The sequence below is a fragment of the Echiichthys vipera genome (assembly GCF_963691815.1).
Source record: "Echiichthys vipera genome assembly, chromosome: 12".
NCBI classification, from domain to species: Eukaryota; Metazoa; Chordata; class Actinopteri; order Perciformes; family Trachinidae; genus Echiichthys; species Echiichthys vipera.
The window spans coordinates 17,079,382-17,223,560 of record NC_139837.1 but is presented as its reverse complement, the minus strand read 5'-3'; the positions used below and the strand labels follow the sequence as shown (position 1 = coordinate 17,223,560).

Genomic DNA, 144,179 nt, shown 5'->3' with positions numbered 1-144,179 from the left:
ATTCTGCATTCAGATCTGTGCACTCACGTGAGCACAGCAGATGTGTTTACAGTTTGTTGATGGGCCTTATGCCAAATGAACCAACTCACACGAGCTCGTGACTGAGTATGTTCCAGCCGAACCTTCTCCTTTTCCTCTCAACTGTAAGCTAGAGTTACTATACACACAGGCGCCTGGTGAAAGAACTTTGGCACATTCCTCCAACCTGTTAGTCATTAATGTCTGCAATAAATACCTTAACTTGCTTATAACTCGTGGCATAATAGTTCCACAAAACAACAAAAGCATTAACACGTCTGGCCGCTTTCTCACTTCACTGCATTGTTTGGCTCTCATGTGTTTGCATGTGAAGCCACTGCACCTGCACCTCAGGGAACTCAGTGTATTACATCTTTTATATATTGGTTTTCTTAATAAATCAAACAGGAAATACAACGTCTGCGCATTAAAATTGAGGAGTAACTACGTACAGCCTTACAGTCTGGATTCCAGGACAGTTCTTAAATTCATGGACAGTGAGAGCCTACGGTGATGAAAATACAAAACAGAAATCAGCAGCCATACAAACACGACAACCAAAACATCCTGTTCGGGCAAACTGTGTGTCCTTAACAGAAATCCCCCCAACTCAAAAAAGACCCATTAAAACAGTGTTCAAAACAGCAAGTCTACAATTTAGAGGCGGCTCTCTTCCAAATGTGGTCCAGACAGCAAAGGCCGCAAGAAGGAAGCCCACAAAAACACAGCAGCTGTAAAGAATAAAAACTAAAAGCTCCAGTTTGAGACACTGTCTTGGAGTGATGATACATCTTTTTATAGGAGTGGATTCTCCTGCGAGTAAAAGACTGACGCCATGTCTCAGGTCAGATGGAAAACCTTAGAGATTAAAGGCCTTTGTCTGAAATATTTATAGTTCATTATTGGTCATGAATATAGCCAATGTGTGATCATGGAGCAGTGACCATGAGTCCATATTTTAGATACATAAAACTACTTTCTTACTTTATGTATATATATATATACACAAATACATACATACACACACATACATACATATATAAAATAAAAAAGTCATGGCCATATGCTTATTTGTTACCATGCCTTTACTAGGAATTACTGTATATGCACCTGTGATAAATGTTAAGGATGTGAGAATCTTAATTTAAAACGATTTAAATGCATATATAAATACATTATATAGTAAACAGAGATTAATCACAATATAATTAATAACATGCTGACTTGGTATCATAACTTGTCAAATGTTATGTGAAATAAAAGTACTTGGAAAAAGTCAGTGATAGTTTTTGTCTTAATTATCATATTTAAGTTAAACATAATTTATTTGGCTATTCAAAGCTGAATTAAGCTCATCTAGAATTGATAGTTTTGATAATTAAATTATTCTTATATATAGATACCAACATGACCAATTCAATTAGGCAGGCAATAATTATATATACGTACAATAAATAATTTTCATACATACAATTTCATGAGCAAATCTCAGATTGCCTTGGTTAACGTAACATCTGATGAAAACTGACATCTATGTTGACAAATATCAAGTACAAGTAACTAATAATACATATCACTCCATTGTTAACTGTTACAACAGCCTCCCTTCCCTGTTTACGACCAGTGAGGAAACACAAAGCGGATATTCCAATTTACAACGACTACGCGACCCTGTTGCCCCTCAGCTGGCACAGTTTGTCCCGTCAGGCTCTCTGTCCAGTCATGAAGCCACAGAGGAATGGCTTCCAACCGCAGACAGGCAGGATCACGGGAGCCACAGCAGCGATCTTTAAAGCCCTTCTGCTGTTACTATGAGGGGAAAACAGATGAGGTCACAGGCAGTGAACTCTTTGGAATAGCACTGCTAATGTATTCTCCATCAAGAAAGGACTGCAATTTATAAAACCAGCATCCCGAAGGACCTTTTAACAGATTGATGAACAAGTGTTTTAATGGACTGCGTTAAACCAGCAAAAGCAGAGATAATTAGAACCTCTGATCCAGATTTGAGCTCCCATGCGGAAACACATCCAACCAGAGCCACAGGTAGAGTACGACACACTGTGGTAAATACACATACTGAATCTGAGCTGAATATACATCTATATCTCCAGAGGAATCATCGGCCAAGCCATCATATGCGTAAGGGAGAGAGTCGACCAGCTATTGTGTAATAATGACAACAGCTGTGAGTAAATGGGAAGAAAAACAAACAAGAAGGCCAGACTCCTGCTCCAGAATTTACCCTGTGTGGTTTGCAAAAATTGGCGACTTACATGTCAATATGCTTGAGTGGGAGCCTCCACTGCAGCTACCAGGAAATCCTAGCACTCAAATACATTGCACAACTGTGTGTGCGTTTCAGCAGAGAAAATGCTTGAACAGTGGATAGAGCCTGTAGACCACGACAAGATGAGCAAACCAGCCGTTTAATGAATGTTTCTGTCTCAGAAAACCCCCATCACCTCCAGTCCCTCTGTAGCTCTGGATCATTATTAAACACTGAGGGAGCAAACTAGCAGACATTGTTGTTGAAAAACATCAGTTTCCATCTGAACTACGGTTCCAACAAATGCAATAATTCATTTGAAATATAGTTTCCTTGTGTTTAACAAATACCTGCATGCAGAATCAGATGCCCTGGGTTAATCTTAAGCCCTGTTGTAAAAAATAATTTTGGAGGTACTTTGTAAAGTGCCTTTATTGGAGGTTAAACCAGTACAGTGCTCTGACCCTGGCATATTCTTGTTATTTATACCTGGAGAGTGAAATTCTCTCACTGATCCCCAATTATCTCCAATCCCAGCAAACTGTCAGACTTCCAGCTCCCCTTTCTACTGGATGAAGCCTGCTATTCCTCCTCAGTGAGGCCAGCCAGGAGACTGCCTCAGCAGGGAAAAGGTGAGACACTCTCTCCACTCCTCATAAATCAGCCAGTATCCATCAAACTACAGTATAAGCCTTCTTGTAAATCTCTCCTAAGATAATGCTATGGTTAGTCAGTGCAATATTTATCTAGAATCCTTATACTAGCTCAATATGTGAAGGAAAAAAAGGACCTCTATATCGTGTTGTACTGTTAAATAAAAAAAGTTTTGATCAACATTTGTCAAATTTAGCAAAAAACGAACACACCATTTGCAACCAATCATAAACAAATATCCCAACATTTACACTTTTGGCTCGTTCAGACGAGCAGTGACTGTAGTCAGCACACAGACTTCACACATGCCGTTCTGAGCGGAGCCTCCGTCGTAAAACAGACCTCAGGCTAAAGGCCCTGCCTGAACCTGACATTAAAGGCCATTTAAAATCAGGACACTGTCTGATTTGCCACAGTGATAAATGCCTAACCTGGGCCAGGCCTTCTGTGAAACACTAAACTCTCCTGAGTGGCAAATGAGCTCTGACTGTTTCTTTTTATTTGATCCTATTTCATTCGGTAGCGTCCCTGCCTCTCTGTCCAGTCCAATTACACGGCAGTTAAAGGGATCTTTATGTAGGTGCTCACTGGTCTGAAAATTCAACTTCAAGTCCTCGTGATAGGGCTGCAGTTGTAACGATAAACGTAATCTTTGGTTTGGGTGCTGGGTTTCCGAAGCTAATTGCACAACTATACATGAAGAGACAGAAACAGAAGATATTTGTCTTGATGGGAGCTGAGAGCCCTACAGTAGGTTTGGGTCCTCGTGGCCTCCCACTCATCCCTCTCCCCCCTGAGAGGAGCACAGAGAGAGGTCATCCCCCTCTCCCCAAACAGGAAGCCCCATCAAAAGAGGATCATGTTTCTACACAAGCCAGTGAAGCAGAGGGCAGCCAAGCGGACGGGGACCCGCTCTTGAGCATCACTGATGACTACACACTGCACACACAACACGCACACACACACACTTGCAGGAAAGATTCATTACCTCTGCAAACGCACTCCTGTGCCAATTGAAACACAGAGTGCTGATATTTGTATGAGAGAGGTACCCGCTGATGCTGTCTGAGGAGGAGGCTAAGCTAGGAGAGACCGCTAGCACAAAGGCTCCTAACCTTTGACCCAAGCCTGGAGGGCGAGACACCGCCGACCACTGCAGTCGCCACCTCAGGATCAGGTGAGGGGCAGGAGGCCTTGCTTGTCTCAGTCAAAGAGAGCGAGTAAACCAAAGTGTGATTCAGTGTTAACCTCTCAGTGTCAGACACAATGTGGATGGAAGTGATCTGTGTTAGCGTTATAATTAAGACCACTTGCTTTCTTTAGGCTGGTTTATAATAGCCAGGCATAAATATTTATTCCTGGCGGCTGGAGAGGATAAAAATGGTGGGAGCCAGAGGTGGAGCTCACCAAACATCCAGAATCCAACACTCACCCTGTGATGCCAATACCCCCGAGGACTACTGTGCCAGACTGTGCTGCAGCAGAGATCAAATACGAGGGCCCTTATGTTGCATTTATTGTCTTCAGGTCTTCCATTTTTCCTAATAAATGAGTGACAGCTTGAAGTGGGTCTGGGTACTTTAGTAGACTCTTTGTATTTTTCCCCCAGGTCAGAGAGGAGAGGGCTTTAACAGCAATCTAAAAAACGTAGGGGAGAGCTGCGGAGCATATCTAATTGCTTTCATATGCCGTATTATTGGTTGATTTAAATAACCACAGACACCAGGGGCACTGGGGGGCATCGCCTTTAACCTCCGCATGGCCCTGGCCAAGACTGAATGGCTGGCTGGCTGGGTTACTGAGTGGCTCGGCGCCTATGACACTTTGAACACAGAGCACAAAAATCGTGTTCATTTATTCATCTGCCAATTGTCACTGATGTTTCGCTGGAATTTGGTTTGAGGGTTTTACTCCTGCTTTTCAGTGCGCTGCAACAAAGAGATGTACATACTTTTGTCACTGGTCCTGAAACAGGAGAGGCTGTGGTGTTATGATGACACGGCTGTTAAAAGATACAATGTCTGGACACCGGGAAAATTGCCTGAGGCCATCCAAGAGCCTGAATACACCCACAAACCTCTCTGCAAAGGTCTGGAAGAGCGTACACGGGATGGACATGATTTACTGCGCTGGTGGAGGACGGGACTGTATACAATTACACAGACTGATTTACAATGAAACAAATGTGACCTAAGCAATAAAACGCAATGTGGTGTGTGGTTTAAGCCCCGGTACCAACAGGAGAAAGAAATGTTCTTATACAACAGGGCGTCTCCTACCAGTCAGATCTTTCTTCAGCTTCCTGATGTCCTTGTAGAGGTCTTCAAACTTAACCTGACCTGCCTGGAAGAAATCCTGAGGCTCCGGCATAGGGAACACACTCTTTTCTGTGCCTGCGTGCTGGAACAGTGGATCAAACACACAAGAATGAGCGATAAATGGCAAATTCTTTAAGAGTGTGATATTGTGTGAATTTGGTTGATGGTACCTTACCTTGTCAAAATTGCGCAGGTAGTATATAACAACATAATCCACCAGGTTCATACGATTGTCCTGAGGAAGAAATGACAATCATATTTTACACATATTAACATATCACTGTGATTGATTGAACTTAGCTAACATTTACCAGGAAATGAAGGCAGATTTTCATGGTAAAGTTGTAAGTGATGCGTTACCCTGCTCTTGACGTCCTTAAGTTTGGGGAGGATCTCCAGTCCAAAGCCATCAGCCTGACCCCTTGTCCTGTTGCCTCCGTTCATATAGTTCCCAAAGGCCAGAACAAGACCCATTACCTCCCGCAAGCTATTACACTCTAACAGCTCCTAACACGGATAAACAGACACATGCACACAGACAGTCTTTGGGTTAGCAAACCTTCCCGCAGCTTAATGATACTTTTCTGAAGCACTGTTTGTTAAAGTGATGTTCTTACTTTGCTGACATTAGAGATGATCTCCACCTTGCGATGGATGGAGGAGATGGTATCGAGGAATACTGACTGGAAGATGATGCAGTGGGCTCGGCCCGCGAAGTCGGGAATCTGGGAGAGCTCATAGAGAAACCTGGAAAACAAAAGGGCAGGAGGAGGTGGTGGAGGAAGAGAATGGGGTGTGATGTGTTATGACAGAATTAAACAAAATGTCTAACAGGAAGAACTATTTTGGATCCTTGGCAGGCTGTGCTTTCCCATGCTGGCTGGCTGAGTCAATGTTGCTGTTCACAGGCAGCTGATAGTTATGAGCGGTGCTGCTCGGCTGAGTCTGAAAGGTCCGCGGGGTCGGGTGGAGGGAGAACAACGAGCGGAGAACAGAGATTGATCAAAGGTAGCTCCGGCCTGATGCGGGATGACTTATGTAAACAGTGCCGTGTCAGAGGGGAGCGGAGCGGTAACATCCTGTGTGATTAGGCCCTGCTGATGGAGGTTGACACTGAGTAGGGATGACTCGGGCAGCCATAGTCAAAGCTCTGGTCAAGTAGGAAGGCCAGATTGCGCGGCACCGCTGGGTCCAGGCCTCGTTAACTGGCCCAGACTACTTAACCCTGACAGGAACTACTGGAGCAATGTCCATTAATGCATATGTTTGCACACATACACAAATGTGTAGAAGACTACATCAAAAAATAAAGTCTAAGGGAATAGACCGGGGGTGTCAAACTCATTTTAGTTCATGGGTCACATACAGCCCAATCTTATCTCAAGTGAGCCGTACCAGTAAAACCACTGCATAATAACCAATAAATAACAACATTTCCATATGTGTCCTTTCTTTTAGTGTAAAGGAATTCATATACTATTAAGTACTATTTTTCAATTTGTCTCAATTTTCAACTGTATTTTGGTCAGGGTAAAAAAAAAAGAAAAAAGGAAATGAGTCTGATAGTGGTGCAGAATATTATATTCCTTGAGCACTAAAAGGTGCTGTGAATACATCTAGCTCACTGGCTTCCCATTTCCCCCTATGAAGACATTTTCCACCTGTGCCTCCTGCATTAACAGCCTACACTTGACAGTGTGTCGCCTGTACGTCAGAACGTGGGATCTATAATAGCGTATCCAGCATTCAGGACAGCAAAAGCCCCAGGGGACACTTCTCTGCAATTTTCACCAGATTGAACCCTTTGGTGGGACTATTTGACACCCCTGGAATACACAAATGATGCCCCCAATGTGTAAATATTGCCAAAATGACCTAGAAATTCAAATAAACTAATGAATTAATGCTGGAATCATTTCATGTTGTTTATCATTATTTGATGATTGATGTGTCTTGGCAAATCTCTGAAACCCAGAGAAATTCATTAAATTTAGCTAAATTACTGGGTGAAATATTAGGCAAATAAATACTGAAACCCAATATCTAACTCATCTAAATTTCTCTGATAAATACAGGAAAGTTGATCATTTTATGGTCATAATTTCTTTGCGGCGTGTTTTTAAAAAGTGTTGGTAAAAGTCATCTTACTGTTCAGGTTTGTCCAGCAGTTTGACTTCATCTTCTTTAGAATTCTCATAATGTTTGGTTATCTTGGTCATCTCATCACTGGTTGCTCTCTATGAAAACACACAACACATAGTCCAAGATCAAGAGGTCTACCAACACAGCTAAATACGCTCAGAAAGCTTTGCAGTGCAACATGCTATGCTGTAATAAAACATTTATACTGATATAATAGGAGACATACAGTATTAAAGTAAAACTAACAAAAAAAAAAAAAATAAGGTTTTCCCTGTTTTCTTTAAATGCTACAGCCTCATGGTTTTCCTTATTACTTAGACAGACTGATCCTTTATACTTACATTTTCATATAAAGCCTCAATGGTCTCTAAATCCACCACAGAGTTGTCCACGGTAAGAACAGCTGGAACAGTAAAAGATATTCATTATAAGCAGTCAGTCTTTTAAATGGATAAGATCTTGGCTAAAGCATGCTGCCTTTTAAGTGCTGCCAGTGCATAAATATCAAACTTATTTTTCCGACGAGTGACGTAAAGTCACGACAGCCTCGTAATTTTATAAAACTCAATAGAACATTATAATAATATAATAAAAATGACAATATTTGACTAAAACCAGTGTGCCATTTACTCACATCTACACTGCACCACACCAACAATCACAGCACATCATCGATTTACCATGTAGTTGAATTATACACCTAGTTTAGAAAATTAGCACAAGGTGGTGAAGCTGGGAGTGTGGCCAGGATGGGAGTGCAAACATATGGAGGTGGAATGGGTCTGAGACTATGGATGCTGAGGCTAACACGGGCAAAACAGAGAGCATGCTTAACCTCTGGACTCAAAGCTAGACCCACCACAGCTGACTGTAAAGATTTTTAGAGTGAGGCAGGAAGGTAAGCGAGAAACAGAAGATGCCCAAGAAGGCAAAAGGAAGAAGGAGAGGAGGGAGAGAATAGGGTAAATAAAGGCTGGCACAGACACACTGAGAAAAAAGTGTGAAAAAGAAGAACGTTTCTGCATGTTTGTCTAGCTTGACTCAGTCAGTAAAAACAAAAGCATGCAGGAAAGGCAGAAGGTAGAGAACAGCACAAAAAGAGAAAGTGACTCCTGTTCTGTGTCTGAGACGTGTCACAGGTTTATGGCTCTGTGAGGGAGGAGGGGACAAGGGCACGGTGGGAGGGATGGCTCCAGTGCTGGCCAAGAACTGATGCAGTGACAACTACACAATAAATGTATTCAGTGTTATAAAGGATTTGTATCAAACCTCCATTCTTTCTATTTAGAGATCATATTGCAATTCAGCTCAGAGTATTGAAAAGTGTCCAAAACCAAAGATTGGCAAGTAATATAGGGAAACTATGCAACTTTACTGCAGGACTGTAAATGTAGTAGCACAAGTAGAGAGAAGTTACAAACTGACTTCAGTAATGCCATCACATAACCAACTATGGCTTAAGTTCATTATTATTAGCTAATATTACATTAGCTTATTAACATTAAAACAAATCTAAACTGGGTAACTTTTGCTGAAACAGCCACTATGGCCACAAGTGATGATTATTCAATGAGAGTAAATGGTAAAATGTATTGTAACAATAGCACAATGTTAACACAGCAAAATCTAGCAAAATATTGCTAATATTAGCTAACATTACATCTGTTTAACATATAAACGTAAAAGCAACCCTGGGTCATTTTGTGGCTAACAGCATCTGTGGCAAATGCGGTAAATGTCAAATGTATTATAACATTAGCCACAATAAAGTACTGGTTATGCCAGACCCAGTTATACCAATCGAGCAATAAAATCCCTGAGAGTTTTGAACTGACAAATTGTATATTTTATTGATTTAATGTTGAATTTGGAAGGAAGGAAGGACGAAAAATGTGTTATTTCATGTTGTTAGTATAGCCTTTAATAATTATCTTGTCTTATAAACTTTAAAGGTTAAGATTAAAACCAAATTGTTGTTAATTCTTTACTGCCAAAATCCATGTATAGTACTTCAAACATTAACACATTTGAGTTTTGGTAAAAAAGTTTCAGGTAGAAAATCATGTTAATGGCAGTACCACAATCGTGTATCAGGCACAGGTAAATGAAACTATTTAAACAACACAGCTAGTCTTTTCAATCACTGCCTCCAGCTAACAAGGTAATACTTTGCGTTCTGGTTCCCAGCTGCTCCTGTTGTAGAGAAGCTGTCAATGTGGTCCCAATGTCTGGATCAGAGAGAACGCTGGAGGTCCATTTCCTACATCTTATTAGAGTGGATTATTCAGTCCCTCAGCCATGCAGCCGTCAATCACACACCAAAGGGGGGCCTGCTTCGGTGTGCACAGGAGCACTCTGATCTGAGGGGAGCCGGATATCTCTCCACACCAACAGATCAAAGCCTGCCTGCCAACTGCCTCACACCCTCTCCTTCCACTTTTCACTCATCAGCTTTGGTGTGGAAGGGCATGTGTGGTGTGTGAACATGTGTATGTGTGCGTGTGGTGAGGTGGTGTGTGGGGGAGAGCCTCCCTTTGCCCTTGAACCATGGTGGCCCTTGAGGTCCCCCAGTCATTCCGACGGGTGCAGTTGACCCCCTCTCTCCCTTAACCAGAGTGCTACCTTCTCGACTCCCCTCCTTCCCTCTCCCTCCCTCCCTCCTTAGTAGCTCTAATTACATTACATGTCCCATGTCCTTTTAATTTGGCAACAAAGGGGAGGCAAGCAGGCGAGGCCAGGGACTGGAGCCCTTAGAAGTGCTTATTAAGGTGCTGTCCTGCATTGTCAGATTCAAATTGTCCATTTCACATACAACCCCCATTAAAGGCACAAGGAAGCAGCCTCACGCTGGGTGTTTTACCAAACCACCTCTACAAACTGACACTGGAACGGAGAGAAAGGGATTGAAGGGAAAGAAAAAAATCTAAACAAAACAGGGCGCCCTGGTGCTTTGTGCTGTTTGGCTTGTGTTTGAGGTCGTTTTATGTGGTAGCGCAGTGTTTGCTCACTGTGGAAGGTGGTTTTGTACATGCTTAGATCATTAGTGGGGTGTCAGTCCCATTAGGCTTGTGGAAACCGTCACTGGCTACAATAAACAGATCTGCTGGCCGCATGCTCAGACTAGCAGGCGGCAGGCACTCTCCGCCAAAGTCCCAGGATAGGACCAATTCCTGGCCCATCTACGTTGTCCCCAAAATACACATTATGTGTTATCACACACAAACACGCCTGCTTTTTCCACAGAACAAGCAAGCACGCAATCAATCCACGCAACTCTTGAAATGAAGGAGATGGCAATTTGATTTTAACCAGTGAAGGAAGGATTTCATGCAGCCTAACAGAAAAACTGAAAGGCTGCTTTTATCCCAGTGTTGCCATCTCACATTTTGACAAATCGAGGCATTTTCTTTCCCACCATGGTAACTGGAAAAATCATCCATGTTCCACTTGTAACACAAATCTTTTTTTTTTAAAAAAGGGTCTCCAGTTACAAATTAGTAGCTGTCAAGTGGTTGGAAATTATTCTCTGCTGCAGGGCTCACTATCTAATCTCTAAAAATAACTACATCTGCAATTCATCAGGAGTCATCCTCAATTTATTGTTAAACGGAACTGTAAATTCAGTTTATTGCTGTTGAATCTAAATGGGAGCTCCTTTCTGAAAGAGATTTAAGTGATATCATAGTGTGCGCATCTCCACATGTTGAGCAGACATCAGAAAATATTTTTCACCTTGCTGAATGTCCTTCATCTCCAGATGCAGGCTCGATATGAGGATGCCAACTGCTTGTGATCGCTTTCCATCCAGCAGCTTGATAATCTTTAAAAACAGAAAATAAATGAATTCATATTACTAATCTGTAAGAGCATTAGTTGGATTCAGTTTAAAAACAACAGTCTGCATTTCAGTTAACCCTTTAATGTTTGAACGACTCCTCGATGGGCCCGGACAACTCCCCCCCCCCCCCCCCCCCCCAGCGGCTATAGTGGACTCAGTTTTAGGCTAAAGTGAATATTAATATACAAAACCGAACAATCTAAGGAATCCATCTGTACCAACCGAAACTTAGGACCTAGCTTATCAGGAAGGGGTATAGATAAAATATAGGTGAAAAACTGGTATGCCCTCATCTCTGATCTCAAGATATCTGAATGAAATGGGTTCTATGGGTACCCCAGTATTTAAATATTTTGAACTGCATAAATTGGGTCAGACTGGAAACCTGAGAGTTGTTGATTCAGTGAGCCCATTTGTTTTAATTTTCCAAGTATATTGACAATAACAGGGTTTTTGAGCAGTTTACACAACAGAATTGCTCGCCATCCCATCACCAAAAAATTTACTTGCAGAAATCTCCAGATGTCAAAGGTTTTTGTCACCAAATCACAGAGTGGGTTTTTTCGATTGTGTTTTACAAGGCCTGGGTGTCTTAATGTGGTACTATGGGGGGATTTTTTTTTTTTTTTACCATTTTAGCAGTTCTCGAATTGTAAAGAAAAAAATGGTAAAATAAGATATCAACTCAAACATTGCCAAAACACCTTATGAGACAGAATAGAGCATGTGAATGGCCTTCATCATCTCATCTCATCATCTCATCTTCATCCGCTTATCCGGGGTCGGGTCGCAGGTGCAGCAGCTTTAGCAGGGGACCCCAAACTTCCCTTTCCCGGGCCACATTAACCAGCTCTAACTGGGGGATCCCAAGGCGTTCCCAGGCCAGCGTGGAGATATAATCTCTCCACCTAGTCCTGGGTCTTCTCCGAGGCCTCCTCCCAGCTGGACGTGCCTGGAACACCTCCCTAGGGAGGCGCCCAGGGGGCATCCTTACTAGATGCCCAAAGCACCTCAACTGGCTCCTTTCAACGCAAAAGAGCAGCGGCTCTACTCAGAGTTCCTCACGGATGGCTGAACTTCTCACCCTACCTCTAAGGGAGACTCAAGCCACCCTCCTGAGAAAACCCATTTCGGCTGCTTGTACCCGCGACCTCGTTCTTTCGGTCATGACCCAGCTTTCAGGGCCATAGGTGAGGGTAGGAACGAAGTTTGACCGGTAGATCGAGAGCTTTGCCTTCTGGCTCAGCTCTCTTTTCGTCACAACTGTGCGGTAGCGCGACTGCAACACCGCCCCGCTGCTCCGATTCTCCAACCAAACTCACGCCCCATCGTCCCCTCACTTGTGAACATGATCCTGAGGTACTTGAACTCCTTCACTTGGGGTAAGGACTCATTCCCTACCTGGAGTAAGCTTCATCATGTGCAGACATAATGCTCCAAGCACTTATACACTCTAAACTTTCAACATGGAATAGGGCCTCGCCAAAACACAATGTTTATTCCTGATTAATGACGATAACAACTTGACACACAGTGCTGAGCATCCCAAATTAATCTTTCAAATGATGCAATACCTCTCCTATGTGACATCTACTGTTGACCTGCCATCTCCCACTGAACCTAGTCCGCCACCCTTACCCCTCTTAAAAAAGAGGGCGACTGCTACTGTAAGGCCTTAATAGGGTTTCAGCCAAGTGCCATATATTAAATAGATTATATGTTTCAAATTTTAACTTATTTTACTATTAATTACTTTCAAATCTAAATCTCTACTCCAAATATACCTCAGGTTTCTTTGTTTATCATCAATACTATTGTCCAAACACAGACATAAAACAAACTGAGGAACAGATGGTGAATTAAAAGTTCATTTCTGTGATGAGAGGCCGGGTGAGATCACTTAGCCACTTCCCCTGGCTGTGGAAGCAGATGATAGATGATGAGCGTGATGGAGCGCCTGAAGCCCCAGTTAGTCTAAGCAGCCTGGTGGAAATCATCTGGATTGACCCGACCAGACTAATCAACACACATTGTCATAACCCATCATTGTGATGCAAACGACTTGGAAATGCGGAGCACGGGCACATAGGCAGGACACACTTTGTCAAGTTGCATCAATGAGGGAGCCAAGTTAAACAGAAAAGCACCTCTTTCAGTTTACCGAAGAACATGTGTGAGATATAATCAAAAAATATCAAGTGAAAGTACAAAGGCAAAAGTGGCACCATAAAAGGACAGTCTAGAAGAGCAAGGCAAAGAGAAGCAGGGCTTTTATAACAAACTATAAATTCACAGGATTTTTATTTGTGCCTACACATGGTCACAATTACTTATGACTGAATTAGCCGTAAAGCCAGAGAGAGTTTTGGCATGGTAAAGCCCCGCTCTAAAAGTTAATGTGTCAGGCTTCTTCATTAGGAATTATGGCGTTGTCGGCTACTGGGCTGTCCAGTGGGAGCTGGAGAGCAGAAGCCTTAGAAGTGGGTATTGCATTACAGGGCGTTAGTGGGTGCCATGCTGCTTCTAGCTCTATTACCTGGATCACTGGGGATCTCCCACTCTGGGGACTTGAGACGGCTGAGTACCAGGCTTTCCCAACACCTCTAATTAACCACTTTGGACGGGCCACTCTAAAAGCAGCCCAGGAACCCTTCCCGCTCACTGTGGCTGCAGAATTCGCCAATTAGCCTAAACGGTAACGTTAATGAGTAAAGACAACTGATGCTGGATGCTTGTTTCAGACACGCAAACAGCTCGGGCAAGCGGAGGGAGCCGCGTGATGCTGATGCTGAGACAGGTAGACACCAATAGCTAACAGCTCCCTCCTGTGGACAAAAGGGAAAACTTTTGAGGCATTTGAAGCTGCTAGGGATATGTGAGTAACACAGACCGGTCAAAGGGATGAGGAGAAAGAAAAGGGGGAAAATGCGAGCAGCCTAAGAAAATAAGCAAAATGATGGAGGGAGGCACTGGGAGTCTCAGCAGTTTGAGCTGAAGCAGGTGGCTGATGTAAGGCGAGGTGGGCAGGGTGATGCCGGTTCAGAGCCGAGGGATAGTTTACACAACCACGGCTGAACAGCCAGCCTACTCCGCGGTGACCGCCTGTCTGACTATCTGTCTGGAATCACCCAGGCAGATGTTACAATAACAAGTACATCAAGACTTCCCATCAATAACCAGCTACAGTACACTCCACAAGCCCAGTCTCACCCAATGGTGTTAATCTTACACCCACTCTCCAACGTCATAGCCAGAGCTTCAAATATGTCTTTAATAAACGCACCGTGATTGCTCATAAGTCATTCCCATAAACCGGTTAAAGCTGCTGTTTGTTTAAGGAGATCCACTATGTATAAACTTGATACACGTTGGACTTATGTGGGTAGAGGAAATTGCTGTTATTGTGTTTACTGATGTGCATACTTGTTCACATACTAACTCAACAGTTGGCTCGATTGATTTCCTAATTTTCATCCATTTCTCCCTCCCTTCTAATCCTTCAATCAAGAATGCACCAATATGCCAGACCCCCCCCCACCACACACACACACACACACACGCACAAACTCCTATAGGTGCCCTGTCTTCATTGTCTCCTCTAGCCAGTGGAGTGGAGCCACATGCCTGCAATTATACCCCTGGTCCAGTCCGGTCCAGTCTGGTCTGCTCGGGTGGGAGAGTTCTCTTCCATGTCATCTCCTCTGCTTTGATATGCTAATCAGCAGAGCGAGAAGGGCTCCAGAGTAAACAAGAGCTTTGATTTTTCTATGGCACACATGATAAAGATTAACTTACTCATGTAGGCATTGGCTGCATCCCCCGAGTTTCAACTTTTGGCGTGTGGAAAATGGGGAAGTGGCTCATATGCATAATGTACACACACATTCCATTCCCTCCCACTCATCTCCTCTCGCCGAACACCGCCCCGGGCTGTGGTGTTAGCATGATCTGGCAACACTTTCTGAGCAAGTGCATGATGACTCGTGAGGACGTGCCGTCATCACACACGTGCGATCAAGCGTACGGACGCACGCACACACAGCCGGCGCGTACGCAAACATACACAGAAACAAACAAACAAACAAGGTTGCTGTAATATACAGTACACAAATATATACACAGATTCAATGGAACATTATATGTGAATTCTGTGCTGACAGAGACGGGTCGTCTGCGAGTATCAGCAGTAGTTGCGCAGAGGGACATGTTTGGTCAGATTCTGCAGAGTAGCCATGTTAAGGCTCCCCTCAACTCTAGCCAGGGCAGGTATCCAACAAACTTGTGAGGCTCACACTAAGAACGCTCTAATGAGACAAATTAAAAGGAAAAGAGTTCATGGTTAAAATGGGAATATGACAGATTTAATAAGAGTCTCATTACTTAACAGCGATGTGTACAAGCAGCTCTAAAGTATTCTCATGGAGGAATCAAAAATAAGGATCTTCTCAGTAACAAGTTATTCTAAAGAGATTTTTTTCTCTCTCTTTAAATGAAGTCAGTTTTATTAAATCTTCAAGATCTCGAGTGACAACAAAAATCAACTACAGCTGAAACAATTGGTCAATAAATAAAGTAGTCGATTGTCAGAAAATTTATATTTTTATACTTTTTTAGTACATTGGGGATAACTTTGTGTTTTGGACTGTTGGTCCAGGGATTTATGATGAGCAGTGTTTAATTTTCTATTTGTAAACATCCTATAGAGCAAATGATTTAGTGATTCACTAAAAATAACCTGTAGATTAATCAATAATGAGAATAACTGTTAGCTCTTAAACTAACAACAAGAAACAGCTAACGATATAAATAGGGATGAAAAGATTGGACATTGGCTGACATTGTACATTTTTTCTTTTAAAAAGCCATCCCATTTTGTCCTTATTTAGTTTTTATGTTTTTATTCAGTCCACCTTTATGATCCATTGCCCCTCAGCTCAGTAGCACTTTGTCGCTTACCCTGCTCTTATCCCTTCATCCCAAAAAATCTGTTTCTCCTCCTTCTTCAATGCTTCCCTTCCTTTCCTTCCCATCCGTAAACCAGCTGAAATTCTTGGAAGCCATCATCAGATGATGATTACGATGATTTCTCTCTCAAACTCTCCCTTTAACTCAGCGTATAAACCTTCAGGGATAAAAAATGATTAAGTAAACAAGTTTCTTTTATTGTGACGACCATTCCAGCGAGTTGGACTTGTGAGCGGGCTGAAAACAACCATGCCTTCACGTATTCACTTCCCCTCTTTAATCGTAGACTTGGACTCTGAATGCTCTCGCTGGCTCTAAACACAGACCTTTATATTAAATATAAGACTCCTGTCTAATCACAGTGCTGGGGACACAATGTCTAAACATAGATATAAACCACAGTGTACACTATCTAAACTAGAGAACATACAGGTCCTTCTATCACATCAAAAAAAGCCAAATGCTATGTTGGACATGGAGTTTTTTTTCCCTTTTTGACTGATATGCGTTTGCCTCAACAGTGTTTCCATTAGTGGGGTCAAACCTTTTCCAGGCTGATGTAAGCCCATGCAGGAGACAGTTGGCAAGATTTGTGTCTGAATGTGGCTGTCTGAGTTGGATCAAATGTTGGACAGTTTGCTGCTTTAGAGTGACCAGACTGAATGGAGAGATCTGAGCATTGAGTTCAGAACCACACGCACGCACGCACACACACACAAGCACACACACACTCTGCAGCGGTGTGGAGCCTTAACAAATTGATCAGCATAGGGGATGTGTATGGATTTAGAGAGGAGAGTCTGGAGCAGTGGCCGATTTTTAACTGCTTGGACGCCACAGTGAGGAGCGCAGGGCAGCCAGGATGCTGATTCAGCACTGGCTGCAGGAGAGGTGCAGAGTTGCAGCATTTGACAGGACATCAACAAAGTCTGTCTTTGTTGGGTGGGGGTAGGGGAGCAGGAGATCAATCTGGCAAAAAAGCACACCGACTTTTCTACACTTGTTTCATCTTTAAATAAAAAATGATTCTGAATCCCTACTGACATTACAATCTTGTACAGTTAGCTTGGCTTGCACAGAAAAAAAAAAAAAAAAAGCAAGGGAGTGAACTCATAAACTGATAGCCGGTGTTGGCCCAGTGCAAGACCTGGCAACTGCAGTCTGGAGGAGGACTTGATGAGTCCCAATCCATTTCTTCCTGCTTTACCGCTTGTTATTTCTTTCTTTGATTTATGATTGAACATGACAGCATACAAAAAGACTTTTGTAAACAAAACTTGATAAGAAAGTGCGCCAAGAATGCCCTCAGGTGGACTCAGCGGGAAAATGAAAAAGAGAAAAACAGGTGTTTAATTGTGCTTTCCACACAACTGACATTGTGGAAAAACTGAGAAAAATAAGAATAGAAAGAAAGTGAATCTACCTTCTTAGTTTTGGCTTTCTTCTCGTACGTGTCAGACAGGGGCTTCTTCTTTGGCTGCGGCGTGGCCTTGGAGAAAAGATCTTCAAACTCATTGGCGTTGACGATGTTTGGTTCCTCCAGTGAACCCCAGAGTGTGTTGTTGCTGGAAAATTATGTGAAGATTTGAAATTTGTGATTTATCTTATGCAGCTTAATCTGAGACTCACAGTTACAGTGGCTCATCGGGCAGGCTAGAAACATCTAGGTTACTTTTCTGTGAGCTAAACAAATGGTGTGTTCCATTTGTGGAAGCTTATTTCGTGTTTATTCAACCTTCCCACTGCTTTTTATTTTCCATTTCGCTGTCCCACAAAACTTGGCAGGAATAACCGCAATCTCAACTTTAAAAAGCACTGTTTATGACCTAGGTGATAAAAATAACAAAAGTTTAAGACAAGCTTGTTTCTCTAATAAAGGAACATTTCCAGCAAATGGACGAGAATATGGAAGGCAATGTTGTGTTTCAGAAGTTGCTGAGTAACATGGGAAAAAACAAACAGAGGCAGAAATAAGAACAAGAGGTGTCTAAAGTCAAGAGGATGTCCAGGAATTAAACACTCTGTTGCTGTTACCATCACATCTGTCTCTGCTTTCCTTGTCCAAATCTATTAATAAAACAGACATCAAGAGAAGAGAGTTAAAGGCTCGCTAACAAATAAACTTATTCAAAAGAATTATTTTGGAATTACATCCATAATACACTACACATGTCTAACTAACTCGTCGCAGGTCACTTTTAAATGCCATTAGATCTCATCTGTGAGTGCATGAGACTGGCAGGTCCATCTCCCCATGTATAGAGAAACTGGACACATTAACATAAGCGCCAGTGACTCAATTAGGGTCGAGTAAGTACAATTGTTTTTGCTTGCAGTTGGCCTGTTGCAGTGGTGAGAGCATCTGGGGCAGCCAAGAGGATTTCTGTTGAAGACATAATGATACTGTCCTAAAATCTGCATTCGATTTTGCACTCCTTTCTGAGAGAATGAGGAAAATAAGCCGACTCTGATCTGTGCAGGAAAACTAGCTCGGAAAAGAAAATTACATCCAAACCCCAAGAAATATTTCCATGCAAGACAACATTCTAATTGACCGGATTATGACTATAATTGAGCTTGAATCCCCCTTAAAGCTCTGCTCCTTTTTCTTTAAGCAACTTCCCGAGAAAGTTTGTCTCACATTGCCAACCGTACTTTGTATTTCGGCTTACATTTAGACACATGGCATCATTTCAAACATTACACTGTTCCCCCCTCATAACTCAGAACCTCACACCATTAACAGAGATCACACTGCTGATCCAGCTATAGTTAAACATCTGACCCATTTAATGCCCCTTAACTTGGCCCTTTACAGTTAAATTTATAGCTGACATGAAACTGCTGTAGTGTTGTCAGCCCGTCCTCCCACAGAGAGTGAGAGTGAGAGAGTGAGAGAGTGAGAGAGTGAGAGAGAGAGCGAGAGAGAGAAAGAGAGAGAGAGAGAGAGAGAGAACCACAACTCAGTTTCCCCACTAATTCAGCCATGGAAATACAAGGCCATAAAGCTGGAAGCCTGGCACTCAGAGGAAACAACCACAGCCACTGTAAATGGGCTGGATAATCCACTTACAATTACAGAGTATCTCTATAGGGCTAGTACACGAGAAAGAGCGCAGCGCTGGTTCACCAACCATATATTTTTATATCTCTCTGAACAGGAGTGTTACGGGTTAAACTAAAGACCCCATTAGACCAGGGCCAAAGAAGCCTAGAGCTTCATTAGTGAAGCGATAACAATTCAACTCTTACAGCTTGGTCTCCAAGGTTGTTTTTTTTAAAACGTCACTTTTATGACATTCTGCAGTAATGAAAATCAAGTTATTCAATTATTACGGCAATAAATAATACATGCAAATGTTAACTGAGGTTATGCGAGCCCTAGGCTTTCTGAAGCTTTGGGTTTAAATCAGTTCAGGGGAAGAAATGCAAGTGTGTTAACTTAAAGGATTATTCCAGTTTCAACAATTTGAGTCTTATTTTCATTTTTTATAAGTTATAATAACATGGAACTCACTAAAGTTATTTCTGATACCTAGGAACATCTCTACATTGTCCAACAGACAATTAGAGAGGTTGTAAACAACTCAATAGTTAAACCATTTTATTTCATGGTCAAAATTAAAGCGAGAATTTCCAAAATGTTGACAGTAATCCCTCACTGAATAGGGAAATTGTGCACACACAACTATGGTAAGTACAGTAGATCAAAGATGAACCAGGAATTCAGTCTGTTAAGTATGTGGCATGACGTATAATGTTATTTTTTCAAACTGAAATGATGGCCCAAGCACTGAAAATAAGACCCAAGTTGTAAGCTACTGCAATTACCCTTTATGAGAAATATACTGTAAGTAAACGTAAGCAATGTTCCACATACTTATTGTCCTGTATCTGTATTCTGGTCCAGTACAGAGGCTTCATGGGACAGGCTGGCTCAACGGCAACTTTCCTTGGGGCCTTCTCCACATTCTGGCTGAAACTGAAGCCCCCAGCAGGGGGAGGGGGTGGCGGGCCACAGCCTGGAGGAGGAGGAGGAGGAGGTGGACCAGCTCCAGGTAGGCCAGGAGGGGGAGGAGGAGGAGGTGGACCTGCTCCAGGTAGTCCAGGAGGGGGAGGTGGTGGGGGAGGTGGCGGCGGTGCTCCGATGTTGCCTGGCAAAGGGGGAGGAGGAGGAGGAGGTGGAGGTGGGGGTGGTCCTCCTGAGAGGCCTGGCGGGAGAGGGGGAGGAGGTGGCGGGGGTGGGGGTGGACCAGAAGGCCCCGGGGCCGTTTCAGCTTTCAGGTTAAGTCCAATAGAGTCCAAGTTGAGTTTTTTCGGCACATTCTGGTTGGGGCTTTGGCTGCCACCGTCACCCTCAGGGCTCTTGATGAAGGTCTCCCTGTCAGTCTGGATACTCACAGTGCGGCAGGTCTTGGGTGTCAGGTCATCTGCAGTGGACACAGCAACGTCGCGAATCTCACCCCGCTCCTGACCTGGATTATACACCTTGTCTCTTTGTAGCTTAACAATAACTTGTTCCAGGTGTGATATTGAAACAGCACTCTCCCCTCGCAGTTGGAAGATTTGAAGCTCAAAGTCAGACTGTAAGCACCAAGAGCAGAATGCCAGAAACAAAACAAATGCAGAGTATCAGAAACTTCCCTAACTTCCCCTAACATAACATTATGAGACCATTTAAGGTGATTGACAATGCATTTCCTTGAATGAACTTGGATTTAAGTGTTTAATTATTCATCAAAAGGGTCTTCATGATTCCTGGTTAAAAAATAACAATACATGTTTTTTTCAGCTTTGTTTTGAACTTCATTCCCATTAAATTCAAAGCAAAGCAATACAAAGCAATCAGATGCTAATATCTGACAGTGATAATCTGGTTCAATTTTCGTTTGACATTTCAAACAATGAAAAGCAATCCCACCAAAGCGAAATATCGGTTTGATACAGAAAGGAAATGTTTTTGCAATAAATCTTACACATGTTTCTTATTAACGCGTGTCAGTTTAGAAATAGCATTAGGCACGTTCCCACCCTTTCTTGTGGGCTGAGTGCGGTACATGTTTCTCAGTGTCAGCATCACTCCTTTAAAAAGGTCGACGACAAATTAAAGGCTTTAAGCAGACAGGCTGAGAAACCAACTCTGAGGTCAGACTTTTCAAGGAAACAGTCCATAAAGCAAATTATCAGTGGTACAAATTATGTGACACGACCACAACTATGTTCCTTTAGTTTTCCAAGGAAATACAATAAGTTTGACTCTCGATTAATTTGACAGACGAGGAAAAACACCTGTGAAACACTGTTCCTAGCCTCTCATTTTGATGAATGAAACAGACGTTTAAAATGGATTTGGAATGACAGGAAAAGATTTGGAAACAATATAATTATACATATTACAGATAAATAATAGATCGTTTAGATTTTATTTCACTGACAGTGCAGTTTTAATTTAGCGTGACGTAATTTTTTTCCCTCCATTTTATGTCTCTGAAATAATGAACTTAAGCTTCATTTTTTTGTATAAAAATGCAAAAAGTCAAGTTAAAAGTAATAGATCAGGACATTAAGCCATTATGAAAGTTAGTTAATTCAAATTATACAACATCTCTCTATTATGAAGACACACTTCAACTACATTTTACAGAAATTTCTAGTCCAATTTAAGACTCTAGTTTTTTATTTTAATTGTGAACAACATTGCATATTGTTACTCTAGAAATGTAAATGTACAACACAACTTTTAAAACATCTTATACCCAATTCTGGGCAACTTCAAAACATGCGATATCTTAAACCTTCTACTGCTGTAAGGGAATATCCAGCAGAGTTTTACACCAGTCCAGCTGCCACACTTGAACATTTCATGCTTACTTAGTGCCATCTTGTGTTCAGGTGAGTCAACTGCTACGTCAGACTAGATATTCCAACATTTTTAGTCCATTACTGTCACAATGTATTGCTAAACTTTATTTCAAATATCCCAAATATTAGTTTCAGTTATATGTCATATGATAACTTACATGCATCCTCTCCAGATCTTCCTTGCACTCTCTCTTAAGCTGCAAGAGGGCAGCCTGGTGCTCTGAAAGGAGGAAGGACAAGGACACTTGTATGATGACACAAACTCATTCTGTTTGTCACAACCTCTGTTGGCAGTTTTGATTTATTATATATACACACACACACTGGAGTGTAAAATCGATTCAATAATCATAGTTCATTGCTGGTGTTTTTCTTCATTATTTATAGATTGAGAAAACAGAGTTATAGTTATGTTTTCTTGAGTTACAGGCGACAAAGATTGGCATGGTAAATATGTGTGGCTGGTTAGTGGTAAGATTCTTTAGAAGGGTGGGTAGCTTTCACTGTGAAAGGACATATTTTAACCCAACCAACTAGTTTTTAAATCATGCCGCTGGCTCAAAATAAATCGCAAACAAAACATTTTGTCAAGTCAAAACTGTTGAGCTGTTGGTTCTAAAAATATGGCAACAGGGAAGTGAAAAGATCACCTGCTATCAGGCTTTCATTTCATTTCATTCGAGGTCAAGACTGTTGAGTGTGGGGCTCATTTTTATATTTCTGAGTCTTAATTCTAAGACTAAATCAAGGTGACATGAAGAAAATTATCCTGTTTGGGATTGATGCACTACCATAGACTATCTATGAACTCACCCATAAGCTATTTGCTGTAATGAGTAACACTGAACTGCAGCAATGTATAATCAGAGTCAATGATTAGAAGCAGGTGGATCTTATGAAAGTACTATAACTTTACTTAATAGTCAATTATGTGCATTATTTTATCAGCATTCTAAGCTAGGGTCATACAGTATGTGTGTGGTGAAATAGTGTTTGAAATAAATGCGTGTTTATCTATATGGCTCACAATCTGGACTTTTACTCTGCTTTTGAAGCTCCACGCATATTATTCTCTTATGCAAGAGCAAAGCCTGATCCGGGAGCACCAATACAAAAGAATAATCCACATTTGCTTGTCTTAATCTATTCTCTGGGATGAAGCTGCACCAAACAGAACACCCAACAGCTGTTTCTCTTCTGCTGCTATGCACTGTACACTTTCCGTTCAACACAATTTCACAATACCCAGAACAGAAAGCTTGTTCCTTTGTAATTTAATCAGCCCATCAACAGACGTGTGTATTTAATCTGTGTGTCATTACACCTTTAGTGAAGAAGATGGGCCAAACATGGCGTGCTGCCCAGAGTATACGTGATTCTATTAACTGTTTTTTTTTTTAACCGGCAACACCCACACACGCAATCCTGTGGTGTCCCAAAACAGCAACCACACAAACAGCAGCATTAAGGTGTACACAGACTCACTGTGTTCTTAAATTGATTTAAAGGCTGTATTACACCTTGCTGATAAGCTCGCTCTGCATGACTTGCCTTGAGTTTGTAGATGTTCAAAGGTTCTACTTTTGTTTCAGTGCTCACAAGAAATCCATATAACAATACTATGACATAAATACTACCATTATCCACAAAGTTAATCAGTGTGGGGTCTGTTAGTGTAAGCTTGACCAGTGTGATCCCGTCAGCATTCCTGATCTTAGATCGACAACAGTGTCTAAAGCACCAAGCTTGAGGTTCTTACCTGCCTCGGTGTATTTAAGCCCCATCTTCTCTTCCTCATCTTTAGTTTTGGGCGGGGGCCACACAGCCTGTAGACGTCCTGGGGTCCGGTCCTCACTGTCTGCCGGGGAGGTGACCTCCGTCTGTGAGGAGAAGACATATCCATAAACATCAGCCCTGGCAAATGCAATGACACAGCCGCACCAATTTGCAATTTGTACAAACCACATTCATACCAAATTTCCAATACATAAGCAAATAATTGTGTGTTGTTGTGATTTAAAATAATTGTGATTTCATACATTAGCCTCTATGGGACGGTTGAGTTCCTTGCTCGGGGATTTAGAAGCTCTCTCAAAAATAGACCTCAGACTATCCTTGTCATTCTTGATTTTCTTTCTAACGGCCTCCAAATCCACATCTTCAGTTTTTTCCTTTTTGACAGTTTTGGGCCCAAAGATGTTCCTAAAGGTTTCATAGGCCAGGTCTGAGGTCTTCTTTTTCTCTGGTGGGGATGTGAGAGATTCTGGGACAGGAATGTTCTCTCCCACAACTACTTCTCCATTCTCAGACTCTTTATTGCCATTTTGAGCATCAGCATCCTGGCCGTCACCTGACTTTTTGGTCTCATCGTGGTTGTCTAGGTTGAGCAGCTGACTGAAGTTTCCCATTGCAGTGCTTTTAGATTCCCCGAAGGGTTTAGGCTCTGTGAGTCTTTTGACTGGAGTGGCTGTCTTCTGCTCGGGGAATAGCTTGGTTTTGTTTACTGTCTTCTTTAGGCTGAGCAGGGCCAAGTCAGCATCCTTCTCACTCTGCTTAATCTCTGACACCGTCTCCCTGTCTTCCCCCACTGCTCCTTTCTTCAGCACCCGCAACCCACTAAAGAGAGCCGGCATCTGGAAGGAAGGGGACGAAGAAAATGCTGTGCTCCTGGATGGGGACGAGTTAGAGGAGGGTACAATGGATGAAGCTGGAGGTGGTGTGTTTGCTTCCGGTGTTTTTGGAGCAGTTGGGCGCTGTGAGACAGGACTGGCACTTGGCTGGATGTCACCTCGGGACCCTTCAGGAGTAGATGACAGTGGCGGGTGATTTGTGATACCAGCACAGTCCAACTGCTTCTCTGGACTAAAGGATGATTGGACAGAACCTTGAGGAGTCTTAGGGCTGGAGGGAACAGAGGAGGACACATGGCTGGAGAGAGGTCCCTCAGTCTCCCCCTCAGCCTCAGGCTTTTGCTTAGGTGTCTCCTTCTGGGTACTATCTAAGTCCTCTGTCTGCTTTAAATGAGATGTTGTGGCATTGCTACGACCTGAGGCTTTCAAAGCCAAATCTTCAGAGATGACAGAAGGGACAGGCAGAGAACAATTTATTACAGCAGTTCCCACGTTGTCGCTACTTTTCTCTCCAGCACCAGATGTTTCAACATCCAAAGACACGGCGGTGGTGCTCTCCTTGGAACTGCCATCATCTCCCTGTTTGGAAACTGAAGAGACCAAAACTGACCTAGAGTCAGTTCTGCTGGTGAACCGGTTTGAATATAGAATAGCTTCTATGCGGGCTCTCTCCTTAAATTTGTGCGTTCTAAACACAGGCACTTGGTACACAGCCTCTGCCTCCCCGGAATCTTTTGGCTCATTTCCATCATCATGGTCCGATGTATTATTGTCCTCCTCATGCTTCCTGGTCTTGGTAAGCTTTTCCGATGGACTAGTGCTGCTATGAGCCACCACCTGATCCTCATCATCACTATACGTTTCCACCATCCTAACCTTGACCAGATCTAGGTCGACTGAGGCTCTAGCTGTGGCTTCAACTTGGTTGCCAGACTCCTTGCAGGTTTCCAATGATTCGGCTCTGTGCCCTGTATCACAGGAAGTCTCATTATCTTGGAACTTGTTCTCACTGTCAGTAGCTTGATCGGCTCCAGGAAGAGGATTCTCCTCATCTGACAGCTCCTTGAAAGACGTCAGCAGAGCCGTGTCGATGTCTGAAGAGGCAGATCTATCTCGACCGAAGAAACTGCTGAAGACATTCAGGAAGGAACTAGTGGGCTGCTTCCCCGGTCCTTCTGGGTTATCACTTGTGCTGTCCATTTTTGATCAAAGTGTCACACCAACGCAGAGCAAAGAGAGGCAAACCAAAACAGGTAGCACCAAAGTGTCCATTGAAAATGTCACAAATGTCCCCACCCTCAGTTTTCCAAGCTGCTCCTAGTGCTCGCTGGGAACAAAAGGCCTTTGTATGGATAAATCGCCCCAGCTCCTTTTACCTCATGTATTCCTGTTTAGTGAAACACAAACAGGTTCCATGTAGTAGACCATCATAATATCACATAAAGTCTACTCCTGACTGTATGTTGTCAGTAGTATAGTTCAGCCTCCTCTGTGTGAGCAAGATTCCCATGACTCTGCAAGTGAAGTCAAGCTGTTCAGTGGCTGGAAGCATATCCTGCTGTAATCTCCCTGGGAGAGCAGGAGAGCAGGGTTCACCTGTCTTTCACAAAAGCATTCACTGCTGGTCCAACAAGTCGAACGATAGTATCCATAAAGTTGTGGGCAATCCTTCCCTATGTGCAGGTTTACAGTCTGGATTCCATGACTGTACTTCCAGTTTGTCTCAGTCTTCTTTAACTTCTCTCTCAGTTCACAGGAAAGCCCTGTGTGCGGTTGTGTGAGAAAAAAAAAACTCAGGTCGGGAAAAAAAGTGTCTCACTGGTCTACCCAGTCTGGGGACGCCTCCCTTCAGGTTCCTCCCTTCCTGGGAGGGGACCTGCAGAGCCCGGCACTCAGGTGTCCAATTACCTCTGCTCACTTCCGTAAAATGGCTTTGAAGGTAACAGTACAGAGAGGAGGAGTCAGACTTTGGTCAGGTGGAGAGTTGGAGAGGTCCATTAGCTCAGCATTGCACCATTAAGCGGTGAGCTACTGCAATATGGGGCTTAAGAGGTGGTGATTAGTCAGCCTTGCCTGAGTCAGCTCTAGCTAACATGCTAAGAGGCTAACATGTTTGATTACTGTAGCAGCTCATGAACACCCAGACAGTACAGTGAGGGAAAAATACATTTTCACTTACCATAATTCTGTATTTACTGAACACTAACAGTTTTGATTCAAACTGGAAATTTAGTTTTGAGGACACTTTTTTTCTTGAGAAAAGAGTCATAAAAAGTTTGCAAGCTAATGTTAGCTGACTATTAAATCTGTGTGGGAACCACCTTAATAAAGCAAATGTTTTTATGAGAAACTAAAAAACAGCAGAAAAAAAACACTAAAATCTTCTGTGGCATCTGTTCAGCATTCTTCAGACTGTGGTTGCCCTTAGCAACCAAAGGTCACCCTCCATGAATGCATTCCTTCAGACTGCCTGGCTGTTTCAGCTGAACCAAGGGGTGGGCTATATTTCTACAGGCAGCTTTTCAAATATTTTGAATCCAGTTTTATGATGTTTTGAAATACTATTGTCTCCCCCGACACAGGACTAATACCTAATAATCAATTGATGTTCAGAGAAACAACTGAAAGACAAATGAGAAATTTACATTTTTTCCAAGATTCAAAATGGTGAAAATGGAGATTATGAATCCAGCACAGAACTGCATGAATGATTGAAATAATATTGTAAAAGTATGTCCTAAACAAGTACTGATCCCAATACTTTACTTTACTTTAACTCATGTGAAACTAAAACATTAAAAGTATTATCTAATTTTATTAAGAACACCTGTGTAAAATGAATACAACATGCAAGGGTCAAAATGTAAAATTTGTCCAAATGATGTAAATATTGCTGCAACGCAGTTCAGCTTTTTTTTTTTTTTTAATGTTGAGATAGAAACAACACATATACAAAAATATATCCAATACCCATTTTTATGATGATAAAGCATATCATCATACTAACATTACAGATCTAAGAAACGAGTCAAAAAATCAAGTCTAACCCATATAATTGGATTGTGTCATCATCATAACCCTCCCTTCGCATGTTCAATAAATAATTTACAGTAGAAGTGTGTGTCTTTCTAAAGACATAAACATGGATGACAGTGACAATGAAGTAAGACGTATGTGAGATGGCTTTGATTTTCATAACAATACAGAGTGTAATTCTGTACACCATGCCCTGTGTACTGGTATGTTAACTGATTATGCTCACAGGGGAGTTACTTTGTCTTGGGAAAAAAAACAATATACAGCTTGCGTTGATACACTACCCGCCTAAAACCACACCCAGGTAATCTGCCTCAGGAATGAATGCCTTTGCCAGACAGCATGATGACATCTGGAAAGACGATGAAAATAGTTCACATCTTTCTCAAATTAGAAAACACACATACGAAACAGTAGGATTACATCAGTCACGTGCTCTGTACCAAGAAAATATCCTATGTTGCAACTTGTGCTAAACAACAAATAGAAATCATACTAATTCCTGCTAATAGCCTACACGCCTTTGAAAATAAGGTTAAAAGTGTTCTGAAAAGTAAAAGAGAAGGAGAGATTTCCCTGTCTTTGTTCAGAACGAAAGAGATTTGAGTGGAGTGATCTCAGTCAGTTATTGCTTAAGACCCCAGTCTACAGATTAGAATCCATGACCTGTTAATCCATTTCTAAGAATTCATGGTCAGGTGGTTAAATGCCCGAGTGGAGAGAAATCCCTAAATCCCACGGGAAAAAAGGACTTCTATGGTACACTGCTCTGGGTGTGAATATACACATTACACATAATCTTAGTGCTGCTCGAGGGCCCTCACCGTACACTCCAGCATGGGGCAGTAGGGTGTGTCCCCGATGATGTCATCCTCGGGTGGTGTGATGCGTAGGAAGTCAAGGTGATCGGGGCGTGGAACACGGGAAAGGGGCTCCTGAGGGTCATCGCCATCCAGCATCCAAATGTCATCCTGTCGCAAGAGGGAATCCTCTACACAAACACAAAACAAACACACCATTACATGGTAATTAACCCTCTTTGTTGTGCAAGGAAGCATAGCATTGAAAAACACTTCAGCAAAACAGGTGTGATCATGTGTGACACGGCTAAATAAGCAGCACTGACTGAGGGAAGTTGTTTTGCTGTGTCACCTGCACAGAAAAGTGGAACCTGTTAGAAAGCAGGAATCAGAATCTTTTAGCATCAAGCAGGAGAGACCACTGTTTTCTTTGCAGGCTTGAGGGCACACAGCTATTTTTATCTGCACTTAGCCGGCCCTGTTCCCATCGTCAACACCAGCGGAAAAAGCCACACTGATCCAATAAGGAAAAATACCCGCAGAGCGCTGGCCTCAAAAGCAGATACCACTATTGATTTGCATTCAAGACATGTTCACTGTAACAGAGCCATGCCGTTGCTCAGCACTGTACAACAAGGGCAGTTGCAAATATGTGTTGTAGTGTGCGTGCGTTTAGCTATCCAAGGGCCCTGAAGGAGTGCGCAGTCACAGTGGGCTATGAGTGCACTGTAATGATGGAGACTGTTTCAATAAAAAGAAATCCTCCGTCGATTCTGTATGCTGCAGAATGTTGGGGTGGTTTGATTCATTCTGTGCATTTCAGAGCACCGGGCCTTTAATATTTACTGCTCAAAGACACACTGCAGACACAGCCTCAACCTGCAGAACCTCGCTTTCGTGCTATGCCCTGAACAAGTCACATGGTATTAACTTCAGGAACCAGGCTAATGTCCCAAATGCCAAAGCAGGAGGCACTTGAGATCCATGAGCTGGGATGTGAGTTCACGTTCTTCCAATATTCATGGAAACATTATGTATGTTTGCCTTAATGCATGCATTCAAGTGAAAGTTTAGAGATATAGGGAAGAGACAGTGAGATGAAAGAATAAGGACAAAAATAAGGAGCTAGAGAGAGGGAGGAGAGAACATAGCAAGAGTGAGAGGGGGAAGGGTACAGATCTTGAAGCTTGTTGACCTCAATTTCCTCCAGCTGTTAGACAACACCTTGATCTGTTCAGACAGAATTATGAGCTGGAAACTGAGAAAATCATATCACTTCCTGTCCGATAAGTCGCTAACATATCCCATAACATCCCTTTATAATTAGTGCCCTTGAAGAGGACATACAGTGCAGTAATACTGTATTTCTGCCAACAGCCACTTCTAAAGCATCGGAAGTCCCCTTGCAAAGCTCTTCTGGGTTTCAGCCAAATGCATCAAATTCAGTTACAAGCCCACACACAAAACTTACTTGGGAGGGCTTCATTTAAAAAATGGAAGCATTGAAATTTAGCTTTAGTACTCTACCACAATCAGTCATTATGAGACAGCAGCAGCGTATTGCAGTCCCTCCAGTTATCTAGGACTTGGGAAGAGGGAGAAAAAAAGGATTAAATTAATAACTTTTTCATTATGATAATGCTGTGCTGCATTGTCCTGCAATGGGAACTGCTGACTGTAAGTTGGGACACTTCCAAACGCAGACTTAAGCCCAGTCCGAGCCAAGGAAAGAAACTAGTGATCAAAAACAGCTATCATCGCTCTAAATTATAACTAAAATATTAAATATATGAAATACGCAAACAATGATCACTTATTGATATATTTGCTATGTTATTTTATGATTCTCATGCACATTACATTGTGTATGTGTGCCTGTGTTTCTCCAGACTGACAGCCAACAAGTCACTTAATTTATTATAAGAGTAAGGTGGCTCACACTGCCACCATCTGGACAGGGTGTTGCTTTTTTTAATAAATAGACTATGGTTTCTCCCTGTAGTGAAACACTCTGCAGTAAAGCTCTGTGTGTGTGAGTGAGACACACACAGAGAGAGAGAGAGAGAGAGAGAGAGAGAGAGAGAGAGAGAGAGAGAGAGAGAGAGAGAGAGAGAGAGAGAGAGAGAGAGAGAGAGAGAGAGAGAGAGAGAGAGAGAGAGAGAGAGAGAGAGAGAATGAATACAGTTTGAGACATTCCAGGCGTTACTATGTGTCAAACCAAAGATAACAGCAGTCTTATATGATACACTGCCCTAAAGCAAAGTCAGCGCTCTTTAATAGAGACTTTCAGACATCTAAAGTTCATACAGGTGTTTCCTTGGAGCAAACCTGCAGGTGTTGACTGACAGTAATCTGACAGTTAAAATCACAGAGTGAGAGTGAGCAGCAGTCAGACAGCGTGGGTTTTTCTGTGCTACTGTAAGCATTAAGAGTTTAACAATAAAGTATTGCTGTTGTCACCTAACGTCTAATACTGACAGGTGGGGTTTGTCATAGATGATTTTTTTTACCCTGTCCGTTTGTCAGAGACCAGAGGAAGCTTTGTGGAGGCTGCATTGAACACAAGAAAATCAGACATGAACTCACAAAAGCAAAACTATTCTTCAAATATCAGCAGCATTGAACCTGATTCTTTTTACTACATCAGTTTGGGGCTACTGCAGGCCAGACAAAGCAGAAATAGCTATATACATATAAATACAGAGCTTTCACAAATGAACAATAATCCAACGCTACAGTTTCTTGTTCTTATTACAGACATTTAAAAGGCTTTGCACAGTCTGCCCTATTTCATCCACTAGAAATCTATATCCTCATAATTTAAAGGAAAAGAACTGGGCCATGTGGCATGCCGAGTGCATCTGGCAGCCTCCATCCCCCCGCCATCAATTTTAGCTAGGACGAAGGATCATAGACTTCTATATAAATCATGAAAAAAGTAGGATTTATAAATCACACTGTTTCTTTTGCACCTGTCATAGCCATTTTTCCAAAGCTGTCAGACTGGCTGCCTGACTGACTGGTTAGGCTGAAAATACTAACCTTCTACAGCATGTTAGGGGTAGCTACAAGTGGAGGGCCAGAGCAATGTAGCATGGCATGATGCTCACAGAGTCATCATTGTTCATTTGAAATGAAGTTCTAGAGGCAGACCCGATATACAGAACGGAGAAAGAACGAAGAGTGCTTTCATTGGACCTAACAGGCCATTGACCGGAAGATAGGAAATTTGGTTAGGCTCGCTCCACTCCACTGTGCATGCTTAAAATAATGGGACATTGAGGAGAAGCAAGCTGCTCATACTGAAAGGCATGAGATGGAACATAGCTAACATTTTCCATGGTGGTAGTGTGAGCAATCACTTATTAAAGAAAACAAGTTAACACATTATGCAAAAGACCTTTGTGCCCTGTTTCTCTGCATGTAGTATGCAGCTCAGAGCAACAGTGTGAGACAGACTGAGAGAAAAGCTCTCTTAGTCTGTTTTGGCTGATGGAACTTCATTACCTGAATAAAGTTGGCCGTTGTCTTCACTGGGTGGAACAATGTTGCAAAGCAAGGCATTTTGTGTTGAATGACAGCTTGCACGGAGAGTGGGGTGATATACTCTCGCTCTGCACTGATCAGTTTCATATGACCTTGCAGGGACGTATTTGGTAATCTGATTATGGTATTGCTTGCCATATGTCAGGCAATAAAATAAGTGGGGGGCGGAGAGTGGATAAAGACAGAGAAAGAGAGAGACACACAAATGGCTGATTGAGCTGAAAAGTGACATTTTAAAGCAACTATAATCAATATTCTTATGACAGTGGACCAGTATAATGTGAAAATGGCTGCTTTTAGTGAAAAAACAACAAATGTCATGCCATGTCAAATGATAACTCTCATTTCATCAGCTCCTGTAAGCTCAGCTTTATAGCATCTTTTAGCTCACCGTTTTGGTTTTCTGGCCCATACTTTTATTGTTCTCTATCAGTCTCACCGCTCTTGTCATCATTTTCGACTGCAGACAAAAAAAACTTGATTCTACTCCAACTGCTCAGCATTAAATGGCAGACAGACAAAGTTAGTGACTAGCTGGTGAAAACAGTGGAGCACTTAGCTGCTAAAGAGCCAGCTATTTCCATCGGGAGCTGGGAAGGACCAAAAACAGGACTGAATGGAGAGGGAATATTGAACTTACATTTACCAGCTGGCCAGAAAGACACCTGAATCTAATCCAAATGAATGCTAATGTTGCCATGTATCTTTTAGATGTGTAAAATAAAGTTCCCCATTTCCACTTAAATGTGATACATTTCCACTTATAATGGGCATTTGCAGCTTGTTTCTGCTGCCCCAAAGCTATTAATAGAGCATTTAAACTCCCTGTGCAGATTTAAAAATGGTGTTTGGGTTGACTGTCGTCGCCAAAAAGCTGTTAAGTAAAAGAGAACAAGCAACACAAATGCTAACGTAAAGAGAAACTAACAGACATACATTACATAGATGTTGTGTTAACACACATGAATCAACCACACACACACCTTTAGTAAATGTAAGGTATTCTGAGATAGAACATGAGCATTAGCACATGAAGCAAAAAAGATAATTAATTACTTTATAAGTACCATTACCATCTGCATAATCGCCCTCATTAATAAGCACTGAGCTTTGATAAGAAGGTAGTACAGATTAAAGAGCCTGGATCATAATTCATTTGCCATTTGCAAACCATAAAGGGCTGGGTTTCGCACTGACTCACTTAGCCTTTTTGGCCGGACCCTGTGATGTTCATTTATCTGTGTTAACATCTGAAGTGTATCAAATTATCAAGCAACACAAGAGCGATCTAAGATGCAGCGAAATCGACAGAAGGTTTTTTTTTCCAACTTAAAGGTTCAAGCCTTCACTGTGAAGACTGCAGCATGAAGCATTTGAGTATGAGCATTGAATCTCATACAGAGAGCTTATTGGTTATAATAAAATGTAGTTACATCTGATGCATCTGATCCATGCTGAGGAAATTACAAACCAGTAGTCATAATGTCACTATTGACATTTGCAAGAATATCAAATTGAATGTAAAAAAAGAAGTGGGGTCTGATGCCAGGTAGTGTGGAATGCGTGTGTGTGTGTGTAAATGTTAATGGTGGCATCTGCAAATGCTTGGGTGAGCACACAGGGACAGTGTCATTTCAGTATAAATTGATCCAAATCATCTCCACATTACTAAAGCTGGGCTATCCACCAGTTAACTTAGCGCCACACAGCTCTTTGTGCAGCATGGTCCTTGAACTGTGTAAACTGACATTAAAAAGGTCCAGTCATAATCCATGGTCTGTTAGTAAATTACATCATCAGTGGAAAGTCATCTGTTTCCTGTTGCAAATAAAAGCAAAAATTGTGTGACACTGACTAATGGGGATGATTAGTCACACAACAGAGGTAGCTAATGGAATAATGCTTTGACATTATTATGGCTTTGCAAATATCATATATGTTCTGAGTACCTAAAAAAACATTTACCCTGTCATTGTAGACATAAGATACAATGGTACAGACTATTGAAAGAGGATAAGAGTTCTGCAAATAAGGAAACTGTAATCCTTTTCTCTGTAACCCTTGTGCCCGCTGGGTCCCTGATCCTTTGTCAGTTTCCTATGAACTGGACAGGATGTAGATTTAGGGGAGGGACAGCATATCCCTCCGAGTCCAAATTGGCAATGCTTCAGTTAACACTGAAGCTCACGAGAACCCTGGTCAGGTCGAACCCTGTGTCAACTTTGAGCCTTTGATCCTGGACACTCCCACTAATCTCTGCCTTCCTGGTGGCGCTGAGACAGTTAAAATGGATCATCAGCGAGAGTATTCTCAGGCCCTGCTTGCCCCTTGTACAACTCTGCTGGATAGTTTTTAATTTGGGGTCTAAGCCAAGATGAATACTAACAGAGACATTGTGTAATGCATCGCTTATTTATTTGTCTAGCGAGTTTATTAGATAACAGTCAGAGTGACAAAGTAAAACTCACATGAAAAAAAAAGTATGTCAGTTAAAATGCTGCAAAGTAATTGCTGGAGCATTTCAACAACAACCTCAGACATCTCTCTCAAGGCATCTCTTTCTTATTCTGTTCTTTGAAATCCAGCAACAGCAATGCCAGATGAAGGGCATATTCTGACAAACGCTTCATGCTACTAAAGATGATAACAGCACTTGTGTCAACAGCTACATCAAGTGAGGGAGTTCAACATGAATCAATATGTTCAAAGTGGGAGCGGTGTGATATCTGTCTCACCTGTTGTTGTGGAGTTGCTGGAGGAATTCCACTTGGAGTTGCTGGGCCGCCTGCTGCGGTTCAGATCCAGATGGGTCACAGTCCGCTTGTTGCCGTTCTTGTCGATGACCTCGGTGAAGATTTTGGGCTCATCTGTGTTACTGGAGCTGTCTTGTTCGTGGTCCACATCCTTATCTGAGAGCAGAACAATGCGGTGGTTGAGTTGTGGGCTTGCCTGCTTGGAAGACAGAGGGGACAGAACTGGGGACATGCTCTGGAGACTGTTTGAGGCAGGGAAAGATGTGTTGAAGACGCCAGCGAGAGATGGTGAAGAGGGGCTCTTTATGTGTGATTTGGCTTGGGGGTATGGTTCATTGGTATGGGATAGGGGCAACCGTAGTCCCTCAGAAAGCTTGTTACCCATCTTTTCTCTATTGACTCCAAGCAGATGGTCTCTTCTCTCTACATAACCCTGCAGGCAGCTGCTAGTCCCTGGATGATCCCTTGTATGGCTGACATGTTGCACTCTACCTTCCACATCCCGCCTAACTTTGGCCACCACCCTGACCCCCGTATTACTCTGGTTGAGTTCACCATACAGCTGTTGAGCGGACTTGACCGATGATGCTTTCTCAGATAATGTCTCACCCAAGGAATCAGAACCCTTAATTGGTCGAAGGTTGCTCCCACTTTCCCGTCGGGTCAGCTCTTCCATCAGGCTGCAGAATGACGACTCATAACCCAACTCTGCTTCATACTCTGAGAAGTCATTGCAGAAATCAATGTCAGGGTCAAATGCCCGGTTGTCCTCCATGAAGTCCCAACCCTCATGACTGATCTGGAAGGGTTCCTCCATGGGCAGGATGGGATTACTGACTGCACTGACATAAGAGCCGGTGACAGGGCTGTCGGTGACATGGCCAGAGGCTGGGGCTGGGATCTGCTGCATTACTGAGGCTGAAGATATGGACACACTGTTGTGAGCAGGAAGCTGATTAGATGAAGTTCCACTCGTAACTTTCTTCCTCATCTTACTGTGGAGCAAATCCTCTGCTCTGTCAAGGCTCTTGCCCCCTGACTTCTTCAGCTTTTTGCTCTTGGATGTTGATCTCTTATGCTCCGAGGTTGCAGTTAGAGGATAGTCGTTGCTGTTGAGAACCTGACCTCCAAGGTGAACTTCCTGACCCTCCATGTAATCCTGAAGTTTCCCATCCTGGTTACCCATCCTGACTTTGATTGCGCAATCCCTACACAGCGATAAGAGGTCCACCAACAACTGATTGTGCTCAGCCGCCAGCCAGCAGAGCTCTGCAACTGCCTCCTTTGTTGCCTGCTGGGATATGAGGAGTTGGCCCGAGGAGCCGTAAGACTGGCCTCTTTGTTCGGACACTGCAAGATCCTCCTTTCCCCCGTCATGGTCATTACCGGCCTTCACTGAATGGGAGGTGCGGCTCTTGTACTTGAAGCTCGGGGCCCGCCTCTTGAGGAAATACAGACTGATGTTGCTTAGCTCACGGATGGGTGCATATAGGAGCAACACAGTGTGCGTGCCCTCCATGATGGGTTCCATGTTAATCACTCAAGCACTCTTGAGTAAGTGATCAGCCCTCAGATAGAGTGACTGGGCCAAGTCTGCAGAGGAGGATATCTGGCTATTCATCACCTGGCCTGTCCAGATTCTGTCAGAGAGAAAGCAGCGCACAGCTATAAATCTGAAGATGTGTCCTGTAACATGTTAACCCTACTAGTGTCTACAATGCACTCCTTATGACATACTTTAGGAGTTCAAGCTTTAGACAAAATCGAATCTTTACATGCATTCAAACTGATCCTTCTTATTTCCCCATCAAACCCATTTGTTAATTAAACACTAAACAAAATCTAACACTGCATAGATTAAACAAAACAGTGATTTCATTATACACTCACCTTTCTAACAATATATCATCTTCATCCTCCTCTCCGGTAGGAATAGAACATTTCTATTTCTAAACCGCATTTCATCAACATTTCACAAGCTGCTGCCGCATAAAACCCTGAGAGTGTCACACAAGGTGAGGAGACACGCAGAGCTCAACGCTATGGCTGCCGTGTCAGATGTTTACAAGCAAAACAGTCACAGTTTTACATGCGCTTCAATGGATTTTCTCAACATTTGGCAACATCTCTGAACTGTTTACATCATAACATAATCCCGTGGGTTACTGTCACCTTGCAACAAACCCGACTGCAGTTGTCAGTATAAAAATGGCAGCATAGTTACAACCCTACGGGAGTTACTGCTGCCCACTGCAACTGAAATCGAGAAATAATGTGTTTTATTTATTATAAATTCAAATATAATGCATAAAACTCTGCATTAGCATCATACCAGCTTCACTTCAATGTCATGCAGTTAGAAGCTGGATGTGCGTTTTACAGACAATTGCACCTGCAGCAAGTAAAAACACAGCTGAGCACTTCGTAAAATATAAACACTTACCCTGTTTAGTGGCATGGCATAATCATTCTTCACATCCCTGTACTGCAGCCAGCCAGTGCTCACCGCTGCTTCACAGGGCTTGTCTGTCGTGATTGACAGGCGTTTGGTCCAATAAATAAACTCAGCGCCGGCTCTTCGCTCATGTGATTGGTCCCTTAGTGTTTAGCACAGCCCTTATTGTTTGAGTCAGTGCAGCTGCAGCTTGCAGGTAGGCCATGTGATCGGTTTCAGACTGTGCACCCCAAAGTCGGGGCGGAGTGTAGATGAAATTAATTTAGCAGCAAGTATTTTCCAGGCTAACATCACCATTGTTGTCGTACACGCAGAAAGATAGTGTGGAAGTACCTGCTCTTTGAGTGCCCGAGGTGGTGCCATTTCTTACGAAACAGAGACACCTAGTGGCCAACATGTGCATCACTAATACCACTACTAAGCTGTTTCGATTCATAATAGGATTTTCTTAAATTATAGGTATATGCCTGTCCGCCAGGGACGTTATTTTCAGTCCAGGTACATTTGTATTTCAGGAGGGATGCAGAATACCTCAGAAACTAGGGGGAATAATATATTTATTTCTACGTTTGTGAATTATATTTGATTAAATTTACCCTTAGGTGTGGCAAGATTCAAGAAGTCTTACTGTCGTTGACAGATCACTTTGTTGCATGAAAAGGAACCGAAAGTATGCACTCAGGTCCCGGTGGGAGAGCAAAGATAAAGGGACTAAAAAGAATACAATAGAACACAGAAGTCAAAAACTAGGGAAACATGCACAATACATAAAAGTTATAAATAAGTGTAAGAGAGGTAGTGTGAGAGGGGGATATACACCACAAATATATAAAACAAATAGCACATGCCCATGATAGTATATCCGCAGCAGTTATTGCACAGACCAGAACAACAGAACAGCTTTAACCCTGAGAAGAGTTGCTGCACAGCCTTCTTCCTGAGGGGAGGGAGGCAAACAGTCTGTTAGCATGGTGGGTGGAGGGGGGCAAACAGTCTGCTAGCAGTGTGGGTGGAGTCCTTCATGATGCAGGAAGCCTTCCTCCTCCACTGGTGGCATAAATGGTATGATGATAGGCTACTAATAACTTAGATACAGATAGAAAAAAGGGTAAACTGTTTCAGAAAGTACATATACAAGCAGGTACAGGTATCTACCAAACTCATATAGCTTTATTTCAGTATTTGAGTTGTTATTTTGAACTTAATATTATTACATACAATAATTAATCCATTATCATCAACTATTAACTAACTATTTTTATTTACATGTGCAACATTTAAGTTGCTATTTCATATCCCTTACCCCAAGAGCCTAATTTTAGTTCCTACCTGTCATTGTTTTGCGGGGGACAGGTGTGAGTGTAACAGTCACAAGAAATAGATCCAAATCAATCACGAGACCCCGCTTCCCTGATATCAGACAGAAGTGTCAAACAGTTACACTGGACCCAGGTAACTGTGTTTTCATACTGGTGCTGAGTTGATTTAAAAATATTACACTTAACAAAATTGACTGGCATACTTCAGGTGAATATTACAAAGGTACTGAAATATAATGCTATCATTAGCTTGGTTTTATCAAAAGGCTGTTATCCGGGTAATTCAGACAGGGAAGGAGGATGAACGGGAGAGGACACGGTTTACCTGTGGGCATAAGCAGAGGGAAGAAGGGGAGGATCAAGTGCTTTTAAAAAAGACTAAATAAGGGAAGGAAAGTGTTATGTCACAGCTTTGACACTAGAGGGCGGCATCGCATTATGATAAGGGAGTATATGTGTTTAATTGGATTTAGTTGTATAGGTGAGTAGGTCGCTATGACCAGGCTGAGGGTCAACTCAATTCAACCCACCAGAGTCGTCACTGTTTACACTGCAGTAGAGACTTATTCAGAAAACAGAAAAGGTTAAATTAACTTGCAGTCATTATTGTTTTTATTGTGTTTAATCTCATTCAATGTTAAATAACTGAATGGCTATTCATTCAGTTATCATGTTTAAAATAGTTATTCAAGACATTTATGAGTTAGTTTGTTTAGTTATTTATGACATTTAATTACACGTGTAATTAAATGTCAGGCCGGGATATATACTACTGAACTGAAACACAGTTCACTATCACCTTTTTTAAGTATGGATTATTTTTTAGATGTTCTTGCTTGATGTAGTAGTAGCCTTTCTAAATAACAATACATAATAGCCACAGCAAACACCATGTGCAGATGTTTTAGGGTAAAATAAATAAGTAATTGTAGAAATAGTATATTTGTATTGATACCCATAAGTGTGCTTTTCCCACTTCATATATAGTATTACAAACGCATTCTCTGTTTAGAAATATGTGGACACTATTGGAAAGATACACATTACACTTACAGCAGATGCCTTACACACAGGAGGGACATGCCTATGCTTTTGGGGGTGCTGACCATGGTGCTGATACTAGACCAGCACTGCAAATAGCAGCGACCATGGATTTCCTGCCCACTGCAGAATCAGCCCGTCGGTTTCCTTTTCACACATTAGCATGCTTTCTGTGAATCCGCACCAGACTAGATGGCTGTTAGATGGCTATGATTTCAACGCGTTTGATACTCTTTGAATATTCGCGCTTTCACGGTTGTATGAAGAAGGTCCGCCGGTGACGTCGCAAGATAAAGACCCCGCTGCTGCTGTATCTCGGCTGCACGACTTGGCTTCTCCCTGTCTCCCCGCCTCACCGTCCCCAGTTGCTCCAGCCCCACCGATGCTGGCACACACTCCTCCTCCGGGGCGGTGAGCGGTGCTTGAGCACAGGGGCTTGAGTGACACATGCTGCGGTAGTCTCCCCCGCTGTATATGGCCGTGGATTAGCTATATATGCTAATATCGATAGGGGAGAGGAGCCAGCGGAGGCTTCCCGAGTCTGAACAGGCTCCTTTGCAGCCATGGCTGAAGGTGGAGAAGGAGAGGATGAAATTCAGTTCCTCAGAACTGTAAGTACAATCCCCTCCGTACTTGAAGCGCTGCTCCGGTGGCTGTGGAAATACGTGTGGCTCTTTGTCACGGTACCTGTGCGTGTGGGATTATTACTGTGGATTGCCTTATCACTTGTCTTTCCTCCCAGATGTCATAGTATCCTAAAGCCTTTGATTAACCCCTGCCTTTTTGTGTGCAGATGTTAGAGGCGGTGATAGTGCTCTATTGTTTTGCGCATCGCAGCTATTGTCTTTCCTGCAGTCTCGGTCTCAAGAAGTTGACAGCACTATATGTCCCATGTAAAACTTAACATATGCACCATGCTGCACCGTTGTAGTATTCATATCCTAATTGTTTACAATTTGAGAGGTTGTCAGTATATAAGCTGTGATTTAAGTTATAGTCTTTACATGTCCTCACATAATTAAAAGGCTTGTTGTTGCAGCGTTACTTAAATCTCTCTGGAGGAATTGAGTTGTGAACCAGTGTGCAGGCTGTATAATTATATATTCAAACGTGGGAGCCTGCCCTGGTGGTGTAGGCTGCCCGTCCAGACAGTCACCCGGGGTTCTTGTGCAACAGCAGAGGTCTATGAAACTGAACTGAGGCCAACATTTGTAATAAATACAGTATGTGCTGCAGGTTACTATGTGCTGTCTTACTTTTTGTAAGTAAGACTGTATGTAAGACTGCTCATCAAAAGAGGCTACACTTTCGTTTTAAACATGCTGTAGACTCTCTTCTTGGCTCTAGTACACTAAACTGAAAATATTTGCTATTTATTAAAAATGCATTACTTGGGCTGAAAATGAGTGTTTAAGAGTGGAAATGTGCGGCAATATAGTGAGGAACACTTTCCACCGATGACAAAGATAGATGATGACATGATCTGCTCATTTATGGTAAAATGCATTGAGAGGCGCATCATGTCTGAAAATACACACTCGTCTAGGACAGATGAAGGAGCAGAGCGCTGGAGGTCTTCCAGAAAGACCCCAAGACAGTAGGTTTGGTTGCACATTTCACTGGCAATGCTACTTGCGGTTTCCATAATAGTAACACGGTAATTTTTTCGTTGAAGTTTCAAAACACACTTTCACAAGGCAATGTTTCTATGTTATCTCAACCATATTTTACCCAACAAATAACAGTGTCTACATGTCAACAAATATGTTAACAGGCATAATGCAGCTTCATTACACTACCTGTAACACTACACTGTACAGTAAGTGATGGATTCTTGACTAAGGCTGTGTTTTGGCACTGGAATGCTTACGTACCCCCAGGACTTGCAGTGATCTTTAAAATGTCCCTTTGTTTCACTCTGGTACCTGTAAATGCTCTTACCTCCTCATTTGTCCCACAGCCCTCCAACCTTTTAACCACAGCACATAGAGGTCACCACATCAGCAGGCCTGCCACTCCACAAAAAAGCTGACATTTCAGCCCTGCTTCGCCTCTTTTCTGGGCTTGAACTTAAATGCCAAACCAATCCACAATCAGGATTTTTTTAGTGAAGAATCTGCAATGAGAATTGTGGAATTAATTGTTTTTGCTTGCTTGGCTGTTTGGGACCCATTTGTTGGATTTACTGGGAGCAGATGTAACCTGGGGAGAAGAATTGAGATGGCATTGACGAAAGGAAACTGCTGTTGCTTTAAAAAGGGTTTAGTGGCAGCTTGTTGCATCCCTCCACACAGGGAAGAAGCTGACAGGCTTAATGGTGTTGGGGATGGCAGTGGGGGTGGGGGGGGGGTGGGGGGGGGCAGTGAATGTTTGTTGAATGCAAATGTGAAGCTGTAGCTGTGTGGTGCAGTCAGGCTGCACCAGACGTGCCACAGCAGAGCACAGTGCAGAAATTATTCATCAGTCCCAGCAAGGCACAGCTGAACTACTCAGTGTAGAGGAACAGAATAGATGTGCACACACGAGAATGTACTGTACATGCACACACATATATACACAGACATACATTTATCTATAGTACATGACTAAAGTCAGTCTAGCAGAAACAAATGCTCAATTGGATGGACATGTGCCTATTCAAAAACATAGATGCGTGCACACACACTGGCTCTAAACTTGCTGTTACATTGGTGGCACTAAGCGACGTACAGTCTGTGAGGATATGTAGAGGCTTTTTCTTGCCTGCATCCAAATGTTGCTAGTTATTGGAGTCGAGGAGCTTGATAAAGCAGTTCACAAACTGCCTTTTCTCCAACAGCACAGAGTAATTTCCCTGGAGTGGTAGCAGAAATTACCCCTGCCGGACTGCTGCCTATAAAGCCAACTCAGTGGGAGGAGAGGGAGAGAAAGAGCAAGGGTATCTCTCAGCCATGGGCAATTTGATGTTACAGCAAGAGGAACGGTGCTGATTGAAGCTTTCTCCAAACTGTTGTTTAATGTCAGAGGGGGCAACGGGGGCCGCGCCAACACTTTAATAAGGCTGCATATTCTACAGGAACCTTATTAGTCCGGTTTGGAAATTAGACATGTCCTCAGATGCACAAGGTCTAGCAACACTGGCTTCATTATAAGCAGTATAGTAAATAAAATACATATTTTACATAGCTCAGGCTGCTCATTATGTTAGAGTCGTTTTCTACTGTGCGTTGTGTCATTAGAGCAGACCGAGAGTAGGAAAAGAGGAGGGGATGGTCAGAAACTTTTTTTCTTGTTATTTTTTTCATAACCATCCTGACACAATGCCACTTATTAGTTAAAACACAGTACAGCACGCTGTGTGACCATGCATGCACAGGCACGCGCGCACAGCTTCTCCATTGCGAGGATCCCTGCTAGGCGAATATCAGATTCTGGTGATCTATTAGCAGTTCGAGTGGGAGTAGCGACTTTGAAAAGGCCAGACTAGGGCTGTGACTAATGCACTGTGGCAGCGCTGGGCTTGTTTATGTGAAAGCCCCGATCTTACTTTGCATCCAGGAGATAACTATCAATGCGGCAGCACAGAAGTAATGCAACGAGCCAAACGGGCAAACCAAAACATTAACCACATCAAAGAAAAACACAAGACTGTAAAGAACGTAAAGCGATCATTTTGGCTATGCTATATCCTCCTGATATCCGTACCAGAGCTTGCTGCCTCCTTTTCAACATATTATCACTTATTCCTACTTTTCACTTGTGTTTCACTTCTTCCTGTGGCTGTTATTCGTCACATATCCATTGTAATGATTGCGGCTTTGCATGTTATTGACACGTGCTGCTATGTGCTTCTGTATGCTGTGCTGTATGTTTTCCAGTTTGAAATGGTGATGCGAGAGATCCTGCAAGAGTGGTGGCTACAGCTCCACGCCTGCCCAGAAGTTATTAAAGGTGCCCTTCATCTGCAGGGTGCAGTACCATAAAACTGTAGAGGAGCATCTTTAGTCAGACCAAGGCAAAAGTGTTCCAGGTTATTGCTGACCTTTCATCACAAGCCTAAAAAAAGTAATTTTCCGTGTGTCCTAAATCTAAATTGACACTTGTTTGTGTATGATTTTAGTGCTACAAGTAGGCCCCGACTTGCTTCATATTTGGCTCCTCCTGTTATCTGTCACTGTGTATAATTATTAAAGATCACCATGAAATTATGCCCACTGATGGGAATTCAGTTCAGCACTTCATTGCATTCTACTTGACACTTAGGAGGAGAGCTTTAATGTTATTATGATGAGGTCTGCTGTCATTTCATGGTTGAATTAAAAAAGTAATAGCTCAGTTTCATTAGCAACCGAAAGGCTTTTCGAGCACAATGGTGCAGATTTGAATAACTCTGTGAAAGACCTGATTTCATGAAACCAAGAAAAACATTCTTATCATGCAAATTGTCACAGGGATCATTGTCATGTCTAGTACTTTTTGGCATATGCTTTTACCAACTGTTTCTGTATGTTTTCTGAGTTGCAGAGAAAATATGTTGCGTAAGAAGGCTTGACTTTCCTTGTTTCTATATAATTTATTTATTTCTGGGCAAGTGTGAATTCAAATTGATTTATAGTGGCTTTTTTCCTGGATGAGTTGCGATTTAAATAACCCCGACTGCAAAGGTATGTCATGTATAAGGCATGGTATTGATCAAATACACACGTCTTTTTTTGCACTGAACACATATATTGGACTTCCATATCCCTACTGCAGCATTGATTTCCCTCATATCTCCCATGAACATCACCTGAGACTCATTCAAAAAGTCAACTTGCAGAAAAGTAAGTTGGTGTAAGGTGTAGTGTGGAAGTGTTGTTAAGCAGAAGGCTGTTTCTCTGTGCTGCATGATGAAGATGGACAGATAAGATAGGCCTGTGATGTAGAGGGAATTAAGCCAGCAGGCCTGCCCAGAGACAACCCAGTGTAAAGCTGCTGTAATGAGCTATTGATCGTGCCACCAAATGAAGAAATTTCCTCAGTAATGTCAGTGGCATGCAGTAAGCAGGCCTGATTGATCTGGTGTTTCAGAGCATGAATATTAAATAAGGCACTGTGGGAAGCTTGCTCCTAAAGAAGACCCTGTTCTTTTCTCTCTGGTTGTAGACCTCCCACATGTCTGCCATGAATGTTTACAACTTCAGAATTAGAGGGTGGTAATCCTTGATATGTCTGAATGTGTGAAAATTAAATTGTCATTCCATGCATATACGTTCTTTAACCCAAGAGGATTTGTCTAGGTGTGTAAGCAAATCATGAACAAACACACAAAACAACAAACAATAAATGTAAGATAAATTAATTTAAAGGTGTCATGTGTAAATTTTAATACTTGACACTCTACTTTTTGTAAATGGCTATGCCCTCATACTAGGGCCCCCCCCCCCCCCCAAGGATTTTGTTGGTCGCCCAGTGGTCGTCATTTAGAGCGATTATTTGACACATAATAATATATATCCCACTTTTAAAAGTACACACAACCACACGCTATAAGTCTGCCGCCTGCTAATGACACCGCCTAATAATTTCAGATTCTAAGTGTGTCAGAAAAAATCAGCAATGAGACTGTCGGAACATGGGCAGGTAGCTAGGCTAACATTACTTACATGTTTAGGTGGTAGGTCATGTTCGTCGTGGACGAGTGATAGGCAAAGTTTTTCTTGCAATGTTTGCATGTGACCTTCTTGGGTTCATCCTTGTTCTTTTCAAAGTGATCCCATATTTTAGCTTTCCCAACATGATTGGCTTTTAATTATTAACTGTCTAACCACGATGTCTGAGGAACCAGGACCTGCCATGTTAAAAAAAAAACAAAAAAACACTGACAGTGAGTGAGTGTCACGACTACCTGTATCTGGCCCTTTAAATTCAAAAGCCCTCCAGCCTTTTAGGCCATTCGCCAGTCACATAGATTTTCACTTAATTTTGACAAGACACAGTTCCAAATGTTTTTTTCCCCTGCGACCAATGGACTAATGCAATTTTGGTCGGCTAATGATTTTTTGGTCGACCAGTGCTAGGTCGACTATTTGTGGGCACCCTATCTCATACGCAACATCAGTACGTTATTAAACACCAACCATTGGAATATTACACTTCTACATTGCCAAGCTTCAGTGATGATTAGACTCAAGCCACCTTTTTGGAAAGACTTAAAGGAGTTAATCCTTTACACTATAGTGCGTAATGTGTATCAAGTTAGAACCAGAATAAAAACAATAAGATTTACTGTGTGAATTATAGTATACATATTCAGTACATTATGTTTGCCTGCCTTTAATCAGAAGTAAAGAGTTAAAACAAGACACATCTGATTTGGAATTAATGCAAATTTACTGCTTTTCTAAATCGTATGGATATCTATGCCAAATAAACTTAAACTCAAAGTTGAATTATTACATGCTAGCATTTGCATAAAGAAAGGCTTTCTGACAAGTGATTGGACTAACATACCTGTTCAAATGTGTTGCGTTGAATTCATGCAATACATTCAAATAAATAATGCACACCTATTTGATTCCCCTTTGTGTATAACAAGTTAATTGTTATTCACACCAGGGACAAAATTGCTGTCGTACCCAGACGTATTGTTCCTTGGCGCAGTTCACTTTATTCAGAGGCAAAATGATTTTTCTCCCTTATCTTTACTTCATGAGTCACAGCTCTTTTGGTTCTCTGTAACTTCTTTTATACTTTGGCCAGCTCCTGATATTCACGGTTTGCTGCTTTGGACCAACAACAATACAGTGTAATTAATCCTGCTAGCTCCACTAACAGCATACAGAAAACATGCAAACATAATATTGTTGCACACCCCTGTCATTTTTACACAGGGCTGCTCATCTTGTTGGCAATGGAGAATATACAGTATTTGCGAGTTGTTTTGGCCTATGTCACATTACATTACCCAAATGAATGTTATAACATTTTCTACATGTCTACTTAGAAGAAGCTGTGTTAGCCAGTTAGAGCTATGTATCCTGCAGTACATTTGCACTACCACTGTGTGGTTTAAAGCTTTGGTGCTGTTCTCCGTTTCCTTTCGCCTCTTGCCATCTTGTTTAAATTGAACCCAAAAATACCATAAGGCTACAGTATGTATGCACTTGCTCCACAACCAACAGCCACTGTTAGCCTGATGTTAGCTGCTACCTCCTTCATAGCTATCTCTGCAACTCTGCTTCTCTTTGCCATTGCTTCTTGGCAGTTAATGCTGGCTCACACATACAAGGCTGTATCTTTGAATATGCTTTCTGAAAAGGCTGTGGCAATCCATTAGTCACTGGTACTAGAAAATATGTCCTCTCCACACATTCTTGATAGTGAGTTGATTTCTCACCTTTCCCTCTAAAGTAATCTCTTTTTTTCACTTTGTCTCAGAGCAGTTGAATGAACGTGCATTCGCTAGTATTACCTTGGCTGTACTTTTAGTAGCTGTTTACTACTGTATGGTGTACCTGAGTGATGTTACAGGGTTTGGTCAAATTACCTGCCCTGATCTTACAGGGCACATTGATATGTAGCTAGTTAGCTTAGGTTAGTAGACTGAAAGCAAGGGGAAACAGCTAGCTGAAAATATATAACATGATAATAAATGAGCTTTAGATGCACTGGTATGTGAATTATTTATATTTTAACCTTTTGACAGAGCCAGGCTGTTTCCCCTTTCTTACAGTATTTGTGCTAAACTGAGCTAATTGCCTGCTCTTATTCAAGAAAAGAAGAAATATAGCAGACCTAGGCTCATTTCTGTAAGTCTTCCTGGTGCTGTCAGGCTCAATCGTTTGATGATGACTCGCTACACAGTGGAATACGCTGCTCCGCATCAATTATATTCTCCTTCAAGGTGTAAATGTTTTCTGCCATTTTATCCAAAACAAACCAAAGATTCGCCTCCTTCATTCTAATTAGATGCAGGGATGACACCAAATCTATCCAGTGAGAAAAAGTTTGGCTCATTTAAAACTTTCTTGCAGGTAAAACAGATTCAAATGTGAGTCTGTACCCTTGACTAAAGAGTGTGCAGCTTTCCGTGAAGATGTATTCTACTTACTTATGTGTACAGAAAACATGAAGGGCTGATGTAGTTTTCACCAAACCAAGCGGAAGAGTCAAGTCAATTAGTTCACTTCCTGATACCTTTCCTGAGATCTTTCTTAAGTGACATTTAATGCTATGCAAATGAAAAATTTTAGGATTTCCTAACATGTGCTACCCACAGCCCTTTTACCACAGAAACAATGTCAGTGTTTCAAACATTTAACTTGGCTAAAAATCATTAAAACGCTCACTACTTTTGGCCATGCTTGTGAATCATTCTCCTCCCACATAAAGAAGCTTTGGTATCTGCCGTAATTACGTCCAATGTTCTGTCTCCCCACTGTGCCCTAATAGGCCATTTAGAGGAGTGTTTACTGCTGCAATCTGCTGATGTTTAGGCTCACTTTGCAGCAGTGAGCCTAAACTCGTTGAGTTTACCAAGTTTCTAAGCAAACCTTCACAGTCAGAAAATATAATCCCAGTTTGTTATCTTGTAGGCCAAGTACTCTGTGCCACCAGCGCATGTTAGTGAAGCAGCTTATCGACTTGACTGAGGGTTTCATAATTGAGTAATTTGCAGTATCTTTACACATAGTTGCATCCAGCGCAACCACAATTGCTGTGTTGAGAAAATCTAGTGACATTCCCCCTCTAGGCGGGTGCCAAAGTCTCATCCTTTTCATCTGATATTGACAACGGTGGCATTTTCCCACCTCATAAAAGATTCATACCTCTTTAACAACCTCTGCGTTGCACCACGCCACTACAGGCGAGGAGATATCACCCTCTTCATTGGGTATTGTAGCTGCAGTACAGAGTCAACAATGTGCGTTGTAAAAGGAATACACTATGCTGCCTTGACAGCAATCAGGGTTGAAGATGCATGAAAGTTGCGTGAACAGCGAGAACACACACACACACACACACACACACACACACACACACACACACACACACACACACACACACACACACACACACACACACACACACACACACACACACACACACACACACACACACACACACACACACACACACACATCCCAGCAAGTATTCAAACCCATATTGTAGCTTATTGGAAGCTTAGATCAGTGTCTAGCCCTGCAGGTGAGGAAAATGCAAAGAGATAGTGGAACATTTTTTTTTATTCCCCCACTGAGGTGGGTATCTCTGCAAAATTCTGTAGTTTTTCTCAGCCCCTGGTTGCACTCCCTACCAACTTAAAAAAGTGTTTATATGGCAGTATAGCTTCAAAACCAAACCTTTAATGGCCTCTTCCTGAAATATATGACAGATCAAAGGGCTGCAGGTTGATATTTGATGCAGTAAAAAGTGCAGTAACAAGAGAGAGTGAGACTGGATGAGATGAGTAGTTTTTTTCACCAGTTTTTCCCGACTTATTGCTCAGAATATGTCCTTAAATTTTGGAATGTGTTACCAAGTCAGACTATTTTAGCACTCTCTCTTACTATCTGCTTTCTCTTTTCTTTGTTGATCGTTTTTCAAAGTCTCAGCTGTGCTTTAGCTTTGACACCAGAACCCTTCACCTGGGCATCATCTAAAGTCTCTGAACAAATAGAGTTTGACACAGTGGTGTCTCAGCTGTAGTTCAATCTCCGCTATACTCTGTGCAAGCATGTGGATGAGTGCTCTGAAGACTTTTAGTCAGGTCAGCCCTTTAAGGACAATGGATATTTTTATCCCAGAGAAGCTGACACTGCGATCACTGTTATTTCACGTAAAGGGATTAAGTGTAATACAGTTGCACTGTCCAAGTCTCAACAGAACAGGGTTTAAGAACATAATTTCTACCATTGATTTCTCCAGTTTGTGAAAAGATAATCTAGTTAGAATATAAAACCATGTCTTTCTTGGCAAGATCCTAGTGTTGGGGGCAATGTTCTCTTTTTTAGCATTGGGATTGTGGGATATATTGTGGTTGGATCACATCTCCATTACCCACCATGGCCTGAATTTGAACATGCTTGTACTAGATGAGTCTGTTTTATTTATTTTTTATTTAAAACACTGGCATACATACATTGTAGACTTTTAACATTTGTAGTTTGATATACAGCAAATGACATGGCACCCCTTGCTAGTGGATTGAACACAGGCTGTGGCATTGATGAAACACCTGCAGTCACTGCTCCCTTTGATATTCCAAGTCACATATACAGTCTTCCACTTTCATGAAGCAAGGCGTAATTTCAATCTCAACACCACTTCAGCCTCTCTCTAGCGTCACAGTTGAAATTGGGAGTCAGGCTTCACAACCTGGATGCAGGAAGTTTACAAATGCACCTGTTAGTGCTGCTGTTCTCCCTTCCAAGAAGGCGCATCCTCTAAAAAAGAATATACAACATGTTACTTGTCAGAAAATAGAAGCAGCCTATTTTCCCTTCGTTGTGTTGTGCCACAAAAAATCTCAATTCCCTCGGTAACTGAGGTTACTTTGCGGAGAGGAAGCAGAGGGATTAAAGAAGTATTTTGTTCTATTTGCTCCCCCAGTGCGAGCCCCAGCTATGGCACTGTAACATATTGTCCCTGAGCATTCTCACTGCCATCATGTAGTCAAGTCAGTGGAAAAATATAATACTAGCCCAATCTTCTTCCATAGTCCTTGCATTGCCTCATGTTAAAGCACTTAAAACATTACAGAGATGTCCCATTGCCACTTTTTCCTTTTTGTGTTCAAGTATGTATGAAGCATGGACAGTGGAAGCCTAAAGAAAGGAAGGGATGAAAATGCGTACTTAGCTTCTCAGAAACACTGCTGCAAGGTGCACTGTAACACTTTACAGCCTCCCTCCTCTTTTCCTTTGGTACTGAAGCATGCAGACAGGCTTAATGCCTTTAGACCTGGGAGGGGTTTGGTCTGCCTGCCCCACATGACCTGTAGCAGCCCTCATTTTTAATGTACAAATACTTCAACCTTGATGTAATGTCTACACTTTAATATACTGTTACGTTGCAAAGCTAACAGCAGCTACAAACATTCTGTGTCATTTAAGATGTAGCCATTTTTCACCATGGGCTATTTGGCTCACAGTGATCGCTGTATCCGTCTGATCTCCGAGATGGATTGCCTCTGTCCATATGGCTGCTGCTGTTGTTCACAGCTGTATAGTGTGAGTGTATGGTGATTGTGTAATTAAAGTGCCTACAGTGATTACGTAGTTCAGGTCTGATGCGCAATACGCACCAGATGACTGTTACATTACACACACACATACACACACACACACACACACACACACACACACACACACACACACACACACACACACACACACACACACACACACACACACACACACACACACACACACACACACACACACACACACAACAACCTGAGAGGGTCAAATATGGATGGGACTATTGAACCACCACAGACTAGATTATTTTGCAGTGCCTTGGTGGGATTTTCTCATTTATTTATCCTTAGAAAGTCGACTGTGCCTCAATGGACTTTTCAGCCAATTACCTACCTCAAAGCAAGCTGAAAGAGAGAGATAAAATAGTAGTTTAGCTATTGTCAGAGTGCAAACATTTGTGGCTACTATGAGTTGCTGTAGGTGTTGGTTTAGAGTGATTGGACTAGTACTGGTAGTGTTGCTGATGTGGGCCTCTGACATAATTTGAGACATTTCAAATAATAAAAAATAAAATTATTATACAGTAAACTTGACTAACTTGACCTGATATTTGCAGATGAGCTTTAGTAGTAAGTTTTGATCTACAAGTAGAGCACACTGTGTACAAATGAGAAACGTTTTTAATGATTATCCAAACTGTATCCATGCCAGTGCAGCCCACAATGCAGCTGCATGCATTTTGTGCCAGGGACTGACCACTGACACTGTTCAATAACAAGCTGTAAAGCTGTCATCCTCAGCACCCTTAGCAAAGCCTTTAAAGGAGGCTGAAATTTTAGCGAATGTCAAGATTAATTTATAGTGTCATTCTGGCCGTGGATTTTACTGACGTGGTGTGTGTGTGTGTGTGTGTGTGTGTGTGTGTGTGTGTGTGTGTGTGAGAGAGAGAGAGTTCCTTGTGCTCTCTACAGCTCTGATTGCCTTTCTTTCCATCTTGCTTTATCTATCACTCTCTCTGTGCTCTGGGGGCAGCATGTTCAGCAGTGGGCCTCAAGATGAGCATTAGTGCTCCCATTTACACAGAAACACTGAGTCATGAGAACAAAGCTTTGCCCCACTAGTTTTTCTCTTGCTTTTTCCTTCTCTGCTGGTGTAATACCACAGATTAAGAGAGAACATTAAAGGGATACTTCATTGATTTGAATCCAACTCTGTGTCATGACATTGTGGACAATGTATACAGATGAACTGTGTTTGGCATGGTGTAATAAAAGCAGAGCTGAGCAGCGGAGGTCCGCAGAAATGCATCATACGGTGGATTGGAATAGCATGGAACGATGCGTTTTGCGTCAGATCTCAGCAGACCTCTGTTCTGCGGCAAAGCTGCAATTCTATCATGAGAATATTATGGAACAAACATTTCTTGTCTTACAGTGCGTCCTCTGATACTGGAGGAACATTATAGAAGAAGTTGGCAAAAATGGAAAAACATGTCCTACAATTATTTCATGAAAATAGTTTCAGTCTAAGCATTGATGCCAATGAAGTGATCTTAGTAACTTTTCAAACGAGTGTTTTTCTAAAATCAGGTTGTGCCATTAAAACTTAAGAAATGTCTTAGGTATTGAAGACTTCCGTTATCTGTAAATTTGCTGCTTGGCAACATCTGTCGCGCGGTCCAATCAAAAGCTATTAAAAAAAAGTAAGCAGGGAGTCATTGCAGCATCACCACAGTTTATGAGCATCATAAGCAATAGCATAACTGCCAAAAAATAACTCTAGAGGGCCATATTATATATTAAATTGAATTGCAAAAGGCATTACTGTGCACTAAATAGAGTACAGTCTAATTTCTTTCATCCGGCATTATGGGATCATTATACTGTATAAAAAAAGTATAGTATATAAATATTTAAAGATATAGAAAGGAATATGATATGCACCTGACCACACACTTAATATAATAATAATTCCCAATGCAAATGGTTTTAATCAGTTTACTGGAGCTGAAAGCAACTTAAAAGAGATACAAAAGTACAGCACATGATATTTAACATGCATAATCTACACCTAACATGACTAGGAGGCATTAACAGAAGGTTAGACCAGTAATTCTCCTACGTTTTAATAGTGCGTCATTATAGACTGCAGTCCTCTCCTCTCCTGTTACTACGGTGAATAGCCTGCTAATAGACTTGGGAAACACCTGGTCTTTTTCTGTGCCTATGTGTGTATGTATGTGTGTGTGTGTGTGTGTGTTGCAAGGAGAAAGACAAGGTGAGAGTGAAAGCTTGTAGGGGGTGCAACCACTACCCAGCTGTATTTTGTTCTGCAGTGCCTGACCAGCTGTATCAATCTGTCCAGAACAAAGTCTCGGTGTATGTGAGCCAGCCTGTGTACAGTGTTGACTGGCAACAGGCCCCTGGTGATGAAGGAGACTATTAACCGGTACACTATAGAACGGTGTCACACAGGGACACAGGCAAGCGGAGGCAAGTGCTGCGGTCTGCTGCGTGTGTGTGTGGTGCATTGGCTTTGCTGGCAAAATCTTTTCCATTGCCTGCTACTTTCCTTTCCGTTTTCCTCTCCTCTCCTCTCCTCTCCTCTCCTCTCCACTCGCCTGTGCTGCCGTACCCTTCAATCTCCTCCCCAGAGGTCCGTTTGGTGCCACCCTTGGATCAGTTTGCTGTTGAATCTTTGGCCCAGGATCAAGCTGAAGAAGACAGAACAAATCTGACCTCAAAGAGTGAGGCAGGGAGCAGTGCAGGGGCAGGAGTGGAGTCTGGATTTTATCACCACAAGCCTTTACTTTGATGGGGCATGCTTAGCCATAACAATTTCTTCTTAACAGGAGGTGTAATTGCCTTTTTTTTTTTTTTTTTAATGAGCTCCTTTATATTAACAAACCCTTTCGCACAAATGCATTTTTGTAAAATTTGAGCATGCACATAGCTGACTTAGTTTGGGTTTATGCAATTTTTGTATTGTATTGTATTTTTTAATGTGTAAGCTTTATTTACCACATTTTAAGTTGGTGACAGAACAGGGACACATGGCTTGCGGCTCTGTTTGGTGTCAAGGAAGCCAAAATCCGTTTCATGGATTTAAACAGGACACACATTAATGGTAACACTGCTTGTCAAGTTGTTCCCGTCCCATGGGAATTTTATCACTGTAACTCCCAAAGTCCTTATTATGCAGTGTTTATTTTCTCTGCAGCATTGATGCTTTAAATTTGAGGTAGAATATCTCACATGAAAGAAGATGAGCGATGGTAATGCCACGGGTGCCAGTTGTAACATAGTGCAAGCAGTGGCAATACAAGCCTTATGGGAGGCATTGGAGCTACACATGAAATACTGGAGCAATTCAGTTGCCATCACACCCAGACTCATAGTGCTCAAAAAAACTGTTTCAGCTTGTTTGTGTCTGTAAGATATTTTGTGACTCCAGCTTTACAGTAGTTATTGTAGCGCTTGCAGGATGTACTTGAGAATACATTGCCAAAGCACTGCAGGCCTGCACAGAGCATGATAAGGCGGTAGGAGTAGGAGTTTCTCTCCATGAGCTGATGTCATGCACTGCACTACCTGCTGAAATGCTGTAGACGTTTCTTCAAACCAAAGGCTTAGATACTCCAGACTCATACTGAGAGCTCTTTGGTTAAGACAGCTTCTACTTATACCAGTACTTATGAAGGAGCCCACACCAGAATAAGTTACATTCCACAAACTCTAGATTTCATTTTGTTGTCTGGGCTGGGATCAAAAACTATGTGCACACATTTGTAAAAACTGAGCTGTAGAGAAGAGGAAAGAAAAAAGTGATGCTCTTTAAATAATTGCACACTTAGAAGGGCCTAATGGCAGGATTATTTTTTCACAAGCCCTAACAACCCATTACGTGCCTCTAAACTATGTAATCACTCCTTATTATCATCAATAATGGTAATTTATTCAGCAACAGTATTGTCAGTTAATAAGTCCATGCCAGCAGCACTACAATGCAAGGTCAAGGCTTTTGTGGTTTACAGGAGAAAGTGTCTTCCATCTCAACCCCAATTCATTGGTTGATCGGCTTTCTGCAGCCTTTATGAGGATACCTTTGGCATGCCTACCTGTCGCTATGCAGAAATGTCCATCAATGTTATTCCCCTGTGCACCAGGAGAGAGTGATTGGTTGAAACCAGGAAAATAAGATGAAATGTCATCCCGGCCCACTCATTGATATGCTCCAGTATTACTCACACAAGTCTCATAGGAGTTTGAAGCTATTGTTGTTGTGCAAACACACACATACACAGTGGAGATGAGAAATGCATGGATTTAGACCGAACAAAGAAATAGGAGTAAAAGAGTACTGTATGTGAGGGGGAGTATTGTGATTGTGAAATTCAATCTCAAGGTGCCCTTGGAGGCTGATCTCACTTTTCACATTGTTTTAGGAGAGCTGAATTAATTACCGTTCCTTTAATCTATAGAGAGCAGAAGCCCTGTCGTTCCACTAGCTTCTGCATTTCAATGCAATTTCACTGAGAGTTTTTCTAACCCACGCTGGTGGCGTAGATTCATTTGAATGACTTTGGTGACCTCTGAATGTTCCACTAGTGCCACCATCAGAAAACTAATGGCACTCCCATCATCTTCAGCTGTACTATGTGTTTAGTGCTTATAACAAAATGTTAGCATGGTTACACGCTTAACTTAGATGTTGTACAAGGTAAATATTATACACGCCACATCTAGGGATGTGCAGTGGCAAGAATCTGGCGATATGATACAGGAGTTATGATTCAATACATTGCGATACTGTAAGCAAGGCGATATATTGAAACTTTAAATCCAACTGTCATAGTTTAAAGAGCACACCACCATATGCACATGTTGGAGTCAAATGGCTGAAAATAAATTATATTACTGCTACTGTATGGAGTGGTAAGGGGTTTAAACAAAACAAAAGTAATCACTGTCAGCCTAAAATCTGTGCATGTAAACTATTTCTTAAAAATCAAGTGTTTTTGAATATTGATACTATCTCACTAAACATAATATTGTGATACTCATGTGTTTTTCTATTTTTTTCTTACTCCCCTGTAAACATCAGAATGTTAGCAATTTCATTTTATGTTATGCATTTTAGCATGGTAACATTAGCTCCAAGCACCACTGTGCCTAAATACAACATGGCATGGCTGTACTCTCCGGTCTTGGTGAACCACACAACATACTGTAATGTTTTTTGTCATTTGCATTATTTATTACAAAAGTCATTTTGATCATTTTAAATTAGGTTTCCTTACGTCCGACAGAACCAGAAGGTTACAGTTTCTCTTTGGCTCTTTCTTATGCTTGCTCATGAAATCTTCCCATACAGTACTGTCAGCTTACAGATACAGAATCTCCATAAGTCGGATGTTTTCTTCAGATCTTGTAAACTGACCCAGCTCCAAATTGAGGAAAAGCATTTTCCTTCCTTCCAGTCTTACTGACATCACTTAGAGCTTCACTTTATGAATGATTGATAGCAGTGAGTGCCCCCTCCTCTGTAGCAGTCAGGTGAAATAGGGGATGAGTGAGAGAGACAACGTCACACACGTAATTTTACTTCAATGCAAGGGTGAGGCGAGGGAAAAGGGGCAGTCATGGGCTAGACACAGAGACATGAAAGTTAGCCTCTGATGAAAGGGATGCTTCTGTGTGTGTGTGTGTGTGTGTGTGTGTGTGTGTGTGTCTCTGTCTGTGTGTTTGTGTGTGTGTGTGTGTTTGTGTGCGTATCTTGGCACTCAGACAGGCAGGGATGCAATGCGTGGATCGATACTTTCCTTATATTGCCCAGATCAACCCTTTGCTCGCTCCACAGTGAGACTGATTGCATGTTCCAACCCAGCCAAGTGTTGATTTACCATAGAGGACTATTCATTTCAATCTGCATCTGAGTTGAATAATATTTTCATATTGATCCAAGACTGTTATCATTATCCATAGCCTTTCCCATAGCAGTCCCTGGAATGGCACAATCAATTACAGTCAGTATTATCTCAATTATATCCGCTTCCCACTGTACATACAGTAGACATGTATCCTATACTGCATATTATAAAGGTGGACTGATGGCGATACTGCCTAAAAATAAGATTGTGACATTGCAGGCTATTTTTTTTTATAATGATATTAAAGAAGATATGATGCTGAAATACTTAATGATTAATTGTGGTTGTATATTAGTACATATATTTACATTTCAATCCTTTTTTTGGAAGAAGTTCCTCCACATTAGAGCCAGAGTTGTGTTGAGATTACTTCATCACGACTATAGAGTTGGTCAGGGGAAGAAAATGCATGTGCATTATTCGCTGACAATATAACACCATATTTTTGAACTACATACAGACGGACTACAAAGGAAAACCAGAATGTATACGATACAAAAATATCTTCCCGTTGCCTATAAACAGATATCTTAATGCAGAATCTAAGATGAACTATTCTGAAACTCGTAGTTACAATGACATGACATGAACAGAGTGTCACCACAACCTGTCATCCCTGCTATGCCTACCCATAACTTGATCTAAACTTTAACCCAAACCATACACTTTAGAGCAGTGGCACCGGAAACACTGTTCAAAGGGTATACAGACTTTTAACACAAGACCTCACCTACTAACCATTAATATCACAACTTTTTTTTTAAGTCACTACAATAGTTGTTGTTATCATGAAGGGTGCTTTTCTTCAAAGTTAAAAGCTCACAATGTGCTTCAATTTCTCCCTGGACCACATCTGAGGCACACGTGAGCATCAACCGTTCCTTTTGAAGGCCCAGAGGCTTGTCATATTGATTTTCACGCCATGCTCCTAAACACACAAATGTTAAAAACAAAGCTGTACTTGCAGAAGGATTTAGAGATGCGTAGATGCTAGTCATCTTTATTTCTCTCTCTCGTGCATCATGCTACATTATAATGTGCTTTACTGTTACTACTACTACTACTACTACTACGACTGCTGCTGCTGCACTCTGCTCTCAGCACAATCCCCCTTACATTAAATAATGCAGCTGCCCCCCCCCCCCCCCCACACACACACACACATACACTCCCAATCCCACAGCAGCCCATATCAGCAGATTTCCACTTGCTCTGTTATGTCTAATTCAGCATTTACAGGACCAACACTATAAGCATAATCAAGCCATTTACACAACAGCAGCATCAGATCTTTGCTTTCAGCCGTTGTTCTCCAAAAAAAGAAATGCATGTGTGTGTGTGTGTGTGTGTGTGTGTGTGTGTGTGTGTGTTTGGGGGGGGGGGGGGATTCTTTCCTATGCTAGTGTATATAATTGCTAGCAAAATACATGGCTCATATGCATTAAAGATTGAAATGGTTTATTTATTTATGATTCCTCTTTATATATTTTTTGAACATAAAACAGAAAGAGAAAAGCATCAAAAAGCTCTAGATAAATCTTGTTAATCATTGATCAAATGGTTGCTTTTACAAAGTCCTTCATTATCTCTATGCCAACGGCTGTTTGTTCTGATGCTAATGTATTTAAAAGGCTTGTCCAATAGTCACTTAATCTAATTATTTAGTATAAATATCAGCATGGCCACCAAAATGAGTAGAAGATATAGAATTTTACTCTCTGAGGGTTGTATTTAGATTCTTGTGACACTGTATTTAGCTTTACTGTGCTTGCATTTTGGAACTAGACCCATTAAGTCTAACAACATATTTCTTGGATAAATAAATCCAGAAGTTTTACAAATATAGCCATACATGCTCAAATATATGCATACATAATTTCATACATAATGACTAATACAGCATCAAAGCCACACAATGCCTCTCTTTCACATACATAAGTGAATTAATTCACTCATTATTTTCTTTTTAAACGTGTAACGCTCTAATCAATCGCCTCATTTGTACCATATAAACGGAGTAAACAGCCTAAAGGAGATTGGGTTGACTCAAAGGGATCAACCATGGTTGGTCTCTGTTTGATCATCACATTTAGAAGAGAAATCCCCTCAATTAGCTCGGCAGAGGCTGAGAAAAAAAGGATGACTTCTGAGAAACAGGGGAGATAATGTTAGTTATTAGACTTACCTCTTTGTGGTGCACTTGACTGTTTAGTTTTTTACATGTGTTTAATGATACTCAAAGACGGTCAAAACTCAATATCAGACCACTTATGATGCACTATTTGTTTCAAAATCAAGAAGCTGATCATCCTTAGGGCTGCAACTAACTATTAGTAATCGATTAGTTGTTTGGTCTATAAAGTGTTCGGAAAAATCAGTAAAGCCCAAGATAATGTTGTCAAATGTCTTGTTTTGTCCATAACTCAAACATATTCAGCTTACTGTCATAGATGGATAAAGAAAAATAAAAAATATTCAAATTTAAGAACAGTGACTCAGATAATTTTGACTTTTTTCTGAAAAAATGACTCAGAATAGTTGGTGATTAACATGATAGTTGACAGCTAATCAATTGATCTTTGCAGCTCTAATCAGTGTAGCTATGCCAAAAGTGCCAACATTTCTAGATTTAAAAAAACCAAAAATTATGCAGCCAATTATACAAGTCATTGTTTGTGGCTGTTGTACAGTTTCCCTGTCTTATTTAAAAAGTACTTCCCGCCTCCTATTGTTCCTCTTTCACTGTGGTGGGGAATGACCAGAAACAAAACACTTTTAAGGCCTCAGTGGCACAAGAGTCTTCCCTGATTGATGATCTAGGTTGTGCATGTGTGCACGTAAGGTGGGGTTCTCTCGGGACATGACGCACAAACTCACAGCGTCAAACTGCACAGACACACTGACTGAAGTCTGTTTTGTCTCGACAGGATGATGAAGTGGTGCTCCAGTGCGTGGCCTGCATCCAGAAGGAGAATCGCAAGTTCTGCCTGGCTGCTGAGGGGCTGGGCAATCGGCTGTGTTACCTGGAGCCCACATCAGAGGCAAAGGTAGGCACAGAGACTCCACTGTTGATTCTCTCTGATCTCAAAAAACATCAGTGTAAACAAAGAGATGCATGTTATTGTGTCTCTGCTCAGAAAAAAATAATGTGTGTGGTTTGATGCAATTGTTTTCTATGTGTTCACACACACACACACGCACATGCATAATATAATCAACAAAGGCACATAAAGCAGTTTGCAGAAACAGTCGAATATATGTAAAGATGCGTTTACATAGGCAGGAGCTCCTTGGAAACCCAACATCCATTTAGTTCATTCTTGCTAAGGTCCTGGAAAGATTCAGTGAAGCCAAGCGGAGACGCACAGAAAAAGGCAGCTCAGCACACAAACGCACACTGCAGTCTTCTTGATGAGCTTTTCTTCCGAAGGTTCAGGGACAACGTGGCATCTCTGTGGGCCCGCAGTCAGATGATAATTCCAAGAAATTACGCCCCTGGACGGGTTTGATAGATTGTTTCATAAACAGCGCTGTCGTTTGCTCTAATTGCCTACAGCTTTATTGCAGCTAAGCAGTAGCTGTAGCTGCTGACGCATTCGCTGGTTTGTGGTGCGACCAAGTGCAAAGTTTTAATTATGAGACTTGAGTTAAATTTAATAGTTTGCCTTTGTAATCAGCAGGTTTCCACCTTATTGCATTTTTATGTAACAAATTATGAAAATTATGAAGCACATCCTCTTTCCTTTTTATTCATCTTGTTAGCTCGTAGGCAGAAATATCTGAATGATGATTGGCTGTTCCCAAGATACTCTCACCTTTCACCGGCCCCTGTTGCTCTGCTGCTTATCTTGCAATAAGGTTTTCCCATAGCAAAGCCTGTTGACAGCAGGCCTAATGGGCTTGTTCCGCATTGATTGTCTTTTAATCATAATCCATTAGTATTGTCTGAGATACATTTCGCTCAAGCCATGACACTCAGCATATACGGCGTGTAAATGTCTACAGACACACACACACACACACACACACACACACACACACACACACACACACACACACACACACACACACACACACACACACACACACACACACACACACACACACACACACACACACACACACACACACTTCCTCAGAGAAAGCAGACTGAAAGAAGAAGAAGGAACGAAAGATCCATGTACTCCTGGCATTTGGTATCTTCTTTCCTTTCTGCCGTCTAACAGCTCTCACAAAGAGTATGTGTGTGTATGTTGGGGGGGTATTGTGCGCTTAGGGAGGTGAGGCTTTCACCCCATATTGGATGGTAATTACACCTGACAGGTGTGATGGATGTTCTCCCTATCTGGCACTTTGTCTTCATTGCCTGCGTTTTTTTATGAAAAGGCATCACCCCACCTTTGGGATCAACGACAGAGAGGTGAAAAAAAAACAGAATTGCTATTTAGAAAGCAGGGGCCTGGACGACTGAATGGGATGCCTCCTTTTCTTGGTGAACTAGTCCAGCAAAGAGGCACAGAATCAGGACCACATGATGATGTTGATTTTGAGTGTGCACAGTTTAAATGGCAACATCAATCAGCCCATGAGAAGCTGGTTGTTAGTGATATACGATCAGCAGCTCTCGCCTGTCAGTGACTCAATATTATGACCACTGGAGGGTAGTTACCCACATACCATAATAGTAGTGATGCTGTGTCCTGGTTGTGTGTATAGTATGTGAATCAAGACAGGTTTCCAGATATACAACAACTGATTAAAATGTTATTTACAAATTAACTGTTTTAGGAGCTCCTCCAATTAAGCTGAAAAGGAATGGCAGTAAACGAGGTCACCTCCTCAGGGCATTCAGCTTTAACCCTTTTTGACCCTCTCTATGGAGACACAATCTATCCCTGCCCATCATCAAGCTACGCTCTCTCCCTCACCTCACTATTGGTCATTAACCAAACACCAGGGCATGGCTAAGCTGTGGCAAAATTGTCTTCCCTGCTCTGTCTTGTAAGAGGTCATTCTGACAGGACAGGACACTCATCATCCCCTCCAGCTCTTTTAGACATTCATTTAACTGCCTTGCTCTCTCCAGGCAGTCCCCTCCCCACCTACTGTTACAACTACGCCTGGATAGAGCAAAGGTCAGCTGTTAGTCACCCAGGGAGATGAGGGCGGGGCTGCTTCCCACCCGACTCTTTATTATAATTTCTCTACAGTCACACTGCTAGAGGGAGGGCTAGTCAGTGTAGAGGCATCCCTAACCCAACCAGCATGCTGAAAATGTCTTACATTGCATACAGATTGTAAGAGGATGTCGAGCTGCTGTATGTTTATTTAAGTGTAATAGTTTGACATTTCGGGAAATACACTTCACTTTCTTCTTGAGGGTGTGATGCCATTGCCATCTCTCCATTAAATATGAAGCTTAATATGAAGGAGATGGTTAGCTTAGCATGTCCTCATCTAAAAGTTATGGTTTTACAGGGGGACTGTGGCACAGTGACTTCCTAGAGTCTTTTCATTATCAAGAGGTTGTCATGGAAACAGCGGACATCCATACATGATGAACGGGATACAAAATATTGATGTGTTCAGGAGCTTAAGAGGTGCTGGTAGGCAATTTATTCATTTTTGTTACCTTTGAAAAGAGCCAGGCTAGCTGTTTTGGCTGTCGTTCCTTATGCTATGCTAAGCTAAACTAAGTACCTCCTGGCTGGAGCGTTAGTGGTCTGTTTTCAGGCTAAAACAATGAACCTAATGCTGCTAGAGTAGAGGGAAACTGCAGTCAGGTGATAATTGTCTGTGGGATCATCACTTTGAGCGATATCTTTCACATTTGATCATGTGGTCCATTGTTAATATAAAAATATTGATTATAGCTGCAAATATTAGAGGGGTATAAAATATATTCTCATCAAATTCTCTGCAAGAAAAGAAATGGATGTATTTCCCAAAATGTCTAAACTATTCAATAATAAGTGTGTTTTATTTATGGGAACTATAAACAACAAATCAAATTACTATCAAATAAAACAAATCATTTAAATTGTGTTGTGAAGTCATCTCATGTTTGTTTTCACTGAAGCATTTCCACAGTCCCGCCTGGAGCGTATATACTTTAACATGACTTAGATTTGAATGATCAGATTGCTGCGCACAGTCATGGTCACTTTAGTCTTGACTTCTAAAATCTTTTGTTACACAGAAACTGGGTTGTGTGAAGTTTGAAAATGAGGTTAGCTTTACCTGAACCAGTTTACGAGGAGTTGAGATACCCAGTAACGAGGCCAGGTCGGGTGTTTAGGTTGATATAATTTATCTTGTGGCCATTCCCCACTAAATCTGCATCACTGCTTCCCTCATTCTGTCAGTGAAACACTCCTATCCCCTCCTGTCCTGGTTTGGGATTTGGCTTCTTCTTCGTTTGTCTAATAGCGCTCTGTCCAAGACCTGGCTTATCTGAGCACAGACAGACCTGAGAGCACTTAATCTGCTTTTAAAGTACCATTTAATGAATATCGCCCACTTGATTAAGACGAAGCTGGTTCAAGTACGGTTAAAAATGCAGCAGTCAGCACAGATTTTATAAGTGGGCATCTAATCAGAATATCCCTGCGGATTCAATGTGCACTTTTCATTTTTCTGTCTATATATGGATGTTTTGCTTATGCAGCAAAAAGTTCTTTACATACTACATCAAAATCAGAATTGAAGGGGAGGCAGGACAGGTGGCTGTGGTAATCATAATGCTGCTTTGGTTATGGAAGGAGCATGTTGGGCCAGTATAAGTAGGGTGCTTTCTGAGGCAGCTGTTTTCTTAATTCTTTACTTTTTTGGGGGGTCACACTTTAGTTGAGGACATGCTGTACATAATGTACTGTAGATGAAGCGTCTTTTGGTTTGTAATCTTTGCACAGAAAGACCATATACCAGGTTTGTTCAGTCTTTTGCCAGATGTTTTTTTCAGGAGTTAACAGAGACCAGAAACAGAGCTATAAGGAAATTCATTATTGGACTCCCATTCGCCAGTTGGACACAACAAAAGTCTAAATGTATGCTAATGTTGTTCCGTATCTCCTGGATGGATCTCATTTAAATGACTGAGGGATGGAGATGGTGTTGTGAGTCCAACTTTTTGGGTGACTGAGCCTTCCAGGTTGCTGTTTGGAGAGAATATTTGTGTGTTGTAAGTGATAATACCAGGCATCAGAAATGGACTTGTCTTCCGTAGCTCCTTTTGATTTGGCCTGAGATAACTTTTTATAAGCTGTAAAAACCTACTTCATGCAGAGTTGGAATACTGTGTGAAAATCAGGGCTGCACTTTAGGAAGAAAATATATATAAGTGGAAATATGTTGACTGATATGGAATTCCAATAAATTTCTTCATTGGAGGGAATGATCATTTTTGCATCATTATTCTAATTTTCATTGAAAGATATATTAAACCGATTGTGTTGTGATTTTTATGAGGATCTGTATCAAACAGAGATTCTCTGCAGTACCACAATACTGAATCACCCCCCTGCGATCTGGTCATTGCACTAGTCCATATTGCAATTTTGATAAAATCAATTCAAGTCATTTTGAAGCCCTCAAGTAAAGGTGACCTTAAAACTGTGTTCATCTGTAACCTGACACCCACTTGTCTGTTTTTACAGTATGTCCCTCCAGACCTGGGAATCTGTACCTTTGTGCTGGAACAGTCACTGTCAGTACGGGCCTTACAGGAGATGCTGGCTAAGAGCGGACAAAACAGTGAAGGGGTGAGTGATGGTGAACACACACATTCACACATTCACACACACACACACACACACACACACACACACACACACACACACACACACACACACACACACACACACACACACACACACACACACACACAGATAAGAAACACTCTGACAGTCCATACTTCAACTCCTCATAAGCCACCCTTGAGTCATGTACTGTATGTCCTACTCTGTTTAGATGTTCAAAAGAGGAAGTTGAACAACAGTTCATTGTAATGAATGCAGTCCGATAAGTTTAATACCCTTAACTTGTTTTGTCACTATAAAGAGATGAATGGGCAAAATAGGCCCATTACAGTGGCCTGGGGACCCCTGACTGTGGAGAGGTCCGGGCCACTATGAATATTAATGAAGATGAAGGGGATGCCCAGGCCTTACTGCAGCTTTTCCTCGAGTGTGGCGTGCATTTTTAGCCCATTTGATTAACAACAAAGCTTGAAGGAAAACAACATAATTTAGCACATTCATATTTCCTTCATATATCATTTGTTTAATAAGCATTCTACAAGCAAAAGGAGTAGCTGACAGTGGAGTTGCTTTTTTTTCAATCAATACCATGTGGCTGAATTTGTAATCAGCACTCATTCATCACTGTAGTCTCTGCACCTGATGTTGTTTTAGTCGTCTTCTTGCAACAGTGTTTGCTTCTCTTTCTCATTGCTGTGACAGATGTGTAACTATCCCATCTTTATCTTCTATTTTCTGTGTCTAATCTCCAATTTTCTGCATGATAGACACGCGGCCCGGACCGATGGGTATGTTCACGACTCCATGCCATTCCCCTCTCATCCCCAATGCATGGCGTAGATTAGTCCCAATACACAACGGCCTACTATGACACATCACCACTGAACATTTTTCTTTACATCAGAAATCATTAGAAATCCCATTTTATGTTAACACCAGAGCCCATGCTTTGAAATTACTGATGATCATATGGATTCCTTGTGTACACTGGGTGAGAAGATTTTGTCTGAGCTCCTGCTGAGCTGACAGAGACAAATCGAGGTTCATATAGACTTCTAAATAAGGTTCTCCACAAACATCAGCTCTCACACAACTCTCTTTCCACTGCTGGAGAAGTAGAGCGGCACCAATGTTGGATTAGCGTCAGATTAACATTAGTCTTGTCCTCAGGGGCATTCAGATGGGAGTTCATTGCGGTATCGTTTGTTTTATGCAAACCCTTCCACATAGTATAAGCTCTCATTTGTCATAGTATCTTTTTTTTACTCACTCACTCTTGGCTGTATGATATCATATGAGATGCTATGAGAGGATGCAAACAGCTGAGACGATTTCTGAAAAAAGACAAAAAACAATCATGACTGATTTAGCCAACAAAGCTCCCGTCTGACGTTGAGTCACTTCACCCTTTAATGCCGCATGGCTAATGAGGGTGAGAATCTCCATAAATCTTCAGTTGTTAAGGCTCATATTCGTTGACTTAACTGCTGAGCTTTTGGGCCACAGTGGACTGTCTGTGCAGCAGGATGACGGAAGTCAAGGCCATTGGTTACACTGTCGCTGTGGGGAGTTTTGGAGCTGGCTGGCAGGGAAGTATGAGCCGCAGAGAAAAAGAGTTCAAAATATTAAACGCTACATTAAAGCTCAAATTGACATATTTAACTGAATCCAGCCTCATCCATCATGCATCAGCACCTTTTTAAGGCCTTAACATAACACTTAAAGTCCAACTGAAATTGAATAGTTTTTTTGTCTGCTACATACATATACATACATACATACATACTTACATACATACATACATACATAAATATTAGCTCTGTAAATCATGTCCTGTGTTCTCATTATGGAAAAAAAAAATTGAAATCAAAAGGGAGAAATATTTGCATTTTTTTGGTTTTGTGATGCTGCCCCCTATTATTGGAGTAATTTGCCGGTTTACTGCTAGTCCTCTGTCTACATAGATGCAGAACTTGTTTCTATGAGTCAATCAAATTGCTTCATTATGCACTATATAGTAGCGTCACACTAACTGCCAGACAGAAGCCTGCTACACAACAAAAGAGCAACAGAGTTTGAACAAAAACTCACATTAGGCTTCCTGCTAAAGTCTTATATCAAACTTAAAAACCCAAATACATGTCTTGTCCTGCACCCTAGCTTCTTGAGCGAGCGAACAAACATTGACTGGGGAAAAGTACATTGCTAACATCAGTTTGCAGGCCTGATAGCTAATTAGAGTATCAACCAGCATGTTTCACTTTGGTCCATTGACATAGATGCTGATGTGGCCCTTACTCTTCAATTCCACTGCTAACAACACACCTTAGCCCATAACGTGTTAGCTACAGCGCTGTTTTTTTATTTTGTCTTGTTCCCCTGCCGGAGCTAAGCTTGCCGGCTGCTGTAAATCGAATACAGATAGCAAATGAGAGGAAAAAAACAAACATTTCTGATCCCAGAATACCATTTTTCTTCCTTTTGATAATGAAGAACTATTAATCATATATTCAACAAAATATTCACAAATATAAAAAAATGTGTTTGACTGTGAAAAAAGAATGACAAAATGTGATTTGAGTTGGACTTGACTACTTGGAAGATTTACCCCTCACAAAAAAAATAATTTCCTTAACCTTTCCCTCCTTTTTGTGCCTTTGCAGCAAAGACCCAGAGACTTTTAGATGGCTTGGATTGACCATTTTTATTGGGTTACTTCACTGTTTTCTCTTGACTCACATTTATCTGTTTTCAATATTGTCTTCCTATTCATCATTCTTCGCCTGTGCTGAAATGTCCAAAGGAGGAAGCACCATTAAAGGGGAAATGGAGGTTGAATATGTCTCAGCTGAGGTTCTGTAATCAATATGTCTTTGAGCAGAAGGGCTTATCAATAGACAGTGGCTTGAGCAGATCGGTAGTTCAGGCTGTTTTAGGCGGAAGTCACTGAGACAGAGGGGAGAAAGAGGACTTGCAAATACAATGCACTGGTGTAAATGCCAACCCCCGTTTAGCTCAATATCCACCACTTTGTGAATTTGGTGCTGCTCATCCAAAAAGCACTGACCTGTTTGATTTGATCAAAAGGGCAAATGATGAGCTCAGTCATCTGATGTGCTAGTGTTACTTTCCCTTTGCCATCACTGCCCCCTCTTTTTTTGAGGTAGCTTGTGGCTCCACCCAGCATTTCTTTTATCGAGAGAAACCACAACACTGCATCCACACGCACACAATCTGCTACAGGGTTCACACACACCAGGATGCTGTTCTGCTAAATGTCACACCTTTAAATTGATATGAGGATGTCACTTTTGGTCAACAGCTGGACAGAAGATGCAGTACTTTTTTCTTCTCTTCTATCTCTTTGATCCAATAGTCTTTTCCTCCTCAATGAGCTGAGGGTAATATAGTGTTACTCTTTTCAGTTGCTTATATTGATTTTTTTTCTGCAATGTGATTCAACATGCAGAAGATTCTTTTTCTTATTGATATGAGCCAAAATTCCCCTCAGCATACTCTCTATCTGTATACCGCAGACCCCAGCCGTGGGATAAAGGAAGTGAACAAAAAAGGCTTGGGTTTATTGGTTGTGGTGATTGCAGCTGGATGTGCCTTGCCGCATTAAGCTCAGTACCTCAGCCAGCATATAGCAGTAGCCAGAAGCCCAGAAGAAGTCTGAAAGCCAGTGCTGCAGTCTGCCCGACACAACTGCATCAAATCACAGGCCGGCTATTGTCCCAGTAGTCAGTCGAGGGGGATAGAGGAAGAAAAAAATAAATGACAATGAAAGAGAAGAAGAGAGGCTGTGCATTGGAGGATGTTTACATGGAACACTGCCATGTGTGAAGAAAATTTCAGTTAAAAGAATTTGTTCAAAAACCGATCTTTGTGGTATTTTATTCTCGTGCATGTGAAGAGACAGTTTACAGTGTCAGAGTCTGCAAAAATCTATCTGTGGGGCAGTCCCACAGATAACTTTATACAGATACACACAATGAAGATTAGCTAATAGTTTCATTACATCACTAACTTGCCATATAACCATATAAGGAGTTTGTTAATAAGCTAGCAGTTACATTATTATCAGTTTCTCAGACCTTCTCAGGCCTCAGGAAAACCTCCCACCAGGTATCGTTTGAAAGGACATTTGGATGATTTTAACTGATAACTATCATTCAAAAGATGAAGTCACGCAATTGTTTTCCATGAACAAGTTACAAAAGAAAGTGATAATGATTTTATTTCCTTACACATGTCAAGACATTAGATGGGTAGTTTTTTTTCATTCATGGAGATGAATGAATGAATGAACACATGATTCATGTATTTCTCAGATAATTACAGTTGAAAAAAAACTACCCATCTAAAGTCTTGACTACATACCATTAGTGTCATAAAATGGCTGTAGTTTCAGTTTAATGTGGCATAAACTTGGCTGTCCTACATTGTTTCAGAATTTATTTCTGGATCTTGTGCCAATTGCACGGCCTAAGAAAGAGAGTCAACTTGTTTTCTTTAATCCCTCTCAAAAAATTGACTTTTTGACAATCCTGTGCCCTCACTTCAGTCATATGTACCAAAGACTAAAATAAGGCGGAGGCAGGCAGAAAGGCTTCAGTTCCTTCTCAATAATGACGCTCTTTCTTACCTTAATGCTTCCTAGAGGCTCATAAGGAAGGTGAGTAACATGGGAGTTGCTTGCCGAAAAAAAAAAAAAAAAAACACTTCTTTATCCCCTTTGCATCTCTACCAGTAGAGACACCATTTTTTCCTCCCTCCTGCATCTTAACACAACCCCATTCCGTGCTAATGTTGACATTACATCGAAGACTGACAGTAGTTGTGCATCCTTCCCACATTCCTGTAGTCGGAGTGCTGGAAAGATGACCCAGTATCCTGTTCGCTCGCGGATACAGGAGCCAGAATTCAGAGTAAGATTGCATGTCTTCATTGACGAGAAGGGATAGAAAAAACCCTCCCTGGGAGATATTTGTCCCCCCCAGCTTGAGGCCATCATCGCTAGCGAGAAAATCTTCACTGAGGTCAACATTCAGTGCCAGAGGTCGTGTAGATTGAAGCGGTTGAAGGGAGACCACTGGGACTGTCAGGAACTTGAGCTGACATGTAACTATGTATTTGTGTGTATGTGTGCGTTTTGTTTTTTTTGTCTGTGAATGATCCCTGTAGGCAGCGCAGAGCGGCGGACACAAGACTCTTCTGTATGGACACGCCATCCTCTTGCGGCATTCCTTCAGCTCTATGGTAAGAGATTGCACACGGTCAATGTCATGGGACTATCTGAATAGCAGGATTTCAACACTATTGGGACATTAAAGTATATAACGCATGAACAGCAGCACGTTAGCAAGGACTTCTGAGTGTGTGTGGTTGATAGTTCTGTCCTGTGTGGTTTGACGTGTCCACAGTACCTGGCTTGTTTGAAGACATCAAGGTCACAGACAGATAAGCTGTCCTTTGATGTCGGTCTGCAGGAGGATTCAACAGGTAAAAGGAAAGCTCCGTGCAGTTTGCTTTTATCCACCTCTTTTTTCTCTTTTATTCTCGCTGGATCTGTCACCCTCTTTGTTCATGTGTCCCTCTGTTTTGTCTCTGTCTATCTCTCTCTCTCTCTGCTGTCTGCAAGCCTCCCTCTATTTATCTCTGGTGGTGCCTTACGTGGTCAAAAGTGTGTTTTCTCAGTTAATATTCCCTGGGGAGTGCTGTAGACATGCAATGTGGTTCTTTAGTCTGTGCCGATTACATCTCTGCTGCGCATTTGCATTATTATTTATTTCATACCATGCATCACATAAGCAGTCAACTCAATATGGCTTAAAAAGATTGTTGCCATGGTGCACCTACATGCGTCCAAGCTCTCATTTCTGCCTGCGCTCGCCTCATTGCATTATTGGTAATTACAGATGACATTGAGGCAGTGGCAGGTTGGTGCTGTTGTAATTGTTCACTGTATCAGGTTGTTTAAATTAAAATATGGAGACAGCATGTATCTGTATGTGTGTGTGTGTATCATCGTAGGTGAAGCCTGCTGGTGGACGATCCACCCAGCCTCCAAACAGAGATCGGAAGGAGAGAAAGTACGGATTGGTGATGACCTCATCCTTGTCAGTGTGTCATCAGAGCGATATCTTGTAAGTCTGTTGTTTGGCATTTGATCCTCAAAGTTGTAGCTAGTGTGTGTGTGTGTGTGTGTGTGTGTGTGTGTGTGTGTGTGTGTGTGTGTGTGTGTGTGTGTGTGTGTGTGTGTGTGTGTGTGTGTGTGTGTGTGTGTGTGTGTGTGTGTGTGTGTGTGTGTGTGTGTGTGTGCGTGCGTGCGTGCGTGCGTGTGTATACTACGGTATATATATAGAGGTCTAGGAGGGCATCAACTCTTCTTCCCCTGATGTGACAAAATTTCAGATTATCTCAATCCTTGTACACCATGCTGCCCTCTTCCCAAGACCTTTCTCCTGCAGAAGGCGTTAACGTTAAAAAGCAACAACTTTTTCCCTCCTGGATGACTGCAGTGGTGCTTATAATTATATTAAACAACATTTGATCTGAACTGGAAATGTTTGGTTTGGTGGATCATGATTTCTTCAGACTGCTGACAGGGCCCTTTCAAATCCTATCCTTGTCACATCCTCAAATCCCACCGCCATCAATGGTTGTGTTCCTAATTGCACTTCTGAACTGACCTTTTCAGGCAACAGGCTCCTCCTTGCACTCTTAGCATCATCACTAACATCATAGCAGTGTGCGATGCTAACCCTAACATGCTAGATGACCACTATCACCTTACAGTCACCAATGTCGATCTGCTGGTCTGTCCTTGCTGTCAATCACACAGCGGTATGTGGAGACAGCACCTAAGGCCAGTGGGGAGGGAGGTTGATCGGGACACAGCTGCTACAAAAGTTGTTTGTTAGACACATAAGAACTGGGGAAAACACACCCATGTACACACACACACACACATGCATGCACACACACACACACACACACACACACACACACACACACACACACACACACACACACACACACACACACACACACACACACACACACACACACACACACACACACACACACAGCATTACGGACCCCCAGATGGTATGAATCCCCAAACTCTCAAGGCATTTGTCTGTCATGTCATCTGGAGTTTTCTTCTGGATCAATGATTACAGAGAGTTTCAAACTTTAGCTGAACCCTGCCTGAAAAGTCAACGTCACATTTGATGTGAATAGTTTTATTTAGATGTCAGAAATCCAGTGTCAATCTTTCTATAGAACCGATATGTGTTTGCTATCAGGTTATCCTCTAGAGATTTATTTTCAAACAGAAAATTTAAATATAATCTTATTCTGACAGGTTCGGTTTGTTATTATACTTATTTTATTCTGTGCAACAGAAAAGTAGAATCATGCAGTTAAGTTAGAAAATGTTGCCCAGGATAGTCTTTGACTGTAACTGGTGTTTATGTATGCAAATAAGTAAATACTGCATTAAATCTTCCCTTCTTTCCTGCAGCACTTATCCATCTCCAATGGCAACATCCAGGTGGATGCTTCCTTCATGCAAACCCTGTGGAACGTCCATCCCATCTGCTCTGGTAGCAACATAGAAGAAGGTAGAGACCACACACACAGAACCCCAGCATCCATAATTTATGTTTGAAACATGGATAAACTGATTTTTCAAATCAAAGTATATTATTTTTCTCGGCTGTGGCAATTCCAAACATTAATTGAAAACTTCTTGTCATGTAACCATTTTTTGCTGGGTATCGGTACCACAGCCCAAAATAAGTAACAATAACCTAGTACCAAGTAGTATCAAAACATCTCCCGTCAGACGACGATTCAATCCTTTTTGTATCTAGATATAGAAAAACATGACTATTTTTATTGTTTGGCTCACAGTTACTCACCGCATTCTTCAATTATTTTATGCAATGTTTGGATGGGGAGGAGTAGTAGTGGCATTTTACACATCCAAAAGCTCCTATTCACATGATCGGTATCGAATGAAGTAGAAAATAAAGATACTCAATTGGTACTGTTATCGTAGCCCTAATGGAGGAAATATAATAGATAGAATGAATAACATTTCTAAAGTCTCCATATCTAAATCTTCTATCCTTCTTCCAATAGGCTACCTGTTGGGTGGTCATGTAATGCGGCTATTCCATGGACACGACGAGGTGGTGGCCATCCCAGGATCAGACCAGAGTGAAGAGCAGCAGAGGTTCGAAACACTGCAAGCCTTGGAACCAACTAGATTACACTGCAGCTTTAGGGGTCACCCTTTTAGTGAGGGCAAATCAGTTATGTAGCACAATAGAAGCTAACTGACCTGCAAGTTACTTACAGTGCCTCAGCTCCCATCTCACTTCATAAAAATGCTTCTCTGACCAGCTTGACACTGCTGTGCTATTTTTATCTACCGTATAGCTGCTTGGTGCCAACACAGATAAGGTAGGCCACAGAAAAAATGGCACACTGGGTATAAAATGGGTCAAAAAGGGAGGCAAAGCCCATTCACACTCGGCCAGGTGCCACATATTGTGTGTTTCTCCTGGGCACAAACACACATTCACACATGGTGTCTATTTTTAGAACTGAGCATGGCAAATGCGGAGGCGGGATTAGATATAAATTATCCCGCTTTGGCTTTTCTCCTACCTTTGTCCTTGGAAATTCAACAAAAGGAGCAAGCTGTTTAGAGGTCTCACATTTTTCTGGGACAGATCAAACACACTTCAAGCTGTCAGCGTGGGGTGATGAGTGATTTCTTTTTATCTTTGGACCCAGTCACCCATATCACTGATAGACAGTGTAGCTGTGGGATATCTGGGCGCACATGTCTCTGTTTGAAGGATGTGATGCTGCAGTCGGCAGATTAAATACAGCCAGTCCAGTGTGTATGTGTTTATTTGTACGTAAACATATACACATCCTCCCAGTGAATATCAGCATGACAAATGAGATTAAAGAGGTGGTGTTCTTCTAAGCCAGGATGAATGACCTTGACAGTATCAGTGGTGGCTAGACATTTAAAGCATTCACAGACAGCTGACCCACTCATGCTTCTCTGGCATCCCCAGGATAGTCAACTATGAGACAGGTAAAGCTGGTGCCAAGGCCAGGTCCTTGTGGAGGCTGGAGCCGCTCCGAATCAGGTGGGTTGTGTTATGCCTGATCTGTTATCTATCTTTTCCTTCCTTTTTCTCACTACCTATTTTTTCTACTTTTTTTTCATTCTCCGCCATTCTCCTATTTATCCCCCAACCTGTTACTGTGTACTGTATCTGCTTCGCTCTACATCCATTTGTCCTTTCCTCCCTCTCCCTACCTATGATTTAATGCTGCACTGTGGTCTCTCTGCCTTTTCTTCTTCTTTCGCCCTCCCTCTTTCTCTTTCCTTCTGCCCCCTCCCTTTCTTGGATGCAGCCCTGTCCTTTTTCCATCTCAGGACCTGCGTCAAATATGATATTCTCCACATGTAGCATGTGACCCTGGTTTGTTTTGAATTTCCTGAACAGAAACAAAGTGCATAAATAGAGAAATGTTTTTCCTCTATTTGCTAATTATTCTACCGCATGGCACGCTAGATAATTAATAGCTGGCGGCGATGTTTAGATCAACTAATTAGCAGATATCAGGCTTCCAGGGCTTGTGAAATGCACCTTTTTCTCCTTGTATGTTTGCATGTGTGTTTCATTTCGATGTTTGTGGGTTTGTGACCTTGGCAGCTGGAGTGGGAGCCACATCCGCTGGGGCCAGCCCTTCCGACTGCGGCACCTCACCACCGGTCACTACTTGGCCCTTACTGAGGATAGGGGGTTGGTGCTGCAGGACCGGGAGAGGTCTGACACCGTCTCCACAGCCTTCTGCTTCAGAGCCTCTAAGGTTAGGACACACGTACGCACACAGATACAAGGACATGACATTTATTCATGCGACTCCCCCAGCTACTCCTCAAGGTGACCTGTGTCACATGGGATCAACCAAACACTTCTTCATTAAACACCACGGGAAAGGAGTTGCAAGGGATCATGTCTAAAACCTTTACAAATGAACCGCCCACTCCCCTTGGACTTGGATTTTTTCAAGGACAATGAAAATTACAGCTAGAATTATTGGACCAGTGAAAGCTACATTATCAAGGTTAATTTAGCTGAACTTGCCGACTCTGGCTAAACCGTCCATTTAACCGTACTCTGTGTAATGGAGGTTCTAGATATGGCCAGTGATTGCAAACCAATTAGTGACCCTTCCAATGTTGATTTAAAGGATGTATTATAGAATATAAGTGAGGTAATTTGTCACTGAAGCCCTCATGTCGATTATGGGTTGCATTTATATCTGATCCTAGCAAAAACAATTCTATCATTACACTGTGATGGATGGAGCCATACACATTAGCTGCAGTTGACATTTGTTTGGTGGTTGATTAGGAACAGATGTGCATGCAGTGTGTCTGAATGTGCAAGTTTTGTATTGTGACAGTGCACTCCACACTGACAGCTTTGACGTGTTCATTTTCTCTGCAGGAGAAGCTGGAGCAGAGCCCCAAGCGGGACATCGAGGGCATGGGGGTGGCAGAGATTAAATACGGGGACTCGCTCTGCTTCATCATGCACGTGGCTACAGGACTCTGGCTCTCCTATCAGGCACCTGATGTCAAATCAGCTCGTCTTGGTCCCCTCAAGAGACGAGTGAGACATGAGCACACACTGCTTTGTATTCAGACGCAACGCATACATAAAAACAAACAAAATAAATTAGATTCCTTTGAGTAGATAATCATTTTGTGGGTAATGAGTTTATGGAGTTAAGATTATTGTCTATTAGTTTGCGTCTTTCCCCAACTTAATATAAACCTTGTCTCTTGGCTATTGTGGCAGAAATGATAGAGGTATTGAGCGATTATATGCGAGACAATGTGCCCTCCGTGTAAACACAGCCAGACAGCCTGTAGTGTCAGCACCTGTGTTCCAGACATTGTGCCTCAGTGTTGGCTAATGATGGCTGGACACTTTCTCTCCATTAAATGGCTTCCTCTTCCCCTTTTGATCCTTTTCCCCCCATTTCCTATATCACCTCATGGCAATGCCTAACACTCTTTCTCCTTTTCCTGTTATGCCCTCTCAAGGCGTGCCTACATTCTGAAGGCCACATGGATGATGGGTTGACCCTGCAGCGCTGTCAACACGAGGAGTCCCGCGCCGCACGAATCATCCGCAACACCACATTACTCTTCAACCGGTTTGTCAGGTATGCCAACATTGCCATAACAATGCTGTTTCTGAATATTGCACAGGGGGACGTGATCTCAGAAATTGACCAATCAAACCAAATTACAGTCCATATTAGTCTTGTGCCACTTTATACGGGTAATCTGCAAAATGTCCTGTTGTTGGTACAAGTTGCGTAAGCGCCATGCTGATGATAGCAGAGCATAATTAATAGAGAGCCCACAACTGTACCACATCACCAAATTACAGATGAAGCCTAAAAACCAGACATCTCAAAGCCCCTCAGACTCGCAAGCAGTCCACACAAAAGTGATGTAACATCTCTCCAGATTGTGAACGCACCCAGTGGAGAGGGCTCTGGGCCTGTGAGTTTTGACTGAGTGGGGTGCCAAAGCCCCAGACAGCTCACTCAGTGGTCCAGTCATGCGTTTCCAAATGGCAAACATTGCAGCGGCGTCACGGCTATGCACTGCCAGCTATGAAAAAGGGAGCTGTGGAGCAAGTAAGTGGATGCTTCCAGTGCCCTTATTTGTTATCAAATGGCTTGCTGTCCCCTGGGTCGGGCTCGTGGGGCACTCATGGCGGGAACATGTGAGAATCTGTCAGCCTCCCCCGCGGCTGTGTCACATACATCTTCGCACAGCCCTACCATGCATACGACAGGAGCTATTTTTAGCAAGCCAGCGGAAATCAGCATTTCAGCATGGATGAAACTGTGGGCTAAACATTGTGTTAGTCATCACAGCCTCTCCCAGAGTCTGCTTAGCCTCCCAATTAGAGTGTCTTCACCAGGACGTTATTGCGTTTGTAATAATTGAAAGTATTTTGAAAACTATACATGATCACATACGTAAGAATGAGTCTGAATGAGGGGTTACTTTTGTGATGTGCTGACGTTTCCGTGCCCTCTCTGTCTCTCCCTCCCAGAGACCTGGATTGTCTGGGTGTTAAGAATAGGATACTGGTCACGCTGCCTGTTGAAGAGGTCCTCCAAACCCTCAATGACCTCATCGCCTATTTCCAGCTCCCTGACGTTGAGCTGGAGCATGAAGAGAGGCAGATCAAGCTGCGCTCACTCAAGAACCGGCAGAATCTATTTAAACAGGAAGTGAGTTTCACCGTAAAGGAAGGCACAGCAAACCATCATTCCATGAAATATCAATTAATATCGCAGTGAGCTGTTTCCGCAGTGCAGCAGAAATATTAAAAGCCCCTTTAAGTAAAGAGTTTGACTTGTGATTGAGGCAATTTTAGTAAGTGGCTGCACATATGAGTGTGCTGAGGGTAGCAGCAAAACTTGCAAAAGACAAAATATGTGAAAGGCTAAAGCAATTGATTCTTCGTGGTGTGTTTCAATGCCATCTTGTATTTGGAGGCATTGCATTTGAAGGTGTCAGCAGTTCTGGTGTTATAAGTTTTCCCCCAGGCTGGCACAAGTGCAGTGAGGCTTTCTGCTAAGCCTCTAGGACCTAAATTGCTTTCATCAATTACAAAATGTCAGCTGCCTCACTGAGGGTGCCTATGATGTAAACTATTCTTACTCCCCTTAACTCTTACGGGCTACAACAATGTGTCTCCGTATTCTCGAGCCAACATACATGAATGTGAATTAGCTAACGGAAATTTAAGTGCATGTCTGGTGGTTTAATATTTGCAGATTATACATATTTCAGCAGTTCATCTTATTTACCTGCATTATGAAAATGTACCACAACTACACATCTCTGTCACAGCCCTAATAAATTACATTTAGAAGGTCAATTTTTCACTGTAGACAGCTGACTCATGATTTTCCATGGCATTATAAATCATCTGCAATTTCCATTTTGTCTTTTTACGGCGCCCATTTAACATATCTGATCACTATAGATATTACTCTGTGGTATAAATCACCATGACACAACCAGTGAATGGGACAAGAGAGAGCCATAGAGCTGCGTTCAGGATGATCGACTAATTGAATGCTACAGAAAAAGAGCTTACCAAATGAAGTTGTCATACTAATAAAAGCTTGTTAGTAATACAGTATATATTATGATGTGTGTAAAATGCATGTCTGTGTGTTGTGTATATATATATGTATATATATATTTAACATGTATATATGTTTTGTTCACTGTGCATTTCTTAGGGCATGCTGACTCTGGTCTCCAACTGTATCGATCGTCTCAACGTGTACAACAGTGCCGCCCACTTTGGGGAGTGTGCTGGGTTAGAGGCTGGAGCAGCCTGGAAAGACATTCTCAATCTGCTGTATGAGCTGCTGGGTAAGAATCCGGTCTAACCAACACACACACACCTACCTGCAAACACACACACACACACACACCTGAAAACCGATCCACTACTGTAATCAATCACAGAGACGAGAGTCGTTGTTTGAAGATAGAGTAGCTGCAGCAGTGATGAAAAAGTGTTCTGACCTGGTATTTAACCAGCCATTTCAGTGCAAGATTGAATTTTGAGGTTGCCAGAATTGAGCCTAACATATAGACACGACACACCTACACACCATGCATACCCAACACTCACACACATACTCACTATTTGGGGATGGAAAGACTTGGTGGCATATTGTCCACTGCATAGGAATGAGATTTCCAATTTATGTACTGTGCTTCAGACCATCAGCACAACAACTGCAGTTATCACACACACACACACACACACGCACGCACGCACGCACGCACGCACGCACGCACACACACACACACACACACACACACACACACACACACACACACACACACACACACACACACACACACACACACACACACACACACACACACACACACACACACACACACACACACACACACACACACAGTTTGGGGTGTCCCCTATTGGCCAGATCAATTCTCATCACTATGCTGTGCTTTCTGTGTTATTTGCTTGTTCTTGCTGGGCTCTTTGTGTTCCCAAAGCACAATGGGACGCCATGCCCTTGCAAAAATCACTTTAACCTCTTGCTCTGCTTGCATATGCTCTGTCAGATACAGACGTATCTCACTAAATTGATCTGGCAGGGAAAAACCTTTTTTTTTTTTGCTCTTGTATCAGATGAATATAATGTTTGGCTGGAACGTTTCCTTCACCTGTTGTGACTTAAAAGATGCATTTGCGAGGATGCATGAATTTCTTCGGGTCACATTCCTAAGAAGACTGAAGTTTATTTTTTTCATCCTGCCACAACCGAGGCCCCCCTGCCCTCCAAGTGTGTCCTTCACAATCTTATTTACACTGCTTTCACCTCCAGGCTTATATTAGTGTTCCAGCCACGTCTCTCTCTCTCCCCCCCTGTTACCTCCTTCACACACCTGCTCTGGCGCTGTGCTAAGTGGATTTAGGATGCCTCCCTCCTTTCTTCCTTGTCTGTCTGTCCTCTGTCCTTTTTTGCTAGAACATTATGTGTGTATGTGTGTGTGTGTTTGTCCGCTTGTGTTTATGTCTTGTCTCTCCTTGTGTCAATCCTTCCCTCTATCTCAGGTATCCTCCAAAGTAATATGTATAAGAGTGTCAAAGCAGAACCTTCCTTCTGTTTTTTTTTTTGGTGTTTTTTCCTGAAGGGCATCCATTAAGCCGCTTTGAATGAAAATACTTATTTCTTTTTCCTTGTGTCCTGCAGCTGCGTTAATTAGAGGGAACAGAAACAACTGCACCCAGTTCTCCAACAACTTAGACTGGCTGGTTAGCAAGCTGGAGAGATTGGAGTCTTCTTCAGGTATGCTCATTATCATTCTCACACATACTGAGCTGCCACTGAAACGCCATTGTAAGATAACTTGCATTTTCTCTGTCAGAGAGATATCACAAAGCTATCCTATTCCCCTAATGGCAATGCAGCAGGCCTCGACAAGACATGAGTCTTAAAATATGTTAAAAGATGGCACTTCTTGCTTTAAACTTATATACTATTGTATATTTTAAAATCTATGATGTACCAGCAGCAGTGTTCCCTGTAAATCTATGCGGATTTGCTATCTCTTTGACGAGTGTCCTCGGGTGTGTCTTTCTGCGAGTGTTAACTAATTGATGAATTTGTGGCTGTGCAGGCATCCTGGAAGTTCTGCACTGCATTCTAATTGAAAGCCCTGAAGCCCTCAACATCATCCAGAGAGGACACATCAAATCCATCATATCACTGCTCTACAAGCACGGACGCAACCACAAGGTGAGCATCAAGTGGTGCTTCTAAAGTCAAGTGTTAATCTGGGATGCTGTCTCTGCTGTGACATGAGATAACGACACACCTGGGTTCCATTTTGTCTATAATATGGTCAAGGGACTAGGAGAATGTTGAAAAGGGAAAAATAAAGGTCTTGGTGCAAAGAAACCACATACTGAAAATACATTACAATGGGTGGGAACTGGAAATAAGATAATTGAACAATTAAATACTGTATATTCCTTAAGGTATAGTGTGACATTTTGGGAAATGCACATCTTTGCTTTCAGTCAGATGAAAAGATCTATACTTTGCATTCATCTGTAAGGTAAATATGATGCCAATTATCTTTGGTTTGCATAAAGACTGGAAAGAGGAGAAAACAGTGAGCTCTCCAAAAGTAGCAAAATCTGTGCACCTGTGTAGATATTGGTGGAGAACATAGAGCTAGCCAGTCTTTACAGCCTCAGTTGCGATCGCACCCACCTGTCACTCAAAGTGGCCATGCCCTTAATTATGCATATCTTGAAGCCTTAATATAATTTAAACAGGTGAGTTGCATAACAATTAACTACTGTTCAGTTGTCATGAATGGGGAAATTAGCTAAAAAGAGATCTAATACATGTTTATTTCTGCAGTACAGTTACAGAATTTTAACATGGGGATGCCGGAGTTAGCCTCTTGGTGGGGACCAGTAGCTTCCTTGAGTCACAGCAGGTTACCTGGCAACTGCACCTGACCAAGAAAGAGTCCGGAACATAATCCCCCATTAATTGGAAATTTTTTGTTCATACATTTAATTTTTGTGTGGATTAAACAAATTATATATAGTGTAAGTGTGCTTTGGAGGTGCTGCTGGAGTTATTTTGTTACATAATTTGGAGAGAGACTAGCTAGCTGTTTCCCTCTGTTTCCATTAAGTTAAGAAGCTAAGTTAACCAGCTTCTGGCTTGATTTTAATTGTTACCTAAAGACATGAGATTTGTATTGATCTTCTCATCTAACTCTCTCAAGTGTATTTATTCGAAATTGTGAACTTTTGTTTCACGATGTACTGAAATATCACCTGCCAAACTTAGTCAAGCAATATAGCACAAAACAACCACTAAAGTGTTTAGCTTGCATCCAAACACCTCTAGTTCTTACCTCATTAGACTCACCAAAATGCTTCATTGGATGCACATTCATTTCCATAAGAGTTCCCTTTGGGCCTCTTTGTCACCTATCCTGTCTTTAGCGACTAATTCATCGTACTTACTTTCAACCAGCGCACAAACTTCCATCTCTGACAGAAGGTTCCTGGAGGTTTGTTTGCAGTCTGGCCCTATCATGAATCAATCCGTTTAATAGTGAAATGAGATCAGGAGCAGGCAGTCAGCTGGCCTGGGCCATAAATCAGCCTGAGTGTATAATTTAGCTCTGGAAGCAGGAGAAAAGGGCCAGTGATAAAGGTGCTGTGGCCTGTCGCTGTTGGCTGAGCTTCCCGGTCCATTTAATTCTACGGCTTTGTTATGCTAACATAAAAGGGATATTATTGGACATGTTTTTGCCCCCAATAAGCATATTTGAGTGATTATGCAGTGGTTGCATGGGAGTAATCTGTCCCTAGAGCAGCACTGTGCTGGACCGTGATTAGGGAAAAAGATAATAAGACATTTCTGGAAAGGTGTGGATTCATATCCAGGGTTTAATAGGGACAACGAGGTCAAAGTGAAATCTTTCATTGTGGAACGAAATTGTTGCTTATTTTCCTCCAATTTTTTTAGATTCTGGATGTGCTCTGCTCGCTGTGTGTGTGTAACGGCGTAGCTGTGCGAACCAATCAGAACCTAATCTGTGATCACTTGCTGCCGAAGAGAGATCTGCTGCTACAAACTCAGCTGGTCAATGATGTCCAGAGGTTAGAAAGCCATCTACTCACTACTTTTTTTTTTTAAGATTAATTTTGCAACATTTGCAAATGCAATGGTAAGAATAAACTAAGGTCACATTTGTTCTCTAGGGCTCTATGTTCCACTCAGCACAACGGTCTAACATAGCAGCGCTCTGCAGTATAATCTATAATTGTACTCTTTAGTATGAACAGTCATATATCAGCAAGCTAATGTTAGCCCTGCAACTTGGTTCAGTTGGCTGCACGAAAGTTATGTCTGGTAGTAACTAATTGTGAATATTTAGTAACAAGTGATTTTTCATGTAAAAACTAGTTTGTGTGGCTCCACTCGGTTTAATTTAGTGAATCTCTGCTTAAACACTCGAGTTATAATGTGGTTTAAGTTTGATCTTACGACCACCTCATTATGGGTGTGTGTATAGTCAGCCTTCTGATCAGTGGACCATGTAATTGAGTGTACAATGTACACATCTGAAACTACATGTGGAGCACAGACCATGTACACGTAACAACAAGTTCTTTAAATTGGACCATGCAAACTCAACCATGATGTAAGGGTTTGAACAGGGAGGCACACTAAGATTGTACTTGGCCTTTAAATCTCTTATTAACTTTTTTAAGTCATTAAACCCTTAATAATTGATAAAGTGTTGAAATTGTGTCATGAATACAAAAGAATAAAAAAATCTGACGTGTCACGTTTTATTATTTAATAATAATAATAATAATAATAATAATATAAAAAATATTGACTTTTAAATCTATTTCTTAACACTCTATAAGTCATTTAAACAATGTACATGTTTTAGTTTTTGAAATATGCTGATATTTATGATCATTTAATTTGCATTTAAAACCTTGGCTTTGCACCGGGCATCACGTAACATGATGAGGTCATCATGAGCATACAGTGTGATGAAGGGAGAGACAGAAGCCATGGCTTTCTGCTGCAAAAAGAGCTGCTCTAGCTATGATGGTTTTTATTTTATATTATTTTATACAGGTCCGTTTGGTCTTTGGATCATTTTCTTGACACCAGTGAAGGGATTGCTTTGTTTTGCGTTTCGTCAAGATATCAACGGTCATAAAAATCTTCTTAAACCAAATACATTGGAAGCCAATTGAATTATCTTGTCTTGAGGGCAGACTTTTTCATCAGTTTCATAAAAAAAGATATAACAAATCAATATGAGAATATCTTATATCTCTGAGGGATGAAATATTTCATGTTTCACTTCATTACCAGTATGAGACCAAACATCTTCCTGGGGGTGAGCGAGGGCTCAGCTCAGTATAAGAAGTGGTACTACGAGCTGATGATTGACCAGGTGGACCACTTTGTGACCAGCGAGCCCTCCCACCTGAGGGTGGGCTGGGCCAATGCTAAAGGCTATGCTCCCTACCCCGGAGGTGGAGAAGGATGGGGAGGCAATGGAGTCGGAGATGACCTCTACTCGTATGGTTTTGATGGACTCCACCTCTGGTCAGGTCAGTGGTTGGAAAGAAATTTTCTGTTTGTGTGTAACTCAGATAATGAATTGGTAATGTATTAGTAACCCTGGGCTACAGCCAGTTTATGTCTAGACAGGATCAGTACCCTGTAGGGATGATCTCCTCGCCCAGAGTGTGTGTAATTGTGTTTGATTTTTGTATGTTCGATCCTGTTTGAGAGAGGTGATCTGTGCCAGCATCACTCACTGGGTTTTGTGTGTGTGTTTGTGTGTGTGTGTTTGTGTGTTTGTGTGTGTGTGTGTGTGTCCTGATCAGGGCGTATCCCGCGGGCGGTTGCATCTATGAACCAGCATATCCTGACCTCAGAGGATGTGGTGAGCTGTTGTCTGGACCTGGGAGCTCCTAGCATCTCTTTCAGAATAAACGGACAGCCTGTTCAGGGCATGTTTGAAAATTTCAACACAGACGGGCTCTTCTTCCCTGTCGTCAGCTTCTCTGCAGGGGTCAAGTGAGTTTTTATTTGTTTCTCCATATATACATATCCATACATACTGTATATTCTGTACACTCACACAAACACAACCCTGCATGAAATCCACCCTCTAATCCAAATTCATTCATCTTCTAGGCCTTGAGATTGGACACAAGTAAAATAAACTGGCTTCATATTCTGCTCTGTTGCCATGGTGACCACATATAGTGTGATTGACAAGACTTTAAAATGGAATTTCAAGCTCTGGCAGTTTTCCCACGATTTCCATGATTGACTCTGACTTTGTAGAGCAAAGCAGCATTTTGTATTAACAGCGTTCACTCTTTGAAGCCCAGAGACACTTGACACCAAGAGTCCGGTGTGATTTGATTTTAAAAAGTGCTAAAAGTTATGCATAATTAAGGGAACGGCTGCTTTGAGTGACAGGTGGATGATGTCACAGATGGTTAGCTCAGCGACCGGGCTGTATTCGTCCAGTCTCAGATCCACCCACGCTCCAACTCTTTGCCTTTGGGTTACCTGGGAGCTAGGCAGCAGCATCACATGCTGCCAGGATGGTGACGGCAGAAGCCACCCACATTAACCTTCTCTACAGCTCTTTGGAAACCTATTGGTGACGTCCTGCAGAGTACATCCATATTGTATACAGTCTATGGGAGGCACAAGTTCAGTTTTAGACTTGAGAGGGTTCAGCAGAGTTTAATTCAATTCATCCTGAAGGGACATGAAGGTTACATTACCAACCCATCCAGATGTTTCTTTGATACATTTAAGTCAGTTCAGCATTTTATACAGCAAATACCACCTTATAACCACTTTTGTGTGGGTTATGACTCCTCTAAGCTTGTACTTGAAAGTGACCCACTGAACAGGGATAACATCTCCACGGATTTAAACATGACGGATAATGACAGCTACACATCTTCACTCTTCAAAAATTGAGGGCTGCAGTCAGAATGGGCTCGGTTGCGTCACCACTACTACTTGGAGTAGCTATTTTGGGCATTCTCAGGAGAGCCTCTTTACAGTGATGGCCTGTGAGGTTTTTTCCGTCTCTGAGCTAAACTTGTCCCTGTTAGAGCAGAGGCTGGAACTGATTGAAATGGATGTAGAGGAGACAAACTGTTACATTTAGCTGCATGGTAGGTTTTCTTTTCACTGACTGCTTCTTTCATTAATAGCTGTCGGATTATCATTTAGGATTAGATATAGAATTATATTTATAACCGCCCGCCGCCCCCCCATTAATTAACTTTTTTTCTCCAATAATACTTTTTTTTACAATATTAGTGTGCCGAATAATAGACTTAATAACATTTTATCTTGTCAGGGTGCGCTTCCTGTTGGGTGGCAGACATGGCGATTTTAAGTTCTTGCCTCCGTCAAGTTACGCTCCATGTTACGAAGCTCTGCTGCCAAAAGAGAAGATGAAGGTGGAGCCTGTGAAAGAGTACAAGAGGGATGCGGATGGAGTTCGAGATCTACTGGGCACCACACAGTTCATGTCGCAGGCCTCCTTCATCCCGACACCTGTGGAAACAAGCCAGGTAAGCCAAAAGTAAAAGAATAGACGAACATGTTAATAACCCTCTCACTAAATTTTTCATTTAGGTTCATATTTTCCTGTTTCCTCAGATTGTTATGCCACTTCATTTAGAGAAGGTCCGAGACAAGCTAGCTGAGAACATCCACGAGCTGTGGGGCATGAATAAAATTGAGCTGGGCTGGTCGTATGGCAAGGTGAGAAATATGCATTAGTATTCCTTTCCTTATACAATGCTCTTACAATAAAATCATCACTCTGGATCATACATGTTTGTGGAGAAAAAAATATTACAATTACACATTTTTTTAAACACATCTGAGTTAAAGAGCAGATTTAAATGCCCTCATTGTTGGTAGAATTAGAACTGAATCATCAAAAGCCTGTTCGTCATCTTGCTTTCTCTTTTATAATTTGCTGTTCACACCAAAAAGAGGGTAAGTGGAAAGAAAACTCATTTTCCATGTTGATGCTTTACATACCAGTCATTTAGATGCTTCATTCCAGTTTGTTGTAAGTAGCAGAGTCATTGTGTCTGTGTTTTAGTAGAAGTCATGAATTATAAAATAGTGTTTCACCAAAGGGCAGAACAGGGTGTTTTGGCAATTTCAGATCAGCGATAAACCAACAGGAAAGGCTGTATTTGAATGGTCTGCATTCAGTCTTTCCTCTTTTATAAGAGGTTTAATTGATTCTTTAAAGACATAACCCCAAATGTAAACCCTTTTATGATGCAGTTATAGTTTGACATTTTGGGTAAAATGCTTGTTTGTTTGCTTGCTGAGAGTTATATGACAAGATCAATACCACTCTCTTAGCTTAGTTTAGCTGACCATAAAGACTTGAGGCAGGGGAAAGCAGTTAGCCTGGCTCTGTTCAAAGTTTAAGAAGTGAGACCAGACTCCATAGCTAGATGTTTCCTCCTGCCTTCAGCTTCTAAGCTTTGCTAAGTCTTGAGTCTCTTGATGGTAAATACATGTTTTTTCCTAAATTATTCCTTCAAAATTTGGTGAAAACAGTCAAACTGGTTTTGCATTATTACACCAAAATCTTATTTTTTTAAATGTAATTTTGCTTGCAGTTTATATGGTCAAAAACCTAAATAGTTTGTCCTTTTTGTCTCGATCAATGACATGCTTGGTTTATTGTACGTTGACTTAAGGATGATGCCAAAGTGACCTGCTGTGCCCTTAAAGGAACACAGCTCTTATGTCTATAATACAAACTTACATCAGAATCCTCCCTATATTACTGATAGCACCAGCTTTTACACAGTACTTCATTCTTTCCGGCACCTCAACAGAATCTTTAATCTCGCATGAGCAAGGTGTTTTCCTTACATAAGCTCAGGGGGTCAGAGGTACAAATAGTGAGATATAGCTGTGGTGAAAATTGTATTAGATGTACAGTCATTTTGGGTGTTGGTAACACTGCAGCTCATTCTTTGCTCTGTAGTTGTCATTCATTGCGAGTCATTACAGCAACATTCACAGTTGACGTCCTACAGCAGAGCATTTAAGCAAAGTGTTGTTTGTAGTTTCACCCTGATAGCATAACAATACTTTTTTTAAATTTGTTTTTTAATTTTGTTTGTTCCACAAATGTAATTCTGTAAAGAGAAGAACTGCCAGAGAAGAGATTTCCCACATAGTTCTTGTACTATTCACAAAAGAGCTGGCTGGTGTTCATTGAACCCACACACTCAGCTGCATATCTGTACGCAGTCCTGCATGTTTTCTTGGTAAACATCCGCCATTGCCATGTCGCCTCCTCTGAGCAGCATTGCCAAAGGGATTATTTGGCATACGGTGCAGCCTCAAGAGAGGCATCACACCTCTTACTTAGTATTCCAGTCGTACACCCTTCTATCTCCCCCAAGAAAACATGCTCCCTTGTTTCCTCTTTCATAACATGTTCATTAGAGTAGTCTGTCTTATCACTGCAACCAGTAGCACCCTGTATTTAAACCACATTCTCCTCTCTTTGTTGGTTCACAATGAAACTGACTGAGAAGGCTGTAAACTTTCCCACATGATGTACATAAAAATAGAGGAACTGTGGGCCAAAGTTGCAGGCAACAAAGGGAAGTTGAAATATGATTTCTGTGACTGTTCTTTTTCTCATAGATAAGGGATGATAATAAACGGCAGCACCCATGCCTGGTGGATTTCTCAAAGCTGCCAGAAACTGAAAAGAACTACAATCTGCAGATGTCAACAGAAACTCTGAAGTATGTTGAGCATTATGGATTGATTTTCTCCACTGTTGTTTTGTTTTTGAAAAGAAGAAGAAACAGAGTGTGAGACAGAGAAACGGACAGATTCATTCATTCATTCATTCATTCATTAATTCATCATTCAACCGCTTATCCCGGGGTCGGGGTCGCGGGGGGGCTGGAGCCGATCCCAGCTGACATCGGGCGTGAGGCAGGGTACACCCTGGACAGGACGCCAGTCTATCGCAGGACGGATTCATTACAAACCAAATATCACATCACATACAATCAACCTCTAAATGAAGGAGTCAAAACTCATAAAGATTAAAACCAAGTAAAATCAAAATATATCTGTAAGACAACAATAAATGCACTTATGCCTGTGGTCAGATATCACCCTCACTTAAAGGGTCCCATTTTATAAAAAGGGAGACTTTTTTCATTATAAAGCTGGTTGAGGTGCTGTATAAATACAGTAAAAGTATCCAAGCCGTCGGGACTTTTGTAGGGTTGTGATGTCACAAATATACTATCTGTAGGTTGAAAGTGCTGCTACAGTGCCGTTAAAGTACTTTCCACACTGCAGTGATTGTGCAGAGATGCCAAAAGCACAGATTCATAGGACTCGGAAACACCAATCAGACTATTTATTTCGTGAGGTAGTCTTAATGAGACAGGCTCTATGTGAGCGTGTAAACATGTTTTAGTAACCCAAATGAAGGTATGAATCTAAAAGAATGGCAATAATCGGAGCCTTTAAGTGTTAGGAAATTTCCATTTCCAGTATTGCTTAACCAACCAGTCCTGCTGGTCCTTTTCAACTTGTTGTCACAACACTTGGTTCTGTTCATAAAGGTCCCAGTGAGACCTATTATAAGTGATTTACATAAATGCTCTTTAAATGAAACACGATAACGTTGAGGTTTGCTGCCATTAATCATGATCTGGGCCACAGGCAGACACATCTGGGTGACACTGATGGGTTTCTGAGAGACATCAGACTCATTTTTACTCTCACTTTGTCCTCTCACAAGGTGTGAAGAAAAATTTGTCAAAAACACTTTACACCTAGTGCATTCCTCTGGGCGCTCTTTAGCCTTTTTCTCCTGACAGATTAGGACTAGCACAATTTCACCCATCACCGCTCCATATGAACGCTCCCAATCCCTCTGTCGCTACTGTTGGATCTACATGTACTTTCAAATCAGAAGTAATGACAAGGTGGGGATTAAACACAATCTGCAGCTGTATTTGTTCACTCATTTGCGTCTGTTTTTCCCTCAAAGGACCCTGCTGGCATTGGGCTGTCGTGTAGTTCAGGTCAATCCAAATGCTGAGAGCTCCCTCAAAAAGATAAAACTCCCAAAGAAGTAAGTGTGCATGCTATTATTGACTCTATAAAATCCATCAGAAATTTCATTTTTTTATTTTTTTTTTAGCTCAGACCAGACTGTCTGTAGCATCAACCGTAAATTGAAACATTTACTACCATGGGTCTTAAATTTATATTTATTAACATAGTGTATGTACTGCCATAAAGATTAAGTTCAGGCTATTGGTTTGATTAATCCTTGTAGATTTACCCCTTATTTCATTACCTTTTTTCCTTTAGCTACATGATGTCCAATGGTTATAAGCCATCCCCTCTGGACCTGTCTGACATAAAACTGACTCCAGGTCAGGAACTGCTGGTGGACAAACTGGCAGAGAATGCACACAATGTATGGGCCAAGGACCGCATCAAACAGGGATGGACCTACGGCATTCAGCAGGTATGCTGATGTATTTATGCACATTATTTAATTATCATACACAAATTTTAGTGAGAAAAAATCTCCTTCTCCTTAAAAATCTTTGAGAGGTTTAAGTGTTACTTTTAAATATAATTGAATGGAACTAATCCTGTTTTCTTACTAAATAAATGAAAAAGATGCAGATTTGTCTTCTTCCTTCTGTGTCCAGCTTTTGCTAAGTTTCTTCTTCATGGTTCATTAATTCACCTCCCATACAGTTCCTGCCTTCACAGTGCACACGTCAGACAGTTCGTTTAGTCTGGCAATTACTACCTGTAAGTCATTATTTAATACACAGCAAGATGTTCTGCAGTAAAGGCCAACAAGACACAGAACATACTGTACAGAACACACTCGATATAGTACGTCTTTTCTCATCTGTTGAACACAATTTCTAAAACTGAATACATCGACTGATAGCTTTTTAAAATAAGGTTTATGGTTTGTTTTTTTGTTACCTTTGCCATGAAATTAGACATAACATACTTATAACTCATAACATAATTCTTCATTTCCCACCTCTATTTTGTCCCATAATGCGATGTAAAATGTCATCCCCATGGAAACTATATTTCAATGTAATATGAAATTACTCTTGTTTCTTTGGTCATACGGTGGTTGGATTTAGTGAAAAAATAATAGTAGTAGTCTTCTTTCAGTCTAGTGGACAGAAAACATCCAAAATACACATCTATGTCTTTATTTTACTACACTTTGTTAATTTGCATCCGTAGATTTCTCTTAAATCCACCGTAAGCTCGTATTAGATGATACCTGCAATTTGTAAATCAAGGGTCATAGTTGATAACATGAGTTACCAGTGCTTCAGAAAAAAATGCCACATTGTTTTTTAAATTAAGTCCTTTAGTGATATCGGGGAAAGCTGTTAAATCAGATCAAACAAACAGCCTGTGATCTGAATAGCCAGCACATGTTTTGAAATTAAGCCCCACAAATCTGCTTAAGTAGTATTAATACTACGAGGTTGCGCCTCGACCCCAGTGGGAGAACTGCTATGGGAAATGACACAGGAAAGATCGAGGAAGCGATGAGCAGCAGTAGCTCAAAGGCAATAAATTATTAACTTCTCAATTACAGGGATTGACAGCACAGTTGTAACAAACGTAACCATTGTATGTTTGAGCTGGCTGACAGTACAACTAATGAGATAACCAAAGATAGTTGGGAATGTTTTTCCTGCATTCAGTCTTCTCGTACTGCCTCTCCTCTCTGCAGGATCTGAAGAGTAAGCGTAACCCTCGCCTGGTTCCCTATGTTCTGCTGGATGAGCGCACCAAAAAGTCGAACAGGGACAGCTTGCGGGAGGCTATCCGCACTCTGATTGGCTACGGATACAACATTGAGCCCTTAGACCAGGAAGGCGGTGAGTCTGGCTCGTGGATGTGTGCCTATCTAAATACACAGATGTTCAAAGTATACAGAATATGATAAAATGCATGTAACAAATAATGGAAAAAAATGTTATGTGTGACTTTATTTTAGAGTCCAGATAAAGGATTCTTCCTCCCACTCCCTTTCAGTCGACAGTGAAGGAAAATAGGGTGTGAAATGATTGCCTTTAACCTCATCCAGTGTTAGGCTTTTGCGATTATTGGTTCCATTATTCATTTTCTTATGTGTTGGAGGGGATTCTGCTGGTTTGGAAGCCGCAATCTACAACCTCACATTATGGCTGTCCCTTCCACCCTGTAGGACAAGTGGTTGAGCGGATCAGCATCGACAAGGTCCGCTTCTTCAGAGTGGAGAGGACGTATGCGGTGAGGATCGGGAAGTGGTACTTTGAATTTGAGGCTGTGACGGGAGGGGACATGAGAGTGGGCTGGGCCAGACCTGGATGTAAGCCAGATGTGGAGCTTGGCACAGATGAGCTTGCTTTCGTCTTTGATGGATACAGGGTAAGCTGTCAGCTAAACAAACCCAAATATTGTGCAATTAATACATGCAATTTTCTTTATACTGTTGTAATGACCTTTCCCTTTATTTAAAACTTGATAATTGAAGTTCTTTAAAGAGAATTAAAGTAAAATTATCTTTCTCCAATAAAATAATTAATAATTTTAGAAAAAAAAACACTTACTTGAAAATAAAGGCCTTGAGAAAAACATTGTTATGCTATAATCTGCTCCTGAGCATTATACATTTGTGCTGTACACAGGGTCACTGTCTGAACATGGGCAGCCGTTTGTTCGGGCGGTGCTGGCATGCTGGCGACGTGGTTGGCTGCATGATCAACATGGAGGACAAGTCCATGATCTTCACCCTAAATGGAGAGATCCTCATCACCACCAAGGGCTCGGAGCTGTGCTTCACTGACTTTGAAACTGAGGATGGTGAGAAAGTTTCCATGTGGATAAGGATGAGTGTGGTAACAGAGCCAGTTGTAGAAGCTTAAGGTCAGGGAGTGTCAGACTGATAAGGTTTGATTGTAGAAAGAGTTGTTGGTCAATCATTTTTTAATAAAGCCTTCGCACTCAGAGCAAGAAACATTAACCTAGAATGTCCATGCTGGGGATGTAAGTGAAAAATAAGTGGCTCCCTGTAACAAAATCACCCTTATTTAATGTGACACTTGTAAATTGCCTTTTTGCAAAAGCTGGATTGATTTTCCCTCCCCTCCTGCTGTGTGTGTTCTTAGGGGCTATTTATTCTCTCCTCACCCCTCCTTTACTTCCTCTGGCTGTCCTTCAGGATTTATTCCAGTATGTAGTCTTGGTCTGGGCCAGGTAGGCCGTATGAATCTGGGGAAAGACGCCAATACCTTTAAGTACTACACCGTGTGCGGCCTCCAGGAGGGATTCGAACCATTTGCCGTCAACATGAACCGTGAGGTCACCATGTGGTTCAGCAAGCGTCTGCCTACATTTGTCAATGTGCCAAAGGACCACAACCACATCGCAGTAAGAACAAAAGCAGCGACATATCCGTTGTCATACGATTGGTCATTGGATACAAAGATGTTCCTCCTGTTTGCAGGTGACCAGGATTGACGGCACCATCGACAGCCCCCCATGTCTTAAAGTCATCCACAAGACATTTGGCACACAGAACAGCAACGCAGATATGGTGTTTTGTCGTCTCAGCATGCCCGTAGAGTTCCACTCTATCTTCAAATGCAGTCCTGTTGTAGACATGAACGGAATCCACGAGGAAGATACCCTTAAAGTCAAACATAGGTACTCAAAAAATTGTGAATGGCCATACTGAAAACTTCTCCTTTTCAAAGCATTGTACCTGCCATTTTCATTTGCCAATCATGACATCAAGTTCAGTGTCAGTTAGGATGCAAATATTTGAAGTAATGGTGATCCAGTGAAAGATGGTTGGTTTTATCAGACATCTTATAATGGCTATCTGTCAAATGATTTGAATCTGATAATCACATGTTGAATGTGATTTCTGATAGATATCCATTGAGGTCTGTGAGGCACAGTGATGAAAGTAGACGAGTGGACTACAGCAGCATCACTACGGTATTGATTAATCTTTTTTCGTACTATTTGGTTGCAAAACACCTAGAGTGCTGGCTAACTCTTGCATTTCATTGCAGTACTACTACTCGGTAAGGGTCTTCGCTGGTCAGGACCCTGCCGGTGTGTGGGTTGGATGGGTTACCCCCGACTACCATTACTATAGCAACAACTTCAACCTCAGTAAAAACCGTTCGGTCACGGTAACCCTTGGTGACGAGCGAGGACGAGTCCATGAAAGGTTAGACTGTTTTTAGCGAAACAAAAAAAAGTTTAAATTTCTTTACCTAAAACTGCTGATTTTTTTCAGTCAGAATTTACTGTGTGTCAAGTTAAGATGAATGCCTGATATTTGTGCTCTAATAGTGTGAAGAGGAGTAACTGCTACATGGTGTGGGGTGGTGATGTGACCAACGCTGCTCAGGCCTCCAGTCGCAGCAACACTGATCTGGAGATTGGCTGTCTCATAGACCTGGCCACCGGCATGGTGAATTTCACTGTCAATGGAAAGGAGATAACCACATCATACCAGGTACCAGAGCGGTGATGTCTGTATTGTTGAATTTCAGACTTAGAATTTGCCTGTTCAGATGTACTCGGAGAACTAAATCTTAAAGAGGGGTATAATCTTCTTATGTTCTCCCTCACTGAAACTCTGTGAGGCTTCATCCTGCGCTGAGTCATCCTGCCAGCCAACTCTCGATCATGCATACACATACTAAGTAGCAAAGTTTCATGATGCATCATTAAGCTGCTTTCCGCAAGTCATGCTCTCTTCCTGTTTGGACCTGTTATTAATTCGCTGCTGTTTTTCTCTGCTCCAGGTGGAACCAAACACCAAGCTTTTCCCTGCTGTGTTTGTGCGACCAACAAGCCCTAACCTCTTCCAGTTCGAGCTGACTAAAATAAAGGTGGAGTCCTCCAATTGTTCTGTTACACAACTTTGTTGAATAAATGATGTCTCACTTTACCATAACAATGTAAAAGAAAGAAGCCAAAATCAGTGTTGGTCAAGAAAATGCCTTTTTTACTGCTCACAGTATGCTCTTTTTTCATTTTAAACTTGCATTACCCTATTCAGCCTCACACTTTGTTCAGTGATGCAGCTCCCACACTATATTATGCAGCTACACCCCCTCCAGCATGTCCATTAGGCAGATATTTTAGGATGCTATGTCTGCACCAAAGAGAATTCACCAACAAGACGGGTAATTGCATCAGTTGTTTGGAGGAGAAAATAAGCAAAGGAAGTAGTGTGTCTCTTTTGCAAAGAGTGAGTGTGGAAGGAGAATGAGCGTATAAAGCCTTTTAAACCGCTTGTTTTGCATTGAAAAATAAGAATATCCCTTTAATCCCTCCCTCCTTGATTGCCCTCCCCAGAATGCCATGCCTCTGTCATCTGCCATCTTTAAGAGTGAACATAAGAACCCGGTGCCCCAGTGTCCACCTCGTTTATATGTCCAGACTATCAACGCTGTGCTGTGGAGCCGGATGCCCAATGTCTTCCTCAAGGTGGAAATAGCCAGGGTCAATGAGAGACATGGCTGGGTTGTCCAGTGTGTGGAGCCCCTGCAGATGTTAGCCGTACATATACCTGAAGAGAACAGGTGCAGTACACAGTGTGCATATAATGTATTCATTCTATTTGTGTGCATGTGTAAGAGGTAAACAAAACTAGACTCACTCATATAAAAACAGCTCTGCAGCGCTGCAAGAGGTAAAAAAAAAAAAACCCAAAGGGAACCTTTAACGACCTTTATTTTATTATCCTGTGTGGTAAATAACGTTGGCCTGTCCTCTAAATACTCTTAATCAGAACATAAGAGTGTATTTTGCTAATCCTCTCTCACTTCTTTACAAAAGGTGTGTCGACATCATGGAGCTGTCTGAGCAGGAGGACATGAGGAAGTTCCACTACCACACCCTGAAGCTTTACTGTGCCCTCTGCGCTCTGGGCAACACCCGTGTGGCCCACGCCCTCTGCAGCCACCTGGACCAATCACAGCTCTTGTACACGATCGACAACCAGTACCTATCCGGCATGTTACGCGAGGGCTTCTACAATGTCCTGATCAGCACCCACCTGGAGACGGCAAAAGAGGCCCGACTCATGATGAAAGACGAGTTCATCATCCCCGTCACAGCTGAGACGCGTTCCATTCGCCTTTTCTCCGACGCTTCTAAAAAGCATCTCCCGCCAGGAGTGGGGCTTAGTACCTCACTCAAACCCCGCCTCAACTTTGCTCCGCCCTGTTTCATCAGCACCAAACGGGAGCATCTCTATAGTCCTCAAATCCCACTGGATGCATTGAAGGAGAAATCAATCTTAATGTTGACAGAGGCCGTTCAGGGTGGCGGCCACCACATCCGAGATCCTGTAGGAGGAGGTGTGGAGTACCACTTTGTGCCAATCTTGAAACTCATCAGCACCTTGCTGACTATGGGCGTGCTAGGTAGCGAGGACGTTCATAAGATCTTACTTCTTATTGAGCCAAATGTTTTCAGAGAGACACGTGAGGAGGGGGCCACTGGGGCTACCGATAAAGAAGGACTCACAGGGGCGGAGGAGAAGGCAGTGGAAGCTGGAGAAGAGGAAGCCGCCAAAGAGGCTAAACAGCCAATGAAAGGACTGCTAGAGAAGAGGCTGCCTGAGCCCGTCAAACGACAGGTGACGATGAGCTAATATGATCAATCTAGCATCGTCGTATATGTGTTAACCTTAATGTTAATGACCAAAACATATGAAATCAATGAACACACATGCTCCATAACTGCGCCACTGTAATAGACCCATTCAGGAGTCAGTCAAATAGGAAATGTCTCTCTAATAAGTGGGATGATGTGGCACCATATGGCTGTTTGTATATATTCCTAACAGACTTGCTCATAACAGCTGCATCTAGGCGCACAACAGTGATGCAACATTATCTGTTGTCTGTCTCCTCCCCTTGTTCATTCCCCAGATGTGCGAGCTGCTTCACTATTTCTGCGACTGCGAGCTGAAGCACCGCATCGAGGCCATCGTGTCCTTCTCTGACAGCTTCGTCTCCAAGCTGCAGTACAACCAGAAGTTCCGCTACAACGAGCTGATGCTGGCCCTCAACATGTCCGCCGCTGTTACCGCAAAGAAGACCAAAGAGTTTCGATCGCCCCCTCAAGAACAGGTGAGAGGAGGCCGTTGTGTCTGATGGGTAAATAATATGTACAAAGTAGCTCACGATGTAATTACCTCATTTTCTGTTGTTTACAAGTATCTAAACCAGTGGGTGCCTTATATAGGCTTTAGATCAAGGGTGCCTTAAGATTTGCTTTAGCTAATTTTACTTATACAAAATTTAAAAAAATACATTTATCCTATGAGCATACTTACGAAAAAAGGCATTGAACACCTGCATAGGGGTTTTAACTTATTGTGGCTGGTTAGGCCGCTGCTCCGGTTGAGGTTTGACGGATCGAATTCCATGCACCAATAAGAAGGATGAAAATAAACACAGTGTGCACACTCCCACACACTCCTGGGAAAAGCTCTAATCATCATTTGTAGTAAAAAAAAAAAAAAACACTGATATACAGTATGCTAACAAATGCAACAAAAGTGGAACAGTGGAACCCTGCACTGTCATTAAAACCACATCATCTACTCGCAAATGTATAAAATGCATTTTCAACTTGAAAATGTATTTCTGCCTCTTTAAGATTAAGTGGTAGGTAAGACTGCTATAGACTGACAGTCCACACAGGGAATGTACAATCTTTGCACCTACTTACAGCACAGTTGTGACCCACACCAATTCGCTCCTATGTTCATGTGATTCTGACAACTCTCACGTGTCTGTCATGTGACTTTACTAATGCTTATGTGACTTAAAGGTGCAAATCACCCACAGGGTGTAAATGTCAGGAACTGTGCATCTGTTAAAATGTATGAATCTTACAGTAAGTACACATGAATCTATAATAACTGACCACAAAGAAAGCCTGTGAGCTCACTGCTTCAAATGATGCATACAACTGGATAATTCAGAGGGAGCTGTTACATAACTTCTCCAATTTGCCACATACGTGATTAAATTCTCTCCCCACCATCAGATTCCCTTCTCAGTTTCTGTTTTGTCAAAATTTCCTAATTTTTGGTTCCAAGTGTTACAAGCACCCTCTTAATGTGCACTGAAGCCCCTCTTCTCTGTGGTGTCGTTGCACCAGTGAGCGTGAGCACACAGACGCATACAGTATCCCTTAAGGGTCACAGCTGGAGATGGAGTTCAGCGCTTCACAGCTCCTTTAATGACTTGTCATGGTGTCCTTCAGTCTGTGAGTGCCGAGACAGAATTAGCCACTTAAACTGTTTTTTTTTCTTTTTTTGAATCCTACATTCATGTTCAGATTGCTTTTGAAACTTAATTACCAGACTTTGTTAATGCATATAACTGTCTGTGTTCATACTTTAGATCAACATGTTGCTGACCTTCAGCATGGGCGAGGACTGTCCGTGTCCAACAGACATCCAGGAAGAACTGTATGATTTTCACAATCAGCTGCAGCTCCACTGTGGTGAGATGCAGATCTTACAAAAACCTTTTACGAGCTGATTTATTGGTTATCTTTATCATGAAACATGCATTATTGTATTTAACTTGATACCGTAATCTTGCTTTGCCTCGATTGATTGTAGAATTGATTACAGCTATTTTAAATAGGCATAATGAACTGGCAACGTGGAAGGAAGATTAAAAATAGGAGCAAAATGAAATGTGAAATATAGAAAACATATAGTTGTGTCTTTTCCATCTATTGCATGAGCTGCCATTGTGTCAGCTGAATTGTTCCAGTTGCTCTCAGAAATGCTTTCTTTTTCCTCTGCATCTCTCTGTCTCTAGGCACAGGAGTTACAGCTCAGTGCCTCTCACATTGCTCTGACATCTCTGTGTTTTGATAAATAATTGAATTACCAAACCCTCAATGGTACAACCAATCTAATGGTGATTTCAGCCATGCCACATAGAGTAGCGCTGACCTGCCATGGCACCCTCAACACAGAGAACAATGAAACACAACTATTAATATAGGAGATGCCGCACACCCAGTGCTACACATCACACCCATGACATGTCTGCTAACCCCATAGTAAGAGCAGAGCTATTGCTGTAATATGCTTTGCTCTCTTCATGTACTGTATATAGCATGTGTGTTTGTCTTGTGCAGGAATCCCCATGGAGGACGACGAATACGAACAAGATACATCAATCAAAGGTCGCCTGCTGATGCTGGTGAACAAGATCAAAGGCCAGTCTCACAAAGCAGAGGAGCCCACGGAGAAGGAGCAAGCCGCACCATGTGAGGAAGTCACTATTTTTATTACTTTGTAATATTAGCGAAGCCGTAGTGTACAAGCTGTAAAAATTTGATTGCCATGCGTCATCAGGTCAATATGAATACTCTGAAAGTATCAAAATGCTGAATCCACAGAGAAATGCACACATCCTGCATTCAGAAACTGTGTCTTTGAACAAATTGGCAGGACTTTTGCACGGTTGTGATGTCACAACTATGCTATATATAGGTTGATAGTGCCACTACAATGCCGTTACAGTCATTCCCTGGCTGAAATGACAGTACAGAGACGCCAAGAGGATGTGGAAAACCTGGAAACATGTGTTGCTATAGTTGTTGTTGCTGTTGTTGTTGCTGTTGTTGTTTTTAACATCAAAGCAACTGAAACATGTTCTAGTAGAACCCCCCAAAAATACAAGCATGAACTTGAAAATTAGTATAATATGGAACCTTTAATTTCCGATCTAAATTTATATTCTATGAAGCGTTGTAACCATAGCAACATACTGAAACAGTAGAAGGAGCAGTATGCACTTAAAGCTTTGGGGAATATTTTGACTAAGTCCACAATATCAAATCGACAAGAAAGAAATGCTTGTGACACTAAGGTTGTTCTGTTTCTATACTGCTGGTGCAACATTTGTCACTTTCGCATAGAAGCACAAGCTCTCACACACGTTATCCATTTATTCCCCACTACATTTGGCTTGTTTATGGTTTCTTTCACTTCTTTTTGTATAAGCTCTCTGTCTGTGTTCCTCACACAGAGGGAGGCAAGAATTAAAAGCAGGAGCTCCTGTATTGCACCTCTAGCACCCTCTGTCTTGCCTCTATTTGTCTGCCGGTGTCATGTGGACTGAATCACTGGGTGGCAGTCATTTCCATTTCAATTTCTTTTCATTTTCATTATGGTAATATGGAGCCGGGCCGAGGAGAGGCTCCAGAGTGAAGAGTGTCTTCCGCCAGACGCTCCGGGGAGACGAGAGAGGAGCAATGAGAGGGCAAAAAAATGCCTATAAAACCAAATCCTTCACCTAATTAAACCCATATACACATACGTACAAGTACACAATTGCGAGTCTTAAAAATGGACCTCTTCTTGCAATACAACAAGATGTGTTGGTGTTTAACTACAATTGCCTTGTTAGGGGTTCACTATATAAATGCGTTGAATTAATATACTATGACTCCTGAGAATCCGGCTATGGTCATACAATCCTCGTCTATTCTTGAAAGCAATGCTGGCAACAGGAAGTGGCCAAGTTGCAGACACATTTGGGATTAAATATGTGATGCTGAAAGGCAATCTCTCCACTGGGACTTGGTGTGACCCTGATGGGGAGCATAAAAGACCACCATGTTGATCTCCAAGGAGCAAGGCTGGATGAAAATAGAGGTGCATGTATTTCTCCTTAAAGACTGCTGTTGGTGGTGGTGGTCTCTGAAGGTGGTTGTGTACAGGCTGATTGATTAGAAGGCTGGTTTGTGGTGGCAGCCACAGTTCAGGGGCACCACATCTACTTCTATAGCAGCTGGGGGCGTCAGAAAGTGAGGGAAGTTTCCTCAGGGGACTGGAATATTTTAGAATCTCTGTGGGCAACTTCTCTTATCTGCTAAGTGTTCTTTCTTTGAATCATTTTGTATTTCTATGTACTGTTGGTTGGTAATAAGTGTTGACGCTTGATTTGGAAGCCAGATTTGCTTGTATAGTAGATTTAGTCTTGGTGTATATCTTGTTTTTGGAAACATAGTTGAATATACATCAAAAGACACTACATCTAAACCTACCCGCTGCTCTGTGAGGCTGCACTCAGAGCTAAATGCTAGCGACACATGTTTTCATGCTCAGGTTGACAAAGCTAATACACTCTCCATACTACCATACTTGTATGCCAGAAACAGATTTAGTATGCCTCAGTGCATAGTATGTCAAATGCAGTAGGCTATGCCAAAAATACCAGGATATCCTACTCTATCCAGTCAGATGATGCCATGTCCAAGTCAGCATGCTTTTCTGGCTATTCTGACCCACGATCCTTTGCATATTATGGATATGGCTGTATGAGCCAGAAGGTCAAAGTTCAAGGTGCAAGTAGTAAAAAGAAAAAGTATGCACTTTGGAACTCAGCCATATGGTTCAATATGTTAGAACGCTGACATATTCTGGTTAGCATCAAACACAAAGTACAGCTGAGGCTAATCAGTCATTAGTTTTGCAGGTTTTAGGTCATGAACCACTACCACTAGTATCACGATATTATGTTTTGTGATACAGTAGCCATTTTCAAAAACAATATTGATTTTTAATTAACCCCTTTAGACCTGCAGGACCGCCAGCCATATCTGGTACCAACCATGTAATGCTAGCTTGTCGCTTGTCGGGAAGGGGGATAAATAATGCTCCAAAGTTAGAATACATTTTTCTGAAGGAAAGTTTAGTTTGCAGTTTAGTATATAGTATATATATATATATATATATATATACACATTTTTTCTCATGTTGATATCAGTTTTTATGTGCAGTATTTTGTTTGGGCCTGGATGTATTTTCTCTGTATTTATATTGTGGGAAAGGTATATATTTTGAAAACCAAAATAAAACCTTCTATAAGAAGAGGGTTTCCCAGGAGGCAGATGGATGGCCAAAGTGAAGATGACATGATATATTGCGTATTGCTACTCCGGTTATAACTTCTCCTCCTTGAGAGCCGTGTCTCTGTGAGACCCTGAAGATACAACAGGCGCCATTGTCTTTGCCAATATTTCACAGGAAAGAAGTAAGAGGAGCGCAGAAGTCGTTTTCTCCCTCTGATTAATGGTTTATCCACCAGAAGCATTTAATGTGCGGACATGATTACTTGCCTTGAACAATTGTGTTTGTGAGCAAAGGGATTGTGTCGGAGCTCTCACACCATAAAACCCACTGGCTTCCATCAATGTAACCCTAGACCAGTCAGATTTGTTTTTTGGGTTGTCGTCTGGAAAAAGCGCTGCAGGGGTGCATTCAAGAACAAAACGGACTGAGGCGGAACGAGTGAGCGTGTTTGATAATGTGACAGAATGAGTGTCAGGTGTTGTGAAGTGTCTTGGCTCAGAGGAAGAAATGTCGCTTCTCATTTTGGAGCAAGCTGGTGCTTCTGCCCTTTCTCTGACACCCACGCGACTCTCTGCGGCAGGATCGGTTACCAATGAATGTGACATTCTGCTGGCTACCCATCCATCACACAAGCTGATTGACAGTATTGTGTCAAATAGTCTTTGGGAACATAACAGATCCAATCAACCGCACAGAGGTCTTAAAAACACAATCACCTAATTGCAGTACTTTCAAGGAAATCAATTTTTATGAGTTGTTTAATTGACGTCTTTCTCTCCTTTGCTCATAACCCAGGAATACACTCACAAATATATGTGTGCACCCTCACCCACACACCCTATTGATCCAGCTTTAATGAAGCCTTAAGGGTAACCCACATACGAGCTGTCCAAACAAATGTCTCAGTTTAACCACGGAAGCAGAATATTGTACTATTAATACTTTGTCCACTTCTCCCTTACTCGTTACATAACAGGGCTTCCTCTCCGCTCCGCTGAAAATGTGCCTTTCCATGAATGAGCTCGCAAACTGTGACTTAGAAACAAATTCCGATAGAATAAAAGAAAATAATTCCCGACATTGTTGAAACACGCCTGATTACCTCTCCTTTTAGAACCTGGGGCTTGTAGAGGCGGCTGATACACACATGCAGTCCTATTAACTCGACTCAAGCCACGCAGAAGACTTTGAAGGAGTTGTATGTCTTTTTTTGTTGTTGTGCTGAAGGTCTTATTTGCACCACAGAGCCACAGAGTTTTGCAATACAGCCTTTGAATTTAATACTCAAGCGTGTTGAAAAGGGAGCACCCGGTCAAGTGGATAAACGTTGGTCAAATAGAGCTTTGTGTTGGGTGTGTGTGAGTGTGTGTGTTACTGTCTTTGTGTGTAAGGGAGAAGTTGTGGCCTCAGTGAAAAGAAGAAAGGTTACAGTATATTTTTCCTCTTGAGGCCAATAATAAGCATTAAGTATTACAAGAAAATGCAGCGAGCACGTCAATGTCGAAGAAAGTCTTTCTCTGCTGATTTAAAAGGCAAATCTCATGTTGAAATTTAGAAAATCCAGTACTGTTTTAACCAACATTACCCTTCATAATTAGTAATTCTGCAGTTACCTGTGTTGTCTTTATGATAATATGTATTATACGTTTATGATAATAATGAAGTTTAGATGATCTCTGAAAGCAGCATAGCATAGGAGGATACTAATTTAGAATATTTACTATGCAAGATTAAAGCTGCACTGATGGATATTTTCATTTTCAACAACCTATCAAATGACTGTGTGTAATGTGAAAGAGCATTTTGGTATTGATGATCCCAGAGAGAATTATTATCAAGCTCAATAGTTCACCTCAGCTCTACTCAGCCTTTAAGCATCTTTCAGCTTATTTTTCTGTTTTATTTCCCATAGTTTTATCGTTTTGATTCACTTTCACTGCTCTCAACAGTGTCATTTCCAGCAGCAGAGGCAGCTGCAGAAAAAGTTAGCAATTAGCTGGTGAACACAGTGGAGCATTTAGAAGCAAGGAAGACTCCTCCTATCTGCCATTGGGAGTAACTGGACTTTTGCTAGGTGACCAGAAACATGACTACAGATTAATCCTTGTTTCGTTCAGTGTCTTCTAAATGTTTTAATATGTTTAAACTGTGGAACGTCACTATTGTTTACAGCTTGTTCCACTATAAATCATTTTAAAGGGTCAACTGCCATATATAATATAATATTAAAAGGCCATTCCACTGCTTTTACATACCATGAGTTGCATTTAAAGTGCAAAATATAGCATTTTTTAAATTTTTGGACAAATAATCGGGACATCTTGAACTCTTTAATCATTCTTTTCTTTGAAATCTTGCAAATCTGCCAATTTAATAAAATATGCATTTTGTTCTTAAAAAATACACTAAGCAAACTATCAGTCATGATTACCCAACTTTCTTTTCAGCCAATCTGAAGGAGCTGATCTCTCAGACGATGGTCTGCTGGGCCCAAGAGTGTCACATCCTGGACTCTGAGCTGGTCCGCAAGATGTTCAGCCTACTAAGAAGGCAGTATGACAGCATCGGGGAGCTGCTCCGGGCCATGAGGAAGACGTACACCATCAGTGCTGCCTCGGTCCAGGACACCATCAACCTCCTGGCCGCCCTCGGTCAAATCAGATCTCTGCTGTCTGTTCGTATGGGGAAAGAGGAGGAGAAGCTCATGATTGATGGACTTGGGTAGGTTGTGATTGCCTCAGAGGAGCCCTACTTGTGTTTAATATGTTTGATTCATCTGCTCAAATTTTGAGCTGTTTAAGTATACTATGTCAAGTATTCATTTTGTCTTTGTTCCTCTCTCCTCAAGTGACATCATGAACAACAAAGTCTTCTACCAGCATCCCAACCTAATGAGAATACTGGGCATGCATGAGACTGTTATGGAGGTCATGGTGAATGTGCTCGGAGGACACAAGTCCCAGGTTGAACAACTTCTTTCTCTATATTTCTCTCTGCTTGCATAGGCTGTTAAAGAGGCACCCGCAGAGTTCAATGCACCACCGTGCTAAAATGAATTTTGCTCACCGAGAAAGTTTGTGTTTTTGTCCAGTTTTGGGTGTGATCATTTTCGAGTTTGCATTAATGAAGACGCGGTGCCAGTGGGTGGGCTTTCCCCTCAGGCTGTCAACATCAGATAGAGGGCAGAAAGGGCAGAGTGAGGCTCGGTGGAAGTGAGGAAAAGTGTCAGACTTTTTGTGCGTTAATTAGAAACAAAGACATGTGGGGGAATTACAGTAACTAGCCTGGAGAAGGCCATTACAATAAACTCCCAGAATAAAGCACTCCCAGAATAAAGCAACAATCTTGCCAAAACCACTCGTTATCAAATTATGTGTACGTCCTGTAATTTTGTGTACTTGTGCTTTGTAATTTGTATTTAAGTTGTTTTAATATTTGAACCTAACTAGTCTTTATGGGCCATTCAACAGGAAATTGCCTTCCCAAAGATGGTGGCCAGCTGCTGTCGCTTCCTGTGCTACTTCTGCCGGATCAGCCGTCAGAACCAGAAAGCCATGTTCGACCACCTCAGCTACCTGCTGGAGAATAGCAGTGTGGGCCTCGGTGGGTACACCTCGCCATGTCTCTGTATAGCTGCTACTATTATCCATCATGCTACTTAAGGATCAGCCACATGATTACTGATGCTGAGCTACAGCATTATTATACTGGATGAACACCACATGACTTTATCAGGACTGTAGGACATGCTAGAGGATTTCTTAAAGAAGATGGATGAACATAAACATAGCCCTAAACCGCCTCTAGGATGGGTGAAAGACCAATTCTTAAAACTGCCAGCACTCTCATTATTATGGGTGATACATTGTAATCACCCTTTTGCTTTCACAGGACTTGTTCTGCGCCTGTGAGCTCACATATATTAGCCTTGCACCTTAGAAGACGTGTGTGTAATTGTGAGTCGGAGCGCTGAGAAGCTATCAGCGAGGAGAGCGACTCATCTCCCAGTCTGTTAGATGACAGCGGTGCTACAGTCTCAGAGAGCACCCTGCTGGGGCAAGAGAGTGTCTTCCCTTAATGCAAATGCACCCAGTCAAGAATGCATACACACACACACACACACACACACACACACACACACACACACACACACACACACACACACACACACGCACACACAGACTTAATTTCTCATTAACCAGATGGCAACAAGAAAGAAAAAAAAATGAAATCTAATAATAAAATCCACAATCAACTTCCACAATGATATACAAGCTACAACCACAGTATTATAGATGGGGAGTTTGAATCCACAGTGCTACATAAACTGGTTCCCATAAACCCTGTAGAACCTAATAGGAGTATATGTGCCCATAGCAAACTGGTAGAGGAAACTTTCTTTTAACACTAACCAACTTTTGGGAGATCAGCTACCAGTGATATTTTGGACAGAGTGGCAACATCACCCCCTGCAGTTTGAACTGAAATGTAAATACAGACAAGTGCTAATATGAAATACAAGAGAGTAAATGGTTAGTTCTGTGCTTCTGTGTTGTAGCTTCGCCAGCAATGAGGGGCTCCACTCCTCTAGATGTAGCCGCCTCATCGGTGATGGACAACAACGGCCTGGCTCTGGCGCTGGAGGAGCCTGATCTGGACAAGGTAACACTTACCTAGAATGAAAAGACTCAAGCTGAATGAGTATTGATCTATATGCGATAATATGTATATGCTGTAACCATAGGTGGTCACCTACCTAGCAGGCTGTGGTCTCCAGAGTTGTCCAATACTCCTGGCTAAAGGTTATCCAGACATTGGCTGGAATCCCATTGAGGGGGAGCGTTACCTTTCCTTCCTACGGTTTGCTGTCTTCGTCAACGGTATGGTTGCAGTTACCATCCAGTCTGTTTTTCTTTCTGTCTTTGGCTTTCTCTTTCTGTTTTTTACTTTACTGTATATTATCTAAATATATAGAAAAAGCTAGCGAAGATCCAACAACGTTTGATAGACCTTCATTCTTGCTTCATGCTTAAGGCAGAGTCTACAAGGAGTTTTGCCTGAGGCTTAGGGATAGTGGTTTCATCAATTATGTATTGTTTTTTTATGTATTTACCCCTATGATTTTATGTTTTTGTTTCAGGCGAGAGCGTGGAAGAGAACTCCAGCGTTGTGGTCAAGCTGCTCATCCGTCGTCCAGAATGTTTTGGACCTGCCCTGAGGGGCGAAGGAGGGAACGGCCTGCTGGCTGCCATGAAGGAAGCCATCAAGATCTCTGAGACGCCGGCTCTGGACCTGCCGGGCTCTGTGCATGGAGTGAGCTCTGACGTGTAAGCAAAATGTATCAAATCAATACTGAGGACCTACACTTAAGATTAGCTGCTTATCCCCCTTCACTTGCATCTCTTGCTGTGATGCCCTTTGGAAAAGTTCTTCCTGTTTCTGTTCTTCCTTAACTTCACTTTCCCCACTATTAGGTCTGCTGCTGATGGTGATGATGAAGAAGAGGTGGTACACATGGGCAATGCCATCATGTCCTTCTACTCTGCGCTCATTGACCTGTTGGGACGTTGCGCGCCAGAGATGCATGTGCGTTTGATAGAAATTGTAAATTTATTTGTCGGTTTTTTTGGACACATTTTCCCTATTTTCAATACCTTTTCTCCTTTTCAGCTCATCAACAAGGGGAAAGGTGAAGCTCTGCGTATTCGTGCCATCCTGCGCTCTCTGGTGCCTACTGAAGACCTTGTGGGAATTATCAGCATACCGCTCAAAATGCCCATCACAAACAAAGGTACTGGTCAGGATGCTCACTCTAATAATACAGGGCAGCATACTGCACACCTTTGTACTTCCATTGGCCAACACATCCTATTAATGTGCATGCTACTACAAAATGTCTCGCTCACATGAAGGTACAATGGTTTAGAAAAGTCTGCAAATTCAGTGCAAGGCGGAAGGTTATCGATTACATTTCACCGCTCATGCCTATTTAATCAGCACATAGCTTTACTGCACACTCCCATAGCTCTCAGTAAGCCAGATCATTTCTATAGCTCGCTGTCTTGCTCTATTGATTGATTTGCATAAGCATGGCAAGACTTGCCTCTTAAATTTGCTGCCCATAGCTGCGTCACACAAGCCCTGTCAGCAGGCCAAGAGTGAAGACAGCGAGCTGTGGCTCCAGCACCAGAATACTCCCATCCGCATGTTGCTAGATGCACCTAATGAATACACATGGCTTTCCTAATCAGAAAAGACTTGCCATTATGTTCTGTGGGCTGTTCTATGTGTATTTCACTGTTTTACACCTGAGTGGTTCACTCTATGTGTTGGGCCTTCCTTTTGCCGTCTCAATCTCTCTCAGATGGGTCGGTGACTGAGCCGGACATGTCAGCCTGCTTTTGTCCAGATCACAAGGCCCCTATGGTGCTTTTTTTAGACAGAGTGTATGGTATCGAGGACCAGAGCTTTCTGCTTCACCTGCTAGAAGTGGGCTTCCTTCCTGACCTGAGGGCTGCTACCTCTCTGGACACGGTGGGTAAAGCTGACAACAACGTGGGAGAGAAGAAATGACTTACCAACCTCTGTAAAATGAACTTGATCAATAATATTGGGCAACCTTTTATACTAACAAAGAGCTCCTCATTACGCCTTGGTTCAAGCTGCTCTTTGGTTGATTAATGTAATTTTTCTTAATTCTTATTTATCAACACAAAGTTTATAGTGCAGTAGTTTTCACTGTCATCTCACAGCAAGGAATGGTTTTCTGTCTTTGTCAGTCCTGTGATTGCCGGGTGCTGTTCACGTTGTACCCCACCTCTCGCCCTATGTCATCTGGGATCAGCTCCAGCCCCCTGCGGCCCTGTAAAGCATAAGCAGTTACAGATAGCAGATAGATTGATGAAAGTAGATGGCTTGCTCAACTCTAAACTCTCAAATCCATAGGGTGCAGACTTTTGGCTAAAATAAATCCATCATCACATTATATGTTAAAACGTGCATTCAAAGCGTGGCAGCACACAAGGGAGTGAAAGTCATTTTGAGCACCTGGCCTGCAGTGAAGTCAGCTATTTTGTGAGCAGAACCCATTGTGTGTATAAGATGGGTACACTGCAGTGTTTAGTTCGAGTTAGGGTTCAGACAGTAAGGATTTCTTGTTATGTTAATGTAGCAGAAGCTAAGATTATCATCTCCGACATTAGGCAAAACACACTGACATATGCTCATACTAATTAAATCAATATCTGGGAACTTTTGTAGGATTGTTCATAATTTACAAGACAATTTTATTAACAGCAAAACAGCTAGAAACATTAAAGCTTTCCTTTCTGAGATGATGATGTTTAATTTCTTCTTTCTGGAATGACATAGTCTCACTTTAAATTAAGTTATGTTCCCACATTTAAATGTTGTATGGCCTGTGACTCGTTCCTTCCCCAGGAAGGTCTATGTACCACAGAGACAGCCCTGGCCATGAACCGCTTCATCGGCTCAGCTATGCTACCCCTTCTCACCCGCTGTGCCCCCCTTTTCGCCGGCACTGAGCACTACGCCACACTCATCGACTCCACTCTGCATACCATCTACCGCCTTTCCAAGGGCCGTTCACTCACCAAGGCCCAGAGAGACGCCATAGAGGAGTGCCTGCTGGCTGTCTGCAGGTGAGAACATATGAAAACTCTCTATTAGGAGAGTTTAAAGTTTTCTCTGGGTTTTTGTGATTGACTAATGATAGCACTTGTGATATCTCAGCTGGAAGGAGTATCAAAGTTCAACAGTGCATTTTAGCTGCTTTCTAACAGAACTCTATAGCTCAGGGCCTGGTTCCCATAAATCCCTCTAAATCAGTATGACAAAGGTGATCAGATGTTCTGGTTGAAAGGAGCTCAGGGCAGCTGCAGCACTCTTATCTCTCACTTTATTCTGCAGGCACCTTCGTCCCTCCATGCTGCAGCAGCTCCTGCGCCGCCTCGTCTTTGACGTGCCCTTGCTGACTGATTACTGCAAGATGCCTCTGAGAGTGAGCAACAATTTCTTCACTTTTCTCACTCTTTTTAAATCCCTTTGCTATCCTGTATCTTGCTGTTATCTCTTTTTGCATGCTGGTCTGCGTGCATGCCTCTGTTTTAGTTGTTTCCCTTCCTCACTATGTGCTCTGCTTTTACTTGTCTTTACTTTTCTTTTCTGCATCATCTAACATTTATTTTGTGTGTGTAGTCGCTGCTTGGACACGCTTTACTACCTTAGTTTATTAGATCAACAGCTGATTACCACCAAGTCTATTGCAGGTGTACCTTTGATGTTATATTACTAGTGTAGATCTCTGTCAGACAGACAGACACACACACACACACACACACACACACTGCAAGGTACATATTTCAAACACACCCACAGCATTAATCATCTGGTGTGAAGGAAGTGAGCAGCTACAGCAGGGAAAACAAGGGGATGAAGTATTGGACTGTGTGATTACAGGCTTGTTGGCTCCCCTGCTCCACTCAATCCGTCTGGGACACACAAGAGAAATACTGAAGATGTAATAGGTTCTGACTAGCCTGTGAAATGGTTTACACGGTTGTTCTATACATTCATGTACACGTCTTGATTTCCTTCGAGGTGCTATATATGCATGGCCCAGTGCCAGTGTGTTGTGAGCATTTGTACAGGTTGCATATGTGTGGTCTGTCATTGAAAACACCTCGTTTATTAAATTCTGTATATTTGTTCCTGACCTTTGCCTTATGTGTGTCCTCCAGCTGCTAACCAACCACTATGAGCAGAACTGGAAGTATTACTGCCTCCCGTCAGGCTGGGGCAGCTACGGCACAGCATCCGAAGATGAACTACTACTCACCAAGAAAATCTTCTGGGGAGTGTTTGATTCTCTGTCCCAGAGGGTGAGGGGTCACTCAAGTTATTTTTTTTTCTTCTATCAGGGTCATTTACAATTACGTTGTGACTTTGTCGTTTCCTGAGAAATAGTAATTAATGTGTATCTGGCAAAAGACTGAAATTTACTTCTTGTTAAAAAAACATTTTGTAAGAGATTGTAATAACACAAATGCTGTTAAATGAAAGTCGCCTAATTCATCACAGTCATGTGTTTGTTTGCCAAGGACTCATTGTCTCAAATATCGTGAGGTCTGTTTGTGATGCAGATGGCTGGACTGAGCACATCTCTCTAAATGCCCACTCATAAAAGGAGGCTGTGCAAAGGGCCGGCCTTAAATCAACAATATCTGGACAGCCCTCATTGATCCAAAGCCTCTAGCATTCTGGTTCTTCAGCTTTTAGAATTATTCTTCATTAACGTCTTACACTTTCACTCGAGTTAAATAAGCATTTACTCTGTAGCTTTCTTTCTCTCACCATACAGAAATATGACGCAGAGCTATTCAAAATGGCCATGCCTTGCCTAAGTGCCATAGCTGGAGCTTTGCCACCGGACTACGTGGACGCCTCCATTAGTACCACTGTGGAGAAAACTGTTTCTGTAGATGCTCAAGGCAACTTTGACCCCAAACCCATCAATACTGCTAAGTAAGCTGCTTAAGAGCATGACGTCAATAAGAAATGTAATGTCAGTCTGAGATAGTATATCATTCCTGTGATGACATGCATAGTACAGTACATGACTTCAGTAATTTGCATTTGTGTACACAAGCTGGCTAAATTATCACACTTTTTTTTCCAGCATTGCACTTCCAGAGAAGCTTGAGCACTTTGCCAATAAATACGCAGAGCACTCCCATGAGAAATGGTCAGCAGAGAAGGTAAGGCCAAATTTAAGAGCTTCCACCTTGGGAAATGGGCATTAAATTGTACAGTTTTCAACTGGGAAAAAGTCATGAGTGTTGTAAGGAAAAGACAGGACACTTAAAATGTCTCTGCCGGAAGAAATACTGCACACAAAATCAGCGGAAAAGCAGCCATATCTAAGTGAAAAAAATAATTTCAGATCACTATCTTGATATTGTTCTTTAATCCGGTATCACAGCATTGTTTCCTTTGGCGATGCCTCCTTTTTGTTACTATTGAAAGAGATCCTCTGGGCATGCTGACAATAATCGTGCTAGTCTCTGTGTAGAAGGCCTTTGCTCTCTTTTGTGCTAACTGTTTAGCCTGCATTGTTGCATCTGTCAAAAAATTAAAAACAGATGAGGACAGCAAGAACTGAATGTACCATGACTCGGTAACGTGTTATGCATGCTAAATCTCTTACCCGTGTCCCAAATAATAAATCATGTCCTTCAGGGACAGTGAAGGCAATCAAGATTGTTTTCACCCTTGTGTATCCCTCTGTGTTTGTGCCTCAGGTGCTGCTGGGATGGAAATATGGAGACAGTGTGGATGAAAAGGCAAAGATTCACCCTCAGCTCAGAATTTACAAAGCCTTGACAGAGAAGGTGAGAATTGTGAAGAAGAGTCACACTAAAGATATAACCTAACTATTGTGGCGTCTGGGCTTAGTACTTGTACCCCATTTCTATCTCTGTACTTCAGGAGAAAGAGATTTACAGATGGCCAATAAGAGAGTCCCTGAAGAGTATGCTGGCAATGGGCTGGAACATCGACAGGACCAAGGATGGAGAAAGCATGTCTCAACAGAGGGAAAGTGAGAAAATGCGAAAAATCTCTTCGACTTCACAGGTAGAGTGCAAAGAATATGACAGAGACAAACACTAACATCAAATGTGCTTGTCCTCCAGAAACATTTAAAACAAGTATCCAGTGGGACAGGCATTGCTTGGTCACAGCAAAACCTTTCCTAGGTCGACCGTGACAGATAAAGAGCTGATCGGACAGCATCATGTCTACAGTAGTGTTTACATAGGCTCTAAGGGCCCACAACGCGCACAACAGCTCACAGTTACCACCCCCCTCACCTAATGGGGGTTCAAATCATGCCAGTCGGAAGAAAAGCCGTGTTTGGCCAGAAAGTAACGCCAGAGCTTCGCCGAAGTAATGGCAGTTTTGGCAGACAACGACCTCAGCTCTGTCTGTGCCAACGGCTCAAAAGGTGGCAAGCATAGGACGTCCAACACCAGGGGCAGGTCCCATGCAGGAGCTCAGTGCTCCTGTCAAGAAGAGGGACACCAGCCTGTGGCTTCCCACTGTGTCATTGTCGATTCTGGCATGCTGCAATGAAATAGCAGGCACATACACCCTTAGTGTAGAAGGAGACCAATCATCATCTAGGAGCGATTGCGAAAACTTAAGAATGGTAGACACAGAGCAGTGCACTGGGTCAACATTCTCAACTGAACACCAGTTAGAAAATAGTTTCCACCTGTTCTGATACTGCAGACGGGTAGAGGGTGCTATGACACCCAAATTAATTCTCCTGACAGGCTCTATGCAAGGTGGCAAGGGTTTGGATGCCAAAGCAAAGAGGCATGTCCTCTCCGTAAGGCGCCAGGGTGTCCCGCAACGAAGTTTGTGGAGCAGGGGAAAACAGGTCCTGGCAGGCCAGAATGGGGCTACAAGGACAAAGCACCCTGAGAAGCGTTTGGAAGATCAGGGGAAGCAGTTGGTAGGCATAGAGAAGGCTGTCCGGCCATTCATGGGCCAGAGCCTCCTGACCCAGAGGGCTGGTCGTCTCCAATAAGGAGAACCAGAGTGGGCAAAGGGGGTTACTCGACCGAGGTAGTTAGCACCATGAAGTAAGAAAACAACGATACAGGCAAGAAGAGGGGAGCAAAAGCATTCACATCACTGATACCGTATCAACATTTGCTAATTCCTGCTAGCATAATAACAAACCAATAGATCTTATCAAATGGTGACGGTATTTAGCTTACTTCAATAGCGAAAAACACCATGAAGTAAGAATATAATAATATAATAACATAACATAATATAACAAACCAATCGACCTTACCAGATGAAGGTAGTTTGTTCTTCTTTCTTAGTGACGAACGAGGATCTGGGCAACCCTCCGTCCCGGCAAAAAGCCGAACGGCCTGTTCTCACCGATCCTTCTCAAAGGAAAGCTTGTCGCAGCCTCTGGAGGTCGCACATTACCCAACTCCGATCTAGTGATCACGAGGCTACGGGCGACAAGCCGAATGTATAGTCAAAGATAATGATACCGCAGTAAAAAGCGTTAACCTGCAAAGCGAGATGATGAAAAGGAAGTGATCTTGTGGATAACACCAGAACTTGTACCCGAGCCGGGGGTCATCCAAGGTCACATGTGACTTTGTTGATATTAATACTCGACCTGCGCATGCCCGAGACAGAAGATATTCAGTGTCAAGCACTGCCTCTGCTGGTCAGTAAGGATGAAATAAAACTTGTGTTATCAATGTGTCGATATAAAGCTAATAACACACTCATTTTATTTTTTTCCAGGCAAATGGCTTTAATCCAAGCCCGATAGACACAAGCAATGTAGTTCTTTCCAGGGAATTGCAGGTGAGTGACCTGACATTTGTTTTAACGCGCTTCTTTCTTTTTTTTTCTACATCAAACGGTCTCTCAGTCTGAATACAAGATGAAAAGCAATATTTCCTGAATGTGAATGAGTAATGTGGGCACGACATGCTTCTCAGTGAGATGCATTGATTGTCTCTGTTCTCTTTGGTTCAAGGGGATGGTGGAGGTGATGGCTGAAAATTACCATAACATCTGGTCCAAGAAGAAAAAGAGTGACCTTGGAAGCAGAGGTAATTTACCTATGAAGTCAATAATAGAGAAGACAAAGAGGTACCTGAAAAACAGAGAGGAAGAGACTGTATGCCTGTGTGGGTGGACGTAAGGTGCCACTCGCTTGTTGCAGTGTTAATATGTGCCTGTGAGCATATGCGTGTCTGCCTCACTGGTCTTGACTAAGTACAATCAGCTGTGTAGTACATCCTTCACGCAGCCACACAGTAGAGAAGCTGATCAAGTCTTACTTAACACTGGGTTGTCTGTGGCTTCAGGCGGGGGAACACACCCTCTGTTGGTGCCGTACGACACGCTGACAGCCAAGGAGAAGGCCCGTGATCGGGAGAAGGCCCAGGACCTTTTCCGCTTCCTGCAGATCAATGGCTACAGCATCACAAGGTCAACAATTGCAACAATTTCAGGATGTCTGTCATACAGTATATTATCATGTTGTTGTCTTTGCAGAATTTTTATAGTACTTCATAACCTTTCCATGTGATAGTTAAAGTGTTGATTTATAGCTACTGTTGTGCTGCAGGGGTTTGAAGGACTTGGAACAGGACTCCTCTTCCATGGAGAAGAGGTTTGCTTACAAATTCCTCAAGAAGCTTCTCAAGTATGTCGACTCAGCTCAGGAGTTCATCGCTCACCTCGGTACAGTATTATTACACTTCAAGAGACTCAAGTAGTCTTGTTACTTGTTGTTAATTGTGTGTTTTTATGCTCTCAATCCAGAGGCCATGGCTGCCAGTGGCAAAACAGACAGGTCCCCTCATGAACAAGAAATCAAGTTTTTTGCCAAAGTAAGGATGTGGTGTAAATACAGCTGCTCTGCTTATATTGAAAACATTTTTGAATGAGATTTCCTATCAACCTGATTTTATCTTGCCATTATGGATGTTCTCCTTCAGGTTCTCCTTCCTCTCATCGACCAGTACTTCAAGAACCACTCTCTTTACTTCCTCTCCTCCCCCAATAAGAACCTGAGCAGCAGCGGTTATGCCTCCAACAAGGAGAAGGAGATGGTCACCAGGTACGAAACTAAAATGCTCCGTTTCATTCACCTACAGCAATATAGCATGACAATAACTCTTCACCATTCTTTTCTTAAATTCCTAAACTCTTATAATCTTAATTACTAATCTTCTCTGTCAGAATTCACTCATTGTAACTGTCTAATTTCCTTCCTTTGTCTATCCACAACACCTCCAGCCTGTTTTGTAAACTGGCAGCTCTTGTCAGACATAGGATTTCTCTCTTTGGTAAGCTGATTACGACTGACTGGTCGGCTGGGTTTTTGTGTGTGTGTGTGTGTGTGTGTGTGTGTGTGTGTGCGTGTATGTGTGTGTGTCTTATGAGAGCTGGTGCTTGTAATTTTACATGAACTGAAGTGTCTTTCTTTATTAACAGTGGCCTTAAAATATAATTGTAGAGCGCACAGCAAACCTAAAGATACCAAATACTGGAGCATTCTTATTTGTAATATATATCAAACAAACAAGATCTAACATGATAGTTATTGAGCTTTAGAGATGCTGGTCTTTTTTATTTCTTACCTATTTCTTTACCTTTCCTGTCTTTATGCTAAGCTAAGCTAACTGGCTATTGACTGTAACTTCATATTTATCATACAGACCCAAGAGTGGTATCAATCTTCTCATCCAACTCACAACAAGAAAATGTTGAACTATTAACAACTAAAAGGATAAAACCACCAAATTCAATACTAAAAATCCATCATGACCTCAACCACAGTAGATATCCCACATTCGACTGAGGTGGAGAATTAGATATTGATCCATGAACTGAACCCTTAACCCACCCACTGGATTATAAGCTGTTGAGTGTGGTACATACACAGACATGAACTCATTGCTGAGGTTCTGCTGAGGTCAAGAAAGTCCACAACATGCATGATATGTGTATGTTCACATGTTTTGTCTTGCAGGGAGTGACTCCACGACCATCGTCAGCTGTCTGCACATCCTGGCACACACCCTGGATACCAGGTGAGTACTTGGCACTCAAGCTTTCAAATGAAATATTAAATAAAGCATTTTAAATGTTGACAAAAGTTCCATAATGACTTTGTTTAAAGAAGAATAGTTTGAAAATCCAATTACATTTTCCAGTGTATTACAATGAATCTAACCTATGTAGGACCCTCAAGAGGAGAATATTTTGTCATGAACATTTTCTTTTCAGCAGATATTACTGTGGTGTCTTGTGGGAGGCGCTGGCATTAACAAAGAGCAACCTCTGGCATTTAAAAAGGGGAAACAAATTTCATACAGCACATGGTGCCCGAGGCTTATATTGTTCCTCAAAGAAAATGTACTGTTTGTTAATGTAGCTCACGCATAATGGACAATGTTTTGTTGTCTTGTGTGTGCTGAAGAGCTACAGCTGATGCCTACAGACTGTCTTTCATTTCTCCTTTTTAGTGAGACACATCAAGGCTTAACAATGGGTAATTAATTCAGCAATCTTATGAACCTTGAAAGGCTAAAAATGGACGGACTAATCATATTAATGCCTTGCGCTTTTTCACACTCACCTTGGATTTAAATATTCATCTAATTCATTAAATAAATCATTGTTGTTTCAGCATAAGGGCGGTCAGGTTGATACTCACGTCTCATATTTCCTGACTAAAACTGTCACAGACTGTGGGAGTGAAGTAATTGCATATGTGACCGTGTCCAGCTGTGGGTAAACAGTCTTGTCCTTTGCATACCAAGGGGGTATCCAGTGGTTTATTATAGCCCTGCCCTTGCATATATCTCCGCATTTGGTGTCAGTCATTTATCACTCTCTCTTTCACTCCAACAGGACGGTGATGAAGTCGGGCTCGGAGCTGGTGAGGGTGGGGCTGAGGACGTTCTTTGAGAACGCTGCAGAGGACCTGGAGAAGACTTTCGAAAACCTGAAGCTAGGGAAGTTCACTCACTCCCGCTCCCAGATGAAAGGGGTGTCGCAGAATATCAACTACACTACCGTAGCTCTGCTCCCCATTTTAACAGCTCTTTTTGAACACATCACTCAACACCACTTTGGAGTCGACCTGCTTTGTGAGTCCCGACAGCAGAGGATTGATCAAACATGCGCTAGAGTCAAGTGTCAATGTTTATTTTACTGTAATGCGTCTTCCATCCCGACACCATTGAACACATCTGTCACTTACTTTCACAAATGTACAGTAAAGGTCCCCCTAAAAACATTACAAGGGACTTATTTGTCTATTTTTTCCAGTGGATGATGTCCAAGTGTCCTGCTATCGAATCCTGACCAGTCTCTATGCATTGGGTACTGGGAAAAACATCTATGTAGAAAGGTATCCCGGCTTCAATATTGTATTAAGGGATTAAAACCACAGTGAAGAAACTCACTGATATTCAACACAGTGTTCACCGACTCTCATCCTCTCTGTATCCCTCAGACAGCTACCAGCGCTCGGTCAGTGTCTGGCCACCCTGGCTGGGGCCATGCCTGTGGCCTTCCTGGAGCCGCTACTCAATACGTACAACCCCTGCTCCGTCTTTAATACCAAGAGTGCCAGAGAACGAGCCAGTGAGTCACATGTAATTATTCTAAAGTAAAAGAGTTAATTACCAGCAATGGACCAAGGTGACAAATCAAATAGCTCTTTTTATGGATAATGACCTTTTCTTCTGTATGTTCTACAGTAGGAAAGGCTGATTTTTTCCCCCTACATTTTATCGTACATTATGCGTATATCTGGTGTGTGTTTTGGCACACACAATAATATTCTGTTTTGAGAAATATCCATCACCTTCATAACATAAAAATAATTTGATAATGTAAATGTGCTAACTGTTTTTTAGTCCTAGGCATACCAGACTCAGTGGAGGAGATGTGTCCCGGGATGCCGCGGCTGGACGGTCTGATGAAGGACATCAACGACATGGCAGAGTCTGGGGCACGGTACACAGAGATGCCTCATGTTATCGAGGTGGTGCTGCCCATGCTGTGCAACTATCTGTCCTACTGGTGGGAGAGGGGGCCTGAGAACCAGCCGGCGAGTGGAGGTAGCATCTGCTGCACCACCGTCACCTCGGAAAACCTCAGCCTAATTCTCGGCAACATCCTCAAGATCCTCAACAACAACCTGGGCATCGATGAGGCCTCCTGGATGAAGAGGATTGCAGGTAAGCATGATCTGCTTTTCTTTTTTATGTTTTTGTTTTTCAAAATGACACTGTTTTAGCTGTACCATCTCACAGGAATTCTGCATGAGCCATAGGACCTGCAGGATGAGAAATCAAATGTCTACCTCTATTGAAACCACAACTGTAATGTCTTTGTATTGCCATGAAGGTTATCACTGCTCATGCTAACTACCCTGGTGTTTTTTTTAGTTTATTCCAAAAAATGGAGTATCTTCCAGTGGAAACACCAGCAAAAGAGCTGTTTGAGTTTTGAACAGGAAATTAAGCAAATGAAAATGCCTTCATTGATCTCCAAAAACATTTAAATTAAAACTGAACTGAAACTGATTTTCTCCACTGTTCAGTGTACGTGCAGCCCATCATCAGCAAGGCCCGTGCAGACCTGCTGAAGAGCCACTTCCTGCCTACGCTGGAGAAGCTAAAGAAGAAGACAGTGAAGGTGGTGTCTGAGGAAGAGCTTTTGAAGGCAGACAGTAAGGGAGACACCCAGGAGGCTGAGCTACTCATATTGGACGAGTTTGCTGTACTCTGCAGGGACCTGTACGCGTTCTACCCCATGCTTATCCGCTATGTGGACAACAACAGGTTAGCTCACTGAGTAGTGGGTGATGTAGTTGTTGAAGAGATGAGGCAGATATTAGTATTAAGTATTAATCTCTCCCTTTTACTGCAGGTCGAGGTGGCTGAAGGAACCAGACGCTGACTCCAATGAGCTATTCAGGATGGTCGCTGAGATATTTATCCTCTGGTGCAAGTCACATGTAGGTTCTCTCATCTCTATGCATGTTTAGCTCAAAAAAGCAGATTTAGAATTAGAACTCTGATCTCTCTTTTGAATTTGTCTTTCTTCAGAATTTTAAAAGAGAAGAACAGAACTTTGTGGTCCAGAATGAAATCAACAACCTTTCCTTCTTGACCGGAGATAATAAAACCAAGATGTCTAAGGTCAGTTTTGTATTTGGCCAATACCTCTCACTCTGTGAACTTTATTTCCTTGTTCTGGCAGTGGATTAAAACCGTTTCAGTGTGTGTGTGTGTGTGTGTGTGTGTGTGTGTGTGTGTGTGTGTGTGTGTGTGTGTGTGTGTGTGTGTGTGTGTGTTTGTGATGGCACTGTAACCCATTGAAAATGTGCGAGAAAGCTGAAAAGGTCTATAAATAAGCAGGATTAGTAGAATGAGCAAGATACATGTTAACATTTTCTCAGCCATGTTAACACAACCAGTTTTGTGTACATGCGCTAAAATGTTAACATGTAAAATGTCCAAGACAATCTCAGAGTAAACACACACATGCACATATGACAAACAAAACTCTTGCATGCTGCATCAAACCTGTGAATGAGAGGAGTAGATAACCTCTTTGCTAATAACTTGACTATAATACAACTTTGACTTATGACTGCTTGTGTGTGTGTGTGTGTGTGAATGCATTTATGCATGCATGCTTAAAAAAGCAGATGACAGAAACCAGCTTTCATAGGTGTTAGAGCATTTTATTTTTTGTCTGCCTCTTTTAGCTGTTTAAAGGCAAACAAATGGTTTTCATTGCAGTGCACGTCCATGTGAGGACTGCGTGCCTCCTTTAATTGCCCTCTCATATTTTTTCTGCCTTTCTCTTCCTGTCTCTCTCTCTGTCTCACACAGTCCTTTAAGGAGAAGGTAGAGTGATGCAGTGCATGTGCTGTTTACCTGCCAGCTAATTGGCTTATATGCTCCGGTCGCCAAGCAGAAAAGCCAATAGCTTGTGCCGCTGTTCTATATAATCTATAGTGTAGTTATGTATTTTGTCATTTGAGTATTTGTGGCCTCCATTCATCACCATGTGTGACTTGGTAACTTTGCTCATTTGTCATTGCCTTGTGGGCAGAACGAGTCTCATCATGACTACTCATGTGATCACTGGTGTGTTTGCAGTTGATGGATTGTGGTATCCTGGTATGTTTGCCAGTAGTCACTGGAAGCTATCTATATCATGTTGTAGTTGATGTGTGTTAAGGCCATGTGTATGTGTGTGTCAGTGTATATGTATTAATATGGAAATCAATGTTTTCACCGAGCCAGCTGCTTTAATTTGGCTCAAAATTACACTTTTCCCTCACTGGTAACATTTTGCTGTTTTCTGTCTGTTAGTTCTGCATTTCTGCTGGGGTGTGAAACTTCTTAATGCTTCAGTGGCTCAGATTTAGTCTGGTCACATACTTCTGGCCAGGCCAGGCAAAAAATATGCCGGAAGTGCCCCTGGCTTTTGTTCAAATACAGTGGGAGGGCTCCAGCTGTAAAATAAGCTCCAATAAAATGCTGGTATCAGTTTACATGTTGAAAGTAAGTGCTTTAGTGCAACATTATTCTCAGCGAAAATGGTGAAATAGTACAAATTACCTTAAAAGACAATCTTTTAAATCCACCATAACTTTGTTTATTCACCACTTGTTGTTATCGGAGGTTAATATAATGATTGTTTTCAGTCTGGAGGACAAGACCAGGAGAGGAAACACAAGAAGAGACGTGGTGAGTTCTACTCTATCCAGACCTCGCTGATTGTGGCCGCTTTGAAGAAGATGCTACCAATTGGCCTCAACATGTGTACCCCAGGAGACCAGGAGCTTATCTCTCTAGCCAAGACTCGCTACCTCCTGGTGAGACAACTTTGATATGGGTCTTATGAGATCACAACCTCAAGTGAAAATCTATCTTCTTTTAAATGGCTACATTATACAATACTAAAGGTTTACATTTGCAATTGTTTACTAGAGAGACACAGACGAAGAGGTCAAAGATCATATTCGTCAGAATCTGCATCTTCGAGAAAAGGTGAGCATGACTCTATGTGGTTATTAGCTTCCAAAGGCTGCATGAATTGTATTTCACATCTTTCTTTGTAACACATTCGCAGTCAGAGGACCCAGCAGTGAGGTGGCAGCTAAACCTGTACAAGGACATAGCGATGAGAAGCGAGGGGCCTCCAGACCCTGATAGGGTTGTTGACCGTATCCAGAGGATCTCTGCTGCTGTGTTCAACCTGGAGCAGGTCAGGTTTAAACATTTATACATACTAAACATATTACAGGCTGCAAATGACACTCACAGGGTGTTTGTTTCATCAAACAACTGACCAATGAATGATATTTTAGTCCAAAATGGACAAGGAAACACTCAACTGTCCATCCATCATAGCACAAGCTCCAGTCATTCACAGGCTTGCGTGTACAGTATATTGTTAGATCAATAAAAACTTGACCATGTCTGACTCTTCTCTTGCACTTCTCCTTTCACTCAGGCACAGCCTGTTACTGAAGAAATAATCGAAAAAATGTTGAGGAAAAATCTGATGAAAATGCCAACCAGTACACCTGGTAGAGAATACCAACCCAGTGATGATTAAATAATGTTATCTTAACACTCACTTCTTTTACTCCCATTAGGTGGAACAGCCATTAAGATCCAAGAAATGCGTATGGCAGAAGTTGCTGTCTAAGCAGAGGAAGCGAGCGGTTGTCGCCTGCTTCCGCATGGCTCCACTTTATAATCTGCCAAGGTATGACTACATATATTACAACTGCTGCCTCTACATGCTGCTGGACTGTTTTTAGCCTAAAACAATGGTAAACAACCTTATGATCTTACATGACACTCCAAATTTAAAAGTAGCAGAGAGCTCCTTGTGGTACTGGTAGTAGATACGAAGTTGTGTAGTTAGTGTTATGGCTCTAAGTGTAACATCACCTCTATGTTTGCTCTCCAAATATCATTCATTCATTCATCTTCAACCGCTTATCCCGGGGTCGGGGTCGCGGGGGTGCTGGAGCCGATCCCAGCTGACATCGGGCGTAAGGCGGGGTCCACCCTGGACAGGACGCCAGTCTATCACAGGGCACATAGAGACGAACAGAGACAGACAACCATTCACACCTACGGGCAATTTCAGACTCGTCAATTAACCTAACACATGCACGTCTTTGGTTTGTGGGAGGAAACCGGAGAACCCGGAGAAAACCCACGCAGACACGGGGAGAACATGCAAACTCCGCACAGAAGGGCCGAGGTCGGGATGCGAACCTGTGACCTTCTTGCTGTGAGGCGACAGTGCTAACCACTACACCACCGTGTAGCCCTGCTCTCCAAATAGCACCACACTTTTTCTTCTTCTTCTGTCTGACTCACAACCCTCATTTCTCTCCCTTCTTGGGTTCTGACCCTGCATTAATGTACAGCCTCCCTCCATCCATTTGTAGGACAAATGTCTGGCCTGCAGCTGTTATCAAGGAGTAGAAAAAAAGGGACACTAGCAATTTCATGCCCTGCTGCTCTGTAACTCAATCACAGGAAGTCAGGCAGAGAGCTACAGTAGGGAGGAAAACAATTATGATGCCCAACCTGGGGGTGGCCATCTTCAATATGTGCTGAGACGATGCCGCCTGTGGCTCATTTATTCAGAGTTGTTGACAGTGAAATATGACACAGCATAGCTTATAATTATGAAACAGTATTTACAATGCAGGCACAAGTGATTGTTTTTGTTAGGGTTAATAGATTTGTGTTTGAAGGCTGGATGTGAAGCTTCTGAATAATGTCGACTCTCTCAGAGTTTCACACATTCAAATGTCATCTTTTCTGTTTTGTCTCTCTATTCAGCGTTTGTTCTCTCCTCAATGTCACACTCTATTGTGCCTCATCCCCTCAGGCACCATAATAACAATTACTTCCTGAAATCCTACCGACATATTTGGCTGGAGATAATGCATGAGAACACAGACTATGACAGTCTGCTCTCCATGCTGACGGTAACGTAGTGCTGATCCAATGTCGCTACTGTACAAGCTTCCATATCTTTCTTAACTACCCCTCGCTTCCAGTGGTGTAGTGGTAGTTGATGAGCTGGGTGAACTACTAGGTAGATGGGTAGGTTGCCGAGGAGGAAGTGGGTATGTTCTCCTTTATATTCCAATGGCTTTTTGGCTGATACTGTAGGTGCGTGTACTGTAAAACTTCTAGAAAATGAGGTGGGTGTACTATACTATATACCTGCGTAAACCCTCCACTACACCACTGCTCGCTGTCCTCCAGGCATGGTTTATGCTACAAATGTAACTCCTATTCCAATATTCCCGCTGGTTTTTCCACTGGTCCATATCTTTACAGTAATGTGAGGAATAGTTTGACACTCATTTTGTTTGTTTAATCTGTACAAACACGGATAAGCTTTAGAGGTGCCTGAAGGTGTTTTTTTTTTCACTTTTGGACAGAGCCAAGTTAGCTCTTTCCACCTGCTTCCAATCTTTGTGCTAAAATAAGATTATCGTTCCCTGAGTTTAGCTTTATATTTAGCATAAAGACATGAGAGTGGTATAATTCTTCTCATCTGAAGTGTTTTTCCTTAAATGTCAAACTGTTCCTTTTACTGTTGCTGATGTGCAGATACAATTGCATAATACAATCAAAGTATCAGTCAGTATTCAGAGTAATTCATTAATCCAGTTTGGCATTTCCGTCTGCTAATGACGGTTTAAGAATAGATTTATTTTAATAGATCAAGAGTCTGGCGGAGAGTGCCTCTAAAATGACTAGTTGGATGTGCCAGTACCCTAAACTAACCAGTATTAACCTTTCCTAAAGGGTCTTCCCCCCTTGTTTGCTTTACTCCTACCTAACCCAGGCTAATCTCCTCTTACCCTTCCTTAGGCATCGCTCTATTAACCTCTTCCTCCTGGCCTATCAGAGAATATGGATAGAAACAGAGGAGTACTCTTTTGAGGAGAAGCTAGTGCAGGATCTTGCAGTAAGTACTTGTGTCATCCCCCCATGCCCTCTTAGTTGGTCCCCATGTGCAGTGGGGAACTTTGTGTCATCGTTTCAAGTGCTCCAATTCCACCACGTACCACTAGGTTGCCCTCAGTCATTCATATGATGTTTTTCAACTAGACCCCCTCCCCCATTTTTAGCAAGCATGACATCACCGTTGATGTCAGAGCCAGCTGTTGTATTTCAACCACTGTGTCCCATCCAAGATCGGTAAGAGGGCATCCTTCCTCCATGCTTCGACTTACCAATAAAATTTCTGAAAGTTGTGGAGTCTTTCTTAAATTTGGACGATCATAAAACATCACAGTCATCAGGGCTTGATAGTAACAGTTGACATTGGCAACCATTTAGAGTAATTTTGAGTGTTTGATTGCCAGTCATCAGTGACTTTTTAACATGTGAAAAATAGGGACAGCAAACAGCAAAGTGTGCACCCCAAAATTAATAAATGTTTAACATTTAACAGCCAGAACCAGACAATGCTGCACGTGCATTGTGTGTTTACTCTAACTAAATTTAGTTGACTTTAGAAACAGCTTAGCATATTTTTGCTTGGTTACTTTCCTACTGTACATAATTATTTTATGTCACATTTTCCTTAATTATAACTGTGTAGTGGCAAAACTAAAATTGACAACCATATATTACAACATATACATTGTACCATATATATATATATACAGTTTCAGCAACCAAAATCTGTTGCCTTGTTGGCAGCTTGGTAATCACTTATAAAAGTTAGTGTTGAGCCCTGGTCATGCATTGAATTTGTAAAGAAAGCAGGACAAAACAGCATGTAGCTGCTTTTTTATACAACTTCACAAAAGTGCTTCAAAAGTATTTTTGCACTTTCTAGCCCATGATAACTTACAGTACAATATGCACTGCTACAGAAAAATAGTCCCAATGTTTTGGCTATTATGATCGGTCTCTGCTCCGGTGTAAAATGGTAGGAAGTCTATGATAAAACTGGGCTCACGGAGAGTCATGCCTAACTCCATTCTCCACCTTTTAACACTGCAGAACTTCATCCGCTGTGTTTGTGTGTGTGTGTGTGTGTGTGCGTGCGCATGTGTATGTGTGTGTGTGTGTGTGTGTGTGTGTGTGTGTGTGTGTGTGTGTGTGTGTGTGTGTGTGTGTGTGTGTGTGTGTGTGTGTGTGTGTGTGTGTGTGTGTGTGTGTGTGTGTGAGTGTCCATGCTTGTGCCTGTGGTTTATTGTCTGCATGCTATCAGTGGATCCTATCACTGTTTGTTTTCCTGATACCACTTGATTCTTGTAAGGTCAGTGGTGTAAACAGTTTAATGTTACTGACTGTTCCTATATCAGGTTCATATAGTTGATATTGAGATATTGTGCCTGAGCTCCAGTATTTACATTCATGGGTTTCTTCCAGAAAACGCAGCCCAAAGTGGAGGAAGAGGAAGAGGAGGAGATCAGAAAACAGCCAGATCCTCTCCACCAGCTCATTCTGCATTTCAGCCACAACGCTCTGACTGAGTGCAGGTGAATACACACTCACTGTTACACACCTGGCCACCTGGCACCAACGTGCTTTGCTCCATCTGTGCTGCATAATAGTTTTGGCCTGCCTATTTGATAATGAAGAGCTGCATTAAGCTAAAGGATCATTTTATACTGGGACAGAAATACAAACAGTGTTTTAGTGTTTCTCTGTAGTCTTGCTGTTTACTGTACATATATTGCAGTGACTATAAATGTAACTGCTTATTATTTTTATTAACATGAGATTTGTGATTGTGTGCCACTCAAGGTTTAACCACCAGATATTTATCTTCCTTTTTCGTTAGTTCTTTGGAAGAGGATCCTTTGTATATTGCATATGCAGATATGATGGCAAAGGTACCTAAATCTCCTCATGGCTTTTAGTGAAATGAACGCTGTTGTTCAGCAAAATTTTGCAGTGTTTTATTTCTCTTTCAGAGTTGTGATGAAGGTGAAGAAGAAGAAGATGAGGAAGGAAAGGAAAAAACATTTGAGGTGCTATTAATTTCTAAGGACAACTGTCCTGCATTTCACTTTGTCAGTAAGAAGTGGTGCTTACTGTGTTATGTTATACAGGAAAAGGAAATGGAGAAGCAAAAGATGCTGTACCAGCAAGCCAGACTACATGATCGGGGAGCTGCAGAGATGGTGCTTCAGATGATCAGTGCCAGCAAAGGTAGGACGAGACATATATCTGCTATGTTATAACTGCCACCTTTGGTATCGCCACTGTATGATATATGATTCGTGGTCAACAGGTCGACTTGGTGTTATGGTGACTTTCACCCTCAAACTAGGCATCTCCGTTCTCAACGGGGGGAACATACTGGTGCAGCAGGTACATATCAATCTGAATGTACACTTTTTAGTTAACAGCATCTTTAGTATCAGCCCATGATTTATTGTGCTTTTGTCTTGATGCAGAAAATGCTGGACTACCTGAAAGAAAAAAGAGACGTTGGCTTTTTCAAAAGTTTGTCCGGACTGATGATGTCTTGCAGGTAATAGAGCCAAAACTAATTTTCACACACAGAACACCTGGTTTACTTGTTTTATTTCATAACTGGAATTTAAAGGGAAATTCCAAAAGTAATATACAGAAAGGTCAGTTTACTAATCTTAGGAAGTATTACCTAAGCCCTATTCGCATGGGATGAGTATTACCTCTAGTTATTTTTAATAATTTGCCATGTTGACAAAAATCACATAACAGCAAAGCCTCGTTTGCAACTGGGACTGTTGAAAAACATAGGTGTTTCCAAACTTTACCAATCTTTAATGAAAATATGCTATTGGTTGAACTACAGTATGTAATAAGGACCAAAAGTCAGGATATTACCAACCATTTTTTAACCATTATATTATAATAACTGTCAGTCCACTAACTTAATGGAAGTGCAATACTAAATTGCTAGAATACAACTTTAAAATATATAATGCAGAACTACAGAAAAGAAAAATGAAAGGTATCATAATTCAGGCTTTGTATTTGATCTCTTATAGTGTTCTGGACTTAAATGCATTTGAAAGGCAGAATAAAGCGGAAGGTCTGGGGATGGTTACTGAAGAAGGATCAAGTAAGTAAAGCTACTGAATGTAGTAAACTTCTGTGGGATTTACCAACAATGTGAGTGATTGATTTGTCTTCTACCAGGAGACTTTTAATCAAGCTGTTGTAAAATAAGATCAAAATACCTTTCTGCCCTTTATGTGGTACTGAATAAGAAACCTACAAGTCAATACATGCAGCGTAGTATGATTTTATGCTTTGAATCAATGTAGGAAAAAGCGCAGTATAGGCAGAACCTATATACTAAAAGTTGTTTCTAAAGGCTGATCTGTTCAGATCTGAGAGTATCTTTGTACACTGACAATAAAACGGAGCAGCAAGCTAACCCTTTTCCTGTTGCAAACATAGACCAACCCACAGCACTAGCTATCAGAGATATCGCCGACGACACAAGTAGAAATCTCATTGTGGCATGATGTGTCTCATCCAGGCTCATGGCGTTGACGTCTTTTTGTCAGGCTTGTAATTGGCTGACGCAGCATTAGCTTGACGAAACATCTGCTCTTTAGTTTGCTGTTGTGAGAGTCTCCAACATCTCCACATCACGTGTGTCTCTCATGTGTCATGTTGTTGTCATTATCATGCAGGTAAACCTGTGCTACTGTATGTCTAAGTCCTGTCTGCCACCTAAAAGCACTCACCGTCACAAATACATCAAAGTGAAAAAAAAATCCACATTTAATCAAAGGTCTCTATTTGATCTGATGGGTTGCATACAGTATACAAATATGTTTTTCTCATGCATATTCCAGCTCATTTTCCCCTCATGAGCTCAGGCATAAGTGATGGTAACTGTTAATCTGTCCAACCTGTAGCTTCAGTCTAATCACCTGCCTAGCCAGCAGACTGTACGTTAAGACTTTGTTTAATTGTAACTGTGTGTCAATGTCTCCAATCAATGTGAGTATGTAAAGATATATCTATAGCGCTATCACTCTCTCCTGTTCTTACTTCTTCTGATTGAATATCAATGTCTTCTCCTTTGCTTATGTCTGCTTTTGTTTTGTTTGTTTGTTTTCTTCTAATCATGTTTTTTATCTCATCGGTCGCAGTCAACGTGAGTGAGCGGGGTAAATACATGGTTTAGATTCTACTCATTCTATGCAATGCTGACATCTTGATTGCTATGCATTCAACTCCTTCCTCCCTCTCCTCATTCCCTTCCAATCCTTCTCTACCTCCATTGCTCCTCCTCCTCCTCCACCCTTGCCCTGAATGCAATACAACCACCTTCTTTCTACCTTGGACTGAAGGAAAACATGCATGCTTCTATGACATCCGGATAGATTGTTCAGTCCATGGTCAGGTGCCCCAAACTGACTAAAGTCTCTCCTCTTCTTCTTTTGTAAGAAGTCAGTGCTTGTCATCTGTGTGGGACTTTCATTTTTTTATTAACTTTGATGACACTAACCAGCGTGTTTAATACGATATAAATCTCCCAAAGCTTTGTTTGTATGAAGCAACAAAGCTTTGCTGGTATTCAACAACAAAGCTCCGTTTTTTTTCTATTGAAAACCTTGTTTTAATTTGGGATATTGCACTTTGCCTCGTCTGTGTGTTCTGAACCTCAAATGTAGTGCACATAATTTGATGGCGACAGGCAGACAGCAGCTTTATGATGAAGTGAAGGCTATGCAAGTCCTTATGCCTGTACTGACATTAAAATGATGGGTCTCTGATCTTCAGTTAATAGATAGATAGATAGACAGTTAATCTAATTTTCTGCCCTCAGGTTCCAAGGTGCTGCAGAACGATGAGTTTACTAAGGATCTCTTTAGGTTTCTGCAGCTTCTCTGTGAGGGCCACAACAATGGTAAGTGAACATTTTTTCCATAAACCAAACTTGAAGAAGAGCTGTGTGTCTCTTAACAACACTGTTTTAGAGGCTGGGTGGTGTTAATCTACTCAACTGCAACCAATTATATTTTTAATCTTATTTTGTCATCTGTTTTAGATTTTCAGAACTTCCTGAGGACTCAGACAGGGAACACAACTACAGTTAACATCATCATTAGTACTGTGGACTACCTACTAAGACTACAGGTATGACAGAACAGAGAAATGTGGAAAAAAATCATTCATGTTCTTTAAAGTGCTAAATCGTCTTTATTCTTTTCTCTATTAGGAGTCCATCAGTGATTTCTACTGGTACTACTCTGGTAAGGATATTATAGATGAGGCAGGTCAGAGGAACTTCTCCAGAGCACTTGCAGTAGCCAAGCAGGTCTTCAACTCTTTAACTGAGTATATACAGGTACAATATCACAACACACTGTACCTCAACAAGCCCCCATTCATATACTGAGCTTACAATACTGATTTTGATGCTCTGTGATTATCTCTCCTCTCTCTGTACGTACTCCATGCTGTGTGCTCCAGGGTCCATGTATTGGGAACCAGCAGAGTCTGGCTCACAGCAGGCTGTGGGACGCAGTGGTGGGATTCTTGCATGTTTTTGCCAACATGCAGATGAAGTTATCCCAGGTTAGTAGTTTTTACATATTACATATGGTCATTTTGCCGGAGTAAAGATGAGTGTCTATGAAGTGTATTAAGTGGTGAAAAGCATCTCCACAAATCAGCCTTTCACTGAAAAAGGTGATATTTTGGTTTTGTTTGTACAGTTTAACTGTATAGGTATCGAAAGGGGAGAGGGAGGTGCGATGTGCAACATAGGAAGCATGCTGGAAATGAATCAAGGTTTTCATTAATGTATAAGAAGATATTAAATCTTGGGGACATCTTGTAGCCAAGTTTTTAAGCCATATAACATTTAAGTGGTGTTATGGAATGCATCTACATTAATTGGCTCCCAAATGTCCCCAAGATTAAATTTCTGCGTATACAGTGAAAAAATTCCAATAACATAAAACCTATATAATAATAAACAGGCCACTTTACATGATGAGTCATACATTTTCCTGTCAAATCGAATAAAAGCAAGATTTTATATGCAGGGATTGTAATGAATGGTAGTATTGCTACTTTTACTTAAATACTAATCCAAATACTACATCCACCAATGGTATAGTCTCCGTCAGTCAGAGGTTCCTTCGAAATATCTTTGGCCACAAGAGGGCTCTCCAGGCTAAGGGATAACCTCAGGCTACTGCAGTACCTTACATGTCATTCCACTCAGCTGCATGATGTATGACTCCATCAAATCTATGATATTTCCTCCATGCCCAATAAGCCAGTAAGCCAGATATGGGAGGAAATCCAGCCATCTAACCTTATCTCATGGTCATCAGAAAGGACAGCAGAAGCCTGTGTGGGGGAGAGCACAGGTGGAGGGGTTTGAATTTAGCACATCAAAGTATGCCTCAGATTTATAGCATGCTGAATACAGACTCCACAGAGACCCTAAATGAGTCAGACTGACCCAGCCATCTGCTCTTAGACAGTGAAATAAAATTAACCCTGGTACTGATGGATGGATGTTACCTAGAAAGCCCTCTTGGGCCCCAGCAGGGCCATTGTGGGTCCCAACAATCTGAGGCCGCCTTGCTCTCTCAGGGATATTAGACAGGATGGCTACTGTTACAGGGAGGCCATCAATAGTCTGTGTGATATAGTGAAGTGTGGTTCACAAGGTTTCCATTTTTGTCATCCCCTCACAGGACTCCAGTCAGATTGAATTATTGAAGGAGCTGCTGGACCTGCAGAAGGACATGATCGTCATGATGCTCTCCCTTCTCGAAGGTTTACTTTTTGATGACTCACCATATTAGCTGCGCTAGTTTGCACGGATATTGTCTAGGATATTATGACTTTCTTTAAACAGATTTGTTTATTTAGAGTGTAATCAAATATTTACCAAAGCAGCTTTGCTTAATCTGCATAGAAAGTGTTGCTTATTGTCGTGTGTCCTGACAAACTTTGCTTTCGTCTCTTTCTCCATTACTTCACAGGTAATGTTGTCAATGGTACTATTGGCAAACAAATGGTTGACACCTTGGTGGAATCTTCCAGCAACGTGGAGATGATCCTAAAGTTTTTTGACATGTTCCTCAAGTTAAAGGACCTGACTACCTCAGACAGCTTCAAGGAGTACGACCCTGAGAGCAAAGGGGTCATCTCAAAGAAAGATTTCCAGAAGTCCATGGAGAACCAGAAACAGTATTCCCAGTCTGAGATTGAGTTTCTTCTCTCCTGCGCTGAGGCAGATGAGAACGACATGTTCAACTACGAGCAGTTTGTGGAGAGATTTCATGAACCTGCCAAGGACATTGGCTTTAATGTAGCTGTGTTGCTGACTAATCTCTCTGAGCATATGCCTCATGATGCTCGCCTCGCAACGTTCCTGGACCTGGCTGAGAGTGTCCTCAGCTACTTTGAGCCTTATTTGGGTCGTATCGAGATCATGGGTGGAGCCAAGCGCATTGAGAGAGTCTACTTTGAGATCAGTGAGTCGAGTCGCACCCAGTGGGAAAAGCCTCAGGTGAAAGAGTCAAAGCGGCAGTTTATCTTCGATGTCGTAAACGAGGGTGGGGAGAGTGAGAAGATGGAGCTGTTCGTCAACTTCTGCGAGGACACCATCTTCGAGATGCAGCTAGCCTCTCAAATTTCAGAGCCAGACCCAGTGGAGCGTCCTGAGGAAGAGGAGGATGACAACCAGAGTGTGGTGGAAAACCAGGAGGAGGAAGAGGAGGAGAGTGTGATGTTGGAGTCTTCCTCAGCTTTTACAATCGCCTGCATCTCCATGAAAAAAAGCCTCTGCCACTTCCGCCAGCTGCTCACCCTCAAGAGCATGAGGCGGCAGTACAGAAAATTCAGGAAAATGAGTGTTAGGGAGATGGTGAGAGGCTTCTTCTCTTTCTTCTGGATGATCATCACAGGCCTCTTCCACTTTATCTACAGCTTGGTTTGGGGTTTCTTTCACATCTTGTGGACCACTATGTTTGGGGGTGGCCTCGTCGAAGGGGCCAAGAACATGAAGGTGACAGATATTTTGGGAAACATGCCAGATCCCACCCAGTTTGGGATCCACGGCGATGTGTTAGAGATGGAGAAGATGGAGGCGAGTGAAGCATCAGCAATGGCGGAAATGGGTCAGATGGCCCAGGGAGAAGCAGGTGAGGCAGACCTGATGGCAGAGTTGCTGAACATTCAGCCCAAGAAGGAGGGAAAACATGGGTCTGAGCCAGGTTTGGGAGATGTGTCGGAGGTGGTGGTGGGGGATGCTCCGTCAATTGCCAGCGCTGTCAAGCAGAAGAAGGCACAGGTCAGTACTCATGTTAAAGCCAATTGAATAAGGGTACTTGTATTCCAAATCATCTACATTACTGATATACACTGGAGACACTACAGCGTTAGTATTGACTTGAAACACATTTGTTATTATATTACAACAAACTCTTTAAGTGATTGATGGTCAAAACAATGTATTTTGTTATAGTTGGCTGCAAAGAAGAAGGCTGTAAATGGAGACTACAAATCTGATTCAGAGAAAGGAGAGTAAGTGTTCTTATCATTTTTCATCATCAGTGGAATTGCAATCTATGTATTTTTATGTGATGATAGTAACTTTAAACTTTTTCTGATGGCATAGTGTGTTATTGTGTTTTGCTGTCTGCCACAGTTTCTTGTTTTGATATCCATCAAATTTAATAATACTTGACAAAGGGGCTTTAAGTATGAACAATGTCAGGTTTATAACAGTATTTGAGTTAACTCCTGACGGGATTGGAATGTGGAGGAGTTCCAAGAGTAGACTGTGCTTCTCCATATATGTGTGTATATCTGTGATCTTGTGGCACAACGAATCTGTCTGCCACTAATAGAGAAATTATTGTTGCAGTTCCGAAGATGGTGAGAAGAAGGACCATGACAAGGCCAAAGACGAAGCCCCTCCAGAGCCTTCGGTGGAGAAGAAAGTCCCAAAGAAGAGGCTTGGCCAGAAGAAAGAACCACCAGAGGCCTTCATGGCCAGCTTCTTCGCTGGCTTGGAAATCTACCAGACTAAGATGCTGGTTAGATATTTCTCTCACAATTGTCTTAAAAAACAAGATCAGTACAATTAGCTTAAGTACACTAAGAGACTAAAAATAAGCTTGTTGCATACATTCAACTTATTTAGGAATTGTTATTTTCACAGAATTATCTGGCCAGAAACTTCTACAACCTCCGTTTCCTGGCGCTTTTTGTTGCCTTTGCTATCAACTTCATTCTGCTCTTCTACAAAGTAAGCTTGAAATGAAAGTGTTATAATGTTAAGGGCATAAGGATTGAATATGCTTTGATAATAACTCACTGTCTTTCAGGTGACCGGAGATTACTCAGACGATGAAGACCCCTGGAATGGTCGAGGCAGAACTGGAGAGGAGGAGGAAGATGAGGGTGCACTTGAGTATTTCGTCCTGCAGGAGAGCACAGGTTACATGGCGCCGACTCTTCGCTGTCTGGCTATACTACACACGATCATATCTTTCCTGTGTGTAGTGGGATACTACTACCTGAAGGTACAGTAACACTAACTCACAAGAAAACACACTGATTTGTTTTTCCATCACATTTACTGTAGTAATTCTGGAGGGGCTAATTGTAATAATAATGGCCACAAATGACTTTATTTCCATAGATTAACTCAGTATTTCTGCATATGAACACAATTAGCAACAATAAACATATTTTACAAGATTTTATTTAACTTTTTTTTAATATCTTGACAATGTTTTTTTGCATGTGGTTTAAATGGAACAAACAAAGAAAGAACGTGTTTGTCGTAATTGCTAAGATACACACACAGTCATGCACTTCACGTTGCTTCAGCACAGACTGATTATTGTATGTAACTGCAAGTTATTTCCTTCACTGCACTAACGATGCAGCCAAATTCTTTCTGTGTCCAAGGTGCCCCTGGTGGTGTTCAAACGTGAGAAAGAGATAGCGAGGAAGTTGGAGTTCGCAGGCCTTTACATCACAGAGCAGCCGTCAGATGATGACATCAAGGGACAGTGGGACAGACTGGTCATCAATACTCCGTGAGTCAACTAGAGTACATTTATTCAACTCTGAGTCATCATCTTTTATAAACAAAAGATTAAAGCTGACTTTTTTTTTTGCCAGTTCCTTCCCCAACAACTACTGGGATAAATTTGTCAAACGCAAAGTAAGTGTCATTTTTGTGTAATCTTTTATGCAAACACACCATAAACCCAAGCTGGCAATACTTACTTGTGTACTTTTGCTGCTGTTTGTAGGTAATCAAAAAGTATGGAGATCTGTATGGAGCCGAGAGGATAGCAGAGCTGCTGGGGATGGATAAGAGTGCCCTGGATTTCAACCCCACAGAGGAAACCGTTGCCAAGGAGGCTTCACTTGTGTCATGGTGAGAGATGAGAGATTAGACAGATAAAGAAATAGAGGTCAAATAGAAAACATCAGCCTCTCATACCAACCTTTCTTTCTTTTTTTTGCCAGGTTGAGCTCTATCGACACAAAGTACCATGTTTGGAAATTGGGAGTGGTGTTTACAGACAATGTAAGTTTGAATAAGTGCACCGTTTTGTGGTTTTATGGATGAATGATTTGCTGGATGGGTTGATGAATGGGTTGATTGATGATATTATGACCCAACAGGAAGATTCAGATCAACTTCTTATTTTGTGTCGTTACCAGTCATTCCTGTATCTAGTATGGTACACCACCATGTCCATCCTGGGCCACTACAACAACTTCTTCTTTGCTGCTCATCTGCTGGACATCGCCATGGGGTTCAAGACCCTTCGCACCATCCTCTCCTCTGTCACACATAATGGCAAACAGGTAAGGGTGAGGAGGATGCAGGTCTTCTTCCAAGCAGCAGGGGTCACTGCAGAGTTAGTGTTAAGGGTTGGGTTGTAACCAAGCCTGTTGTAAACTCTGACTAACACTGTAGAAAGAAATGAGCTGTCTCATTTTGCTTTAGATTGCATCACAAAAGATTATTGTCGTGCTTGCTTGTTTTTAACAGATAATAATGTTACTGAACAGGATTGTGTAAGCTTAAGGATTTTTGTGTATTTTTTCACAAACTGAAAGCTGCTTTAAACATTTTTGACACCAGAGTACAGAAAGCAGCTAAGCCTTGATGTGCTACTGGCTTAGCAAGTGGTTTTGATTTAGCAGCAACATGAGCATTCAATTCAATTTGTGTGTCTGTTAACCCAAGTAATCTTACTGAGGTCTAGCAACTCCTGGGAGAAATATTTCTCTATCACACCAGTGCCTTGTGTCACCTTCTGTACAACATGTTGTACAATTATGCTCACTGGAGCTTAAAGGTGTCATCTAATAAATATCATTTCTGTTGTAAATTCTTGTATCTTTGCATCCAATAATTGCATCTCTCATTCGTGAGATATTTGGGAGAACTAAGGCAAAAGGAAGAAATGCAAAAGGGACGAAGCTAGGGTGCTTGAATTTAGACCCAGGCAGCCAGTATCCTTTGACATTTCAGTTCAAATGGCTCAATTGCTTTCATTTCACTCCCAATTCTGACTGTCAGTTTGCACAGGGAATTCTCATGTCAACTGACCAATAGTAACAATTGACTGTCACCTCAATCTCTTAGGGTGGAAATTCACCCAGAAGGCGAGCACGCGAGGAATCGCTGACACCTCCCACACTCAGCTGCCTGTGTGCAGATCAATCACACTGTCACTCCAAATGCAGTGTACTGCTGCTTTCACTGTTGTTGTCGTTAAGATTCATCAGTGTAGGAGCTGCGTCTGAGTGGAGTTTTACTCAAATTTATATAAATATGAGACCGATGTGTGCGATTAATTAGAATGCTCAACTCTTCCATCCTTTACACTAATATGAACCTTTTCCTTGTCACCGCCGGATGTTTAACTGCTTTATATAAAAAACAAATGGGAGCTGGCAGCTTTATCTCATTTGTTTCTACCTCAAGTACATAAATAGACAAGAAGTTCTAAGTGACATTTTATTGATTGCTGTCTGTGTTTCTCTTAAGCTTGTGTTGACAGTGGGCCTGCTGGCAGTTGTGGTCTATCTCTACACTGTGGTGGCTTTCAACTTCTTCAGGAAGTTCTACAACAAGAGTGGGGATGAGGATGAGCCCGATATGAAGTGTGACGACATGATGACTGTAAGTATCAATCACATGTCTTTTTAAATCTTAACTTACCCAGACACCATCACTCTGAATTACAGAGGTCTGTACTCACCTTCCCGCTGTTTCCACAGTGTTACCTGTTCCATATGTATGTTGGGGTGAGAGCAGGAGGGGGCATTGGGGATGAGATCGAGGACCCAGCTGGTGACCCCTATGAGCTCTATCGTATCCTTTTTGACATCACCTTCTTCTTCTTCGTCATCGTCATCCTCCTGGCTATCATCCAGGGTGAGCTCCAGCGTTGTATTCACACTTTTTAGTGGGAGTTTTTTGTTTTGTAGTGTTTTTTTTCACTAGACAAAATGCCCTTCAACAAAACATACTGCATTTAGTACACAAATGCGAAGACACCGATAGACACAGTAGATCCACATTATACTTCATACTGTATCTTTAGGAAGTGGACGGTAAGATGGTAAGGTGATTGCACAGATACAGTATATAAGATGTGCCCAAAGCAATTTCTTTGCAATGTTCTTTGTTTGCAGGTTTGATCATTGATGCCTTTGGAGAGCTGAGAGACCAGCAGGAACAAGTCAAAGAGGACATGGAGGTGAGAATTAATTCTCACCTATTCTTGACAAAATGTGGAGTGCAGTAAGTCTTCAGGGGAATTGAGAATGAAGATTTTTAGTTGCGACCTTATTTACTATATGATGGTGAAAGCTACAAAATAAGTAAAATTGTGCATAAGTTGTGAATGACAAAAACCTATAACGGGACAATTAATCGTCGGGATGCATACATTTATCCGAAATTGTCATGATATCATGCTTCATCTGGTTTATTTTAAAGAAAGTAAGCCCCTTAACCTTAACACTGTCTGTTAGAGAAATACATTGTTTCCCTTTCAGGACAGCTTGAGTTTAGACATGTGGCCTACTCCTGTTTTTTGAGCTCTCCATCAGTCTTTTACGCAACAGTCAGTCAGATGTAGGTCAGAGCACACTTTTGGTCCTTAAAGGTCCCATATTCTGCTAATTTTTCAGCTTCATACTTGTATTTTGGGTTACTACTAGAACATGTTTACATGCTTTAATGTTATATTTTTTGTATACTGTCTGATTTAATATACTGTACCTGTATTCACGCTCCGTTTTAGCGCCTCTTTTAGTGTCTCTTTAAGACTCCCTTCTGAAAAAGCCAGTCTGCTCCGATTGGTCAGCATTTTCCAGGTCTTCCGTATCTGCGCTCTAGGCATCTCTACTTCATCATTGCAGTCGTGGAATGACTGTAACCGCACTGTAGCGGCTCTTTCTACCTATATATGGTTTAGTCATCATAAGTGTAAATAAGTTATGGCGGCTCATTTAAGGGCATAGTTTGTGAATACAGGCTGTATGCATTTCTCTGTGAATCAAGCATTTTGATACTTTCATATTATTTATATAAAACCCAAGCCTGCTTTATATCAAAGAAAGACATGGAAATGTCACTTTTAAGAGATTGCAGTGACGGCAAAAATAAATATTTATTCAAAATGTGAGTGAATATTCATTGACTGAGTAGTGCTAACCATGACGAGTAAACTAATATTCATGTTTAAAATCAATGCAGTTCCCCTTTAAATATAGTGGAGAATGTCCAAAACAAAGCAGGTGCTGATATTATCTTTTCATTTTCTGTCCGCAGACCAAATGTTTCATTTGTGGGATCGGTAATGACTACTTTGATACAACACCTCATGGCTTCGAGACACACACCTTACAAGAGCACAATTTGGCAAACTATCTGTAAGTATCGTGCTTTAAGGCATTTTATGCAACCTTTATACTTTTTATTCCAAATGTAATAATCATTATCATCATCTCTCACCGACACATGTTTCTTTAATTTAATCACATGATTGATGGCTTTAGCACATTACACCAGCATCAGAGCCAAAGTCACTAATAGCTCCAGTGATCCAAAACAGTAGATCCCTTCAGGTATTCTTTCCATCTGTCTCTGTATTTCCCCCGCACTCCCTGCTTATCCAGTGTTTCTGTTTAATGCCTGTGACAATGGAAGGTCTCAGTCCATTTGCGCTCACAGTCAGCTGGCCGGAGGACACGAGAGCGACCTCATTATGTTGCTTCATTACTTTTTAATGCCATGAACTTTATTGGAAAATAGGTTTGTGATAGCGTGCTCTCATGCAGTATTCATCGTGATTTGGCAGGCTGCGATGCCCACAGAGATACAACGGCCCATTGTCATTAACACTTGATTTGAGAAACAACAGGTGATTCGGTGATGGAGATGGCATGGTGTCACTTTGTTTGACACTTGACACTTTGACGCATCAGAAATTGTCTCCTAGTTACACTGAATGTGACATTTCCTGTTAATACGGTGTTGTAAATATCAAATGTTTCTACTCTCAGATATTTGGGTAGTAAATGTGAAAGCTTGTCATACCTGACATTTTTGTTTCGTCTCTCATCCCTAAAGGTTTTTCCTGATGTACCTTATCAACAAGGACGAGACAGAGCACACCGGCCAGGTACAGTACGACTCGACACTAATGACCTTTCTTTGAGCATCCAACCAACCAACCGAAAATAATGAAATTATTACAGTTATTATCCTGTCACTGTCATGTCTGTCTGTGCTCTGACAGAATGACTTAAGGGCATTATCTAATTGCAATCTTTCTGATAAATATTGTTGTTGAATTCAAATTGTGATCATTATCTTTTAATTAAACTACAAACCTGTATTTGCGATGTACTTAATATTAAATTAGATAAATAAGATAAATAAGCATTATCACAACATATCAATGATAACTGAGATTCCTAATACCTCTGTTCGCCATATTTCTATTTTACAACTCCGTTGCCCGACCTGTGAACTACCTGTCTAAATTTGATGTTCAAAAATACTTGCCACATGTATTTAAATATTAAAAATTATACAGAAACCACCTTTTACCAAAATGTATAGACACAGGCGTTCAAAGAGTGAGCATAACATTATTTGACGACAGCAGAATACATTTGACATCAATATGGCATAAATGTGGCTGTAATAACAACTGTCATGAAGATTATTGCCAGTAAGTCATGGTCATCCACTTAAAATTTCACTTCCTACACTTCGACAGCATTGATTATTTAAATTATGATCAGAATCGCAGTTGATACCAGTTGCATTTGTAATGGCATTGAAAAAGTGCAATATGTAAAAACATTTCATTGCTCAACCTTAGTTACAGCATGTTTTTGTATGCATACTCTGCACATATTCATAAAGGTACATTTCGAGACTTTGTGTGTATGTATCTGACTCCAGGAGTCCTATGTGTGGAAGATGTACCAGGAGCGCTGCTGGGATTTCTTCCCAGCTGGAGATTGCTTCCGCAAACAGTACGAAGATCAGCTTGGATAGAGCAGATGCATCCTCTTTACCTCTCTCCATAAGGTGGGCTGTGTTAACAAGTGGTTCTACATACAGCTGCTGGACTACAACACTGCACAGCCAACCCACCAATCCTTCAGACTGGAGACAAGACAAAACTTCTTTTTTATCTAAAAAAGAGAAAGGTCTCTTACCCGTGTCAGGTGTACCCTTGTCACAGGTTGGTACAGTGCCGGTCTATGAGGATACGAACTGTAACTTGCCCAGACATTGAGTTTTTTTTCTGTTTTGGGACTCGTCTTCGACGGCGTGTTGCCTTTTACTCCACATAACCCCAAATCATTGCACAATTTTGTTTTGTCTTTTTGAGAAACACTGGGTTGTGTGGGGTTATGGGACAATGTGTCAGTCATATTATGCACAAGAACCCAACTTCAATATTTTGAGACTTAATGCCAAAAGAAGAGTGGAGAAGTTCAGTAGATTTACATAGTGCGCAAAAAAAGTGATATGAGAACTTTTCAGATGTTGTAACTTTGCATATTGAGATGACGTGTTAGAATGAAGTGGTAAAATGGTTTGTTATGTAGGATTTAAAAAATGCCTAATTTTATCATGAAGTGCCTTACAGTACTGTATCTACATTACACTGAAGCTATGCAAAACTTTTGTTTCCTCTTTATTGTATGTAAGTACAGTAATTCTCCTGGAGCAGTAACAAGTAGCTGTCCAGATATGTAGTTTGTGGCTGAACCTTTTCATCTGAACATGGAACAGCATTGGTTGGATTTGACAGATTTCTTTCCGAATGCAGCATAACTGCAAATGTTCAAGGTACAAAGTGTAAAAATGACACGTCAGAATTTACTGAACACCTTCAAACAAGAACAAAAATGTGATTGCTATTGTATGGCCATTTGTATGTAGTAGCTTTGCTGATCTGTGCATTTCTTTTGATGGGAAAAAATAAAGAAATCAGTGCAAGAAATATTGATGTTTGTGCTATTCATTGGGATCTGTGAAGTCATATTTTTGATACTCTAAATACACCAACAAAAAGTACCTTTCAACTTTAAAAACTGTTCCTCCACCTGTTCACCTCGGCATTAGAACAAGTTATGACAAGTTATTTCAAGTCTTAAAGCTTTGAGGCGGTGAGTCATTTCAGCCCCAAAATGGCCAACATGCAACATCTGCCTCCGCAGCTAAGCCAAATATTTTCAAAATAAGATACCCATCGTGTGCAAACAGCCTTTGGCTTTAGTTCTATGTTAATGTGACTCCCCAATCCTCAAAGCTATATTATAACTAACCATCCTGCAACATTTAATTATAGTGTGGAAAGTAGCACGAGCAAAGAGGATGTGCATTTATGGTCTGATCAGAGAGGTAGGACCTGGACTCAGCAGGCTGCATGATGGGAGTTTTAGCCCTATTACCCATGGTGCCACCTGTCAGCTCGCATCATGTCACCACACCTCAGGCACCACACAGTGCTGCAGCCTGCTGCTGAAGGCAGCTCTGCCTCTTCAAATCCTCAACTTCAGCATGTAACAGCTCTAGCATGTTGACTAACTTTTATGTTTCCAGCACACTGTAAGGAAATTATATTTTTAAAATTAAAATGTGACATATTCTTCCAAAAAATAATAGAAACTGTAAGATTTAAAAGCCACATTCATCAATTCTTGTAAAAGTTGTATAGTAAATCTATAGTTAATATGGTTGAGAGAACTGCGAAAAGAAATAGCAGAGGGAACTCAGTTTAAAATGTCAGATATTATACTCTATGTTCTAATCAGAGTAGGGGCTAATGCATAATTTAACTTATTATGTGGCCATTATGGCAGTGGGAGAAAACAATAATGAGTGAAGTCACTGATAGGATCATTCTCTGTAATTTTACATAATGGTAGCTGTGGGAAGCCGTACTCAACATGAAATCGTAACAATTAAGCCATCAAATAACTGGAGACATACCTATTAAACTCTAATTTGTTAACTCTGGGGGCAGCGAAATGAGCTTAGGCCTGTAATTTTGTTCTCAAATGGCTTTTTGGGGGAATTTATGCCACATTAGTTGTGTATCAGAAATATTGGACTTTTTAATGCAAGTATCATGTCAACATTCAGTTCTGAATAAACCAAACAAGGCTGAAATATATTAAAATAATGTTCAAATAGCTAACACATAATCTGGTTTTGTGTTAGCTTGTGCAGGAAGTACTGTATATAGAGATATTTTTAATTTCTTATCCTGTTTTGCTCGCTCATGTTTGAACTCCAATATTACCATGACTCAAACTGTAAATATATTCTGCTCTGTAAAAAAAAAAAATCTAAAAAATATACCGGTACAATATTTTATGAATGAACTTAGACATTTCAGAAAATATACCTGTTCACTTTCTTGCTGAGAGTTAAGGCCCTTTCAGACACAATAACAGCACCACTGTGCTCTTTAAATCTTTATTTCCAATGGCAACTCAGCAGTCCAAAACTTGTTGTTCTGCTACCAATATTAACTGTTTTGTTTCAACAATGCTAGGCTTTAAAAACATGCATGAAATTCACTGCAATGTTCTGAGCAGACCAAGTCCTCTAGCCCCTAATGTATTAATTCCCCTGAAACACTGCAGCGCTGTGCCATCCATCTCAGCCGGTAACAGAGAAATGTCTGACTGAGTCACATTATAACCGAGATATAAGAAATCTGGTGATTGAATGAAGATAAACACAGTTTACAATGCATATGTGAATATACGCTGTTGATATTAATAAAGATCCGAAGTTCAAACAAATGTATTAAAAACATACCACTATCTCGTCAGAAACTTAATACGAAGCTAAAACTTGAGGCAAAAATTCAAACCACCAACCACAATCTCTAAAGCTCACTGCACATACTACAACTCATTTGTTTAGTCAAGATGTAAGGTGGATTTTTTTAACCTTTGGATGTAGACTTGATGTTGCTAACTTTGTATTTAACAGATAGACATGATCGTGGTCGTCAAATCTTAAAATATTAAGGTGTCCTGTTTTTTTCCAACAACTTTAATCCACAGTGAAACATGTATTCAATAAAGTAATAAACAAAAAACAACAAACTCCCCTGAGAAGAACTGACATGTTAAAGTGCCTTACACAGTTATCCCATTATGTTACCTGGGACTGGAGAGGGTCATTTAGCAGGCAGCTTGTTGCCAACTGCTCCTCCACATACTCCAGGGGCTTGATCTCCAACAAAGAGCTGTGATAAAACAGGACACATGGCCCGAGGCTTAGTGTGGATTGACAACCCAGGGGACATTTTACACTGCATTCCACCTCTTCAGGTGGAAGACCTATCAGCCTTTTGTATCTGACTCTAAAATGAAATAAAATATTTTTGCCTTTGTTTTGGAAAACATCCGTGGTTTCAAATGACTATTAGATTGGAATTAAAGAGCTAATTTGGAGATAAAAGCCCCCTATCTGTGTTTTTTTTTTCAATTTTTGTACAATCTTGCTTATTGTAATGCCTTACACCTGCCCCCTTTCTCTGTGAGTCCTGCAAAAAACGTATTGCAGATGTTATGCAGCTGAAAGTCGTATCTGGCCTGTCATCGCCTCATAAGTGCCTGGTGTGCAGTGCTGTAGAGTGACAGAGAGGTCGGGCGAGAAAAGAGAGCAGCTTGAGTCACAATTTATACATTCACCTTCAGCTGGCGGCGTGCAGAGAGACCTCCAACTGGTGACAAGTCACTGCATATTGTCCTGTTGATGCATCCTGTCAGGGTTTGAGCCTTTCATGCGTCATCATACAACAAACAACACCTTAACAGCTCAACTGGTGGGAAGAGAGGCAATTTGGGTTATTTCCCTCTTCATTAAATAAGCTTAACCACCTCTGATGTACTTTAAAAACACCATTAACGGATTACCGTATTTCACTTTGTCTTGCTGATTTGTAATACAGCATGCCGCTTACCTTCAGCTGACAGGTGATGGTAAACTGAAGACCTGCCTTTAAAAAGTACCATCATGGTCATCCATAGCACTTTAAGGACCCTTGAACGAGTATAATTGTGTAATTGTTTTGTCTGCGTCAGGTGACGAATATGGTCTCATTTACATGAGTTTGTATGCAGGCCGTATGCATGATATTTTGACTTTATTTTTGTACAGTTGGAGGAAGTGTAAGTCCATCTTTATTTATACAGTGTATGGTAGTGACCTTCAGTAAACACAGTCGGCTTAATCTGTGTAGTCTATAAACAGATGGAAAACAGAGGTGAAATTTACTCTAAAATAGATGCAAAGCACTTTTTCATGAAATCCTTTAAAATTGGCCTGTTGCTGTCGCGTGTATGTGTGAATGCAGTTAGCGCTCTCCATGCTAGCATAAACCCTCTGTCCTCAATTCACACTCTGCCGTACTGGCATCCACTTCTATGACAGATGTGTTCCTCCCTGAAGCACACTCTACATTAATAGAGTTTATGTGCGGCTTTCAGTGTGCATGTGTGTGTGAACAGTGTGTGAGTTTAAAAAGTCACCAGCAGGTGTAAAAGACAAAGAGATTTAAGATTAACCTTTTGTTCTGTAAAACTGTTAATTGTGACATTTGTCAGTGAACTTGTAACACCTAATTGACCTGGACTGCAGCCTCAAGGAAGCTTCTATAAGAAGTAAGTGGAATTGGAGAAAATTGGTGTCACTGACCCTTATTGGAAGACTTGAGGCCTTTATTATGTGAGGACCACAGTTCCCTTTATATCCAGTTTGAATGACACATCAACCACAATGTTCAGTATCTTTAGTATCTAAAGCGTTTTACTGAAACGATGGGGATTGATAGATCTGGGTAGTTTAAATTGACAACGTCTGGGGGTGATGATGATGTTGTCATTGTTCTGAGACATGCATGCTCGAATGAGGCACTTTTCAGAGTGTTTTGTTTTAGAAAGCATGAGTAGGACCCTTCAATCACTATTGTCTCATAGAAAAAAATAGCGTCTTTTGACAACTCCTATTTAATGAATATTCCTCAAAAGATTTAGACAGACCTCCTAACATGTTTTATGTGTGTGCACATCACTTTGAAAGTGTAAATAAAAATAAAACCACAAACACTCTTGCTGTACTGAAATCCTGATGGAGTTAACAACCCATTTTTATTTTCTGCACCTAACAAGTACCTGAGCATCATCTCTAGCTTAATGGTCTTGTCCTTGGATTTCTGCAGAGAACCAGGTTCTTGTCCAGGGGATCTGTTACATGCCCA

The 144,179-nt window shown here is 41.7% G+C and overlaps 2 protein-coding genes across 3 annotated transcripts in view; one reads left to right on the top strand and one right to left on the bottom strand.

The window, feature by feature from the left end:
- Window positions 1-26,466, bottom strand: part of LOC310954973 (formin) — a 39,207-nt gene extending 12,741 nt beyond the window's left edge. Inside the window, exons 1-12 of one of the 2 annotated variants that reach the window (XM_083924678.1) lie at window positions 24,106-26,466; window positions 23,826-23,946; window positions 22,225-22,286; window positions 20,085-20,788; window positions 17,628-17,769; window positions 11,134-11,221; window positions 7,743-7,804; window positions 7,408-7,496; window positions 5,877-6,006; window positions 5,620-5,766; window positions 5,435-5,494; window positions 5,221-5,341 (exon numbers count right to left, since the gene is read on the bottom strand). In XM_083924678.1, the coding sequence (XP_083780804.1) occupies window positions 5,221-5,341; window positions 5,435-5,494; window positions 5,620-5,766; window positions 5,877-6,006; window positions 7,408-7,496; window positions 7,743-7,804; window positions 11,134-11,221; window positions 17,628-17,769; window positions 20,085-20,788; window positions 22,225-22,286; window positions 23,826-23,946; window positions 24,106-25,896 (3,517 nt within the window). In that variant the 5' untranslated portion in view covers window positions 25,897-26,466. Of the gene's footprint in view, window positions 1-5,220; window positions 5,495-5,619; window positions 5,767-5,876; window positions 6,007-7,407; window positions 7,497-7,742; window positions 7,805-11,133; window positions 11,222-17,627; window positions 17,770-20,084; window positions 20,789-22,224; window positions 22,287-23,825; window positions 23,947-24,105 lie in introns of both variants that reach the window. The other variant, XM_083924677.1, reaches the window with a different exon arrangement.
- Window positions 26,467-40,209: 13,743 nt separating this feature from the next.
- Window positions 40,210-138,940, top strand: LOC310954639 (ryanodine receptor 3; the record flags this gene model as incomplete). The annotated part of the gene is made up of 101 exons (XM_083924228.1): window positions 40,210-40,257; window positions 59,665-59,784; window positions 64,393-64,497; window positions 69,682-69,756; window positions 69,921-69,999; window positions 70,531-70,643; window positions 72,026-72,125; window positions 72,649-72,742; window positions 73,602-73,676; window positions 74,250-74,418; window positions 75,051-75,215; window positions 75,653-75,774; window positions 76,683-76,863; window positions 77,887-78,022; window positions 79,384-79,479; window positions 79,811-79,929; window positions 81,691-81,824; window positions 83,065-83,306; window positions 83,586-83,778; window positions 85,094-85,310; window positions 85,399-85,503; window positions 87,433-87,536; window positions 88,808-88,891; window positions 89,134-89,293; window positions 90,551-90,698; window positions 91,028-91,230; window positions 91,491-91,665; window positions 92,024-92,232; window positions 92,309-92,508; window positions 92,852-93,043; window positions 93,169-93,334; window positions 93,627-93,713; window positions 94,183-94,409; window positions 94,666-95,470; window positions 95,766-95,966; window positions 97,251-97,353; window positions 98,005-98,136; window positions 103,177-103,450; window positions 103,578-103,692; window positions 104,203-104,332; window positions 105,288-105,391; window positions 105,474-105,609; window positions 105,870-106,056; window positions 106,204-106,315; window positions 106,400-106,520; window positions 107,094-107,263; window positions 108,170-108,390; window positions 108,659-108,749; window positions 109,489-109,629; window positions 110,109-110,272; window positions 110,427-110,505; window positions 111,049-111,138; window positions 111,236-111,382; window positions 113,087-113,149; window positions 113,325-113,400; window positions 113,659-113,782; window positions 113,922-114,037; window positions 114,119-114,186; window positions 114,295-114,416; window positions 114,596-114,645; window positions 115,332-115,392; window positions 116,216-116,454; window positions 116,636-116,717; window positions 116,823-116,953; window positions 117,229-117,552; window positions 117,918-118,158; window positions 118,247-118,334; window positions 118,426-118,518; window positions 120,039-120,209; window positions 120,325-120,384; window positions 120,467-120,601; window positions 120,996-121,108; window positions 123,253-123,349; window positions 124,768-124,877; window positions 125,183-125,234; window positions 125,316-125,372; window positions 125,454-125,553; window positions 125,636-125,715; window positions 125,802-125,878; window positions 126,381-126,454; window positions 128,180-128,260; window positions 128,402-128,490; window positions 128,573-128,701; window positions 128,827-128,931; window positions 130,068-130,149; window positions 130,359-131,671; window positions 131,846-131,904; window positions 132,248-132,419; window positions 132,545-132,631; window positions 132,711-132,908; window positions 133,300-133,430; window positions 133,516-133,558; window positions 133,650-133,777; window positions 133,870-133,930; window positions 134,068-134,214; window positions 135,407-135,541; window positions 135,640-135,796; window positions 136,057-136,121; window positions 137,201-137,301; window positions 138,002-138,053; window positions 138,845-138,940. 101 exons carry the CDS (start codon window positions 40,210-40,212, stop codon window positions 138,938-138,940), a joined length of 14,601 nt encoding a protein of 4,866 aa, XP_083780354.1.
- Window positions 138,941-144,179: the final 5,239 nt, after the last annotated feature.